General features: G+C 32.2%; 6 protein-coding genes across 12 annotated transcripts; 1 reads left to right on the top strand and 5 right to left on the bottom strand.

The window, feature by feature from the left end:
* Positions 1-3,352: 3,352 nt before the first annotated feature.
* LOC127729400 (uncharacterized) lies at positions 3,353-7,268 on the bottom strand. The gene is made up of 3 exons (XM_052237227.1): positions 7,175-7,268; positions 6,278-6,771; positions 3,353-3,511 (listed from the first exon to the last, which is right to left on the bottom strand). The coding sequence occupies exons 1-3, from the start codon at positions 7,205-7,207 to the stop codon at positions 3,370-3,372; spliced, it is 669 nt and encodes a 222-aa protein (XP_052093187.1). The 5' UTR covers positions 7,208-7,268; the 3' UTR covers positions 3,353-3,369.
* Positions 7,269-17,802: 10,534 nt separating this feature from the next.
* LOC127729403 (tRNA-splicing endonuclease subunit Sen15-like) lies at positions 17,803-33,738 on the bottom strand. Of its 5 annotated transcripts, XM_052237231.1 has the most exons (5): positions 33,695-33,738; positions 31,508-31,550; positions 21,690-21,762; positions 19,876-20,056; positions 17,803-18,190 (listed from the first exon to the last, which is right to left on the bottom strand). In XM_052237231.1, the coding sequence occupies exons 3-5, from the start codon at positions 21,760-21,762 to the stop codon at positions 17,989-17,991; spliced, it is 456 nt and encodes a 151-aa protein (XP_052093191.1). In that variant the 5' UTR covers positions 31,508-31,550; positions 33,695-33,738; the 3' UTR covers positions 17,803-17,988. The 5 variants fall into 5 exon arrangements, with proteins under 5 accessions (XP_052093191.1, XP_052093189.1, XP_052093192.1 ...); XM_052237229.1 differs by lacking the exon at positions 33,695-33,738 and having other exon boundaries at positions 31,438-31,556; XM_052237232.1 differs by lacking the exon at positions 33,695-33,738 and having other exon boundaries at positions 31,491-31,550.
* Positions 33,739-33,835: 97 nt separating this feature from the next.
* Positions 33,836-35,606, top strand: LOC127729401 (uncharacterized). The gene has a single exon (XM_052237228.1). It carries the CDS (start codon positions 33,981-33,983, stop codon positions 35,136-35,138), a length of 1,158 nt encoding a protein of 385 aa, XP_052093188.1. The 5' UTR covers positions 33,836-33,980; the 3' UTR covers positions 35,139-35,606.
* Positions 35,607-39,859: 4,253 nt separating this feature from the next.
* Positions 39,860-51,182, bottom strand: LOC127729411 (crystallin J1A-like). The gene is made up of 8 exons (XM_052237243.1): positions 51,072-51,182; positions 50,566-50,742; positions 49,598-49,696; positions 49,098-49,193; positions 47,931-48,087; positions 45,168-45,358; positions 41,722-41,861; positions 39,860-40,730 (listed from the first exon to the last, which is right to left on the bottom strand). The coding sequence occupies exons 1-6, from the start codon at positions 51,130-51,132 to the stop codon at positions 45,169-45,171; spliced, it is 780 nt and encodes a 259-aa protein (XP_052093203.1). The 5' UTR covers positions 51,133-51,182; the 3' UTR covers positions 39,860-40,730; positions 41,722-41,861; position 45,168.
* Positions 51,183-53,754: 2,572 nt separating this feature from the next.
* LOC127729404 (BTB/POZ domain-containing protein 8-like) lies at positions 53,755-107,415 on the bottom strand. 3 transcript variants are annotated; one of them, XM_052237236.1, is made up of 14 exons: positions 107,326-107,415; positions 102,967-103,120; positions 102,022-102,108; positions 99,851-99,958; positions 78,093-78,653; positions 68,995-69,081; positions 67,814-67,991; positions 67,062-67,253; positions 65,847-66,029; positions 64,452-64,601; positions 61,352-61,481; positions 57,896-57,951; positions 57,342-57,369; positions 56,032-56,176 (listed from the first exon to the last, which is right to left on the bottom strand). In XM_052237236.1, the coding sequence occupies exons 2-14, from the start codon at positions 103,086-103,088 to the stop codon at positions 56,160-56,162; spliced, it is 1,899 nt and encodes a 632-aa protein (XP_052093196.1). In that variant the 5' UTR covers positions 103,089-103,120; positions 107,326-107,415; the 3' UTR covers positions 56,032-56,159. The 3 variants fall into 3 exon arrangements, with proteins under 3 accessions (XP_052093194.1, XP_052093195.1, XP_052093196.1); XM_052237234.1 differs by lacking the exon at positions 57,342-57,369 and having other exon boundaries at positions 53,755-56,176; XM_052237235.1 differs by lacking the exons at positions 57,342-57,369; positions 107,326-107,415 and having other exon boundaries at positions 53,755-56,176; positions 102,967-103,636.
* LOC127728910 (dynein heavy chain-like) lies at positions 103,641-105,899 on the bottom strand (the record flags this gene model as incomplete). The annotated part of the gene is made up of 3 exons (XM_052236490.1): positions 105,890-105,899; positions 104,496-104,708; positions 103,641-103,876 (listed from the first exon to the last, which is right to left on the bottom strand). Coding segments are annotated over exons 1-3 (459 nt in total), but the record flags the coding sequence as incomplete, so codon positions are not given.
* Positions 107,416-123,655: the final 16,240 nt, after the last annotated feature.

Genomic DNA, 123,655 nt, shown 5'->3' on the forward strand with positions numbered 1-123,655 from the left:
ACTCTGAAAACAGAGAAACCCAACATCACAAGACAACCACAAAGACAACATACGGTCTTCTACAAGAGACACGCATATATCATGTGAACCTCGAGTTAAAAAAAATAATATATCAAATTCTATGTAGACATCTCATTAAATGGACTAATACAGCAACGCCAGAAGAATCAATCAAGGACGAAAAAGTATTTTTGGTGCCCTTTATAGTGTTCAGTGTGAGCCAAGGCTCCGTGATGAAGACCGTACTTTGACCTATAGTGGTTTACTTTTACAAATTGTGACTTGGATGGAGAGTTGTCTCATTGGCACTCATACCACATCTTCTTATATCTATTTGCTGTTAATGTTGTAGTTTGCAAAAAAGGGGAAAAGATACCAAAAAGGGGCAATTAAATCGTATGTCGGAGAAATGCATGAAAAGACAAACAGTCAACAAAACATTAAAAAAATCTCTACAGTTTAAGCGCATTAAACCAGCCAAAAATCGTGGGTGAACTCATATGATATGTAAAGGTAAGCATGTTCTTGTTTCACTTGTGGCGCCTGTCGCTAATAAACAATGAAAAGTCGTCATAAATCAAGAAAGGAGAACATGGATTATGGATACGACAAATGGAACAATCATATAAAATGTAAAGGGAAACAGGTTCTTGTTCCACTATTGGGTACTGTCGTGTCGCTTATAAAAGATGACAAGGAGCATTTGACGATGTCATAAACTTTAAGGAAGAAAGGAGAAAATGGATAATGGATACAACAAATGGAAAAATCATAATGATCTGTAAATGTAAACAGGTTCTTGTTCTGTTAGTGGCATCTGTCGCTTATAAACAATGATCAGTCGAATTTGACAATGTCATAAAGGAAGAATGGAGAACAGGGATTGTGGCTACGACAAATGGAACAATCATGTCCATGTGACACATGTATTCCATTAAGGTAAAACGATATAAAGGTATTATTTTGAATGTAATTTAGAAATAAATAAAAGAGTACATAATACGCCTATTTCTAGAATAAGAAACAAACTTCAAGCACTTTCGAAGCGGTTTGTGTTTGTACCGCCGACAAAGCAGCCAACAATGTGGTGGTGGTATGCCGTAAATACTACACGGACGTACCTAAGAATGAAATTTTAAATTCTTCTACATTCAAGTCCGTGCTCTCCACAGAGAGTCATATATTAAACAATCATATCATAACCACATCACAGCTTAAGGCCTCTTCTGAACATTTGAAGGTCCCTACTATGTATATTGGTTACCTAAACTACACATAAAACCAGTAAAATATCGTTTCATCTCGGCCTCTAGTAAGTGTTCTACAACTAATCTTTTAGTGATTTTAACTAGTTCCTTAACTACTATCAAAGAACTTATCATTCACTTTTGTAATAAAACATATGAAAATAGTGGAATAAACTATTTTTGGAGTGTAAAACATTCTTTGGATGTTTTAGATAAATTACGTGCTTGTGATGGTCCTTTTGATTCTGTTGACAATTTTGACTTTTCAACTCTTTACACTACACTTCCATACAATCTTATCAAACAAAAGTTTTCCTATTTAATTTTAAAAATGGTCGTTTGGTAAATCCAAATGCAAATATATTTGCTGTAACTCATTTAAAGCCTTCTTCTCTAACGAGAAAGGTAAATATGCTAAATATACTTACTAGAGGTGTGATGAGATGATTGAAGCTGTTAATTTTCTCCTTGATAATATTTATGTACGTTTCGGCAATAAAGTTTATCGACAGGTTGTAGGTATTCCTATGGGCACCAATTGCGCCCCTTTAATAGCAGACTTGTTATTGTATTGTTATGAATCAAAGTTTATGACCAAACTCAGTAATGACCTGTCTAAATTGCATTTAATTGATAAATTCAAGAAAACTTACCGTTATCTTGATGGTATTTTTTCGTCAAATAATCAAGAATTTTATAAATATACTGCCGAAATTTACCCAAAGGAACATACTTTAAATAAATCAAATATAAACCGTAATAGCTGTCCTTTCCTAGATTCAAATATTTCAGTTTTACATAGGAAACTCTACACTAAAATTTACGACAAAAGGGATGATTTTTCGTTCCCTATTTTTAATTTTCCTTTTTTGGACGGTGATGTTCCTTTTGCACCAACTTACGGTCTTTATATATCACAACTCGTTCGCTATACCCGTGTCTGTTGTGACGTTTTGGATTTTAGTGAACGTATCTATGTATTACTGGTAAATTATTAAGTCAGGGATTTCGTTACCACAAATTACTTAAAACCTTTACTAAATTCTTCTATAGATATAAAGATTTGGTTTAGAAGTTTGGTTGTACCTGTAGAAAACTTATTTCAAACGGGATAGCACATCCTAATTTTTACTGAGATGTTGTTTACTGAGCCCGGAAATTTAGATACGATTCGGCTAAACTTATCGATCCTTTATATACACTTATTCTAAAAGGTTACCAATTCAACACTGTAATTCGATCTTTGAATATTGTTTTATTGGGATTACTATTGATTTTGTTATCAGTAAATTAAAACCAAACTAAATATTATTTTTATAAACATATGCACATTCATGGCTCTAAAATCTGTCGATACCTGTATCTTGGCATTGCACAAGATCATGTTTTTTCTGACTGTTAATGGCGTCTTTACACTAAATCCATTGGATGTTGGATGTGTACTGATTGATATTTTAGTCTTGGATGCATGATTATTTTATTAGTTGTTATTGGCTTTGAACTAGCTGTCAGTAACTGCGAGTATACTCCCAGATCTGTATTTAGTGTCTTTTTGTTGTGGGGATGTATAAGTACCCTGCCACGTCCACTGTCTTTGCTATATGTATTTCTGTTTGTATCCATCTGATGAGTTAAAGCCTTTTTCAATTGATTTTTATAGGTTGTTCTTATGTTGTACTGTTACACCACTGTCCCAGGTTAGGGGTAGGGTTTGGCGCCCGCTAACATGTTTAACCCCGCCACATTCTGTATGGGCCTGTCCCAAGTCAGGAGCCTGTAGTTCAGTGGTTGTCGTTTGTTTCTGTATCATATTTGTTTTTCGTTCATTATTTTGTACATGATTTAGGCCGTTAGTTTTCTCGTTTGAATTGTTTTACATTTGTCATTTCGGGGCCTTTTATAGCGGACTATGCGGTATGGGTTTTGCTCATGTTGAAGGCCGTACAGTGACCTATAGTTGTTAATTTCTGTGTCATTTGGTCTCTTGTGGAGAGTTGTCTCATTGGCAATTATACCACATCTTCTTATTTTTATATTAAAAAAAGAATCTGATATCATTAACAATATAACTGAAAAGATGGACGTGTATAGCTACAAATCGAGTATGATAAATCAAGAATTTTTATTTAATCCAAACTTGCACACATCTATTGGTAGGCGTGATTCCATAATCAAGAAACAATGTCTGGTCTGCAATCAATTTGCCATTTTGAATTCGACCTCTGTGGATCCTTATCCGTGTGTAATAGAGTGGAGCAATTTCACTGGAAAAAAAAACAACATTAATTTATCTTTAAGATATATACAAATACAATTATTAACTGTATGCTACGTCTTACTTACACCCATCTGGTTGACATGTTATTTTTCATAAGACACTTGCCCCAGGATTTCGTTATAAAAATGCAAACAAACCATTTAACCCAATGATCTTCATTGACTTCGTTTTCGAGGTCCAGTATTTTGAACTTTTTTTATTTAAGAATTTAACAAACTTAAATGCAAGTGGTATTTTCTCTGAATAATTTTCATCACAACAAAGGAAAACGAATGACAAGGAATGACCAGGAACAAAAACTATTTATCTTGCTTTAAAAAGATATTGGCGAACAGTTTTATAGTGAGGAAAAGAAATATACATATCTAAAGAAATATAAGACTTGATTGCTAAGAGTACAAATTTCATTAAAGAACACATGATTTTGACTTGACAATAAAATGTATAATTCTAATTTTGTTTATTGATGTAAATGTGGTCACATGTCATTCTTTTATCTACAGTAAAATATCCATCCATCATCATAATGATAATGCCCGTTCGCATTATCATAAAAATGACCGCTCACGATTTTAGGGTAATATAAAAATAAGGAAAATGATATGATTGCCAGAGTTCAAATGACGTGGATGTGAGCAACTATAGGTCAACGTAATCACTACTGCCTAGACAATGAGCATAACCCATACCGTAAATTTAGCTATAAAATGCCTAGACGTGACAAAATGTGAAACAAAATTTAAACGAGAAAACTAACGGCCTGTTTTAGGACAAAACAATAAACGAAAAACAGATATGACAAAACAGCAACCAACGACAACCACTAAGTTATAAGCTCCTGACTTACTAGTATGTCCCTTTTTGTCTAAAATTAAACGTTTTTTATTTATTCAATGAAATACACATTTAACTTAAGTAAACGGCACTATCGTGATAAATAAACTTCCAATAAAACAGAAGTCTTGATTTTAATAGATACAATGCTCTCGCCTGCGACTCGATAATTTTAAATGTTTCTATCAATGCTACTATCTTCTTAGCTACATATATTTCACGATAATGCCCTCTTCAATAGTAACCATAGTTATGTATCTTTTAACAGTCATGGTGACCAGCTGTTGTGTAAATAGTGTACATCTACCATTGCTAAAAGTACGAACTATACATAATTTGTCTAGCTAGTATTTACTTATATCAAATAGATTGTACCTGACCTGATTTTAGTTATTTATTGCATAGGATCATAGGTATCTCGTCTATTCGTGATACATGAACTTTGGTGCACTTATGTTGTCATTTACTCTTAAAAGTTTTAAAATATAAACAGGATATATCTAGACGTCAGTTAAATCAGAAGCCTGGGTACAAATGGGTCAACATGGGAATAAAAACAATAATATACCTACATCAGTTGAATCAGAAAGAAACCTGGGTACAAACAGGTCAAAACAGGAATTAAATTACATCAGATGAATCAGAAGCTTGGGTACAAACAGACCAAAATGGAAATAAAATCAACCGTATACCTACGTCAGCTGAAAATGTAGGTACAAACAGACTTAAAATAATTCTCCAAATCTTCAAAAAACTTTGAATTGTTCGAAAAAGAAATTATTTTCCTACCCAGGAATAGATTACAGGTCTAAGCTGTATTGGCAAAATCTTTCGAAATTTTAGCTCCACAATGCTCTTCAACTTCGTACTTTATTTGGCCATTTAACTTTTTTGATTCGAGCGTCACTGATGTAAACGTAACTCGTATCTGGCGTACACAAGTTTAAGCCTGATATCTTTGATGACTTTTTATGTGCTGTCAGTAATTATGCTGGGTTGGAGAGCATATGGTAAATAAATGAAGTCTACTTACAACCCTGATTCAGGTATTGCCAGGAGCAATTAAAATGTAGGTGAATACTGGTCTACCGTTTGCATTCCGGTAAAAAATTGCTATCCTTTAAGATATATATCGCATTTTAGAGTAGGACACCAGGATGTTAAATGATAATAACTTGTTGCCAACAGACTGATGACAATATAATATAAAAGTAGCAGAATAATAGTATTTATTATACCTCAGTTATCATTTTCTATATAAAATAAGTACACAATATTTTGACTATTTTTTTTTAAATTGCAAGCGTTGATCTATTTGACCGGTCAATAGTTTCCAACTATTGGACCTCGATGAAACTATTTGACCGCAAGCGTCATTATATTTCGATTTCGCGGAATTTCAAATGCAGCTACGGGATTGGAGGATGTTGAGAATACCGCGGGAGTTGCGACTTCGCGTTTTACCTATTGTATCTTGGGTTGACGTCAGTGCAGTACGTAGCCTTAGCATTCAGAATATATATGAAGTAAACGTTAATTAACAGTATGGTTGTGTTTCTGCTTTTTATATTACGATAGTTGATTTAGTCCCGACATTTATTGTCTGTTGTCTCTTTCGGTATAATAAAACACTTACTGACTGGATATTCGTGGAATAGTAAGTTTATTGTCCCCTCGGATACAACTATTGCCCTCGACTACGCCTCAGGGCAATAGTTGCACCTCGGGGACAATAAACTTACTATTCCACTCATACCCAGTCAATAAGTATACACTGTTTGTCAACCGGTTTGCAGAAACAAGAATTACACGTTAGCTTTGAATGTTATTAACTTATAGTACATAGAGTATAAAAACTCTTTTATCTTATATCTTTAACTTTGAACAACGGTAAATAGATTACTAGTGATTAACATACCTGACAGCTGTATGATGAACTGGACAGTCCCTCCATTTTTCAATGGCATCAAATGATTTAAGAAGTACCAAGTTACCCCATTCTCCACCTATGGATCGTTCTGCAGACACGTACGCAATAATATCTTCATGGTTAGAAAATTCCTCAACTAGTTTCCCATCAATATCCCACACTTTATCCCTGAGAGTTTCTGACACTTGCTCTAATGGTTTGTTAAAACCAATGAAGCCAACAAAATTGATATCACTTTCAAGAGAGACACTTCTAAGCACATGATAACCATGAGGTAGCACTAATCTGATGCTACGACCATCCACTAATTTGGAATATATCCCCTTATTTATTCCGTCTTCCACATTTTTCGAAGCATTTGTTTCTGCATATTCTTTCAAATATGATTTGAGTTCTATGAGGAAAGTGAAATCGTTTGCATAATCTTTAAGGTCACACATGCTCTTGGTTGACTGGTATTTTTCGGTTTTGTTATCTCGAACCTAAGTGTAATCAATACAACAGTGATAAATATATAAATCACAATAACATATTCGTTCATTAATGCGATATCAAAACAAATAAACTAGTTAAAAACGTTAAAATATTTGTTGAATCTAATAATGCAAATATATATATATGAGGTTGTTGTAGAATAAAATTCCTATTGATACTGATTAATGCATGGGTTGTGTTGTTATTGTAGCATAGAAACTGTACTTTATTTTTGTAACCCAAATGTCAGTATATACTATGTTAAACACTTTATCTAACTTTATACTGTGATATACAGTTGTCGATTCCAGTAAGGTCCAGATCGATCACTCACCTAGCCTGGCATCCTGACCCAATCTAATACTTCGTCGACTGTCGAGCAGTGAGCCAGGATCCCAGGCTATCACTCACCTGCTGATAGGGCACCCGCTGATATAGCACCATCAGATGGCGATATGGTACCTTAGAGAGTAAATTTGATTTACCTCCCTTTGCACAGAAGCTTAAGTTTTCAGATACAATTTGAAATATATGGGTCATTTCCGTTTTATCATAGACAAGATTTAAATTTAAATTGTTTTGTCAGGATTTGCTTGAATAAATATTTTTAAAATGTAAGTATTTTTATCGCCCTTATAGTATCTGCTTTAGATTTAAATATTATGTAATCTATAAGGTAAAGGACTAAAATGTAAATTTCGTTCCAAATATGTTAATATATAACTAGACAAATAATGATGCATTGCCCTCCCATATGCATGAATAAAGGTCTAGGTGTTTATAATATAGCCAAAGAGTACAGAACGGATTAAAAAAGAATAGAAAATAATAGGATAAAGATATAGAATAATGGGACTTTATTTGGGGTGCTAAAATTTTAAGAATAGAGAATATTGGGAAACTAAAATATAAAGATCAGAAAAACATGGGGTGCTGAAATACAAGTGATAGGTGTTTGCTTTACGCAGCATCAGCCCCAAAAGGATATATCGCAGCGATTCTAACATACAAAGAAAAGAGACTACTGGACAAAATGAAAAGAAAAAAAGGACCTAAAGGAATTTAACAATACAAATGATTGATTAATTGGTTGATTGATGGCGTTTAATGCCACTTTAGTTTCTATTGGTGGAGGAAGCCGGAGTGCCGTGAGAAAACACAACCCTTAGGCAGGTAAACTGGCAATCCTAAGTCCCAAGTCAGGAGCCTGTTATTCAGTGGTTGTCGTTTGTTTATGCGTTACATATTTGTTTTTCGTTCATTTTTTGTACATAAATTAGGCCGTTAGTTTTCTCTTTTGAATTGTTTTACATTGTCATTTCGGGGCCTTTTATAGCTGACTGTGCGATATGGGCTTTGCTCATTGTTGAAGGCCGTACGATGACCTATAGTTGTTAATTTCTGTGTCAATTGGTCTCTTTTGGAGAGTTGTCTCATTGGCAATCATACCACATCTTCTTTTTTATAATCCTAGTCAATTAAGATTGAAGCAGAACATGTAGAACGCACCTCCCTCGAACTCACAACCTCAGCGTTGACAGGCTGGTGATAACTGTCAATGGATTACTTAGACCACTCGACCACAGAAGCCCCTACAAATAAACTCCAAACCAAATCTCATGAATACAGTTACAAGAGATGGCCGTTGTGTCTGTAAGATACGTTTCTTTCCCTGTAATGAGTTATAATAAATTCCATAATACAGGACAATTAATTGTAACAACAGTTTTGTTGTTGTTCCTAACAGACTTTTATAGCGCAAGTTCGACAAAGTTTACAGGGGGAATACAATGTGATATTTGTAATAATACAAAATCAAATCCGATATAGCTAGTTAACAATTGTTCTTGTGACTACAAGTATAGAACTGATGTGATAATTTTTTTTAGAAGAAAATTCATCATAAATGCATATAATAGTCATTGAAATTTATCATGAATTCGTTCTTACATATTCTAAAATTAATAACAAACAATGAGAGCTTGATAATAGAATTTTATAAGAAGTGCTACGATTTTTTCTTTCCTTTTGTTAATTTTCCTATCCAGTGCTTCACAAGCTCACGAATATCATGTCAAATCATGTTGCCTTTTGTTCTTAAATTTACAAATAAAATCTTAGATATCAAATTATATCGCAAACCAACAGATAACTACCAGTACCTGTAAAGGTCATCATCCCACCCATCTTCTGACTGTATTCAAAGGTTTTATTACAGGAGAAATTATAAGATTTATTCGGTCATCTAATAATGTAGAGGACATAGAATCACAAATTAAATTGTTCAGAGACACACTCCAGAAACGAGGTTATGTTGAAGGCGAAATTGATAATTGATCCCATAATAACGACGACAATGAGAAAAACAAGAGAAAGTACTTTACGGTACAAAGCAAAGAATAAAGGGAAATCACCACCTTTATGCTTTATAACAAAATATAATCCCAGAGTTAAACAACTGGGAAAAACTTTAAGAAAACACTGACACTTAATTTTGAGTGATAGCACATCAAACCAATTATTTAAAAAATTCGTAAGGGTTCCGCGGAACCCAGTGTCTCGCCTACTTTTGCTGTTAATCGCAGACTCAACAAAAATGAGGAAAAAAAATAATAAAAATATTCCTCTCTATAAACATCTCTGAAGATATATGCTGTTACAAGAATAGAATTGTATCTTAGGGATAGTATTGAGTTGTTTGGATTGGTTAATGACTCGTTTTTGTTTAAATATTGGACCATTCAGTTAAAAGAATCATAGAAAAAAAACTTAAATAAAATTTCGGGACATTCAGAATTTGAATTGTGGAGGTCTTGAACAAGTAGAGCTGTGAGCTATTGCTCTTTTATAAAAACCCCGCTTTGAAATGTCTGGAATGAGATGTTGAAGAGAAATAAATCTGAAAACGATTTACATGGTATAGCATGTTCACATGAAGCCCGATTAAAAATTTCAAGAAGTTCTTGTTTCTAGTTCCCAAGATAAATTCGTCAAACTCAATATAATACATAGCCTGTATCAGGCTGTATGTGTTAATGTAATATAGAGGTATTCAGTAAATAAGATGATGATGAACAATGTATCTGAAAACGCATTACATGGTAAAGCAAGTTGACATGAAACTTGATAGCATATTTTAGGCTATTATCTGTACCATCTTAGAAAATGCGTCGAAAATTTCATATATGACTATTAATATGTTTAGAATATATTAGCATTCGGCAGATAACAGGCTAATTAGGGATGAATCAGAAAACACGTCACACAATAAGTCATGCTGACATGAAGCCATATAAACTCTGATTTGTCGTTTCCTAGAAAATGCGAATTAAATTTCTACATGTCCATTATGTTTAGAATATATGTATGGATTCGGCAAACAGGAAGTTGATGAGGTATAAATCTGAAACCGCGTCACACGGTATAGCATCAAGAAGCCATTCAACAAATTTCAGGAAACTCTGATATGTAGTTCCTTACAAAAATGCGACGAAATGTTCATGGGACGGACGGACAGACAGAGGTAAAAAAAACAGTATACTCCTGCTCCGAATGATGCCCTGAAAGGGGTCTCATTGGGGGGTTCTGATCCCGGATCACGCTTACTGTTTTGTCAGATTCCCGTATCCCGCTTACACTATGTACGTAAGCAATTCTCATTTTTTTGTAATTTCCCGTATCCCGCTAGACTTCATTTCCCGTTTTCACGGCACAATAATTTGACTTTCACGTGTCACGCTTACAAAAAATCGGCAATCCCGCGTCACGCTTAGACCCCAATGAGACCCACCTGAAATATTTCAGGAAAAAAAAGAAATATGGAGGTCCTGAATTTGAATGATTGAGGTGATCAATATCCTAGCATACAGGCACATATCAGTCAGTGTGGATTTATCCAGCAGCATGAAAAAGGAACATACAATGAAAGCACTCGTCTTGATAATTATAATCGCCATCATATACAACATGCATATATTCATCATACCAACATTAATGTAATGTAAGGAAACCAAGCTGGTCAGCACTGTACATCTAAGATGCATACTAAAACTATTAATAGCAGGAGACATCCAACAAAGTTGTGCTCCCCAAAACCGAAATATCACTATTAACCCCTTGCGACTTGTGGGACAGTCCTGTCACGTGGCTATCCGAAAGTGTGTCCTGTAATGGCTGCAATGTGTGGCTTCACATATCATGTATTGAACTCTGTAGTCAGGACTATGATTTACTTAATAGATCGAATGTGCATTGGGTGTGTTGCAAATGTTAATCCATAAATGTGGCCTCGTTTATTACCACAGTTTTGAACTTTATACAACCAACATGTTCTCAATACTCTCAAGAACTGATAAGTGATTTCAGGTCATCTTTTTTCAAACTGGTATACACTAGTAGTCCAAAATCTATTGAATGAAGTAAATACAGCAGAACCAGTAAAAAGAGCAGAAACCTCACACAAAGTATAAACTCCACCAATTCAAATGAATTTAAATTGCCACCCAGAGTTAACCTACGTATAGTGACGGTAAACTACCGAAGTTTTCCAGAAAACTATAAAATCTGCCGAAATGACAGAGGCACTATCGGCGGCGCAGTATTTTTAGGAGTATAAAAAGATCAATTGTATTCACCAACGTCACAGATTACGAAATCGAATGGTCAGCAATCATGTTAAAAACACCATTTTTATGTGCTTTATAAGAATATGAAAGATTAACCCTGAAACTTTCCCTGGAAAAGATAACAAAAGGAAAACCTAAACACATTACTATTACTGGTGATTTGAACCGGCCCGGCTTTGATTGGACTAGTACTGAAATACAAACAGAGCATCAGACAAAGAAGTACACCAGGACCTATCAATTGAACACGGCCTCGTCCAAAATCACGACAAACAAGAGAGCGGAAACTGATGGATCTTGTATTCACATACAACCCGTCCCTTATCAAATCATCGACAATGCACCGGGAATTTTGGAACATGATATCGTCAATGTAGATTTCTCGATAAAACCATATTACTGTAAGGAACGCCCACAATAGCGACACATCTCTAGTAGAGCAAATTGGGAACAGATAAAAAATTACATAAATAAAATAAAAAATGTCATTTGTAAAAGAGGAGAAAGATACCAAAAGGGACATTCAAACTCATAAGTTAAAAATAAACTGACAACGCCATGGTAATAATTATAAATAAGATGCCAATAGACAAAGAATGGTAAACCTTCAAGAATGGAGTATAAGTATCAATCGATGTAATTGTACCATTCAAAATGATCAAGAAAAGGTAGAACTCGCATTTGGCCTCAACACTACGTTCCAAAAAACAATAGATAGCACGGCAACCTACCAGAAGATTGTGCAGACATGGCTGCAGTATTCAAGAAGGGAGACATCCACACAGTAGAAAACTAGACCAGTCTCACTGACCTCTGATATTGCCAGCTGTTGGAACACATAATCTGCAAATACATACAATACACACCAAAAGGCACAAAATATTGACATACTTATTTATGTAACAGGTAAGAAGTGTCTGTTAACTATTTAAATAAAAATTTGTTTTGGACTTAGTCTAGGCGATCAGTAACGCTCGAATAAAGAAGTTAAAAAGGCCAAATAAAGTACAAAGTTGGAGAGCATTGATCAGCATTGGGGACCCAAACTGATTCCGAAAAGTTTAGCCAAATACAGCTAAGATAATATATTCCTTAGGTAGAAAATGCTTAGTATTTCAAAACATTTAAAGTTTTGTAATCAGTTAATTTATAAATTTATAATATATGAATAGATGGATATCTGAATGAATGGTTCGTGTTATTCCTGCAAAACAATTAGTGAGGGTTTTTTGTTGAAGGTTATCACTTAGGATATCCCCATGTAGATTCTAGGCTACCACAAGGCACAGTTCCTAAACGTTGCTCTCTCTCTGCAACATCAACGACAACTTACCGGAATATGTAACATCCCAAAGTCGGCTTTTTGTAGACGACTGCCTACTGTATCGAGAAATACTAGTCAAAACCACGAAAAACCATTTAATTTTCCACGATGATCTGAAAGCTCTGGAAGTAATGGCAATAAATTGGGGAGTGAAATTTAACGCTTAAAATGTTACATAAAATGAGCATTAAATTAAAATCAACACACTTCTATCAGCTAGATGACCATGTATTAGAGCAAGTTCAAACAAAGAACCTAGGTCTAAATATCTCAAGTGGACCAGTCATATAGGGAAAATAACAAGCAGACAAGCACAGCAAGCCGTACACAAGGTTTCCTGAACAAAAACCTAGCCTGCAAAGCCATGGTAAGATAGGTATTAGAATATGGCGCTGTCATTTGGGACCCATTTACCTCAGGGAAACAAAGAAGATTGAAAGCATACAGAAAAGAGTGACACGCTTCATCCTGTACGATAACAAATCCAGAGAAACAGGATGTGTAACAGAGATGCTTTCAAAGCTAGAACTTGCACTTCTCTAGGAACGGAGAAAACATCAGATGTTGATTAGGTTCTTTAATGCAAAGAGGTTGAGGGATTGGTGCTGGCTATTGAACCGACAACTACATAACACCAATGAAAAATAAACGTCAAGTAAAGCCAAAAGAATTTAGTGATTTCCAACATTCAGATATTGTGGAAAGACAAGAAACCAAAAATAGCAAATCATGTAAACTGATAAATTATAAGACAGACATGTGGAAGAATTGTTTTGTCCTAAAACAATAGTGCACTTGAATCATCTGGAAGAGAACATCGCATGCATGGCGACAGTTGAGGGTTTCACAACTGGCCTCCAACAGTTGGACTAACCAACCTGATCTCCTTCATGTGCTTGTATCACCTTGATAGGATCCTGCACTCAGGCACGTTGTAATATATATATACAGATGTCCTGAAATATTTCAGGAGGTCCGTAACTATTTATGAAAATTAATTAGTCGTATCATGGAATTATGGAGGTCCTGAAATATTTAAGGATATCCTGGAATCAAATTCTGGATATCCTGAAATAGTTGTGGATCTCTTGAAATAAATGCGGAACTCCATAAATATTTAAGGTGGGAGAGGAGGGGACTGGATCGTAACTCTTGGCTAGCGAAGATGGAGGTTCACACATATTTATGTATTTAAGATTATTGCAAAAGGCATACAATTTAGAAATATTTTTCAACAATTAAATTTTATGTTCTATTTGTTGTCCTCTTTTCCTTGAAAGTGACATCGTTGAATAAGACTAATCACCGAACTTGTACTTTCATGAGCAACACAAGGGCTACCATATGTGGAGGAGGATCTGCTTAAACTTCGGAAAACCTGAGCTCACCATGTTCTTTAAGGGTTCCTGTTGTTTAGCCTTTAGTTTTCTAGGTTGTGTTTTGTTGAATGTTTTTTTTTTGTCTTTTGGTTGTGTTTTGTTGAATGTTTTTTTTTGTCTTTTGGTTGTCTTTGAGCCACGGCTTTGTCAGTTTGTCTTCGACTTATGAGTTTGATATTCCCTGTTTTATCTTCCATCTCTCTGTCAATATGATCTTGACCTTTGAATTGAATTTTATCAATTTTTTAGAATGAAATGATAAATATCATTGATACATTTCAGTGGAAATGTATCAATATAAAAAAACAAAAAGATGTGGTATGATCACCAATGAAACAGCATTCCATCAGAGACCAAATAATGTAGAAGTTAACAAGAGTGGACACGCTGAAATGTCTCGCCTTCTTTACTGACCATTGATTTTATGTTGATAGTCCTAAATATAAAGCTTTACTAAAAGTATCACATAAACTTAATATGATCCAAGAAAATGAGGTCAAGGTCAGATAAACCAAACTGGAAATACATGTACACCTTACAATCATTCAATTTTTTGCGGTCGTATAAAAACTTAACTTTGACCACTGAACCATTAAAATGAGGTCAAGGTCAGATGACAACTGCCAGTTGGACATGTACACCTTACAATCATTCCATACACCAAATATAGTTGACCTATTGCATACAGTATAAGAAAAACAGACCAAAACACAAAAACTTAACTATAACCACTGAACCATGAAAATGAGGTCAACGTCAGATGACACCGTCCTGCCAGTTGGACATATACACCTTACAATCCTTCCATACACCAAATATACTAGACCTATTGCTTATAGTATCCGAGATATGGACTTGACCACGAAAACTTAACCTAGATTAACTGACCTATGAAATGAGGTCGAGGTCAAGTGAAAACTGTCTGACGGCATGAGGACCTTGCAAGGTACGCATATACCAAATATAGTTATCCTATTACTCATAATAAGAGAGAAATTAGTATTACAAAAAATCTTAACTATTTTTTCAAGTAGTCACTGAACCATGAAAATGAAGTCAAGGACAATGGACATGTGACAGACGGAAACTTCATAACATAAGGCATCTATATACAAAGTATGAAGCATCCAGGTATTCCACCTTCTAAAATATAAAGCTTTTAAGAAGTTAGTCAACACCGCCGCCGGATCACTATCCCTATGTCGAGCTTTCTGCAACAAAAGTCGCAGGCTCGACAAAAACTAAACACTGAGCAATGAACTGTCAAAATGAGGTCAAGGTCAAATAAAACCTACCAGACTGACATGTACAATGTAAAATATTTCCATACACCAAATATAGTAGGACCTATTGCATATAATATTAGAAAAAAAATCCAAAACACAAAAACTTAACTTTAACCACTGAACCATGAAAATGAGGTCAAGGTCAGATGACACCTGCCAGTTGGACATGTACACCTTACAATCATGCCATACACCAAATATAGAATACCTATTGCTTAAAGTATCTGATATATGGACTTGACCACAAAAACATAACCTTGTTCACTGATCCATGAAATGAGGTCGAGGTCAGATTAAAACTGTCTGACAGACATGAGGACCTTGCAAGGTACGCACATATTAAATATAGTTATCCTGTTACTCATAATAAGAGAGAAATTAACATTACAAAAAATCTCAACGTTTTTTTCAAGTAGTCACTGAACCATGGAAATGAGGTCAAGGACAATAGACATATGAAAGACGGAAACTTCATAACATAAAGCATCTATATACAAAGTATGAAGCATCCAGGTCTTCCACCTTGGAAAATATAAAGCTTTCAAGAAGTTAGCTAACGCCGCCGGATCACTATCCCTATGATGAGCTTTCTGCGACAAAAGTCGCAGGCTTGACAAAAACTAGAGATCATCGTACTGCCTTCAACAATGAGCAAAACCCATACTACATGGCAAGGTATAAAAAGGTCCCGAAATGACAACTGTAAATTATCTAAAATGAGAAAACTAATATAGACCTACATATGTAACATAACCAAAGATGCAAAAGCATAACAGGTAGGCATTATGTAATCTTGAGCACCACTGAGTTATCATTGTTTTCCATACAGAGCTTCTGTGATAACCAGGCACTCCAACACTAAATACCCATGTTGTCAAAATGTGAAATCTTTGTGTATGTGAATGAGTGTTGTGGATTTGAATCAACAGATGAAATATAAAAATAAAAGTGCTATTCTTTGCCTTTGGGTTTTGTTTAGTGTATGCATGAATTTTCTGTCATGAATTAAAACATTACATCCTTTTTTCACCATAATAATTTATGTCATAATACTAAGGATCAATGTGCTTAACATTTCTGAAGGATTGAAATAATTTGTGAATAACAGGAGATATTGATATGGTACATGTCAATGAGACAGCAAACAACAAGACTAATTCACACAGTGGGAACTAAATATTAAACATTGTATTGTATTAAGAATCAGAAGGCAGGCAATACTATGAATCAGAGGCATATTCATTGTAGTAGGTTCAACTACAATCATTAGTCTTTACTCTTAGATACATGATTTTCTAATTAGTGGTTATTGGCTTTGAACTAGTTTTCAGTAACTGTGAGTACTCTCAGATCTGTACTTCGTGTCTTAAGTATTTTTGTTTTTGTGCTTTGTATTGATCTGATGAGTTAAGCCCTTTTCAACTGATTTCTATAGTTTGTTTTTATGTTGTGCTGTTACACTACTGTTCAGGTTAGGGAAGGGTTGGGCGCCCGCAAACATTTTTAACCCTGCCACATTCTGTATGTACCTGTCCCAAGTCAGGAACCTGTAATTCAGTGGTTGTTTTTAGTTTATTATTTTGAATATAAATCAGGCTATTAGTTTTCTTGTTTTTCTTGTTTTACATTTGTCATTATTGGGCCTTTTACAGCTTGCTATGTAGTTTTGCTCATTGTTGAAGGCCATACTGTGACCAATAGTTGCTAAGTCCTGTGTCATTTGGTCTCTGGTGGAGATTTGTCTCATTGGCACTCTTTTTTTTATAAAGGAAGATAACTCAAATCTTAAATATTACTTTAACAATGAAATAACTGATAATTTTAGAACAGGTACTAGATTCAGGCACCATGCACAATTTTTGTAACTTTCTTGACAAGTATGGTTATACACAAACACATCATTTTGTAACTTGAATATTTGAGTATATATATTTTATTGATAAAGTTCATAAAAAGGATGTATAGAATGTTGTGCTCAATGCACTTTAGTTTTTTTTTTATCTCAAAAGCAGTGATAAAGTGTGGAAAATTGATAAGATCAAGCCAGCCTAGAAGCCGGTGCTAGGGGCCGTCTTAAACTTGCAGTGAGATGAGAGTTTTTTTGCTCCATGTTGATTGCCTCACTGTGACTTTGAGATGAAGAACAGCAATAAATGCATTGTTCCTTTGCTTTTTTTGTGTTTTTTGCTGCGCATGTACTGATTTTGAGTCATGGATGGATACCCCATATCCTTTTTTTTCTATTATAAGGGTTTTGATTGCATGAATGCAATCTATACCCAAAAACTACATGAACAGGACAGGTTAGTGATAGATAAATTAATTCTATAATGTACTGCATTTAGCTAAAATACAACTTCATGTTATCTATTTTTATGAAACCTCTTACACCAAATGCAATTTCTATGAAAGTCAAATACAAAAACAGAAATCATGCTTTATTATTGTTTGAAGATAAAACTATCAAACTTTATCTTCTCACTATATATCTAGGTCAATTTTTCATTTCAGAATGCTCATTGGGCAAGATTCAACAAATATTAATTTCTTGTGGATACAATAATGAGTTTTTGGTGTACTGTAGTTCCCCCTGTACTGACTGTAATACTTGTCATCCTTCTTCTTGTTTCCTTTTCAATCTGTTGGTGTACAGCTGTACACTTCTATCTAAGTCTGCTTTCCTTTTTTGGAATATTTGATAACGTTCACATTTCTTAACATCTGTAATCTCTGGTGATTCTGGCTGAACGAGTCCATCAGATATCTTATAATACACTGTTGTTGTATCTGGTTCACAAATAGCCAAAGTTAAGCTGGAAAATAAATATTTGATTCAATATGTTAACTTTCAGACTTCTTTTTCAAAGATCTCTCTCATATTTATATATTTTTTTTGGTGTTTGTTGGGATTTTCTCTGTTACATGTAGTGTCAACACATACATAACTACAGTAGATACAAGGACACAAAATTACTTGAGACAAGAATCAGGTAAACCTCAATGATGGATAATAAACATAATATTCTTCAAAAACAGGAAAAGTGATATATTCCCCATAAAAATATAAGAATATTTCACATATTCATTTGCCGTTTTCCTGATTTTTTATTAGTGGTTTGCCACTATTGACAATTTCATCAAGTTATTTTATTTAAAATAATTTATTTTATTACATTGGTTGCAATGAATTACATTGATTTCCCAGTGAAATAAACGTGGTTATTTCACTCCTCTGACGTCATACAACAATAGGCGTTGTCAAGACGTCGATAACGTCGGATCAAAACAAATTGTAAATGCGTAGAAAAAGATATAGTTCCTTACGTTTTCTACTTTAATTTCATAAAAAAGCCATTTGCCAATGTAATAAAAAGAATAACTAATCAAAGAATTCAAATATCGAAAAATATTCAACTCGTGACCAAACAACACTGATAATTAACTCATGCACTACGCGCATTCGTGAATTAATGTGTTGTTCGGTCACTCGGTGAATATTTTTCTCTATTTGAATTCTTCGATTAGTTATTCTATAATTATTTTGACAGTTTTAGTTTTATTCGATTGTTTGGTTGCTGTCTCATTGGTGTTACTCAGGCATCCATGATCTTTGTTAATTTATTCTGTATGAGATCCTCATTGGTAGTCAAGGAGGATGTTAATCACCCCTCAAACCCCCTTTCATCATTGGTATACAAAAATATGAGAGAATACTAGAAAATAGAGGATGAATATACAAAAACTTAAATCAAAGGTTTAATACATCACTCAGAGAAAGACACATAACAAAAGGTAAAACATAAACTTGACAACTATTACAATTGATATGTATATGTCAGGTAGTCACAACTGAGCTTTATCCTGCTCTATAAGTTTTTGCTTTGGCATTTCATTGTAATTTGTTTCATATACGGGTAAATTCAGATTTTTTCTATGTTTTGATTAATACAGAAAAATGTGATATTTCATGAGCAGTGTTGCATACACAGGTAAGTTTTGCTAACGTGAATTTTACATTTATCTCACATGAAATCATGTGAAAAATTTCATGTGAAATTCACCTCAAACAAGCTTATACATGAAACTCATGTGAATTTCATGTAAACTTTACAAATCAAAATTGGTATTTTTCATGATTTTAATTAAATTTGAAAATTAAGATGTAATTTGAAATTAGTGAATTTTATGTGAAAAAAATTCATGTGAGTTTCACATGAGATTCATGTGAAACTCGTGTGAAATTACTTTATGTGAGTTTCATGTATAAGCTCGTTTGTGTGAATTTTCCCTGTGTAAATTAGAACTTGGAACTGTTATTCTGATAGCATCATTTCTATGCAGCAATTCATGAAATTGTCCATTGTTTATCAATCTCATTCATTTATGGACATCATAATTTCAGAATTCAGTTTTTCTTGGCAACATCTGATGCTTTTTTCACCTGATCTGGGAAACATTTCAATGCTTTCTCTTTTCCAATGATTAAGTCAAACCTTACCCGTCTGTTTTATAATCTTCCAATTTTATTGTATGAATATACTGCTGAAGTTGCATGGGAGATACCATCTGATGGCTGGATATGGGTAAAACAAGTTGTCTAGGTTCATGTCTGTTTGGATGTCCAGATATAAATGCTTGGTCTGTCTTGTTGTGAATTGTTACATTCCACCATCCTCTTGCTAGGGATAAAAATTAAAAGGTAAAGTTACTTTACATTATCTTTTTATAAAGAAGGAAAAATAGATAACCGACTCTCTGCTACCGTTGGATTGTCTTTTGTTATATTATGCATCAAATATTATTTATCCTTTATTCCATAAGGAACGAATACTGAAATATTTCTTCCGTTTAAAATAATATTGCAGAATATTTCTTCTGTTTGGAACTTATATTATAAACTTTTATATCATTAAAGTATCATTTTCTTTTAAGGCCTTTATTTATATTTTTCATTACTTCCAATACACTTTTTCTTACTCTCTTCATGTATCCCATCCATTTCAGTTGCAGTTTAAACAAGCAGTTCAAACTTATTTATTATATCTACAAAACAAAATACTGTTACTTGGGAAATAGGTCATAGAAACCAAGACATTGATCACTACATCACTGTATGAACAACCATACATGAATGTTTTCATTTCATGTATATATTTGGTTATATATTCTGCCTGTAGGTTATTTTGCAGGTGCAGTTTTAGACTGGGATGCCCCAGGCTACCCCTCTAAAGAAAAAAGGTAATAAAGGTAAAATGACAGCCAATTTTGTATCAAAATAAGGCCCCCTTATTCCTAATTCTTATCCTCAATCCCCCTAAAATCAAATCCTGGATCCGCACAGGTTTTGATATTGCCAACACACTTTTTTCAAGGTATGATTTTTTAATGCAGTCTGCTATTAGGATGTGCATTATATACATAGAAGCATGCCATAAATATACTTGGAGATCTTAATAATTAACTGTAGAATTCCCATTTATTTTCTTATTTATTAGTTGTGCAAGGACTTCCAATTATCTACATAACAATTTAACAAACACTGTTTTGTGAAGTAACTTGGTATTGTGAGGTAAATAATGTGTGCCTCGAAAACATGCTAGTGTGTTAAGCCAACCTCAACACCATACATATAAATTTAGAATCTAATTTTTACATAATGTAAAATAAAAAACGAAAATAAATTTCAAATAAATATTAAGGCCATTAAAGCAAGTCTTTAAGGCTTTGGGACTATTCAAGTCATTAAAAACTGGCAAAATTTGGCTTCTTTTAAAAAATGACATTTTTTCCACACCATAACAACAAATGTATTAGCTACAAACTAATAAGAGAAATGTAATATTCATTGGTTCTTAAATAAATTTTCTTTTTTACTTTAATATAGGTTTGTAGTTCTTTTTATCAATTTTCAGCAATATTTTTTATTGTATTTTTTTGGTTCTATGTCAGTAAATATATCAAATTCTTTCAATTTATGAAATATGTCTATTTACTGTGGATTCATTCGTGGGTACAAATTCACATGGATCTAGGAACAATTGTATTTTCATGGATATTTGTTTTGTGATTTGCATACAAGCCTATATAAAATGTTTACTTCATTGGAGATTTAAATTCATGGTAAATTTGTACCCACAAAACCCATGACAATTGGTATCCCACAAAATCCATGACAATTGGTATCCCACAAAATCCATGACAATTGGTATCCCACAAATAATAATGGATCGCCAGTATACATCTTAATGGATCGCCAGTATACATCTTAATGGATCGCCAGTATACATCTAACATGATTTTTTAATTTCTTACCTTCACATAGATCTAAATATACTCTAGACACAAGACTGGGCTCTTCTTCCATAGCCTTCTTTGTTTGTTTCATCTGAAAAGAAAAGAATAAAAAATTTATTGAAGAAGTCGGAAGTAAACAATATGTGTCCATAGAACACCATGACCAGCTGGCACTATCACATTTCCATGTTCAGTGAACTCTGGAACTTGTTCAAAACACTACTTCGGCATTTAATAATTGTACAGTATCGATGGTTTTTCAAATGAGAGGGTGTTTCTCAGCTACAATCTCATCAAAAGGTGACAGCCCTGAGATGAGATGTGGCCGAATAATATCCTAGAGTTTGAAAAACCATTGATAAGCTGTTTATTGCTATTTTGCCTTAACATCATTCATGTTTACATTGACAAAGTCACATGCACCCTTAGTTTCTAAGGGGCGTAATAATGAATTGACAGTAATTGAAATATACATGTACCAGTACTTATGATTAGAGGCTACTTAATTGGTCCAACTCTAGATTCTAGGATTGGATGTTACAGAGTTATCAATATAATAAAACAGTAAATTAAACCAAAAATGGATGTATGGTTCCTTTCCTCTGAAAATATAATGCTATCTATAGTTAAACTTTTTAAGATACTGGATGTTTAAATAAAAAAACTTTTATAATTTCAGGGCTTTTTATAGCTTACTATGCAGTTTAGGTTTTGCTCATTGTTGAAGACCGGAAATTGACCTATAGTTGATATCTGGTTGAGAGTTGTCATCATAGGCAATCATACCACATCTTCTTATTTTATATAAATATGAATTGACTCATAAAATTGAGAATGGAAATGGGGAATGTGTCAAAGAGACAACAACCCGACCATAGAGCAGACAACAGCCGAAGGCCACCAATGGGTCTTCAATGCAGCGAGAAACTCCCGCACCCGGAGGCGTCCTTCAGCTGGCCTCTAAACAAATATGTATTCTAGTTCAGTGATAATGGACGTCATACTAAACTCCAAATTATACACAAGAAACTAAAATTAAAAATTCGTAAGGGTTCCGTGGAACCCAGTGTCTCGCCTACTTTTGCTGTTAATCGCAGGCTCAACAAAAATAAGGAAAAAAATTAATAAAACATATTCCTCTCTATACTATCTTTTGATTGTAAGTAGCTTCTGTCCAAGTTTGGTAAAAATCCAGGATAGTTTATGAATCTAATAAATGTTTTAAAAACTTAAACTGCAGACTGTATGTAATGTTAACTGGAAGAAAAACTAAGTCCATTTATAAGTAAAATACGGAAAAAATGGAACAAAATTTTACCAAAATTTCCTTCTAGATACTAGCTTTTGATCATAAACAAGCTTCTGTCCAAGTTTGGTACAAATCCAAGATAGTTTAAGAAAGTTGTTAAAATTTTTAAAAACTTTAACCACAGAGTGAATGTAATGTTAACTGGCAGAAAAACTAAGTCCATTTATAAGTAAAATACGGAAAAAATGGAATTTTTTTTTACAAAATTTACTTCTGGATACTATCTTATGATCATAAACAAGCTTCTGTCCAAGTTTGGTAGAAATCAAGGATAGTTTAAGGAAGTTATTAAAATTTGAAAAACTTTAACCAACAGAGTGAATGTAATGTTTCCTGGCAGAAAAACTAAGTCCATTTATAAGTAAAATACGGAAAAAATGGAATTTGTTTTTACAAAATTTACTTTTGAATATTATCTTATGATCATAAGGGGACGACCATTTGATATTCTGGGGGGGGGCCAGGAGGATTTGTTTTGGATCGGTTATTTATTTTTGTAAACTAAGAGGACAGATTATCTATTTTCTGCACTATTGAAGCAAGATTTTTCATTTTCATTAAAGCAAGGGACTGATTATTTATTTTCAAAACTATATTTATAATATTCGAAAACATACAATTTTTAAATTATTTGTTTATTATAAATAATTCATGTATAGTCAAGTCATTATGTACCATTTAATCAGAATTAATTTATATTATCCTCTGCAGAAATGAATCTTCTATATTCCCCAATGCATATACACGTATTGCATACATACACAGTATTAAAGTTTGGTTGTAACTAAGGCTCTTTTAAAAGTATTGGCAAACATGTTTCGTCGAGCGGAGCGAGGCAAAATTTTTTTTTAAGGGTTTTTGAACCGCTGAAGGCCAAAGAAGCTATAGAACAAATGATGCAAAATCATGCCTTCTGGGTGTTCCCCAGACCCTTTCTTAAACTGAAAATGTAAGTTCTGTTTTAATAATTTTATGACAATATTTTGGTCTCAAAGCAAAATCACATTATAGATTCAGTGTAAGACTTAAGTTTCTAGGAACAACATCAAAAGACAAATATGCATGATAAAGCAAAAATGTAATTCCCATAGTTAAGTCTGTGGCTGCTGTGTTTATTTAAACTCATGATCAAGTTAATTATAAAATTACTAAATTACAAAATGAATGCAACACTAACAGAATACAGAAGGGCAATCAATGAACAAAAGACAAATAAATAAGAAACATTGATCCCGAAAAATCAGGGGCTACGTCTGCGGGAGAACAGAACTTGCTTCTTGCAGGGCACTCACGGTGAACACAATTTGAAATTTCCTACATGAGGCATTTGTCTCAATGTAGTTACGGCCCTGATTTAATAAAAGTGAGGTAAGTGTTCCTGAGACAATTAACCTCAAGTTAAATGAAACCAATTTTCTGACATTTCAAGTATATTCAAATAATATTTATACTTTTATTATTAAAAGATATGGGAAGTGTTTCCCGATTTTTTTTTGGGAAAAAAGATGAATTTATGAAGAATCTGGTGCCATCTCATACTTTCGATTAGACCTGCTGAGTTATTTATTTTCAATACATTGCAAGTCAGGTAATTTATTTTCAAACTACCACAGAACAAACCATTTATTTTTGTGATTATCAAGGCTGAGTTATTTGTTTTCAAAATCCTCCTGCCCCCCCCCCCCCAGAATATCAAATGGTCGTCCCCTAAACAAGCTTCTGTCCAAGTTTGGTAGAAATTTCGGATAGTTTGAGAAAGTTATTAAAATTTGAAAAACTTTAACCACAGAGTGAATGTAATGTTTCCTGGCAGAAAAACTAAGTCCATTTTTAAGTAAAATACGGAAAAAATGGAATTCTTTTTTTACAAAATTTACTTTTGAATATTATCTTATGATCATAAACAAGCTTCTGTCCAAGTTTGGTAGAAATCCAGGATAGTTTGAGAAAGTTATTAAAATTTCAAAAACTTTAACCACAGAGTGAATATTTGTGGACGCCGCTGACTCCGACGGAATGTAGGATCGCTATGTCTCGCTTTTTCGACAAAAGTCGAAGGCTCGACAAAAACGATACAAGACTAACAAAGGCCAGAGGCTCCTGACTTGGGACAGGCACAAAAATGCGGCGGGGTCAAACATGTTTTTTGAGATCTCAACCCTCCCCCTATACCTCTAGCCAATGTAGAAAAAACAAACGTACAACAGTACGCACAGTAAAACTCAGTTTAAGAGAAGTCTGAGTCCGATGTCAGAATAGGAAACAAAAGAAAATAAACAAAATGACAATAATACATAAATAACAACAGACTACTAGCAGTTACTGACATGCCAGCTCCAGACCTCAATTAAACTGATTGAAAGATTATGTCTTCATCATATGAATATCAGGCACAATCCCTCCTGTTAGGAGTTTAGTATTATACTGTCATAAAATATATGAGAAGAACATAACCCGTGACTTGCCAACAACTGGTTTTAGAATAAATATGTTTAATTCCGATGCAAAGACCCTATGAGTGAATCAATATTAAAGCCAAAATATGCATAAGTGAATCAATATTAAAGCCAAAATATGCAATCTTTAATGACCTGACATGTATGAATAAAATTTTATAACAGCTAATCATTTCTTTTTCAGGATGAATTGAGTTTGTCCACTGGGATAAGGATCACAAGATTCTTGATGTTAGAGGGTGGTGCTTCTGAGAACTGAGAATAAGAAGGTGTTATTTCGACACAAAATTGGCCTTAATTTCACTTTTATTACATTTTAAAAGAAAATTAAGGGGGTGGGGGCAAATGACTGCCTGGTAAATACAAATACTATAATGGAATGATAAAAATAATAAATGAAACATTAGTAATGCAAATCGTCTCATTTGTCTTTTCCGACTCAAGGTGTAATACCACCAAATCATAGTATGTTTCATCCGGTTGCATACGAAAAAGGGTAAAAAAAAAATATTCCCTTAATTTGACAATTGTAGGAAATAAATCCTACATTTCATTGCAGTAAAAAAATTCTGAGTCATAAACATACATCTTGGGTGTTTCAAAGCACCATTCTTTTTTTATTTGGTGTTTCTATAAAACATTTTGGTAACTTGAGGTTACATGGTTACTAAAGCTTGTAAACAGGAATTTAAAGAAAGGGGTGGAAATTTGATTGGTTAACTTCCAGTGATGGTTATTATCTTGTATGCAATGAAATGTTATGTGAAATTTTGTCTGTAGTACTGGACAGGATAAAACTTTACTCATGCCAAGTATTTCTTTATTTGAAGCAAAGATAAATTCTTCACAATTTTTTGAAAAGTGCAAATTTAACAAAGACTAATAGGGGAAAAACAATGGTGGTATTACGGTACTCCTATTATGGGAAGCTGCACATGCACCTTTGACCAAGTATGTAATCTCATTTGTTAAAATTTCATGCTATTTCAGTGAAATATTGCAAAAATGAAATATTCTGAGTGGATTGAGTCTCAAAAACACATTTTAGGAGAAAATTGCCTTGAAATAGGACTCTACCATGAATATTAGTAGATAGAGCAAGCCATACTCAGTGTTTTGGGGAGCTTTTTCTCCTTATTTCTTATATTTTGCTATAATAGAAAACTTTTTCCTAAGTAATTCTTTAATACATATACAGTTATAGCTAAATGAAATTATTTTTGAAGCAATAACAACAAATTATTCTCTAAAAGGGAAGCATTTTTGTCCCTCTCTGGAGCACGGCGTAAATTTAAGTTTTAAGTTATAAGGACTTATTGAAACCTCCATGGAGCCAGTAAACTTTTATATGGATAGTTCATTCAGCTTGAATACTTCAATTGCTCATTTATTATCACATTTCTTGCATAGATGTGTGAAAGTTACCCCAAAATTTTGATTTATTGGCCTAAAAAGTTGAAATTTTGAGGAAAATGAGAGGTATAAATGGACAAAAAGAGACCTTATAATGAAGACAAAGAGGTCCATTAGTGGTATTTATCATCCTAGAGTCATCTTTTGTATCATAATCAACTGTTTGTAGGCAGATGAGAAATATTTGATCATTTATTGGTCCACACTATATTCTATCATGATGCGGCTTGGTTTGGATTTTTCGAAGAAATTTTGCTCGAATCGCTGTAGATGTCATCTTACATTATACTAGATTTTTCTCAAACTATTGAACTGATTATGACAAAACTTTACAGTAATGCTTGAAATAACCAATATTACAAAGGAAAAAAATCAAATTCAGTTTATTCAACAAAAAAGTCTTTTTTATGTGTAATACCACCAAATCGTAGTACGTCACATCCGGTTGCATAGGAACAAGTAGTACTGGACAGGATAAAACTTTACTCATGCCAAGTATTTCTTTATTTGAAACAAAGATAAATTCTGCACAATTTTTTGAAAAGTGCAAATTTAACAAAGACTAATAGGGGAAAAATAATGGTGGTATTACACCTTAAGCAGAACTGTGTTGTCTCCTTTTTCTTTGACCAGACTGTCTTGTTTTTTTATTGTGGTGTGTCTTTTTACCCTTATATACTAAAAAGAAAAAAATGTCAAAAAGATTTTGTGCTTCAGAATGATATAAAGGCCAAATGAATATAATTTTTTTTAGGCACTGGCTACAATTCCCTGCAAAATAACAATAAGAAATAATTATTGTTCCTTCAAAGACTAATTACCGAAATGTATTTCGGGACAGGGACTGGATTTCATATGGAAATTGCAGGTAACAATAATACAATTTTTTATTGTTACTTGCAGTTATTGTTACCTGTAAAATGTTACATAAAATTTACAAATGATGTCTTTTTTGTGTGTAGCATCTTGATACTTTCTACTGTCTTCATATCATTGACCTGTATAGTTGTTTTACATATATTCAAACAAATTTATATGAATAGAAAATTATTTATTGAACATAGAAATGATAAATTGAAACCACAATTATGCATATTTAGAATTCTTTTAGCTTTTTATTTTGGTGGCTCTACCGGCACATTCAGTAAACTTTAGGCTTAGGTAGCATTTTGAGGCCAACATATTTCAGGTATTACCACCTCAGACACCTGTCACAAACTATAGATCCATGTCTATACTGCAGCAGACCGAACAGCTATTTTTTTGGGTCCTTTTAAATCATATACACACTGTAGCCCTCCAACTGTTTCGTTTCTTATACATCCTTTGTTTTCAAATATTCTGCTTTGAGCGTTCCTGGAGAAGGTAAATCCAGAAAAGCACTTCAGGAGCATGAAATTTATATAACATGTTGTTTTCATTTTTTCCCATTCTGCTATATCCTTCAGCCATATCTTGTTCTTTTACAAGAACTTCTTCTGTATAACTGCAAAAAAGTTTGCATCTTGGAGCCGTTGAAGTATCATTAAGATCTTGAAAAGATATAAACTTTTCACCCACCACAAATTGGACATCTTGCTCATTCTTATCTGTACTTAAAAAAGTGAGTTGTTTTAATCAACCCCCTATGGTAAAAGTAAACATCATATTGGTCAATACATGTACATCTGGAAGTTTAATCATGTAATTGTTTAAATATTTCACAGATTGTTCGCAAATCAATACATTTTTAGATGGGTGCCTGTCTGAATATATTTATAAGGTAACATAAAAAATGTACCTGCAATTGGTATGAAATAGGGTCCCTGTTTCGATATACATCATGTCAATTAACCATTATTGATTTTTATTGTTACTTTTTGCGGGTAATCATAGCCAGCTGGCACCACCGTTTCCCGAGAACTCACAAAACCTCAATATGAACCGGAGAACTGATAGATATTACCCCAAAACTCTATTTGATATAGTATTTTACTGCTTTTATAGTTAATAAAGACTATAATTTTGGCTCAAATATATATATATCACTTTTACTCAATAAATGTACAATTAGACTTCAGGAATTTGTTAGAGAACGGAAATGAAAATTTTTGCAATTTTTCTATTTATAAAGTGGCATAACTCTAGAACGTTTAAAGTGATGCCACCAAAATTCAAACTTGATCTGTGTTTTGTGGCAATAAGCATTGTGTATAAGTTTGATCACATTTGGTTGAGGCAAACTTAAGTTAGAGAACTGAAACCAATTTTGGGACGTACGTACGTATGGACAGACGGACAAGGGTAAAACTTAATGCCTCCTCTGCTTCAGCAGGGGCATAAGAATATATAAAAGTACTTAATCATTTTATTCAAATTTGAAGATTTTCAAATAATGTATATGAATCAGAGATATCAAGGAATTGTATATTTAAAAGGAATGGAAACGCGGCCGACTTCAAAGAAAATTGTATGATGCATCTCTGACTTGGGTGGTGTGTTAATTACATCCCGTCGCTCTAACCGGCTCATTTCTTATCTGGCAGTAGTTATCGAACTTGGTCATTTAATCATGAAATGAAACAAGGAATTGTCTATTTAGATATACAATTCCTTAAATGAAATAAACAAAAAATACAACCTTAAACAAAGTTACTTCTGAAAAACATTTTTTTTCTTGTACCTCCTCTTGATATTTCACAAAGGTATGCAATAATTAAGATCAATTACTAGATGAAATCTGACATAATACGAGTTTTTAAAAAGATTTAAGGTAAATCAAAAAGTTAAAAAATAACTTTTCAATTTTGGAATATGACTGGTATAGAAAAGTATAAAGGAAGAAGTACGTGAACAGATGTAGTATTTTGTCTATATAAAAGAACTTAGATAATAGGTGTTATAATAAACACCGGTATGGGATATCCAATTTGCATGTATAATCTATCATGTATCATTGATAAGCTAATTTTTGTCGTATATATATTTAAGCAGGAACAGTGTATACTAACTATAGGCAGTCCCTGATTTAAGGTGTCAAAAAGAAATCACGCCGAGCTCACCTGTTAATAAATGCTAAATTATGCCGTGGTGCAATAATTTTTTTAATTAGAAACAGTTAAAACTTTCCGACATTCGCATATTATTTATTTTAACACCGAAGGAATATTTTGCGACCTCTTGACTACTGCTCTTCTAGAAAAAGGAAGGAACTTTTTTGCTTTTAAGCTTGTGGTAATTTGCTGCAAAGCTTAATAATGGGAAACTGCAATACCAAACAACGATTAAGTATAAAAATGACAAAAAAATAAATGATTAAAATCGTGTATAAAACCGCAAAATCAATCCCATTCGGAAGTCTTATATACATTTCTTGCCTGTAATTTCTGACTTCGTCGGTATGGAACTTGACTGATCAAAATGGCGTCAATGTGAACTATAAACATGGGATTTTGAAAAATCATAGCAAATTCGTTTTTATCACCATTTTCATAAAACCAACACTATGTGATAGAAAAAAGACTTAGCTTTTAAATTGTATGTCAATGTCACATCTATTTCAAGTAGTTATTTAACCCTTACAAGAATACGGCGTGTTGGTGTATTAATTGACGCACTACTTAAAATTTTCAACATGATTCGCAATTTATACCAAACTGTAGGAAAATATTCCTTCTTTAAAATGATATCTCATTTTCTCACTTTATTTTTTCTAATTTCCAATATTTAGAAGAAATAGTATTACACTCCCAGATTGAAAGACGTGTTTTGACAGAATAATGAAATTCAAAACTGAAATTTCGAAAAATCGTAGAAAACTCAGAAATGTTACCAGAAACTTAAAAAAATGGCAATATGCTAGAATAAGGTTTCAGCTTCATAATGATATCAACTATTTTGTTTTGCACTTCGTAGTTGCCGAGCTTTTAGAAAAAAAATCAAAACACTGTATTTTTTGTTTTGTAATCCGGATGAAACTCACTCAAGTTTCAAGACCGAGGTCTATTTTAATAAGAATTTTCATAATAAAATATTACAAACGTATGTTCAATGAGGCATTAAAATGATACCTAAGGCCTTAACTATTGGAATGGAAGTTTATTCTTGCTTTTGGGTTTCTCTCTCGTTTATATCTTCTCAAGCAAGATGACCCCGTGAATTTAAAAGACCGATCTATATGACAGGAAATGGACCACCGTCATGATTCTTTATATTATTCATCATACTTCCGACCGAGTCAGACATGGATTATAGCTCTGCGGGTGCTCTGCGGGTATCCCGATTGATCTCGAGCCGCATTTCCATTCCTTTTAAATATACAATTCCTTGGAGACATATATACACATATGTCTCTGCATGTATTCTTATTTCAAATAAATTTAACCATGTGGTGATATTTTTTAACTAATTTTCTTACCAATAATATGTTTTCTTTTTTATTTGTTATGAAAATGACAAACTCAGAGTAATGCTTATTGGAATTCGTAGTTTATACATGTGTTTAACTGTTTTGGCTGTCCAATCCAATAAATATTGGAACGCACTAAGAGAAGTTATCTCCCCCTTGCAAACTGTAAACCACTTTTAAAGTTTTTTAACTTCTTCTCACCATATGAAAATTATTTACAGATATCTACGGTTTAATTATATTGTCAAATTTACTTAAAACTACAAATGACCGAAAGAGTGGAACATAAACTTTTCTAAACGTGCATTATTGATGGGGTAAATTCAGTAAATAAATATACGTCATCAGGGACCGCCCATTTGGGGGAGAGCTTTCTGTATAAAACTGAAGTCATGTGCTCTTCTGATTGGTAGATAATGTTTGTAATAAATATTTTTTGATAGATGGATAAAAACTAGAGTTGAAAAAAAAAAAAAAATAAATGCTGAATGTACTAAATTTTTTTACTACAGGGTTGAAAAGTAATGGGGGTCAGTGAAGGAATTAAGTGCGAATCTACAGTGTTTGTAAACAAGGCCATGTGAATGCCCAAAAATGCCGCATGACCCTATGTTTTTATTGTTGCAAATGATAGGGCTACATTTGTACTTTCATGAATGATATATGAATTTTTCTAATTTCTAAAGGTAAATCAGGTATAAATTTAATTCAAGACATAGATTAGCATTACAGTCAATGGGAGATTTTTTACTGAATTTACCCCTATAGGAAAATATGCATTCTGTCACTGTACTTGTCCAAGGCCACACAATAATCACAAAACTTATTTCCTGTGTATATTAATGTAATGGAAGCATTTTGGAACCATTTGAAGTTGTTTTTTACACAAATTTCTATGTTTAACTCGGCTATCCAAGATGCACTGAGTGTACTGTGAGAGGAAGCATGGGGTATATGGTAAAAATCAGTTTTTGTGTCCAGATTGAAAGAAATAATAGAAATTACACTTGAGAGTTATGATATCAATGAAAGGCATAAATATTCCCCACATTTTACAACACATTTTGCACATATTTCTCCTCATTATGTGTAAAATCATATGGAAAATCAGAATTACCTCCCTTTGACAGTGTATTTTTTTTAGCTGTGTTTCACCATGTTAAGTTGTAGAACAAGTTGTAAATAAGCACTTTTCAAGTATTTTAACACTTGAATAATCTGACCGCATGAAGATATTCATTTATTTTTACATAACGCATTGCGTTTCTTTATTTAAAAAAAATTGTAGATAACTTTTATGATTACATGCCCATCATCTATGAAACTAGTGTTGAAATGTTTGTAATTGGATTACTATGTTAAATAACTGCTTTTAAATATTCTAAATTGTTGCTTTAATCTTCCAAATGCAAAGTTTGGTCATACCCAGTCTTATTTTTTCATATTTGGCACTTTTTTCTACTTCAGTTTTGTCTGTCTAGTTTTGGCGAAGAAACCATCCTGATGTTGGGGTAACAGGAATTTCTGCAGAGTGATTGTCAATGACATTTTGTGAACTTTACAAGTAATTAAAACACAAATTTAGTAAAATGAAACATAATTGTTTGTTTTTTTTGTATGAAACTGCTTAAAAAAGCCTTTGAAAAGTGTTTTTGTGGTCTTTTCAGGGTATTTAATCAAAAACTTCCATATAAGGCAAAATTTAACTAAGAGTACATCAAGACTTTAGTTTCTAGATGTACTTGCAATACTGGTCAAAGCAAACACAGAAAACAATTCATATTTATTAAGCATAGTATTTTACACCATTCTTTTACAAACAGTCAATATGCAACTTTATATACCAAATATACATTGGCCGCAGTATGGGCTGTAGTATAAATTTTCCTCTATCTTTACAAGTTCAGCATTTATGAATGTTGTATTGAAACTGGAACTTTAAAATTGGATATATTACATGATTATTACAAAAAAAGAGGGAAAAGCTACTAAAAAGTCCCTTATAGGGGTAAATTCAGTAAATAAATATACGTCATCAGGGACCGCCCATTTGGGGGAGAGCTTTCTGTATAAAACTGAAGTCATGTGCTCTTCTGATTGGTAGATAATGTTTGTAATAAATATTTTTTGATAGATGGATAAAAACTAGAGTTGAAAAAAAAAAAAAAATAAATGCTGAATGTACTAAATTTTTTTACTACAGGGTTGAAAAGTAATGGGGGTCAGTGAAGGAATTAAGTGCGAATCTACAGTGTTTGTAAACAAGGCCATGTGAATGCCCAAAAATGCCGCATGACCCTATGTTTTTATTGTTGCAAATGATAGGGCTACATTTGTACTTTCATGAATGATATATGAATTTTTCTAATTTCTAAAGGTAAATCAGGTATAAATTTAATTCAAGACATAGATTAGCATTACAGTCAATGGGAGATTTTTTACTGAATTTACCCCTATAGCAGCAGCATTTGCCATTCTCTTGTCCGAGTTATTAACAGCAAAAGGGGTTTTCCAAAAATTTAACTCTCGCAAAATCACGAACAGAGCATACAACCAATCAACGGCCTTTAATCTATCGTCAATTCTATTTTTGGACTTTCACTTTACTAAAAATAAACAAAACGTTGGTTACAACCCAATTGTGCAATATCCAGATATAAAAACCGATAAATGTATTACACTGACATTTTAAGGCCATTTTGGCCATTGCCTTCGCATCGAGTGATTCACTATTAAAGAACCAAATGGAGACTTTAACATTGTCAGCGAAAGATTGCGCTTTTAGGTCATTTCAATTCCAATTCCAGCCAAGTCAATTCCAAGACCAAGTGCAGTGTCAGCAAAATTTAACTCCCGAAAATCGAAGAACACAAAACACAATTACAGAAGGGGAGGCGAAGATGGCAGAAGGATCTAAAGAGCAGGAGTTGGTTAAAACCAAGTTAAGAGTAAGTGACAGTAAACACGATAAAAATGTAAACAAAGACAAAAGTGATCAACAATCCGACAACAATGATCCCAATGAAAAACCTAAAAAGAAGAAGAAATGGAAAAAACTACAACCATCTGAAATTGGATTTAACATTTCACTGTTTCCAAGACCAGTCCGAGATAACTGTGAAAATAACTGGGGTGCTGATGCTTTGTGGGCTAAAATTGAGAAAGAATGTGAAACTGTTGAAAAAATTATTGAACCATATCAGAATCTTATTGAATTTGAAGGAAACACTTCTAAAGATAAAAGATACATTCGAGTAGATAGGGACAGGAAAGTTATAAAAGCACATAAACAAGTAAAAACGAAATATTGCAGAAGTGTTCTGAACAATAAAGGACGCAAAGCAATATATGTGAATCATAGAGTGTATAAAATGATGGACCTTGACATTCAAAGACTATGTTATATGCCTAGTCCAAAGAAAGCAAAAAATATGCTTAAACGTGACATTGCTAGAGGAAAAGACAATTATTCTATAAACCCATCAACAAATAAACCACACCAACCAAATCGAACATACCGCCCTACTCCAGTTCAGTGTCTGGCACATGCTATTCACAAAGACAATTTACCATCTGATATTGATGCTGCATTAGCTAATTTGTTAATGAACTTACAGCATAGAGACTTGACACCAGAGGATTACGATATGTTATTGCGTCTTGATGAAGCTCGTGTTAAACCTAAAACTATGTCTGAAGATAAACTAAGCACATTTAAAACTGAAACAGTTGAGAGCAATGATGAACTTGAAGTGTGCCCAATCTGCATGGATTTGTATGAAAAAGGACAAATTAAGAAATTTTTACCTTGTCAACATGCATTCCACATAGACTGTATTGATTCATGGTTAAAAAACTCTTCCATGAACTGTCCTATTGACAATTTACCTATTGAGTCATGACAAATGGATGCTTAGGATTTTTTTGACTTGATAAATTTTGTTAATATTCTAAAGGATTTGAGCTATTCCTGAACTTATATTGATTCTTGGAAACAGTTTTCCCCCAGAATAATATAAATAGTGGATAAAGCATAACTGAATCTAGAATTAAGGAAAAAGTTTGAATTTTAAGACATAACATTTTTTAAATTGAGGGTTGATATAAAAAATGTTATTCTGTAGCTTTAAAATTGATTTGAAAATCATTGAATCTTGGACTGTAATTTTTCTGTATAAGTTTGATGGAAAAGTCTTTAAGGTTGTATTTTGTAATTTAACTTGCTATCATGCAATTTATTATTATGTAAGAATCTGTATAAATCTGGAAGAAATCAATAATTCAAATGTTTCTATAAGCATAGGATTTTGGCTCAAATCCAATATTTCAGATTGTTATTTATTAAAAAATAATATAAATTTTGTGTTTGATGTGGCAAGCCAATTATTTTTTATCAAAGTTTATTATCAATGGAGAAGTACTTTTTTGATTGATTGTAGTTAATGTATCTCAATTGGCAGTAAAACAAAACCTATTATTCAGATAAATGATGTAGGTAGTTTTCTCTACTGTTGACCACCTCATTGCTGATGTTTAGCATAAACTGTAGAAAAATAGCACATCTCTATATTTGTACCCAACAGATTTATATAAGATTACAGATTTTTGACCTGGATACCAGGTGTGCACTCTAAATATATCATGAAAATGGGATTTCTATTTGGTTAACAGCACTCTTTTGTGATATTGAGGAGAGGGTGACATGGGGTGCTCATTTCTCAAATCAATTTTATGCCCCACCTACATTAGTAGTAGGGATTATGTTTTCTGGTCTGTGCATCTGTTTGTTCGTCCATTCGTCCGTCCGTCCGTCTGTCCCGCTTCAGGTTAAAGTTTTTGGTCAAGATAGTTTTTGCTGAAGTTGAAGTCCAATCAACTTGAAACTTAGTACACATGTTCCCTATGATATGATCTTTCTAATTTTAATGCCAAATTAGAGTTTTTACCCCAATTTCACGGTCCACTGATCATAGAAAATGGTATTGCGAATGGGGCATCTGTGTACTATGGACACATTCTTGTTTTTATATGACTGCAAAAAAATTTTTGGGATCGTATAATGGTATGATGTCGTCGTCGTCTGCGTCATCTGCGTCGTCTTTGTCGTCTGCGGCATCTGCGTCGTCCGAAGACACATTGGTTTCCGGACAATAACTTTAGTTTGAGTTAATGGATCTCTATGAAATTTTTTAAGAAGGTTCAATACCACTAAAAGAAATTTGGGATTGATTTTGGGGATGATGGTCCCAACCGTTTAGGAATTAGGGGCCCAAAACAAACATTTTTCTAGTTTCAGGATAATAACTTGTGTATAAGTATTTCGATTGCTCTGAAATTATACAACAATGTTTAATACCACAAGTAGAAGGTTGGGATTCATATTAGGGGTTATAGGGCAAACAGTATAGGAATAAAGGGCCTAAAAAGGGCCAAAAACAACAATTTTTGTAGTTTCTGGACAATAACTTGTGTGTAAGTGTATGGATCTCTCTGATATTGTGCCATAAGGTTCCATATCACAAAGGGAAGGCTTGGATTGAGTTTGGGGGTAATTGCCTCAAACATGTAGGAATTAGGGGCCAAAAAAGGGCCAAAACATGCATTATTCTAGTTTCCAAACAAAAACTTGTGTTAGATGTGTATGGATCTCTCTGAAATTGTACTACAAGGTTCCATACTACAAAGGAAAGAATTTGATCGAGTCTTGGGGTAATTGCTCCAAGGGGGGATTCCAAAAGTCACTTGGGGGGGGGGGGGGGGTTTCCAATTTTTTTAAGGAATTCATATTTTTTTCAAAAATTTTCAAATTTCAAATTTTGTAAAAGTTTCAAGAAGTAATCTTCAATTGCACAGTATTTTGCAATAGATTTGTAAGATCTTGTACCACATTTATTTTGTGTCAGAAACCTATATTATGTCAAAAATTTGATCACAATCAAAATTCAGACAGTATCAAGCTTGAATATTATATCCAAATTTGCCCCAACGGTTCAGGGTTCGACCTCTGCGGTCGTATCAGGCTGCACTCAGCGAAGCATTTTATTTATTATTTATTATTCCCACTTCCCACAGATCCTACATTTATTTTACCCCTATAATCCACATCTTTAAAGCATATCATCCCCCTCATTCAGCTGTGATTTGATATAGGTGTATATACAAACAAGTGCACACACTGAAATATCTCACCTGCTGTACTTAATCATGATTGAATTTATGTTGAAAGTCTAGTGTATGTGATACAGTATCAAAGATTCATGTAAATCAGTTCAAGGTAAGATGAACACTGTTAGACAGACAGGTACACCTTACAATCATACCATAAACCAAATATAGTTAGCCTGTTGCTTACAGTATCTGTGAAGAAGACCTTATTAAAAGTATTGAACATTGACCAATGAACCATAAAAATGAGGATAAGGTCAGATGAACCCTGCCAGACAACATGTATAAAATGCAATACCGGTAATTCCATACACCAAATATAGCTGACATATTACTTGTAGTATCTAAGAAAAAAGATACAATCATGCAAACTTAACATTGGGTAATGAATCATGAAAAATGAGGTCAAGGTCAGATGAACCAAGCCAGACAGACACCTTATAATCATTCCATACACTAAATATAGAGGCCTAAATGCTTTGAGTACCCAAGAAACAGACCACAAACAAAAAAAAAACTAAACATTGATCAATGAACCATAAAAATGAGGTCAAGGTCATATGAACCCTGTCAGACAGACATGTGCATCTTACAATCATTCCATTCACCAAATTTAGTTACTTATTGCTTATATTACATGTATCTCAGATACAGATTTGACCACAAAAACTTAACTGTGATCACTGATCCATGGAATGAGTTCAACATTAGGTGAACCCATATCTGTCAGACATGCAGACCTTGCAAGGACGCTATAAACCAAATATAGTTATCCTATTTCGCATTATAAGAGTATTTCAAATGACAAAAAAAAACAAAAATTTCAAGCAAATGAGATCAGATACAATTGACATATTACAGATGGAAACCTCGTAACATAAGGTATCTGCATACAAGGTATGAAATATCCAGGTCTTCAACCTTCTAAAATATAAAGTTTTATACAAAATTAGTTAACTCCATTGGTGCTGTCGCCGCTGCTGCCACCAGCGGATTGTAATCCCTATGTCTACTATTCTGTGACTTTCCTTGCAGTCGAGAAAAAAACGGTCTTCCTGAGTAACCCAGTACTATAGAACAAATCAGTGTATTATAGGTAACTGTACGAATATCCCATCAATTATCAAAACTTGTAAAATGAATCTTTGTATAAAGGGCACAAAAATCTCAAGTCTGTTGCTCTTTGTAGACAGGTTTGACTAGTTATACATCCAGAAGTTGCAGAATATTTATGAGTTCGATATGCTTGCCTTCCTACTTTGGAGAGAAAAAATTCATAAAAATTAGTTTTCTTATTCACTATGAGCTGACCTTACAGATATTGAGTTTGATGAGTAGTAATTGATTCAAGTTTCTATTTTATTCTGGTTGATAAACATAACTTAACAAGAGTGCCCTTGCTGAAATATCTTGCCTGCTTAACTGATTATGATTGAAGTTTATGTTGAACGTCTTTAAGATTAAGGTCTAACTACAGGTATAACAGAAACTTGGCATTATCAATGATCCATGAAAATAAGGTCAAGATTATATCAACCGTGAACCCTGTCAGACAAGCATGTACATGTTACAATCATTATATATTCCAAATATAGTTGACCAGTTACTTATAGCATCAGAGAAACAGAAAGTCATACAAATTTAATGTTTGAACCATGAAAATGAGGTTAAAGTCAGATGAACCTTATCAGACAGACATGCTCACCTACTATCTATTCTATATATCCAATATAGTAAATTTATTATTTAAAGCATTTGAAAAAAAAACTTAATCATGTAAACTTAATGATGATCACTGACGGACATGTATACCCTTGCAAAGAATCTATAATACCAAACATAGTTTTATTACAACAGACATGTGCCAAAAGGAACATTACATGATGAGGTATCTGTATATGGACTATGCAGATCTTCCATCTTCTGATATATGATGCTTTATACCAAGAGCTAATGCTGCTGCTGCCATCTGATTGGCATCTGTGTCACAGACACAAGGATAATTTTTTTTCAGAGACAAGTGCTTGTGATCAGTGTCTCACATTCTGAGACAGAAATTACCATTCCACTGTTGAATCTTATGTTTTAAATTTCTACTTCATGATTTTTGTTGGTATAATATCCTTGTTGACCAGCTATTTACAGGAAACTTGACCAAATTTTCAAAATTGAATTCCGAAGAGGCATTTCACTTGGGGGTCAAGTGGGGGCACATATGAGGTATACATTTGATTTTATTGTTTGTTTCTTGTCAGAATTATTGAGTGAATAGCATAAACCTTAGGAAAAATACAATAAAAAGCATAATATTCATTCGAAACTTTGTAACAATCTAAATCAAACTTGACAGAAATGTTCCAACGACACTTGCAAGAGCCTTTTGACAGTGATAACAGAGGTTATTTGAAATGTATTGTGTTTTGGGGGCTATGCACCACAATTTATAAAAGGTCAAATACAGACAACAAAACAAATTTAATTATCAATGTAAATAAACATGTGTTTGCTTGTATTAAATTGAAAATGACCAAAAAACCTGCAAATATACATAGAATAAACCTTACAAGAACATTCTCTTATATACATGATTCAAAATACAAAAATGTTGAGACAGAATGGTATGTACCAAAGCAAATATAATAATCTAAATTTATTCTCCCTTATTATTAGGATTAGGATAAATTTGTCATCAGTTAATACTTCCATTGTCCACAACATCTAGGTTGATCTTATATATTTTGAGAACATCTTTATTTCTTGTAATCATATTTGTTAAAAAGATAGTTTATTACAAGTTTACACATGCCAAATATTCTAACTTTTTTTCTAACAAAATTGAGTCAACATAATTTCTTTATGAAATCAAAATTTATTCTCCAATTTGGATTGAAACAAATCTGTCATACTTTGTTGACATTTTTATCAGAAAAAAAAGATTTTTATTTCAGTTCAGGTAAATAAATCTTCACCCTGCTTTTTCTATGGAAATACTTCCTATGCAATATTTTAGGTGTCAAACAGTAGGATTTTTATCTAAATTGTAAGAGATTAGTTTATCAAACTATTAAACAAGTACTTGTACTCTAAATGTAAAAAAATTCATGCTTCAACATTTTTTTCAGTGGGTCAAATTACAATATGCGAAATGTTTAGAAACTTAAATTTAAAAAAAAAAATTGTCTTCATAAAATTTCATCTTATTCATTAACTAATCCAGTGGTTTAGCCTTATACTAATGGTATCTTCACCAATTTCTGTGAAAGTTCGATGACATCTTTATAATTCAGTGTCTTCTCTTTCCAAGTGTCTGGTATACCAGCTAGGCCATTCTTTAAAAAAAAAACAATACTGGTCAGTCATGACAGGGTTTATGTTCTAAAATAATTCTAAGAAGATACTGTAAATTCAGTAATTATCTATTTCAGCAACTATCCGTCAAATGATAAAAAACAAGAAGATTAATCCCTGCATACAAATTATGTAACTAGTAAAATTATTTTACCCTAACATATTAACCTGTATTTTCACCAATTGATGTGAATCTTGGAAATTTTCTATTTTTTACATTTCCAAACCCACTTCATTAAAGGAGCTCTAGTGAAGCAGGATCTGCTTACCTCCAGAACACCTGATTTTATTCTGTGTGTTTGGTTGGGTTAATACTGCTCAATATTTAGTTTTCCTTGTAGTGTTTTGTTGACTGTTAGCTTTTTAGCCATGGTGTTGTCTGTCTTTTAGCCATGGTGTTGTCTGTCTTTTAGCCATGGTGTTGTCTGCCTTTTAGCCATGGTGTTGTCTGTCTTTTAGCCATGGTGTTGTCTGTCTTTTAGCCATGATGTTGTCTGTCTTTTAGCTATGGTGTTGTGTCTTTTAGCTATGGTGTTGTCTGTCTTTTAGCCATAGTGTTGTCTGCCTTTTAGCCATGGTGTTGTCTGCCTTTTAGCCATGGTGTTGTCTGCCTTTTAGCCATGGTGTTGTCTGTCCAGTTTTCAGTTATTGTTGTGATTTCCCCAGTGTTATACCTTTACCTTATTCTAAGATAAAATATAATAAAATTGAGAATGGAAATGGGGAATGCGTCAAAGAGACAACAACCCGACCAAAGCATAAAACAGCCCAAAGCAACCAATGGGTCTTCAACACAGCGAGAAAATCCCGCACCTGAAGGCAGGCTTCAGCTGGCCCCTAAACAAAAATGTGTACTAGTTCAGTGAAAATGGACATCACACTTAACTCCGAAACATATGAATGAACTAAAATTAAAAAAACATACAAGACTTACAAAGGCCAGAAGCTCCTGACTTAGGAATATAATCCTACCTGAGCAGCAAAACAAGCTCCAATAAAGCCTCCCCTAGAACAGGTGCACCCTCCAGATCTCATGGTTTCTTGTATGGAACCAGTATAACTGGAACCAGTCAGTACCTCATGAGTAGTTAACTGGAATGCACCAGGTATGGCTGAAAAATAGGTTCACATTGGTTAATCCAGATAATCTTGTACAATGTGTAATAATAAATTTATTGCAATACTCTGAATCAAGAGTCAGGAAACAGTCATATTTACCAGACAAAACTGATTCTAATAGGCAAATGTCCAAAATGATCTTTGGGATTTAGTACAGAAGTAAATTCAAACATTTCATTGTGATCAGGTATTTATACGACTGCAAAAAAATTTTGCGGTTGTATATTGGTATGATGTTGGCATCCTTGTCGTCTTCCGGCGTCGTAGTCATCTTCGTCCGGCGTCCTCGTAATTGTCCGGTGTTTTTGTCGTCCGAAGACACATTGGTTTTCGCACAATAACTTTAGTTAAAGTGAATGGATCTCTATGAAATTTTACCACAAGGTTCAATACCACAAAAGGAAGGTTGGGATTGATTTTGGGGGTAATGGTACCAACAGTTAAGGAATTAGGGGCCAAAAAGGGGCCAAAAATAAGCATTTTTGTAACTTCCAGACAATAACTCGTGTGTTAGTGTATGGATCTCTCTGACATTGTACCACAAGGTTCCATATCACAAAGGAAATGCTGGGATTGATTTTTGGGGTAATTGCCTCAAAATTTTAGGAATTAGGGGCCAAAAAAGGGGCAAAAAACAAGCATTTTTCTAGTTTCATGACAATGACTTGTGTGTAAGTGTATGGATCTTTCTGAAATTGAGTTTGGGGGTAATTGCCCTAAACGTTTAGGAATTTGGGGCCAAAAAGGGGCAAAAAAATAAGCATTTTTACAGTTTCCAGACAATAACTTGTGTTCAAGTGTATGGATCTCTCTGAAAAAGCACTGAAAGGTTCCATACCACAAAGGGAAGGCTGGGATTGATTTTGGGGGTAATTGCCTCAAAATTTTAATAATTAGGGGCCAAAAAGGGTAAAAAAACAAGCATTTTTCTAGTTTCAGGACAATAACTTGTGTGTAAGTGTATGGATTTTTATGAAATTGTACTACAAGGTTCCATATCACAAAGGGAAAGCTGGGTTAGAGTTTTGGGGTAATTGCCCTAACAGTTTAGGAATTTGGGGCCAAAAAACAAGCATTTTTACAGTTTCCAGACAATAACTTGTGTTCAAGTGTATGGATCTCTCTGAAATTGTACTGCAAGGTACCATACCACAAAGGGAAGGCTGGGATTGAGGTTGGGGTGATGAATCATAAGGGGGTTCAAAAAATTGGGGGGGGGGGGGGATTTTTTTTTCCTTTTTTCCCCTTTTTTTTTCTTTAAAATTTTCCATTTTAAGTTGGTTATTTTTGATTTATATATAAAAGCAAATAATAATGATATGGATTGATTTCATCAAAAATTGAAATATTGGGGTTCTTTGATATGCTGAATCTAACCGTGTATTTAGATTCTTAATTTTTGGTCCCGTTTTCAAATTGGTCTACATTAAGGTCCAAAGGGTCCAAAATTAAACTTGAAAAATTGAATTCTTGGGGTTCTTTGATATGCTGAATCTAACTGTGTATATATTTAGATTTTGGATATTGGACAATAATAGGTAAACTTAAAATTTTTAAGTTCTTAGACCACATTCATTCTGTGTCAGAAACCTATGCTATGTCAAATATTAATCACAATCCAAATTCAGAGCTGTATCAAGCTTGAATGTTGTGTCCATACTTGCCCAAACTGTTCAGGGTTCGACCCCTGCGTCGTATCAAGCTGCGCCCAGCGAAGCATTTTGTATTATAATGTTATGATGTTGTAGTCGTCGTTGTCGTCCGAAGACATTTGGTTTCCTAACAATAACTTGAGTATAAGTCAATGGATCTCTATGAAATTGTACAAGGTTCCATACAAAAAAAGGAAGATTGGTATGTATGGCCTTAACGGTTTTTAAATTGGTCCACATTGAGGTCCAAAGGGTCCAAAATTAAACTTTATTTGACTTCATCAAAAATCAAATTATCTGGGTTCTTTGATATGTGGAATCTAACTGTGTATTTTAGATTTTTGATTTTGGAACCCGTTTTAAAATTGATCCACATTAAGTTCCAAACTTTCTTTGATTTCAACAAAAATGAAATTCTTGGGGTTCTTTGATATGCTGAATCTAACCCTGTATTTAGAATTTTTATAGTTTTGGCCGGTTTTCAAATTGGTTCACATTAAGGTCCAAAGGGTCCAAGATTAATCTTTGTTTGATTTTAACAAGAAATGAATTCAAGAGGTTCTTTGAAATGCTGATCCTAAACATGTATTTAGATTTTTGATTTTGGGCCCAGTTTTCAAGTTTTTCAAAATCGGGGTCCAAGATTAAACTTTGTTTGATTTCAACAAAAATTAAATATATGGGGATCTTTGATATGCTGAATGTAATCGTGCAATGAGATATTGGATTTTTGACCCCATTATCAATTGGTCCACATTGAGGTCCAAAGGGTTCAAAATTAAAATTTGTTTAATTTCATCAAAAATTGAATTCTTGGGGTTCTTTGATTTGCTGAATCTAACCATGTATTTAGATATTGGACCATAATATAGGTAAATGCCCAATTTCAAATTTTTAAGTTCTTAGACCACATTCATTCTGTGTCAGAAATGTATGCTGTGTCAAGTATTTAATCACAATCCAAATTCAGAGCTGTATTGCACAATTAATAGAAATTGTAAGTAGATTCATAGTTAAATATAGATGCATCATCAAATTTTAATCTAAGAGAAGAAATTATGTATAAATATAGTTTGAAATTTACTGTTCATTATTAGATATTTTGAAAAATAATTAAAGGCAAGTTTTATAGATTTTTTAAAGACATTGTAGTAATGATGAAGTATATTTTTGAAATTATTTTTCATTTTTTTTTGTAACTGTTTTGAAGAATTTCGTGGTAGGTTTGTTTGTTATTCTGTATAAATTGCTAATATTGTCCATAATAAATTATTTAATTAAATTCTTGGTGCACTTGGACAAGCTGTGCCCAGCAGAGCATTTTATAATCATTTTTTTGCCTTACTTTTTGAGTATGGATCCAAAACGTCTGTGTGACTAAATAGCACAGTGTATCTATTTTCTAATACTGTGGATTCGTTATTATTCGTTCGATACCAATTTTCGTGGATTTCGTTGGTACAGAGAAACCACAAATTTAAATGTTCAACGAATTACAAATTTGCTGTATGATTATATGCAGACTTTTGGAAAAACACGAAATCAAATATCTACCAAAATGCAAGTTTTACTCAATCCACGTGAATTGGTACCCACGAAAAAATAAATAAATCCACAGTATCTTTTTTTTAATTTACTTTGTTTTACCTCAGTCAATCCTAAACTTCTTTGCTGCAGTTCTATGATCAATATCTTTGCATTGTAGAACCTCTCTCAACTGTCCAGCTAAAGCTTTATCTAAGTCCTGAGGATTGGTTCTGTTAGGATTACTCAACTCTTCTATCACACACTCCATTGCATCTTCCTTTTTACCATACAATATATACTGCTCTAGTATCCTGTAAATTATACAATAAAGTATTTCCTTTTTACCATACAATATATACTGCTCTAGTAGCCTATAAATTATACAATAAAGTGTACTTTTTACCATACAATATATACTGCTCTAGTAGCCTGTAAATTATACAATAAAGTGTACTTTTTACCATACAATATAAACTGCTCTAGTAGCCTGTAAATTATACAATAAAGTGTACTTTTTACCATACAATATATACTGCTCTAGTAGCCTGTAAATTATACAATAAAGTGTACTTTTTACCGTATCCTGTAAATTATACAATAAAGTGTACTTTTTACCATACAATATATACTGCTCTAGTAGCCTGTAAATTATACAATAAAGTGTACTTTTTACCATACAATATATACTGCTCTAGCAGCCTGTAAATTATACAATAAAGTGTACTTTTTACCATACAATATATACTGCTCTAGTAGCCTGTAAATTATACAATAAAGTGTACTTTTCTAGTATCCTGTAAATTATATAATAAAGTGTACTTTTTACCATACAATATATACTGCTCTAGTAGCCTGTAAATTATAGAATAAAGTGTACTTTTTACCATACAATATATACTGCTCTAGTAGCCTGTAAATTATACAATAAAGTGTACTTTTTACAATACAATATATACTGCTCTAGTATCCTGTAAATTATACAATAAAGTGTACTTTTTACCATACAATATATACTGCTCTAGTAGCCTGTAAATTATACAATAAAGTGTACTTTTTACCATACAATATATACTGCTCTAGTAGCCTGTAAATTATACAATAAAGTGTACTTTTTATCATACAATATATACTGCTCTAGTAGCCTGTAAATTATACAATAAAGTGTACTTTTTACCATACAATATATACTGCTCTAGTAGCCTGTAAATTACATAATAAAATATTTCCTTTTTACCATACAATATATACTGCTCTAGTAGCCTGTAAATTATACAATAAAGAGTACTTTTTACCATACAATACATACTGCTCTAGTATCCTGTAAATTATACAATAAAGTGTACTTTTTACCATACAATATATACTGCTCTAGTAGCCTGTAAATTATACAATAAAGTGTACTTTTTACCATACAATATATACAGTTCTAGTATCCTGTAAATTATACAATAAAGTGTACTTTTTACCATACAATATATACTGCTCTAGTATCCTATAAATTATACAATAAAGTGTACTTTTTACCATACAATATATACTACTCTAGTAGCCTATAAATTATACAATAAAGTCAACATTTTACCATACAATATATACTGCTCTAGTAGCCTGTAAATTATACAATAAAGTATTTCCTTTTTACCATACAATATATACTGCTCTAGTATCCTGTAAATTATACCATAAGGTATAATGAAAACAAACACAGGTAATACAAAAATGTTTTGCTAAGGCAATATATAACTGCACTTATTCTTAATTCTTAACTGAACCATCTTTCTCCCACATATTTAATTTTGCTAAAGCTATACTCAAAGCTTCAGATATAGCAGATGTTGTGTCATGCTTTACTTAGGCATTTTCTTGCACATTTTACCTTGCTGTAGCAATATGTAGCCACAATTAAAAAAATGTTAGCAGTTCTTTCAAAATTTCAGTTCAATTCGAAAATAATTTACATTGCTGCAGAAATACTGATAAGCCACAGAACTGTCAAAATTTCTTATTATCCTGATCATTTATATAGCTTTGATATCACAGATGTTTCTGAATATTTTAAAGTTGTCACTCTAAGTGATCCAACAGCTTTTAAGATGTGAGAAATGTGTTATTCTCATTACTTGGCCTATTTAGACATATTTTAGACATCTGAGTGGTTCTAAACTCATCTTCCATTCACTTTATATTAGTTACCTTGTTGGAGCAAGGCCGACAGACATAGATGTGTTAGATTCTGAGCTTTTCTGATGCAGTGTTAGATTCTGAGGTTGATGCAGTGTCAGATTCTGAGCTTGATACAGTGTCAGATTCTGAGCTTTTCTGATACAGTGTCAGTTTCTGAGCTTGATACAATGTCAGATTCTAAGCTTTTCTGATACAGTGTCAGATTCTGAGCTTGATACAGTGTCAGATTCTGAGCTTTTCTGATAGTGTCAGATTCTGAGCTTTTCTGATAGTGTCATATTCTGAGCTTGATGTAGTGTCAGATTCTGAGCTTGATACAGTGTCAGATTCTGAGCTTTTCCGATACAGTGTCAGATTCTGAGCTTTTCTGATTGTGTCAGATTCTGAGCTTTTCTGATAGTGTCATATTCTGAGCTTGATACAGTGTCAGATTCTGAGCTTGATACAGTGTCAGATTCTGGGCTTTTCTGATACAGTGTCAGATTCTGAGCTTTTCTGATACAGTGTCAAGCTTTCTCTAAGCTAAAACGTTCTTGTTGCACGTTAGCCACAGATGTGTTTCATTTCTATATTCCTAAACGAAACACTAAGCTTTCTATAAACATATTGTATCTTGCTGTACAAAGACTATTAGTCACAGACGAGTAACAATTCCCAGTTACTGTGTTCCCATTTGCAGCTTACACACAACATAATTACCTTGCTGCAGCCAAACCGACAGCAACAGATGTGTCAGAATTCTGTGTTACTCTTATAACACTCTCAGCCTTCTCTAACATATCAGGTCTACCGGCATACAGAGCAACCACAGGAACAATTCTTAGGACACAATCCATCTGTTCATCTTTATCACATCCTGTAATAAGCAAGGACACATAAAATTAACTAAAAGATTTGTAGCCTCTCCCTCCACTGGATACATTATCAAAGTTACATTTTTAACAATTTAGTAAAATGGTTTGCTCATTGTTGAAGGCAGTAAGTGACCTACAATTGCTAGCTTCTATGTCAGTTAGTCTCTGGTGGAGAGTTGTCTCATCAGTCAAGGGAGTTACTTAAATGATTGATTTCTTAAATCACTTATTCAAGTAACATTTTGTCTAGAAATGTTGCTAATAAGAGTAGTCTTTCTTTAATAATCTCCTATTTAAGTAGTACAAATAAATACTAAGTGAATTATTTTATTGTAGCTTTGAAGATATAATGTTAATGATCCTGGGAATAATAATGATGCTAAAATTATCAGACCAAACATCTATGTTTATAAGATGACCAGTCAGGTCAGGTAATGACCCTGTACTAAAACTGGGATAATGACATGAAAATCACTTGTTTAAGTGTCATACATCTATTTTCTCTTACAAATCACTTCTTTAAGTATTACATTTGTATTTTATTATTATTTAGCCCCAACTATTTTCAACGCCTATGAACAGTTAAATTTTGGTTGTGAACAGTAAAATACTTCCACTGTTGGAAAAAATCTGTTGAGAAAGTATTAGATCATTATACATTGTATAAAGCATTTTTTCAACAAATTTAGAATTCACAGATGAATGACCGTATCAAAGGCATAAACCTTGCTACTTTTAGGGTCATTCTTTTCAATTTTACTAATAATTAGATATTAACTAAACCTATATGTTTAAAATTTTGGTAAAACTACAAAATCACAGAATTTCTTATTTGTTACTTAAATTATTTATGTAAAAATCACTTATTTCAGTCATTCCCCTGACTGCTCATTGGCAATCATACCACATATTCTCATTTTTTTATTTTCAATTTTCATGAAAATCAACAAGAAAACAAACACAAAAATAGCAAGGAAAATCAAAATTTGTAGAATGTTTGGTCTGGACTAACCTGTGTCTTCTAACCCCTCCTCATATTTCTTCAAAAATGTTTTTATACTAGCATGCCTCCATCCAGCTTTTATAGGATATACTTTCTTTGAAACATCTGAAAAATAAACAAATTGTACATAAAATCAAAATGAAAGAAGAGATGTAAGGTTTATAAGTCAGTTAGACAGCAATCAAACAACAAAAACCCAGATATCTATATATAGAGGTCAACATTTGACAAAGCTATAATCAGCTGATGAATTTAGCCTTCTTTTATATACATTTTTTCAATTTTCATTTTGCTGCTAAAATAGTACCATAATTTAAATTTTTAGAATAATATTATTTATCAAATATGGAGCAACATTCAATATTATCCAGAAAGTGCTTAGATTATTTTGTGAAGAGATATTGTATGAACTACATTTATAACAGATATATATTCTAATTCTTTTCCATTTTTGTTTTAATGGCAGTATAATAGATTTTGTCATATTCAACTAATTTTCCTTAAAATACCTGATTTTGATTCATATTCTTTGTTGTCTTTGTCATCATAGTCTGTGTTTGGTCCAAAGAATTCATACGTAGATTTCTGAAGACTACGGACATCCAAACCTAAATAAATTGCATAATATTTAAACTTTTTCTGTTTTTCTGAGTAATATGTGGAATTATTACAAATACATGCAGTACATGGCCAAAGTATTCATCTTCTACATTTTTTTGCTATATATTTTCTATATAAAAATACATTTTTTTCCAAAAATACGTTTACATAATATCTAAAGTACATTTGTTTATCTTTTCATAGTTTCCATGATTTTGTTTTCTCCTGATTTGAATATATATATATTTTTTTTGACAATCTAATATGGTTAAAATATATATAGAGCAAATTTCTGAACAAAAAATCATACTTGTGTTTATATCATCAGAAAATGAAAATGCCCCACAACAAAAATATAACCAAATAAATAAATAAACCTGTAACAATTCTGCTTCTATTGGTACCAAGTTGATTAAAACCTAACTATATTAAAATGATCCTACAATTTTTTTTGGATAAAAACTTATTTTATAGCGAAAAGTCCCAAGTGACAAATAATTACATATATATGACCATGCACTGTAACTTCTCAAACGTAATTGAAAATGTTGCCTTACTTAATCATCTGCCATGATTTTCTTTGACCTTCAATTTCCAGAACTTTAACTACACATGCATGAGTACGATACAAAGAAATGACCATACTTGCCTTAATTTTTTTGAGTTTGATGGCAACTTGAACATTAACAATCTACTTCATATTGTCATGATTGTACCCTCACTAATTCTGATATAAAAAATAAAGGTGTTCATTCTTCAGTTATTGTGTTAACTGTGGTGAATTATTGTCTCACATTTACAAAAGTGTAAAGTATTACTTCAAAACTCAAAATCATCATCATCATGAACAACTAATTGGAAAAATGCAAGTTTTTACCATTATTTGAAACCAATGATTTTAAAATGACGTGTGACTGGTCACCATAGCAACTGTGACTTCCTGTTGGTCTGCAGTAGAATGGATTGGCAGATGGTTCCCAGAATGCAATTTCTTTCTCATCTCCAATGATACTGTTAAGTTTGTCAATTTTATAATTCCAATGAAGTGGTTGTGCTGTGAAAAAACATATATCAGTCAACATGTCAGTTGTTGACTAAAATTGTGTTTATTCGGGTTAGTACAAAAATTAATGTAGAAACAACAATAGTAAACAAAGTTCAGAAAGCTGAAGAAATAATGATAGTTATGAATCAAGTTTTTAACTGACATGTACTTTAAACTTTCTGTAACATCATATTTGAATAAAATAAAAGAGATAATCAAATTTGAATTTATTTTCAGTTAAAGTACCATGCCAAAATTGTATATAAAATTTAATCTTTTAATTTACTATTCCTTGACCATATAACCAATCACATTGTACTTTACATTGCACATGTTACCTGCTGCATCTGCTATCAGTGCACCAACCACTGCTGCTATTTTTCTCTCTTCACAAGTCATACCTGCTACATTCTTCCCTGTTGTATAATTGTTCTAAAATTTAACCTTTATGTTTTGTCTAAAGGGAGATAACTCAAAAATAAAATGCCTTTTTTTTTTATCTATTTTTAATAAAGACAAGTTTTGATTGTCTTTATAAATGAAATTATCTAACTATTCTCTGCTTTGAAAAAAAAAAGGAAAAAACACTCAGTCTGTTTAAAGTACTTTTGGTTGAAACATGCCATACAGTTTCTAACCACAAACCATTTCTTCCGGCATTATAAAATTTCATACAGCCATATCAACATGGTTTTATGGTCTTAAAACTCTGGAAATAAAGATACATGAGAACAATTCTTGTTTTTTCTTTTTTTTATATCAAGATTGATTTTTAAAGAGTTTACTGCTTTTGGTAAACAAAAATCCAAAACTAAATGTTGAATTGATTTAGCAGTAGGTGGGACATTTTTATTTTAAAATCTTTACATAAAAAAACTGGCATTCTGAGGGTATTGCCAGTATTGCATCTGCAATACAATGTCATCTATGAACTGTGATGTTTATATTCAATGTGCTTACACTTTTCTATATATGGGACAAGCTGTAACTTGTTACTGACATACGTAGTAGCTAGAGAATTTTAATTTTATTGTTGTGTCATAATATTTGTTTAAAGAAGCAGATATTGCCCACATCTACTGGTCCTACTCAAACCCTGAGGTACCTATTTTGAAGGGATTTTTATGTCTTGTCCTCTGTAAAATTCATACAACTGAAACAAAACTCAAAACTTGATATAGATTACTTTAGGTTTATGTTGCACAACTTTTTGGAATTTTTCGTTTTTTAATGCTATTCAACTTCGTATTTGATTTGACGTTCTACCTTTTTTGATTCAAGCATCACTGATGAGTCTTATGAAGATGAAACCTGTTTCTGGCATACACAATTGTTAGCCGGGTATCTTTGATGAGTTTTTTATCTGTAAAATACTATCAACATATTAACTGTATACCAAATAACCAATTGACTGCTACAGACATTTCTGAGATTTTCAAGATATTTTCTGTTTCCAAGGGTCACAACTTCAACAAAAGTTTTTCAACATGATTTAAATTCAAAGTAGATCTTAAACTGAATATGAAATGACTGTCAATCAAATGTCAAATTAATTGTGTCAGGCAAAACAGGAAAAATTGAAGAAAAAAGATTTTCAAGAAATTTTCTTTTTATAAGGGCCACATGTTCTTTAAAAATTGTTCAGCTGTAACCAAATTCAAACTTGATCTGTAATGACTGGAAAAAAAGTTCTTATTAATTGATTCAGGCATTACAGAAAAAAATGCTGTTAACTGAGATTTCCAAGTAATTTTCTATTTCCAAGGGACCAACACAGAAATGTCTTAACTAAATCTAAATTCAAACTCAATCTGTCACTTCTTTTATTATATTACTGTATACCAAATATCCTGTTAATTGATTCAGGCATTATAGAATAAGGTTGGATAAGTGAGATTTCTAAACCATTTTTAATTCTGAAAGGCATTAACCTAAAAGAAAATTGCCCGACTGGCACTAAACTCTAACTCAATCTATAACATCTTATGATGTGACTCTAAACCAAATATCTAATTTAATAATTCAAGCACTACAGAAAAAATGGGAAATTCCAACCAATTTTCTATTCACAAGGGCCATAACTTCAGCAATTAAAGAACCTTTGTGAGCACGCTCACATACCCCACGCCCCCACATTGTCACTGGGCAAACAAAATCTCACTAGATTCCTAAGTTCAAAGAATCAAAACTTCTACAAAAGTCAACTGATAAAAATTTCTTGTGGATAGGCACATCTACATATTATGTCCTCATTAACTACAAAGTTTCATGAAATTCTGTTGTGTGGTTACAGAAGAGTTGCGATGACAAACAATTGCAGTAGTATATTTTAGGCCAAAATTCTAAGTTCAATGGGGCATAACTCCTAGAATAAAATTGAATCATAATTCCCTGTTGATATGCACATCTATAAAGAATGTCCTTATTATCTACAAAAATTCATAAAATTCTGTTGTGTGGTTTCAGAGGAGTGAAACTGATGACAAAAACAGGAGTGACGGATCAAAAACATTATACCCGATGCAACTTTGTTGCATGGGGTATACAAATCACTAAACTGGTACGAATCTCAAACTTGATCTGTAACTTCTTATGATATGACTCCTATATATACCAAAATTCTAACTAATAGATAGAAGCATTACAGAAAAAAACTCTGTAAAACTTACTTGACAAACAGACAGAATGGCACAGCGCAAACCTAGAGTTCCCTGCGATTAGGCTGGAAGGGAACTTATCAGCCGCTAATAATACTATAAAAAGCAAATTTGATTTCCAAGGAAAATGCCTTTGAAAAGTGAACATGAAATGAAGGGACTAAAACAACTGATGCCTAGATCCAAGTTAACTAAAAATGCTCCCAGAGACCACAACATTTCTCATTCATTTGAAGACAAATGTTTGTACTTAACTGATATAGAAATACTTGTAATATTTCCAGGTTTTAACCCTAAAATTTCTCAACCAACTTACATTAGTTTTATTGACATTAAACAACATGATAAATATAACTCAAGTCTGTTCCCTGTGAAAAAATATGTTTTATTAAAAAACAAAATAGAAGTAAAAAAATGAACAGAACTATCACAGACAATGACTAAATTGTAAATTAAATTAATATAATAATAATCTATTAACCGATCCAAAATAAATATTCTGTTATTTAGATGTGGATAGGCCATTCTTTTTATCATTTCGTATCTTTACAAGATAAATTTTTACATGTATTTCCATAGTGGCACAAATAAAAGAGGTATCTGACCTTTAAAAAGTTCTTAGGTGTTTGTAACACTTGACTAGCAACATAAACATCTATGAATAACATAAACAAATGCCTTCAAAATTTTCTCAAATTTGGGTGAAAATTAACAGTAATCACAAATATATTTGCACAGAGCTTCTATATCTCATGAACGGTATCTAAATAAGTCAAGGGGTTAGGTTCAGCAGTTCATTATTATTTTCAACCTCAAACCTCTGATATTTATCAACTCCCCCCCTCGCCCCCCCAAAAAAGCAAAAATGTTGCTAGCTTTTGAATGAGTGAATTAATTCTAATAAGTAGCAGATGAAGTAATACATTGGTTTTTGAAAAGATCCCTATCTGCTAAATACATTTTTATATCCTGTTTGGGATCAAAAGTTTTTCCAATTATTTTATCCTTACTGGTAGAGATACTCCACTGCTGAATAACCAGTTTCAGAGAAGGAAATATACAGAAAGAAGAAAATGTACAGAAAGTTACAAGAAAAGCTCTGACAGGTTGGCCCTTGGAAAAAATAAGATAAACTATCAATTCCAAAAGTGAGTGGTTAGGTTGGAAGCTTAGAAAACAGAACAGCTATTTAGGATGGCCTAAATTACTTTGTTCTAAAGTAAAATACAAATATTGTGACCTAAAAATCAAGAACACAAAATATACAAATGTTCTGTTGGATAGTTAATCCATTAGTACAAATAATGTAAAACTCAGCTTTTAATGTATGCATAAATTTGAATGTTCATCTTCTACAACCAATATTTATCTATTACAAAATATATAATACAGTTCTGAAATACTTGTTTTTGTAAATGGTAAAGGTCTACAAGTTGTACAAAAAACATCAAATTTGCTTTTCAGTTCAAATAAAGTCTTAAGAATTACAAAAAAAAAATGTTGGATTGTTAATTTTAATGATGATAGACTTATAAAAAGATGCAAGAGTTACAATTATTGTGAGAAAGTGCATCTTATTCTTGCAATAGAAACACTTTGAAGTCATTTAAGCACTGAATATACTAACTATATTTTATTCTGAGAGCTAATGAAAAAACAAATGATTTGGGGTCCTAAAATCAGATTTATTTAAAAATTCTCCAGTTTGCACAATTAAGGAATAAACTATTGACTATAAAAACTTTGCAGTTTGGGTTTTAAATATTTCCCTTAAATGGATAAGTGTTACATGGTATTGCAATGACAATTTAATGTAGAAATTACACAAAATCTTCACTGTTTCTCAAACATTGTAAGAATAATATAATGCACATTCCTTGCCTAAAGAGACATTCAAAATGGAACTGTATTTTATGTTCATTTATTTGCTGGCTTAAAAATCATTTAGGATTAGCCCATTTTGCTACAAAAGACTGACAAATCATCTTTATCAATTCACCTTCGGATGTCACAGTTAACTTGTTTAATTACACCTCTGTTAATGCTTACATTATTAGAAAATTTTAATTCTGAAGTTTAAAATTAATAGTGATTTAAAAGGGTGCTAAACATGTTTATTATTATCAGTAAATATTTTGGACCAAATAAGCCTTAAGATATACATTACTTCTAAATTTTCCAAAAGATGTATAAAATATTCAAATGATGTGCTCAATATGTTTTTTCTTCATCTGTGTAAAATGATTTCCAAACAGTAATCCCCAATCTCAACATAGGTGATGGAAACTTAAATGGTGAAAACATATCAAGAAAAAATTGACTTTCACAACCTCTAAAAAAATCATTTTAAAATCTGCATATAAAATAATGGCTGATAAAAACAATTGTTAACTACTATGAAAAGTAAAATGTAGTATTGGGATTATTACATCTGTAAAATCTAATGCTTCAGCTAGCTCAACATTATAGACCAGTTCGTCAATTGCTGCTGCCTCCATTTGAACACCAGCTCCTAATACTTCTAAATCTTCCTGTACTGCACATGCTCCACTCTCTTCCTGTACTGCACATGGTCCACATGCCTTTGCTTCCCCTGCATTTTGAGCTTGATCCTGAGTTGTCTCCCCTCCTACTTTAATGTCATTACCATTGTTTTGATCAGTGGGTATGCTTTGATGAGTTTTGGAACCATTATCTTTAGTTTTTGAAACAGTCTTTGCTTTAACTTTTGTTGTTTTTCTGACAGGTGGAACTGGTATGTAATGTCTTCTAATTTCTGTTCGTGCCTACAATAAAAAAAAATTGAAATTGATGAAAAATAAAAAGTTGAATAATATACCAAATTGTTTCCCAATAATGTTAACCATACATACAAAATGGTTTTCATAAAAAGAAAAAAAAGAGAAACAAACAAACAATCATACCAATACCCTCTCACCAAAGGAAAAAAAAGGACAAAAAAAAAAAGAACAAAAAACAAAAAGAAGTTAGATAAAAGAAAATTGTTAAAGAATTATATAACAGAAATCAATTTATAAAATTTGACACAAAACCACAAACACAAATTCATAACACATAAAACAACATGTTTTATGAGGTATTGCTCACTAATTATAACCGCTGTCAATCAAGTTGATTATGGCTCTATACAAACAGGATAAAAACATCAAAGGAATTGAAAACTTGTCACATGTTATGACCAGATGAAGCAATTTCTTGTGGTTACTGAGAAAAAGTACAAACAGAACGAAAGGGGCGCACAGACAGATAGACAAAGGTAAACCAGTAACATCGATCATGGTTAGCATTTTTTTGTAAAAAGAGGAACATATTTAAACACTTAATCTGAAAATTCTATCAGTTTATCCATTTAGTTTGCTGTAGTACTATTATGACAAAGGGTTTTAAAATAGTCTGCTTTTTTCCAAGGGATAATCCCAGCTGTTATCCTGTCATGTGGTGTTATGGTGTTGTGAGTGGTTCATTATCATTTAAAAAATGTAACCATCTGAAGGATAAAATCACATCAAACCACTTTACCCTAATCATGATAAAAGATTAATGTTACTGATGGTCGTGGAAGCCATTCTGATGCTTGCTCATACAGAGATCTGACATGCATAGTACAACAGAAGAATAACCTTGACCTTGAATTCTTTTTCGGGAAAGCTTTTAAAATATCTGGTATTTATCAAAACTTTTAGTTCCTCTAGGCAATATTAATTTTCAAACTATTTTCTTACCATCAATTATTTAATTAGGTCTACTTAATATTGTGATTGTACTGAAAAGTTAACAAATGTTTGGTTTCAGTTGTAACATGCTGTTTTTGTTAAACTAGTTAAAAGCGTGTACTCAACCCTTCAAATTTTATGCTATTTTTTAAATAATTTACTTTTAAGCATGAAAGATAGTTATATAATTTACAAAAGCAATAGTGCTTATACTGACCTAGATAGTTCAGATATTTTGATCGGCACTGAAATCAAAGGAAATATTGTTAAATGTTCTCTCCTAAGTGGATTTGAAAAAGTTTAAATTAAAAAAAAATAAATAAAATGAATGCATTAATAAAATGATTTTTTTTCAACTTCTAAGTGGAAGATGATTTTAATTTTTCAATTTATCTTAAGAATATTTTTTACAAATATTTTCATAACTGCTGTATTGTGTATTGATATAAACACCCCTTTCTATACATCAGCATTAGTACATTTGTTATGATGGTGCAGGAAACAAGATTGTCTGGTTTGAAAAATCTATTAGATAATAGATATGGTCAAGTGCATGCTTCTATTTCTCCAAATCAGTCAATGATTGAAGTAATACTTGGACCCATTAAGTAAAGGCTAGTCCTAGAAATCAACCAGCTAATTTTACGCACAATCACTAGGGTCACTTTAATTCTAAAAAATAATAATTCAAAAAAATACTAGATGATAAATGGAAAAAAAAGAAGATGGAGCAACAAAACAATGAACAGAATCTATTGTTAAGAATCTTACCTTTGCCAACTTTTTTGGATCGGGACTTGGATTTTTCAACACAACAAAGTTTCCACCTATAAAAATAGAATTAAAATAAAGAATGTATATAATTTGAAAATCGTGTAGTAATATTATAATAATAGATATAAATCAGTCACCAAAGTTTAATGAAATCTGCTCAAAGCACTTTAAGGATATTGTCCGAAAACTGGAAAATCCCCCCTTTTTTTATGAATAAACTAGTAAACCTAAAATCTGAAATTTATAAAAATCGAAAGGGAGCTTAAGTCAATAGATATAAACAATTCAACAAAGTTTAAGGAAAACTGCTCAAAGCATTTTTGAGTTATTGTCCGAAAACTGGAAAATCCCCCTTTTTGTAACTAATGAATAAAACCCTCTAACTCAAAAACATAAAATCTAAAATTTATAAAAATCGAAAAGGAGCTCATGTCAATACATATACTCAATTCACCAAAGTTTGTTGCAAATTAGTGAGTGTTTTTGAGTTATTGTCTGAAAACTGGAAAATCACCCTTTTTGTTATGAATAAAACCCAAAAACTCGGAAATGTCAAATCTGAAATTTATAAAAAATGAAAGAGAGCTCAGGTCAATATATATAAACAATTCACCAAAGTTTCATGCAAATTGGTTAAAGCATTTTTGAGTTAATGTCCGACATGTTGACGATGGACGGACAGATGGACAATGGTATACCATAATACGTCCCGTAAACGGGAGTATAAAAACTCAGGGATCATCAGAGTTACTTTTGTTACACTTCTTTCTCTTGTTTCTGAAGTTCTTTAGATCATACATCAAAAGCATTGTTTTAGCTTATGATACAGTATGGGTTTTGTTCATTGTTGAAGGTTGTACCCTATAGTTGTTTACATCCTAGACCTTTGGTCTCAGGAAGATAATAGGTCTCATTTGCAATCATACCACATCTCCCTATTTTTATACTATCAATGATCTACCATGACACCAAATTTCCTGAACAACAATACAGAAGGCCCAAGACCACAATTAATGATCCCGCTTTTCGTTGTCCACTAATATAGTTCCTTTTAATTGGAGTGTAGTTTTTCTTAATTTTTTTTCTTTCCCTTCCTCACTCATTTCTTAGTTTTTTTGGGGTGGAAATAAAAGAAGAGAGGTGAAATAAACTTTTGGATGTTGTATTTTAACTGATTTTGATATGGAAAGAGTGATTAGGCCAGGTGCAAAAAGGTGATATTTACAGTTTTCGGAACATCTCTTGACTTGTCCATAGGGGTATGGAGGTGTATTGGCTAAATTTGTAAGAGTCATTGGTTCAATCTTTCTGAATTTTGGATATATTTTTGGACTAGTACTATACATTACACACACACAAAAGATTTGACAAAAATGCAAGGTGCAATTTTTTTAATGAAACAAAAAGTTATAAAGAACTAATAGGGGAATTTAATTGTGGTCTGTGGCCTAAGAGGTGAATTCAGGAAATATTGAATTTGTACTTTGACAACTTCCCTGAATGATCTATTGGTATTAATTTGTCAAACTACATGAGAATAAATGATTTCCACTTTTATTTGATAGAAATTTTGTAGAAAAGTGACATTTCAGCCTACATGCCCAAAATTGAACTTTTTCAGTTGTTTCAATATTTTTACAAAAGTAGCATGCTTACTTTCTCTCTGACAGATTTTTCTGGTTTTTTATTTGTGTTTGTGGTATCTAATGTAGATGTTTAACTCATTTTTGAACACTGAACACAAAAAAAAGTAGATAAAATCAGAATAAGAGTGCAAAATGTGCTGCTTTAATGGTCTTAGTCTAACGGTCAGTATGAAGCAAGTGAAAAATGAGGTTCTATGCACATACAAGTTGAATTCCTTTTAGCAGATTTCACTGAATCTGTATCAAAAGCACTTATTACTGGTTGTTTGACCTTGTCTGTTTCACAGACTACCTACATTTTCTTTTGTTTGATAGCTAGTGGTTAAAATATTGGCCTTTTGAGGCTGAAATTTCATGCCGGTTTTAAAAAGTAAAGTAAATAACTTTGCATCAAATCATACTGTCTACATATATAGTTGAAAGTGACAGTCATGTTACATCCAGGCTCCATGTTTTATCATATCTAAACAAAGATTTGAGCAAAAAGAAGCATATCTCTATCTACCATATCATTTATATGCTTTTTAATATGCAAATGTGGGGAACGACCTAAATTGACAACCTGTTTTTTGAAGCTTGACATTGCTGAAGACCATTTTATTCACATGTGTTATGCTATTTGAAACTTATATTTCCATTAAAAGTACATTTATAACATGTAAAAGGTTTTTTTATAACTTAACAACTTCAGAAAATTGTGGTAAGTGAAAAATATTACATTTCATATAAGGCCTGACTTTATTTGAAAACCTCTATTTTTTGGCACAGGCTCATATAAAATTTACTTCTGGCCATTTTTTATAAGTCTGAAACATGAAGTATGCTATCTGTTGCTTTTAATAGGTGATAACTTATACATAGAAACATTAAAAAATGTAAGTTTTGGTATATTTTGGATTTTAGAAGCCCAAATTTGATAGTTGAAATTGTTCTAATTCAACGCCACAATTCAGCACCCAAAGTTCAGATATAAAAAATGCCACATCTTTTATAATTGGTATCATATGGCTTTGAAACTTTGTAAACTGTTTTATAATACACTAAGCTTAAATCATGCCAAGTTTTATTAGAATTGGTCAAGTTTTAGACCCCTAATAGGCCCAAGACCACAATTAATGATCCCGCTTTTCGTTGTCCACTAATATAGTTCCTTTTAATTGGAGTGTAGTTTTTCTTAATTTTTTTTCTTTCCCTTCCTCACTCATTTCTTATTTTTTTTGGGGTGGAAATAAAAGAAGAGAGGTGAAATAAACTTTTGGATGTTGTATTTTAACTGATTTTGATATGGAAAGAGTGATTAGGCCAGGTGCAAAAAGGTGATATTTACAGTTTTCGTAACATCTCTTGACTTGTCCATAGGGGTATGGAGGTGTATTGGCTAAATTTGTAAGAGTCATTGGTTCAATCTTTCTGAATTTTGGATATATTTTTGGACTAGTACTATACATTACACACACAAAAGATTTGACAAAAATGCAAGGTGCAATTTTTTTAATGAAACAAAACGTTATAAAGAACTAATAGGGGAATTTAATTGTGGTCTGTGGCCAGAATGAGATATAACTATTCATGGCCACTGATGTGCTCTACCTTCAACTTAATTAGCTTCTGTATCATTTGACAGCAAATTTTAACCATTTACATTGCTCTGGTCCCTTTTCCAGTTACTTGGCTTCTGTGTCTTGATTGTCCTGGGTATGCATGAAATACTTGCAACTGGACATTAAGTCAGCAACAATCAATCAATCAATCAATATGTGTCTTTGGCAATTAGTTAATTTCAACCAGGTGTATTTATATTGCTTACCTTCCAGTAATTTTGCCTGTGTGTCTTTAGACAGTAAATCCCAACCAGGTGTATTGATAACTTGATGTACATGGAGCTTGAGAAAATCTTCACATTTTTGGAACAGGAAGGTGATGAAATTGCAAAAATCCTACAATGGTTTTACATTTTTAAAAATAGTTTTTACTAACTGGAGAATACAAATGGAAAATATGTAATATCTACAAAATATTGATGTTGTCATTCATAGAGCTACACAAACAGGTATACACTGAGTTAATGTTCTGGATAATGATAATGAAATAAAGGATTAAAATATCAAGTTTCCTTATTTTTATTCACTCATACATGTAGTAAAATTTTGTATGTATGTCTTTTTTATATTGATATTAGTATAGATAAGATTTATTTCAATTTTTACTTCTCATAATGTATCCATAAACTGTGTTTAACTACAACCACAACTAACATCCTTAATCTCTTTTGTCACCAAAAGTTTTTAAGCATTTCTGATAAATACAAATCCAGACAATCACTTCAGATGCATCAAATCTATAAAACTGTTAATTTCATTAATCTTATATTATCCCAGTGATTGATTTTGGCGGAAAACATCCAACTTACAATGTTCACTGAAACTGGAATGCATTTTTTTACAAGTAGATCTTTGTATGCAGATTAAAAGAAACCTTTTTATGGAGGGCCTATTGTTCCTGATAAAAGTCAGACACCTATCTCACTACTTGACAGGGGCCTCAGTTGGCGAGTGGTCTATTGTATCACTAGCCTGTCACCACTGAGGTTATGAGTTTGTACCTTGCACGTAGCAGGTGCTTTCTATTCCAATCTTAATTGACTAGGATTGTCAGTTTCCTGCTGAAGTTTGATGTTTCTCTCAATGCACTGGGGCTTCCTCCACCAAAAAAAATCTGACCACCACAATATAACCAACAGTGCTAAAAGTGGCATTAAACCCCAACAATCAATCAATCCATCCTACCCTTCCCTGTATATCCTCCTTATCAAAGAGGCGATTACACCAACAATCAATTAATCCATCCTACCCTTCCCTTTATATCCTCCTTATCAAGGAGGCCCTTTAAACACCAACAATCAATTAATCCAACCTACCCTTCCCTGTTTATCCTCCTTATCAAGGAGGCCATTACACCAACAATCAATTAATCCATCCTACCCTTCCCTTTATATCCTCCTTATCAAGGAGGCCCATTACACCAACAATCAATTAATCCAACCTACCCTTCCCTGTTTATCCTCCTTATCAAGGAGGCCATTACACCAACAATCAATTAATCCATCCTACCCTTCCCTGTATATCCTCCTTATCAAGATGGCCCATTAAACACCAACAATCAATTAATCCATCCTACCCTTCCCTGTTTATCCTCCTTATCAAGGAGGCCCATTAAACACCAACAATCAATTAATCCATCCTACCCTTCCCTGTTTATCCTCCTTATCAAGGCGGCCCATTAAACACCAACAATCAATTAATCCATCCTACCCTTCCCTGTTTATCCTCCTTATCAATGAGGCGATTACACCAACAATCAATTAATCCACCCTACCCTTCTCTGTTTATCCTCCTTATCAAGGAGCCCATTACACCAACAATCAATCAATCCATCCTACCCTTCCCTGTTTATCCTCCTTATCAAGGAGGTCCATTACACCAACAATCAATTAATCCACCCTACCCTTCCCTGTTTATCCTCCTTATCAAGGAGGCCCATTACACCAACAATCAATTAATCCATCCTACCCTTCCCTGTATATCCTCCTTATCAAGGAGGCCCATTACACCAACAATCAAATAATCCACCCTACCCTTCCCTGTTTATCCTCCTTATCAAGGAGGCCATTACACCAACAATCAAATAATCCATCCTACCTTTCCCTGTTTATCCTCCTTATCAAGGAGGCCCATTACACCAACAATCAATTAATCCAACCTACCCTTCTCTGTTTATCCTCCTTATCAAGGAGGCCATTACACCAACAATCAAATAATCCATCCTACCTTTCCCTGTTTATCCTCCTTATCAAGGAGGCCCATTACACCAACAATCAATTAATCCAACCTACCCTTCTCTGTTTATCCTCCTTATCAAGGAGGCCATTACACCAACAATCAATTAATCCATCCTACCCTTCCCTGTTTATCCTCCTTATCAATGAGGCGATTACACCAACAATCAATTAATCCACCCTACCCTTCTCTGTTTATCCTCCTTATCAAGGAGCCCATTACACCAACAATCAATCAATCCATCCTACCCTTCCCTGTTTATCCTCCTTATCAAGGAGGCCCATTACACCAACAATCAATTAATCCATTCTACCCTCCCCTGTTTATCCTCCTTATCAAGGAGGCCTATTACACCAACAATCAATTAATCCATCCTACCCTTCCCTGTATATCCTCCTTATCAAGGAGGCCCATTACACCAACAATCAATTAATCCATACTACCCTTCCTTGTATATCCTCCTTATCAAGGAGGCCCATTACACCAACAATCAATTAATCCATACTACCCTTCCCTGTATATCCTCCTTATCAAGGAGGCCCATTACACCAACAATCAATTAATCCATACTACCCTTCCTTGTATATCCTCCTTATCAAGGAGGCCCATTACACCAACAATCAATTAATCCATACTACCCTTCCCTGTATATCCTCCTTATCAAGGAGGCCCATTACACCAACAATCAATTAATCCATCCTACCCTTCCCTGTATATCCTCCTTATCAAGGAGCTTCCCTGTTTAATCCTCCTTATCAAGGAGGCCCATTACACCAACAATCAATTAAACCATCCTACCCTTCCCTGTTCAATCCTCCTTATCAAGGAGGCCCATTAAACACCAACAATCAATTAATCCATCCTACCCTTTCCTGTACATCCTCCTTATCAAGGAGGCCCATTAAACATCAACAATCAATTAATCCATCCTACCCTTCCCTGTTTATCCTCCTTATCAAGAAGGCCATTACACCTGAAATAAAAGTCAGACACTAACCTAACCCAATACCCATCCCTCTTTACCCTCCTTATGAAGGAGAAAATTGCACGTGTTATAAGTCATTCACTAACCTGACTCCATACCCCTTCCTCTTCATCCTCTTTGATCTGTATACAGTTTAGTAACAATGAATGATATGCCTCACATGCTTTGTTGATTGGCAGAGATTTTATCACAACCTCAAATATATCTTTAAGTAGGCTGATCTTGTATCCAAGTCCCTATAAAAGATATTTTTTTATTAGACTGTGAGCCATACAATTATTAAGCAGTTGGTCAAATTTCCCCTCCCCTATAAAAAAAAATATTAAGAAAAACATAACAGCTGCAACTACCTTTATGTTACTGCTTTAATAATCTACAAACATCGAAAACATAATTCAAATACTAAATTTTTTTTAATATATTTTCAGAATATATGTTAATAATATTCTACTACTAAAAGACTTATATGAACCCGAATTGCTCTCCTGAATTTATTTTGGCCAATCAGCAAAAATAGATCTTTCATTAAAACCATAGCAATAAGGCCAAAAATAAAATTTAGATTGTTTGATGTTGCCAACCTACCCAACTAAAAAACAGCCTACCCAAAAAAAAAACAAAAAACAAAGCAGATCCAATTTTTTTTTAAATATTTTTTCCTGCTCTAATGTTGTTTTCTTGTCCAAAACATGTAACAAAAAATACCTACCTACCTACCTACCAAACCCTACAAGGCATAGGTAGGCAACATCAAACAAAGAATTTTTCAAGGGTGGCCTAACATAGGGAACATATCAGGCAATTTTGGTTTCAATTGCTTTATTAGTTTTTTAATATTAAATCCTTGTTTTAAGACATTATTTTAATAGATTTAAAAAATCAGACAATTAAACTATGTTAGCTTTGTTAATATTTGACATCATCACACATAGATAATTTCAAGAAATAATAATCTGTTGACACAAAGATACGTCTCACCTGTGTGATAATTTGACAGTTTAATGCAAAAGTTTTAAGATAAATGACCACTTTTTAACATGTAGACTTAGATTATGCATGACAATCAGTTTTCATGATGAATGTTGAATGGCATTTAATGGCCAGTGGCAAATATTACATTCAAATCAAGACAAGAACATGTTTATGTGACATGAATATGAATCCTGCTTGGTACTGATGTGACAGGCCGAGCCTGATTTTAACATGCTTGTTCACAAGGTAACAGTCTCCCTACCCAGACACATAATTCTGTCTCTGAGCTAACCAGTACTTGCTCTTATTCCTAAATGCCGTGAGTTTAGAGGAGAAGCAGCAAATACTGATTTTTAAGTCTTTGGTTTGATTCTGTTTGGGATTGAACCAAAGACCTCCTTCACTAAAAGTTAGCATACTACCACAAGACCACAGTGGCTATTTAATTTGTTTTTATTAGAATTTAATAAATTCTGGATGAATTCTGACTTTTATGCATATGTACTAACCTTATCCAGTTTATAAAATGCTGAACTTTTTAATACTTGGACAAAATTAAAACTGATGAATTCTATAGCAGAATCATTGAGTTTTGTAATGAGGCACAATAAAGGTTCACTCCATCTCAGCCGTGGAACATTGTGGTTCAAGTTCTGACAATTCAGCAGGATTTCAAACACTGTCTCTTCGTTCTATAATCATAGAAAAAGTAAATTGAGATAAACAATTTTCATAGAGACTGACATTTATCTTGATTCTATTGTATCTCTCTGTCTCTGTACTGTTTTCTTTGTATCCATGATTTGTAAAAAGGAACAATATACCGGTATACTAATCAATAAATTAGTAGGTTACATCCCATGGATATTTTGTAACCACTTCACATGGATATTTTATCAACAGCTGTAGATTGAGTAAACTCAATTAACAGCAGAGAAAAGTGCAATTAAGTTTTTGAGGTGGAAAAAACCCTCACACTACAGAAATTATGTTGTAATGTTACACCATTGTCTCAGTTTAGGGGAGGGTTGAGCACTCACATGTTTAACCCTGCCACATTCTTTATATGCCCGTCCAACTTCAGGTGCTTGCTGTCTGTAATATTTTTTTCCCTTCACTGTTTTGGCATAAATTAGGCCATTATTTTTTTCGTTGGTATTTTACTACATTTTGTCATGATGGGGCCCCTTATAACTTACGATTCAGTATGAGTTTTGTCATGATGGGCCCTTTAAAACTTACTATACAGTATGAGTTTTGCCCATTTTTGAAAGCTGTTCTGTAACATATAGTTGCTTACATCCATATCATTTGGTTGCTGGTAGATAGTTGTCTCTTTGGTAATCATAACACATTTCCCTATTTTTAATAGATGTGTACTAAGTATCAAGTAGATGTGACCGCAATTTCATAGTTAACTACCTTTAACCAAAACTTTAACCTGATGTGAAACAAACAGATGGACACTCAGACCAAAAAACATAATGCCCCCCAGCCCCTCCTTTTATAGACTGAGCATAAATTTTTTTCTCTCTGATTATTTGTAGTAATGGAATGTACTGTCATTGATTACTGTTCATTCATCTCATTGGTGGGAATTTCTTTTTTATTTCAAGGAAAAGTTTTTGTGTTAGATAATATTTTTGTTTTGCAATTTCTTCAGTGAAATCAGTAACTTTTTCAAACTATCTGTAAACAGCTAAAACTCTAATATTCTTGTTTACCATTTCATCCACAGCTTTTTCATAACAAACATCTAAAACTTCCTGTGGTTGTTTTGCCAGGGATTTTGATCTCCACATCTTCAGTATATTTCTGTTGATCCAGTCTACACACCTATCCTTCAGTGGGTCCATACGAAATGCCACAGATATAGTCAAGGCCTCTGGTAACAGTTCTTCACAACCTGCACACAACTAAGTCACAGAAAAAAAGCATTAACTTGTTTTGAGACTTAAAAGTGAAATTTTCCTTTCAGTTAAAGTTGTATATTTAAAATAAGTATTTTAACATGATAATTGAGATGCTAAATATAACGTGTTGCCACAGATTTCATACATAGAATGTATTTGTAAAACTTTAGAATACCAATTTTACACAAAAGCTGTACAAAAAGTAGTATCTCCTCACAATCTTCAATTAATTTTAATGACTGTTAATTAAATTGTATCAGGTGACCTTGACCTTTGACTTGATGTTGACATAAAATAGGGTTATCCAATTTTTTTTAGAAACTATTTGTAATGTCTGATAAGAATTGGATACAGGTAGATCCTGTGATGGCTTTCAGGGGAATCCAGAAAAGTACAAACTTTGTTTGGAATTGAAGTCAGATAACAAACACCTACAGCAACAATACATTATTACATCACAATCTCCTTAAAAAATAGATATGTTCTCTATGGAAACTGTAGTTATGTAGGAAAAAGTCTGTTCAAGCCAGTCAGATACAGAACAGATGGACCAATCTACATACCTTATGAAACATATGACAGTAATCTCTCTTCAGATAACTGACCACTACTGCCTTGATACCTTCTAAACCATACATGTCTGCTGTCATAATAAACTCCTCTACAGCACATGACTCCATCAGGTCTACCACTCCACCATACAGGTATAACAGTAGTTGTTCTACAACACTCGGAGATACTCTATAATACATACACATACAAGTGATACTCGAAAACGCATAAATTTACAAGAGATATCCTAAAATACATAAACATATAAAGGATACTCGAAAACGCATAAATTTACAAGAGATACTCTAAAATGCATAAACATATAAAGGATACTTAAAACTATAAAAATAAACATGTATAGGAAAATTTGTTTTTGAATATTTGGAAATTTTCAAATATATATTCAACAAGAATTGTAAGTTTCATAAGGTGTGAAATTAAGACATCGCTTGATATCAACTCAATTTTGTTAATTTCAATATAAAGGCTCGTTTATTATCAATATTGAATCTTAAAAAGAACAAGGGTTGATATCAAGCGAAATTCAATTCACTCGAGTTAAAATCTATTTTTCTTATGAGAAACATCCTCTTTGTGTTATATAGAAAAGTCAGTAACTCATTGCTCTAGTCTTTTGCATATACCAGTATAACGTTATAAGTTAAGAGAAGATATTTCTATTAACCAATCATAGTGCCCAAAATTAAGCAATACAATCAAATGAATTATTACACAAAAAGCAAAGTAAATGATTAGAATGAATAGAGTGATTGAAGTACATTTAAACAAAAACATGTAAACACATTTAAACAATGTCATTGACAAAACATTACATGTAATTCATATGTCCTGTTCTGGAGTCAAACCATAACATCAACCATTTTAAAACTTTTTGTAAGCTTCAGAACATAATGAAACTTGATGATCATGATAGTTGGCTGTTTAACGTCTAGCAGCATATTAAATGCATATTCGTGACGAGAACATATTTAATATAATATGAATATTAACCATGCTTTGAACGAGTCCAACACATGGAGTATAATTTTAAACGTGCTAGTTCACAAGGTAACAAACAGTCCAAGTATTGGCTGTTAAATTATCATTTGTATCTTGTAAATCCACCACAAATCCTGTCTTTCTCAATTGCAGAAAAAATATTATTTTTAAATCTCTTTTAAAAATAGCTCACCCTTCAAGACTTATATCTGACTCTGTTTCTCTCCATGACCCTCCAAGCATTGCTGCAAAGTAACTGGATCTTGATGACAAAATACATCTAAAACATACAGCACATCAATCTCCATGATAAACCTTCCCTCATTGCAAAAAATAATGGATATTGAATAGCAACCACAAATTTGGCCTACAGAAAATGGCTTGGTGATAAATCATATATTAAAATGAAAACATAAACTAATTGAGATTTATTCTCTCTGTGTGAACAATGATAAAATGAAAATGTAACAACACAACTATTACTTCAAGGATTTGTGAATTCTGTAGGTACACATAACCTGGACTATTTTACAAAGTGCAAAAAAATTATTTGGTTAGCTCAAAATACTGAATCAAATCTTTAATATATTACTAGTATCCATCATTTATTAGCAAAAGTAAGGTCTAAAATTGTAAGGTAACCATCAGCAATCCAAATATAAATTGTTCCTTAAACTACAAGTCTTGTCCATGTGTAAAATATATATACTACTATAATGTTCCTTAAACTACAAGTCTTGTCCATGTGTAAAAAATATATACTACTATAATGTTCCTTAAACTACAAGTCTTGTCCATGTGTAAAATATATATACTACTATAATGTTCCTTAAACTACAAGTCTTGTCCATGTGTAAAATATATATACTACTATAATGTTCATTAAACTACAAGTCTTGTCCATGTGTAAAATATATATACTACTATAATGTTCCTTAAACTACAAGTCTTGTCCATGTGTAAAATATATATACTACTATAATGTTCCTTAAACTACAAGTCTTGTCCATGTGCAAAATATATATACTACTATAATGTTCCTTAAACTACAAGTCTTGTCCATGTGTAAAATATATATACTACTATAATGTTCCTTAAACTACAAGTCTTGTCCATGTGTAAAATATATATACTACTATAATGTTCCTTAAACTACAAGTCTTGTCCATGTGCAAAATATATATACTACTATAATGTACTTTAACTACAAGTCTTGTCCATGTGTAAAATATATATACTACTATAATCTTCCTTAAACTACAAGTCTTGTCCATGTGTAAAATAAATATACTACTATAATGTTCCTTAAACTACAAGTCTTGTCCATGTGCAAAATATATATACTACTAAAATGTTCCTTAAACTACAAGTCTTGTCCATGTGTAAAATATATATACTACTAAAATGTTCCTTAAACTACAAGTCTTGTCCATGTGTAAAATATATATACTACTATATAAAGTCTCATATTAATATATGTAGCACTAATCCAATGTTACAGTAGAACCAATATTTCTTGTTAACTATATTTTACTATAACATATATATATATATAGATTCTACCACTCACTACAAAAGTCTAAAAGTCTGAAAAGACCAGTTTTTGTCTTAATTTGCATGAACTTTTAACTCGACATTCTCTAAAAGTATGACTTGTGTCTTAATTTTTCTTGACAAATTCTCATTTATATTAAATTTGTATGAAATTTACTCGACATATTCTCGACATTCTGAATATGGTCTTAAAATTTCTTGACAAATTCTTGACATTTGAATACTGTCTTGAAATTTCTCGACATAATCCTCGACATTCTTATTTTTTCTCAGTATGGCTTGACATATTCTGAACATTTTGAATCGTGTCTTAAATTTACTTGACAGTTCTGAGTTTTACAAATCATGACCAATATTCATGATATAACTTTAATCTTTATTTCTCTTTATATGATATACTGTTGTTTCAAGTTACACTTCTTTACAACAAAAATAAAAGTTGGGCATGTAAAATAATTGAAAATTTGGGTATATAAATATTTTTACAAATGCAAATATGGCTATGAAATCTAAAGTATAAAATAATTCAAATGTGGGTGTGTTGATATAAAACAATTTCAATGCGGGTTTTTAAATAATTACAAATTTTGATTCCTAAATCTTATAAATTAAATGATTCAAACCAATCATACTGTAGACATATTTCATTCTACATTCATAATATTCAATGTTGATATGGTAAATAATTATTATACCAAAATGTGGTTTATATAAATAGCAAATTATGATGATATACAAATCATTCATTTAACAGAAGAAAAAATTGTGTAATGTCATCTGTTGGAATATATTAAGTATTACACATGGACAGGATGTTCCCCATAAAATTAAGGTATTCCACACCCCAGAGTACACACAACTGTCAAATAGAAGTTATTGCTTTACCTGTAATCAGCCATACAACTTATCAGTTGACCGACCATGCCACTACAATTTAAAAAGTTAATTGATAGATGAAAATGAAAATCATCATTTTGATGAAAAAAAATTGAATTGAAATGGATTTTCTTCATCAAAATTATGAAGTTAATTATTTTAACATAAAAACAAATTGAATAATTCCCAAAGATTAAAAGAAAATTATTATCTACTCCAGGAATAATAAAAAAAAATGTATTTATAATGGGTCCCATCAATGATTTCTATAGAAATCATCGGTCTTATGAAATGGTTCTCAAACAGACATTCATAATATAGATCTAAACATTTTTTTCTTTTCAGGAAGGAGTTATCACAAATATTTATTTTTGATAAAAAATTATAAAATTCAACACTCAAATTTGAATAAAAAATGTTTTTGGGTTGTTCTAAAAAATGAATAAGGTTTTTGAATCAAGATAGGAACAAATTCTTTGACCTAAAAGAAAGCGGTATGTCTAAACACCGCTCAGGACCTCCTGAGTGCACTGAGTCAGGACATACAAAGTGCACTCAGGACATGAAATATATGTTTTAGTGAGTGGTGAAGGTATGCTTTCGATAGATAATTTAATTCTTTATCTAATAATTTTTGTTTTGATAAAATCATTTTAACATTTAAGGAGTTATTGAAGTTTTCATCGGCACGCACCATTTTTGTGAAATATGTCAGGCATGACCGAGGATTATATTGAATACCAATTATCATGTTGATTAGGTCGTTTGATCTTTAATAATTAGGAGTGATTAGTGATGGTACTTACCTCATACAAGTAAGCTTGGCATACAAACAAAACCAAGATGTCTTTTGAAAAATAAAGAACAATGAAGATATATTGTTTTAGAAAAAAACCGTTAAATAAACATTTTTCTTTTTGTTTGTAATACTGAATTGAAGCCATCGAGAAATATGAGAAATCTACATATATAGTTGGGAAATTTTCATTCAATTCATTCCATTTCACTAACTTAATAGAAAACAAAAATATCGTTATTATTTTCTTTGTATAGATTTTCGTATTTTATTAAAATTTCGTGCAATAAAAAGTTTAGTTTTATTCTTAGTTCAAAAATTAAGAAGAATAATTCTTTCGTATTTTCATATCTCTAGATATATTACAATAGACTTTAATTGCATTGTTCCATAGTAAAAAAAAAGAATCGGTGAAACACCATTTATAATTTACTTTCAAGCTAACAGTTAATCTGATCACTCACTAAAAATAGCGTTGAATTAAAAAAAAAATATTGGTATCATTGCGTTCTAATTCTTATTTATATAATTGTGTGTGTGTGTTTTGTTCTTTTTTCTTGTCTTTGAGATTCATTCAAATAATTAACACTTTTTGACCAATGAGAGGCTGTGTATGTATAACATAACGATTCAATCAAAATTTCATTTAGTTTGATTTATTCCCCTATTGAAACTCGTTCTTGTCCAGTAATAAATCCCTTGAACGAGTTTGAAAAGGGAAATAAATTTGTCATACTTTTCATGAATTAAGATTTAGTTTTGTAAATGGAACCCGTTCTTAACTGTAGAAGCCGTACTTGCCAAACTACGCTTTTCAAATAATCAAATCTCATATAGTTAGTGTTCTTTCTCATTTTTATCGTTCTTGTCCAGTAATTTCTTTCTTTAGTAATACCCTTCCCTTTTCACGAATGTGACTTACCGAATTAGACTATTTACCGGATTTGTAATAACATAAGCAACACGACGGGTGCCACATGTGGAGCAGGATCTGCTTACCCTTCCGGAGCACCTGAGATCACCCCCAGTTTTTGGTGGGGTTCGTGTTGCTTAGTCTTTAGTTTTCTATGTTGTGTCATCTGTACTATTATTTGTCTGTTTGTCTTTTTATTTTTGGCCATGGCGTTGTCAGTTTGTTTTCGATTATGAGTTTGACTGTCCCTCTGGTATCTTTCGTCCCTCTTCTTTAACAAATCCGCATTTAGTAAGATTTATCTTTCTCATTAAAGTTGTGTCTAGCTGTAATACAAGCCTTGAACGAATTCCAATGTGAAAATAAATTCTGAAAAAATAATTTGTCTCCGTTTTCTGAAAATTATCATATTTGGGTATTATTTCTAAATAATTTGTAAGTAAACGAAAACCACGACTAAGTCTTCGTGCACAGAGTTTCAAGTGCCAAAACCCCATAAACTTGCTCGTAAGCCAAACCAAAGAAAAAGACCAAGGACAGCACGTACGCAGCCAAGATATTAGACTTAGCAAATCATATAAATAAATACTGGTCTGTCTTATTAAGGTTAAATTCTAAATATTGTCATTGAAAATATAGGACCAGTTCATAATTTCAATAAATTTGTTATCTATATCAAGGCTGTGAAAATCTTGAATAAATTTTGAACATTCATGAAAAAGGTTATATCGAATATCGTCATAAAGTGTGCATTCCATAAGGAAATGTTTTTCAGTCTCTACACTGCAACTTTCACAAAACTTAATAACATCGTGTTATTCATTTTAAACGTAACACAGTACTAACAACACAATTCATAAACAACAATAAAGATAATCCAATCAATTTTGTTGATTGGATAAATCACGGCTCAGTAGTTGTGTAATCAGTGACACGTGCCCTCATTATTTCATAAGAATTAACATATCTATCCAAGTTCGATATCAAATTCTACCAAAATTTAACTCTTAAATGAGCAGCGTGTAACAAATATATTCATCCATCCTGTGTGCAAATACGATGACTATAAAGGGTCCTGAGTGCACATTGTATGTCCTGAGTGCACTCAGGAGGTCCTGAGCGGTGTTTAGACGTACCCAAACGAAAGCCCCCCTCCTCTTTTTTTAGCCACACAAACCCAAAAGATGAATTGTGGGGTCCAAAAGAGATACAAGACACCTATTTTAGTAAAGCAAATTTGACTGGCAGTTTTGCGAACGGCAAAAACCTAAATGCTGTTTGTCAATACCTTCGACTTATATTCCAAGTGAAAACAATTACTTAAATGTTTAATAAAAATAAATCAAAATTAAACTACATGGGGGATTATTCAGGGTATTCCAACTTAGTTGCACCAAAAGGGTATCTTACTATACCAAATTAATCCTTGATTCTTCAAAGTTTAGTTTAGCCATAATAAAAAGGAGTATATAACAGCAATAGAATGTCATAAACAGTGCAGAATAAGTCTGTTCACATTTCAGGCGAAATTTATACTGTTGAGATAGTGTCAAGACATATTTAAGACTGTCAAGAATGTGTCGAGACATATTCAGACATTATTTAGAATGTCAAGAATATGTCGAGACAAATTTCAGACATTATTAAGAATGTCAAGAATATGTCAAGACAGATCGAGACAAATTTAAGACAGTCAAGAATTGGTCGAGACTAATCAAGACTCTTATCAGATGATACAGGAAGTGTCGAGAAATTTTAAGACAATGTTCATACTGTCAAGACACTTGTCAAGAAAAATCAAGAACCTTATTAGACAAATTTATACTATGTCAAGAATTTTTAAAAATTATTCAGACAAATTAAGAATGTCGAGTAAAAATTCATGCAAATTCAGACAAAAACTGGTCTTTTCAGACTTTTTGACTTTTGTAGTGACTGCATCAAGTGTTATACGATATTTATAAAAATTTAATTGTCGAGAGTGGATAAATATCTTATTGCACGAGATTTGGAGGTGGAATCTGTTTCTATAATGATTTTTAGATGATATACAGACGATATTAATCTTTGTTTTCGAATGATCTGCAAATAAAATGTGTTTTTTCTATGTGACATCATCAGGCACGGTCGCCTTTTTTCATGATGTCACAATAGGAAATTCAGAGGAAAGCAAGAAAATTTGACGTCATAATTGAATTTTGACCAATAAAGAACTGAGATCAAATGAACCACAAGTTGATTAAATAAATGGGGAATGTGTCCATGGGACACAGATGATGCTCCCGCTTGTATATCATATAAAGTTATAAAGGAACATAAATGAAGAACGGTAAAAGTGACGCTACCCAAATTTGTACTTGATCTGAGTACAAAGTATTGTGTATAAGTTTCATAACATTTGGTTGAGACAAACTTAAGTTAGAGAATGGCAACGAAAAATTCAGCAATTTTTCCATTTGTAAAGGGGCATTAATCTAGAACAGTAAAATTGACGCCACCAAAATTCAAAGTTGATCTGTATCTTGTGGTAATAAGCATTGCATATAAGTTTCATAACATTTGGTTGAGGCAAACTAAAGTAAGAGAACAGAAACGAAAAATTCAGCAATTTTTCTAATTGTAAAGGGGCATAACTCTAGAACAGTTGAAGTGACGCCACCAAAATTCAAATTTGATCTGTGTTTTGTGGTTATAAGCACAGTGTATAAGTTTTATAACATTTGATTGAGGCAAACTAAAATTAGAGAACGGAAACCAACTTTGGGAAGGACGGACGGATATACGAATGTACAGACGAACAAGGGTAAAACTTAATGCCCCCTCCTCTATGGTGAGGGCAATAAACAATATACAACAGGTCAGGAAAAGGATAAATAGGGTAAGAATTAGAGAAACTGGACTCCATTGTATATGTACATGTATTAGCCTGTGTAGGTGTAGGTTTTCAATGTCAGATTAGCAATTATAAATACTTGAATTAAATTCTGCATTTACAGTATTCTACCTGGTAAAAACAAGAGTGCACATACTGAAATGTCTCGCCTTCTTTACTAATCATTGATATTATGTTGATAGTCCTAAATATAAAGCTTTATTACAACTGACACATAAACTAAACATTGACCAAAGAACCATGAAAATGAGGTCAAGGTCAGATGAACCATGCTAGGCAGGCATGTACAGCTAACAATTCTTCCATACAACAAATATAGTTGACCTATTGCTTATAGTTTAAGAAAAACTTAACAATGAGCAATGAATCTTGAAAATGAGGTCAAGGTCAAATAAAACCTGCGTGACTGACATATAGATCATAAAATATTTCCTTACCACCAAATATAGTTGAACTATTGCATATAGTATTAGAAAAAAAGACTAAAACTCAAAAACTTAACTTTGACCACTGAACAATGAAAATGAGGTCAAGGTCAGATGACACTTGCCAGCTAGACATGTACACCTTACAATCATTCCATACACCAATGAAAGAACCTTAGTGAGTGCGCTCACATACCCCACGTCCCCACATTGTCATTGGAGAAATAAAATAAGTGTAAGAAAAAAAATTGTACTAGAAAAAAAAATTGAGTCAATATGCACATCTACATAGTATGTCCTTATTATCTACACAGTTTCATGAAATTCTGTTGTGTGGTTTGAGAGGAGTTGCGATGACAAAAGGTTGCAGTAGTATATTGGGCAAATAAGTTCAAAGGGGCGTAACTCCTGGAAAAAAAATTGAATCGTAATTTCCTGTCGATATGCACATCTACGTAGTATGTCCTTATTATCTGAAAAGGTTTCATGAAATTCTGTTGTGTGGTTTGAGAGGAGTTGCGATGACAAACTGTTGCAGTAGTACATTAAAGTAAATAAGTTCAAAGGGGCGTAACTCCTAGAAAAAAAATTGAATCGCAATTTCCTGTCGATATGCACAACTACATAGTATGTCCTTATTATCTAAAAAGGTTTCGTGAAATTCTGTTGGGTGGTTTGAGAGGAGTTGCGATGACAAGAAACAGGACTGACGGAAGGACGGACTGACTGACAGACGGACGGGTCAAAAACATTATACCCTCCGCAACCTGTTGCGTGGGGTATAAATATAGTAGACCTATTGCATACAGTATAAGAAAAACAGACCAAAACACAAAAACTTAACTATAACCCGTAGCCATGAAAATGAGGTCAAGGTCAGATGACACCTGACAGTTGGACATGTACACCATACAGTCCTTCCATACACCGAATGTACTAGACCTATTGCTTATAGTATCTGAGATATGGACTTGACCACCAAAACTTAACCTTGTTCACTGATCCATGAAATGAGGTCGAGGTCAAGTGAAAACTGTCTGACGGGCATGAGGACCTTGCAAGGTATGCACATACCAAATATACTTATCCTTTTACTTATAATAAGAGAGAATATAACATTACAAAAAATCTTTACTTTTTTTTCAAGTAGTCATTGAACCATGAAAATGAGGTCAAGGACATTGGACATGTGACGACAGAAAGTTCTCAACATGAGGCATCCATATACAAAGTATGAAGCATCCAGATCTTCCACCTTCTAAAATATAAAGCTTTTAAGAAGTTAGCTAATGCTGCCGCCACAGGATCAATATCCCTATGTTGAGCATTCTGCGACAAAAGTCGCAGGCTCGACAAAAATATACAACAGGTCAGGAAAAGGATAAATAGGGTAAGAATTAGAGAAACTGGACTCCATTGTACATGTACATGTATTAGCCCATGTAGGTGTAGGTTTTCAATGTCAGATTAGCAATTATAAGTACATGAATTAAATTCTGCATTTACAGTATTCTACCTGGTAAAATAAAGATAAGATAAAAAAAGTTATGTATGATAATGGAAAATATACAATTCATTATTGCAGAACCTTTTCCTGTAAGAATTATGGGTAATTTCATTGTTCGAGCACTACAATGGAATAAGGTAACACCTTTGGTCTGGTAGCTTTTATTTAGAACATTGTTAAGCATTACAATATTTTGGTGTATGCTATGGAAGATATGATCTAGAATGCAATTAACTACTGAAATGATAAATTGTAAATACTGATAAATGTGATTAATCTGATCTATACACTTTGAGATGCCCTGGAGTGTACATTGGAAAAACTTACTTATGAACTTTGAAATGGTCCCCAGAAACTATAACTTGACAATCTGTGTGGATCTCCTGAAGATAGCCCCTCAATAAATCTTCTCCAACTCTGTTACAAGTTTCATAAGGTAGAGTCAAGCCATAGGACAACTTAATCATGTCAGAAAATGATGATTGTGTATCATTTAACTCCCCTGACTTCACACATTCATTTTCTATTTTGCTATCATTGTGGATACCTTCTAGATTGTTTACATTGTTCAAACTATGAATAGTCAGGTCTTCTTCTGAAGCTTCTCCAAGTGTTTGTGCACCTTGTTCTTTAACTTTGGAAGTGGTTTCTTTTTGACAAAGGTCTGAATCTGCCATGTCTGCATGATTTTCACATCCATTATTTGTGATATTATTCTCACAATTTTCAGATTCTATCGTAATCTGATGCTGGTTATTTATCTTTTCACAACCATTAGATGCTACATTTTGGTGCTGAAACAACAGTGACTTGAGGTAGTCCATTAGAATTTCGTCTTGTTTATCAATAGTATCATCTAATGGTTCTGTTTCAACAAAATATAATTTCCTACAAAAAATAGAATAATAAAGTAACAAACTTATTTTGCAAAAAATCAGAATGTTTTGATGTAAACTCTTGAGTAACAAGAACCAGAAGTGAAAGAAAATTCTTCATAAAAAGTTTTTTGTTTGAAATAACATACCACCAATCAGTAAAGTCAATGCATTCCTCTCTTTTTCAAAGAAATAAATAGTTTATGTCTTTGAATTTCTTAAGAGAGCCACTATTGTGAACTATTGTGAACACCTGGGCGACTTGATATCAGGAAAGCAACTTTACACCCCAGTCTACCGCTAGTGTGAGCCCTGATTACATTTGACTTCAAATCTGAAAGCTTTAGACATAGATGAACTGTATAGCACTTTAAAATGCCTTGAATTGTACATTAAAAAAAACTTACTTTGAACTTTGAAATGGTCCCCAGAAACTATAACTTGACAATCTGTGTGGATCAATAATAATTCTTTATTTAAGGATGTTTGCTACTCTTGTTTTTGATGTTTTGTCAGATATTAGGAATCCTCTAGTGTTAACCATGTGGTGCCATTAAAAATTTTGCCCACCAACCCCTATTTTTCTTTTCATAATTTTATTAGATATAGATTAAAAAGCCATATTTGAAAATCTTATAAAATCCTTATTGTTTTTTTCAAAGTTTTTGAAAGAAAAAAGGTGCCAATGTTAAATGTATGAAAAATCTAAAGAGAAATTTTTCCCGCCAAATTTTCAATGGCCTATATCTCGTAAGCGAGCTAACGGACCCTGCATTTTTTCTGCTTTTTTAGTTCCTTTATTTATTTACTATCAATTTATAACACTATTTTAAAAAGCTTGTTATTTTGAAACAGAGTAGCGAACATCCTTAAATAGCTATAAAACTAATCTTTCCTGAGGATCTCCTGAAGGTAGCCCCTCAATAATTTTTCTCCAACTCTAGATCTGTTACATGTTTAAAAATTTTAAATTAAGAGAACATTTTTATTGACCTAGTTTTAATGTTGTACCTGACAGACGAATCTAATTACATAATAATAGTGGTATGTAATATGTCATCTCATAGTATTTCATCAAAATATCTAAAGTCTATTTTAAAAGATGAAAAGATTTTGACCCAGACAAGTTGGTTTGCCACAAAATTTTTAAAATTAGAAGTATTTATAAATTTATAAATTATTTCTTTTGCCTATCTTAAATTATGACAGCAAAGAATAGAAATGTAAAATTATTCATCAAAATCTTGATCTATTTAACATCTGTTCTATCTTTAACAATTACATTTATATAACTAAAAATGTTTTGTGGAACAAGAACACGTTTCTCCCAGTCTTATAAAATTTAGAGGAATTCAGTCTGTATCAGAGTCATTCAGATAACAGATCAATAAATATCACTGTATATTAGGAGGGGAGGTGAACACCTTTTTCGGGACTTGGGGATTGGGCCTTTATATTGCAGGAATTCAGGAATTGGCCTTTATTTTCACGGGAATTCAGAATTAACACTTATCAGGACTCTGGAATCAATGATTAATTTTTTCAGGATCCTGGAAAGAATGTTTCATTTTTTTTTGGAATTCAGGATGACACCCCCCTCCTACCGCCCCTCAATTAGAACTGGAGTAATAAAAGTATGGCAAATGTCATCTCACAGTATCTCACCAACATATCAAATATCTAAAATATAAATGTCATCTCACAGTATCTCACCAACATATCAAATATCTAAAATATAAATGTCAAAATATGAAAAATTCTTGCCAAGAGAAGTTTATTTGCCACAAATATTAGCACATTTATTTTTAACTTCAAGTCAAAGTTCAAAGGTCATATTTAAGTGATGATGGTTTTTGTCATATGCTTTCACAGTGATACATCCACATGCAAAAAATATCACATTTGTAAGTCAGAAGGTATGAAAACTATGGCTCAGACAAGATTACTTGCCCAAAAAGTTAATCATTTGACCTTGAAGTCAAATCTAAAATGCTGATCATGAAAGTATTCAACACATTGTCCAATGGGGATATGCCAGCAAACCAAAATATCATACACTAGTAGCAATATTTGAGTCTGAAACGGTCATTTTGGTCTGATCAAGTCTTAATCGACTGGATTTACTGCTAGAGAAAAACGTCAAGACTTTTTCAGACTTTCAGACGCTGTCACGATATACCGTGTTAAGTCCGTTCAGTCATGTTAAGATAAACAAGACAGATTGTTCTTGCATCCGATTAAGACTTGATCAGACCATGTTCAGATCAAATCAGACTAAAGGTAAAAATGCTGTTTAGACTTTGTAAGATCGTGTTCAGTCGTGTTAAGATTTTAAATATTCGGATGCAAAACGGGCGACACTTTCTCTGTGTTTATTAGGGGTTGTTTCCCTTTCGTGAATAAAATCGGAAAAGAATGGAGGGTATTCTTTTGTGGTCTTTTAATGTTATGTTGTATGTCTATTAATTAAATAACGTTTGCAAAGTTGCAATTCATTTTTTTCCGATGTTATTTCACGTAAACATTTAATTGGTTATATAAGAAAAGAATAATTGGTGTAACCGGAAAAGTGTGCAAGTCATAAAAACTTTGCAGTCGTGCTTTCTTGCATTAAGTAATTTAGTATGTATTCGTTCCGTCTGTAAATATATAATGATTAGTAATAAATATCAAAAATGTTCTTAAACACATTTTCGTCTGTGATTTAAAATAATTGTTCTTACCCATATAAAATTAGTCAAGGAAAATATATTCTGAGTATCTTATTTACTTTATATTTTTCTAATTTTTGACAGATGACAGATGTTTGGTGAAAGTTATTTACATTTTAATATACGGATTAGCTGAGCATTCAACCGAAACGGACTGTCAAACACTATCTTAATAATCATAAATACCCGTGCAACGCTGTGAATGTTTTATCCATGGAAGTTATGTGAAATATGTTGCCATGTTTTATCATATATAAGGATACACCGGATAAAATTATTACATTTACAAATTATACAACATTATTTCAAAATAAATGCAACAAGAATGCAGCATATTTCAAAAATCTAGGTAACAGTTTATATTTAGTATAGGTACCTATAAAACCCGATTTTGATACTTCTCTGACCGTTTTAAGCATCAAGTCTTTTTTAACAAGAACTAAAAAAAAAGATTAACTATATTATAGAAAAATATAACTTAGAATAAGTTATGAAACAATTATTAAAAAGAAAATGTACATAATTATACATCTAGTTTACGGTTTATATTTCTGTTTCGTAGCAGATTTGTTTTATATAGCACCCGTGTTACTTCTCATTTCATAAACAAAATGTCAAAGTGGCTTGGTGCTTAAACGGCTTCATGGTGCTTCAAAAAACATATCCTTCTAATGATTAAAATTTAATAAATCTTCAATTATCAAGGCTAATGAACAATTTCCCAAACTGTAAAAAGAAAATATGTAATAAAAAGTAATTATTTCAAGATTTGTCTCTTATATAATCAATCAATTGTCAACAAATTATATGTGACTTTTTGTCCTATCAAATTTGTAACTTTCTGTCCTGTGACTTTCTTTCCGCTGTCCGTTAAAAAGGACCTCCCGCACTCAGGGAGAGAAAACTGCCGAGACTACCAATGCTAATTGTTAGATAGAATAATAAGTACATCAGTCATTCTCAATTTTAAATTTATAATAATCAAAATATGCATGCTGGTGCTTAAAAAAATCTGTTTCAAATGTTTAATTTAAGGAATGCTCTGATTTCAAAACTTAAATCTTCCTCTGTTGCTTTCGATTGATATCATTTGCATATCATGTAATATTGTTCGCTGAACATTCAACTATCTTAGCCAAGCATGTGCACTTCGGAATGCAATCTATAGAAAAATTTGCTACTCGTCTACAAAAAAAAACACATTTATTATTTCTTTTTTGCCATCGAAATTCCTGATAGATATGTTTTTTTTTATCTATCTATCAGGTAAATATCAAAAATGAATCCAGAGTTTTTCAAGTACATTGACGGTTGTGAATTAAGGATTAGTTACTTTATGGAAAACTCATTTACCTGAATGGTAATATTATCGTTAGTCTTTCTTTTAATAATTTGATAATTTTTCCTCTTTTGCAAATTATAGATAATGAATAAAATGAAAATTTGTTTTCGATTGCACTCAGGCAGAGAGAAACATATTTTTTTTTTGTTTTATTTCAAATAATTACGGAAGATTTTTAGTACGGATATAAAACAATTCTTAATCTTTTCCAATTTGCAAATATAATTCGGTGGGTTTTTTTTTTTTTTGCACATGGTTGATGAAAATTGTATGATCTAACTTCTTTCGGAGGTCTGTTAAACCTTGAAAATATGACAATTCCGTGAATCACACGTTGCTACATAGAATTCTTGCAAAATTCAGAAACTTGCAGTACGGTTATATTTTATATTTTCTCCGTTGAAAAAGAAAGTGTTAAAATAAGAAGGTGTAAACATGAAAGGGGGAGGGTTGTTACACGACACGTTCTTCGCAATTTATTGTTGAACGAATAGAAGCTTTCTTACTTTTTTCAAATATCGAATACACAATCAAATCTCTAACTTATCAATTTTTGCAGTAATTGTTTTATTGACAGGTTTCTGGAGGCATTTGATTGGACATCAGATTAATGTAGGCGTGGGAATGTATCACTTTTATCCAATCAGCTGTCTTATAAAACAAACCTGTATGCGATGATGCTTGAACATTGTCGGCATAGTTTTTTTATAAAGAATTCTACATTAAAAGGATATTGTTGCTACTGTGGTCTTGTCATATAAAAATAGACAACGCTTATACCTATATACATATATATCTTCCACTGAGTATATTCATGGCTTGAGGGAAAGAAAGCAATTAATTAACTCGATAACCGTTTCAGTTTGTTATAAACTGATTGAAAAGTTGAGTTAAAAAGTAATCAAACGGAACTCAAACTGTTTGAGATGTGGGTTACACGTCAATATGACAGCAATCGAACGACAAAAACAACATAAGAACATCGAGAGGGTAACATATACATGTATAGTCTTCAACAAGAAACAGGTGTTTACACAATATATCAAGTTCTAAATTGTCACGAGTTTCTATAAAATTGTGAATACATAAAACCAAAACAATTAAAGATCTGAATATAAAAATAAAAATAATAATTTGAAAGGTAACAATATTTTACTACTTCAAGGCATAAATTTCCTTTTCTTTAACCCACAAGAGAATTAGCCATGGATTATATCGTCCGCATATTTTCCAAACGGTCGTGTAGATTGATGGCGTCATGTGTTAAAACAGAAGTAGGGTCACCCGAACAATACAGATTAAATGATTTTTTTTATTCAACATCTATAGTTGCAATCTAACTTGAGTATACATCTGCTAATTTAATGATAAAACATAGAAAATTGTTTAGTTTTTTTTTAAGTAAAGAAAATGTTTGTCTCGAAAAAAATACCCTCCCCCCCTTTCCAAAAAATATTGGTCATTGACCTAAGTGGGGGCTAAAATTTGGAGACAGAGGGCCGACTGCCATTAACAACAGACGACCAACAGCAAACAATTTGAAATGTATGACAGTCGACGACGGACTCTAAATGATTGCACTGAATAATTTCAACTACCACAAGATACCCTATGGATTTATTTATATATATATATACTTGAACTCATTTAAGAGATATATTTCTGGAAAAAAACGAATTCAGTATGTTTACAATACAAACAGACGACAGACACCAAGTGATGGATTAAATTGTAGCTTTTACTGTTCAATTAATTTTTCCAGTTATTTAACTGCTAAATCCGGTGGACTTATTTCGTACGACATGTACATAAATCAAATACTCGTTTTTTTTTATTCATTAAATTAAGTTTCAGTTTTTATTCGGGACAACATTTTATTTGATACGAAATTATCAATTTTGGAGTTGTTTCATTTATCAGTACAAAAAAAAACACCAAAAAACGTTTTATCGGCTTACTATGCAGCAACGAGAATGATTTAATGAGACCTGTTATGGTCAAGGTTGTATGAACAATATATTCGTTTACTAGTATAAATTGCAATGATTTTTACATGTAAACTAAAGAAATATTAGCAAAAATAAGTGCCTTGTATTTTTACAGAGATCGAAAACAAATTCCCGCCACTATAAAAATTCTTCATTTTCGTATTTGTAATTTTTATAGGACCAATTTCCCTTTTCTACAATTTAGCGCACAAGGTATATTTCGACAGCACGCTAGGCTATAATCTATTTTCCTACTTTATTTCTAAATTCTTCATTCAGGCTAAACGGAAAAAAAACCAATATGAAATTTAATAAAATATTCTTGCATCGGAAAACTCGTGGAATAAAACATGTATATATACAGACCTTCTAAAATTCAAACTGACCTATTTTCCGTGCATTCATCGTGCATCGTCCGTTCTGCGTGCGTGCATCGTTCATTCATCGTGCATTCAACGTGCGTGCGCTCATCGTTCATCATTCTGTGTGTTTTCCATTCAACGTGCGCTCAACGTTCATTCATTCTTAATCGTGTTAAGTGCATTCAACGTTTATTTATTCTCAATTGTGTTTAGTGCGCTCAACGTTCATTCATTCTTAATCGTGTAATTTGCACTCAACGTGTGTTAATTCTAAATCGGATGATATTCATTCAGTCTTTAGTGCATTTTGTAAGATGACTTTACAGTCTTGTTTAACCATAACTGATCGGAAAACTTTTTTTTTAATTGCGAGATACTCATTTTTTCATCTACTTTTACATGTGTATCATGATGTTACAGAAATGGGTTTACTATTATGTAATTCTATCTTAATTCAATTGCAAAATTTTTGAAACAGCAAATATCAAATCTCTTGTTCTCGATTTTGGGTTAAAACTTTACTGACGTCTATAATTGAGTCTGAAAATTAAACCCATTAGTGTAAGAATTAGATCTTTAAGCTGAAAAATGTTTGTCTCTCAACGGGATTTGAACTCACACCTTTGATACACTGCAGCACCAATCGCAATATGCATGTATATATATATTTTGGACATCTTATTAATAACGTTCAACTTGAGTCATTTCTCCAATGTTGAACTATGCTAGATTAAAATTCTGAACGCTTATTTGGCAAATTCAGATTCTACTTAGATATTTTCAATCATTTAGGTTTTGATAAATACCATGAAAGATATCAGATTTGTCCTAGTTCCTGGTGGTCACATGCATGTACATGAGGGTATTTCATCAAGAATATACAATATACAAGGTTGTCGGGTGAATGTGGATTGCGGATTAAGAAGTTGGATGTCAAACTTGAATAAACAAACTGAGGCAAAATTAACACGGATATGTATTTTCTCTTTAGCAACTTTTTTTATTCTCTGTTCTTTATTTTAATTTAAACTAAGCTAGATACGTTTTGTGGCATATAAAATAAAATGTAGTACGTTAGGTCTTGTGTGTATCCTAACCTTAGGATAGCTAAAAGTTACAGCTCAAAACGGTATTATTTGTTTTGCCTGAGCATTTGAAGATTCTTTCTTCTTGATTTCATAATGAGAATAAATTCAGAAATCTGGAGTGAATTCGGAACACTTTACATTGGTTAAATAATGAAATGTATGTTTCAGAAATTTACACAAGTCTAAATTCGGTTTTGACGCCCGGGGACACTCGTTTACAGTTAAGACGAAAATCTACACATGCATGTATGTTCTTATAAAAAAGAAGATGTGGTATGATTGCCAATGTTCATAATTATATCATGATTAATGTTCTCCCCTAATAATCCATCTAACAGTTGCCAATGGACGTTAAACAACCAACTATTAATTCATTCATCTTATCCATTTAGGTTTGTGATAATTTGTATATCAACTACATGAAACAACTGCAGATTTACACTATAATTAGGAGGCCGAAATTATTGCACACATAAACCACTCATTCACATCCCTACGTCTTGATCCCCTTACAAAACAACACTTTAAGCACGATTGCCTTTATATACATGCAACTGCTTAAACATCCTCTTGATTGAACTTACTTGAATAGTTGTCTCATTGGCAATTATACCACATCTCCTTATTTTTACATAAGAGCTAAATTCATCAAAGGCCAACTTAGTCTGAGGGAGCTAAAACCTTCATTTCTTAATATTTTTTTCTGAATTTATATACTGACAATTTACGAAATGTTTGTTATATATTTTTGTTTGTAACATAAGCATCAAAATATATCAGCTATGAAGATTTTTATACCTTAGATAAACTCATATTTTCCTCGGGCAATATCCGCGGTAATAACAATTAATACTTTAGTACAATAAAAACCATTATCAGGAAATCGGTATGAAAAGTGTTTGCAATTATTGAAATCAAGTAAAAAGAAGTGTATATATATATATATATGTATCAGTCGGAGGTGCAATGGGGACCCTGAAGTCTGATTGTCACGCTGAAGTTAGATGGTCTGCGCCGAAGTGCAGTGGGCCGTCCGATGGTGTGCGATGGTCTGTATGACCTGAGACTACTATAACACATATAGCAGTCTCAGATATGACGCGTGAAAGCTAGATTAAAATCTACAGATGTGCAGTACATTTGTTTCAAATTCAGTACATACATTTGCATTCACTAGTGTTATTGTCTATGTATCTATTAGTTACAGTTGCGTAGTAAATGAGAGATCGTCCACTTTGATTTTCTGGATGTGGAAATAATTCTGCGTTAACATTTTTCTTTAACTTGTTCCTCTCATTGAGATCCTCGTTTACCGTTATATTATAATAAGAAGAGTCTGTGGACCCGTATGTGTTTAGGGAATGCGTTTATTTCACGGTTCAAAGTCCTACATGCGTATATAGAATTTTACTCAGAACTATGAAAGTTGATACCAGCACAGGTTATGCTTAAACCTCTTAATTCTAGATGTCAGATAACTTACTTGTGTTTGTGTTGGATTGCTGTCTGATTGACGCATACCCGCCATTTTAGTTTTTCATTTTTTGTTTAGGGGTGCATCCAGTTGCACCTTTTCATTCAAAATATATTAACGTGACGTAACCTTTAAAGATTCGTTACTTCAATATTTTAATTTTTTTAGGGAAAACGAACCATCTTTCCGCATGTCGCACTTTGGATAATTGTTAACCTTGTTCTCTTTGGCAAATATGGCCTTGAATTTCAATTTTGATATAAATATAAAAAAGCCAAAAATTGATTACTAAATGAATATTTTTTAAACCCCAAAAGCTAGGTAATACCAATCTTTTGATATAGGTTCCAAAATCAGCACGTTTTAGAGATTTTTTGAAAATACGATGGTTTTGTGCATTGTTCTAACCTAAAACATGAACAAATATAACTAAATAAACTAAAAATAAAATAAACAAATGTATTCTTGTCAGATCAAAATACCTTTAACATGCCAGTGCATTGATACAGATTATATTCTACTGAATTTTCTATATCGATAATATAACGTTCGTTAGTATTACGTAATAAATATATAAATCCTGTGTCAGGTGAGAAGTGACAACGGGTGGTATGTATACTAAAATGTTTATCGTCTTCCCTTATACACGAGGGTGTGGATGGGGGTTTACAGAATAGAGAATAGTTGACAAAAATATAAAGAATAGAGAAAATGATCAAACAAATAAAAAATGGAGAATGAAGAGGTACTTAAATATAAGGAATAAAGAATAATGGGCAAAAGTATACAGAATAGAGAAAAATGGCATAAAAATAATAGAAAACAGAAATAATGAATCCCTCTCCAGACCCTCATAGTCTGACATTAAGCTTTAGGGCAATTATGGGCATACGATACAGTTTTGATCTCACGATATTTTTTTTTTACGAAAGTTTGCATTCAAGCTATTTCTAACCAAATCAATTTGAATATGAAATAAAAAGTATATTTTCATGTAAATAATAGAATACAGAAATAATGAACCCCTCTCCAGACCCTCATAATCTGCCGATGACATTAAGCTTTAGGGCAATTATGGGCATACGATACAGTTTTGATCCCACGGTGATTTTTTTACGAAAGTTTGCATTCAAGCGATTTCTTACCCAATCAATTTGAATATGAAATAAAAAGCATATCTTCGTGTGCTAGATTTAAAAGATAAATGGGTTCGAAATTTTCAACATTTACTTAAAATTTCGGTTTCTTGGACATTTCTGTCCTTTGAACAGACATCCTTAACTTTTTTGTTTCAAAAGATAAACATATGCAGATTTCGGTAAAGAGATTTGAAATATCTTCGTTACAAAATAAGCCTCTACATTTGTGTTACAATTCTTTGTTAATAATTCATTTTTATGAAAAGAAATTGATTTTAGAAAAAAAAAGGCATTTTTTTTTGTATATTTATGTAGTTTAAATAAGAAAAACGTCGGTGATTTCTTCATAAAAGTTGGAACGAATCATCTTCATACAGTATAAGTGTCTACAAAAAGAACGAATTCTACAATATATAAAATTCTGTCAAAAATCAAACATTATTAAGGTTATCCTTAGAAGTGATGAGAATAATAACATACTTATTGAATTTCATCCAATTAAATTTTAATGCAAAAAGTTCTGAGAGAGAGTTTAATGTCTGACTATTAAGATTAATTCAGCGAATTGTTTTTGTCTGCAAAAACATCATAGAGAGAGAGCGAAAGAGAATGACAACCACTTAAATGTTTATTATTTAAAAAAAGACTCCATGTAATAGAAATAAAACGATTAATTATTTTACACTTTAAATTTCGATTCTCGAAAATTCGTCCGAACAGATTTCTTTATATTGAATTTGTCATTGTTTTAAATACATGTAGTTCCAATTTAGTTATATGCAATTATCTAGGGACCGTCGGGTTGGGTTTTATCTTTCCAATTAAAAACGCATGTTTTAAACTCCCGGTTACGCTTGACCACAGAGATAACGCGTATTCGTTGATAAACATACTTACCGTGTCGACAACATCGGCGCGTGCCAACTAATTAAATAGTTATTTGATTTTTTATATCAAGTACGGAAATGACATTATGTAGCATGATATCATATTTAATAAGTAATAATTCACAATGCCATGACATGATACAATTTAGATTGAACAAATTCTTGTTCAGATCCAGGGACACAGATGTTCAAATTCTGAAATAATATAAAATGAAATGGCCATTTAAGACGTTTTGTTTATCTAAGAGGGTTTTCTTTTGTCTTTTAGTATTTTCTATAAAAATACAAAAAAAGCTCTACGTTTTATAATATGAATTTTTAAAAAGTATTATCTGCAATGTTGCATACACAATGCACGCTTATATATATATATATATTTCTTTTCTTCTAAGTTCTTCTTTTATGTTTACTGCTACTTATATATATTTCCAAACATTTTGATAAATCAACGAATGGTTTAAATGTATTTATAAATGTTATAAAGTTTTTTTGTTTTTTTTTGGCAACACAATATATTTTGTAATTAATTGATTATTCAATCTTTAAACACGTTAATGCATGCATAGAAGGCTTCCCTTAGATATGTGTTAGGTGATTCATGATTGATGTTTGCGAAATGTCCAGTAGCAAATATTTCATACATTTCTGGACGAAAACAAATGATCAAAAAAAAAGGTAAGGTTACAAATAAAGGGGGAGGGGGGAACTCCCTTTTTTGACCGTCACGATATGGCACAATAGTGCTGAAAGCAGCGTTAAACACCAACAATCAATCAATCAGTATTATCTTACCAATGTATCAAGATTGTTTTGTAACAAACGAAAAGTTTTCTGTTTTTAATAACACCACTGGGCTTCCACTTGAAATTCCCACGGAAATTTATGGTCTTTACTTTAGTCTTGTGTTGTCATCCGTATCAATACAGAATTTATCCAAATTGCAAATTGGAAGTGAGATTCAGAAACGTCTCGGATAAGTGAATGATGTATCTATGCCAGAACAGTAGTATTAAATATACAATATTAATATTGCACACAATTTTGTATACGTATTTCTAAAATAACGAAAAGGCTTCATAAGCATATGCGTGCCTAAGTTGTATGATATTGTTGGAATATATTTCTATTTTGAAAATCGTATGAATGTGATCTGTGTTAAATCTGGTGATGAATCAGTGGTCAGGGATTGTGACAGTGATCTTCCGTGTGAATTGGATTTGCAAATTTAAAAATAGTGTATTTGTTAATTCCTGTTCTCTAAGATGCCGTATTTTGTAAGGAATTAGCATCTGTCAGATGACATGTTACATTTGTACCATTACGCTGTTTTAAAGTGTCCGAATCACTTGCAAAGGATAAAAAGATGAATTGAGGACTAGATTTGATTTAAAAATCTTCTTTTTGAGACCTTTATGTTTAATGCAATTTCATGTATGGACTACTAGCCAAAATGATTGCATGCATCCGTCCATTTGGAACAAATCTTAACTTAAGTAGCTTGATGCATACGGGTCCAGTATTACAAGCCTTGACGGAATTTAGATAAATTCTGAAACTGACATGGAAAAATTATCGTTTGTTGTATGGTTAGTTAGAATAACCTCACAGATTTCTTGTTGTAAACAAGATATGCGACAATACGAACGACACGAAGAAAGACAAAAAAGCAACTTTTATCCCAAACGCCCTCTACGCCCCCCTCTGGATCCGCCACTAACAGATAGCTTTCTATTACCAGTTTTATGGCATTGCAACACCACTGCATGGGCATCCAATTAAAATTTAAATATTTATTTTATTACATAAGTGTTGTCATCCGTATCAATAAATTGTAAATCAAAATTTGAAGTGAGTATTAATAACGTCTAGGATAAGTGTTGGATTTGTCTGTTGATGTGAATACACAAAATTTAGCTAAATTTGTATTATCTAAATTAATGAAAAGGCCAGCTAGTGTGTGTTTAAAATGATATTGTTGGAATGGATTTATAGCATGAAAATTGTTTGTGACAGAGATTTTCCGTTGACTTGGACTGCGAATTTGAAAATAATATATTTTTCAATTCACATTCTACAAGATGACATATTTTGTAAGTACTTTAACCTTTTATTCTAATTATGGTATCTTTGAGATGACCTGTTACTTACAACTGTCACGTGTACATGTTCAAGGCGCGTGCCGCTGAAATAGGTCACCTTTCAAGTTTGAAAATATGTGAATAGGTCGGGAAAACTATCAGAAATATATATGATAAAATCAGTAAAGTTCCCGCAACTTCTTTGGTCAACTTTCTTGCTGTTCCCGGGTGTATTTTAATCGAAAAATATTCTCTCTTTTGACACGTACTATGGTATTCCACCCTTACATTGCACACCACATAAAACCTAAACATTCCAAGTGCAGTGACTTGTAAATTAAATGATGAAAAATTGAATTGCGTATAAGAATAAGAATAAGAATATTTCATTTCCAATTAAAGGGCCCTATAAAGAGCTTTCATCACATTACATACAAGTACATAAGATTAGACATAAATTAGAGACATATAAGAAAACAACACCGTTTAATACTATTAAAAATGCTATAAAAGGCCAGGACAGAACCAGATAATACAATTCACATCTTTGAAATATACCATTCAAAATCATATACCACTCAAAATATGTGTATTTGTGGCTAATTTGCATTTATTATCTTTGAACTTCTCCTTCTCTCAAGATTTTTAGATAAATACTTTCCCAAACATTTATACATATTTAAATTTTCTTGTGTAAATAGCCATGAAGACTTTGAAAAATTGTCCAAAGATTGAAAATTATTACAAGTTAGAGAAATTTCAGTAAAAAACTCATTTCTGTTATCAACATATAGTGGACATTCAGTCACAAAGTGTATCTCATCTTCAACTTTATTTAATGTACAGTATAAACATTTTCTAGACTTGTTAACATTTTATAAGTATATATAGTATAGATTTGATTTGGCAATCTTCGTTTAGAGACCTTTGTGATTTATGCAATTTCATTTGTGGATTACTAGCATAAAGAATTACATGCACTTTATATATAAATGACATATTTTCTACATTAAAATAAAATTGAGAATGGACATTAAAAGCCTATTTCAAAAACATAAAAAGGATTTTTATTTGTAACTTTAAAAATCCTCGAAAAAAACTTTGTAATTGAAAGTTTCTTTAATATATTCTACACGTATACGGAAGAGTGTTCATACCAATTGTGTTCGCTTAATACCGAACCCGCGTAACCTTAAAAATTAAGACATTACACGATCAAAACATTAAAATTTTGTTTATTACAGATATTTTATAATATCCACGGTTGAATGCACAATGTCCCTATCCAAGAGAACCGTCTACTATTAGAGGAGGGACGACAGCCTAGATGTCGTGTGCAAAAATAAGAATCACTTGGTACGATTTCAGCTTGCGTTTTGCAATTTTAAATAGTATAGATCGATTTGTACGTGTTTTAAAATCAAATAAACTCTACTGCATTCCTGGAAAATATAGCAAGTTTCACATAGAAAACCTTCATTGATGATCGAAAATCACTTTGATATATATATGTAAAAATAATGTATTTGTTACTTCTTTTTGGTAAATTGTATCTTTGAAGATCATATTCCGTAATGACCGGAATTCTATTCGATGTCTTTAAAAATACCAGGCAAAAGTTTTTGTTAATATTTCGTTAGATCGCCAGTAGAAATCATTGAAATTTATAACAATTAAAGAATATTGTTCATACACACAAAAGGCATTATTATGTCTGCATCCGTTGCTGCATACTTACGACGCTAAAAACGACGATTTTCAAGTAAAATGTCCAAATATATTTGTCAAATACGTGAGAAAATACGTAACATTAGGACCTAAAAACCTTTTTTTTGTGTATTTTGATTAAATTCAAGATAAAATAAACACCTGAACAAGCATGTATAATAAAAAAGTTTATTTAAAAATGAGTGTTATTTGTGTATTGGTCGACTTCGTTCTCTAGTTCTTGTTTGTGTTTTTTTTGTGTACAAATAAATGAAGAATGAGTACAATATATCTGATTTTGTAACAAATACAGTTTGGTACGAAATAAAAGCTTAAAACCAATCAAACTATTCTAGTAATCTCTCCTTGCCGTATGAAATAAGCCCTTGGGGAAAGCAGTTAATTAAAATATGGGGATAAGTATGACAAGTACGTGTATTCCCGACAAATAATGACAATTACCAAATTCGTTTATTACGTGTACATGAATGTATATTGTATAACCATTACATCTGTTTATAAATGTATAATTTCCTTTCGTATTTATTGACACGTGAATTGTGGGGTTCATTTAATTTGAATAATTAAATAAATAAATAAAGTTTGACGAATACATGACAAATAATTGTACATAAAGTATTTTTTGGTAATATTAATATTTAGGCTCTTTCTGTCAGTAAACGAGTCCGGCTAAACAAAAGACGGATAATACAAAACTGCCTGTATGACATTATTAGTAATAACGCGGGCTCCGCTTGTAAAAACTGTGTGATAGTGGTTTTAGTTCGTAACATAAGTCCACGTTGGTAGTCCGGGACTGTTTTACACCGGGAACGGTGAAATCGATGACATCCAAAACCTGTGATTTTAAAAACTTGGAACAAATATAGGAATTAGCCCTGCAATCAGCCAATTATTGTACAACTAAATAAAGTCTTTAACTTATTTTTACCTATAATGGTTTACTTTTACAAATTGTGACTTTGACGGAGAGTTGTCTCATTGGCACTCATACCACATCTTCTTATATCTATCTATACTGTTACTTCGCTTCCATATTGAGCAAACGGCTGTGTGAATATTTTGTGTGTGTGTGACAATGTGTGGGGTACGTCTAAACACCGCTCAGGACCTCCTGAGTGCACTCAGGACATACAATGTGCACTCAGGACCCTTTATAGTCATCGTATTTGTACACAGGATGGATGAATATATTCGTCACACGCTGCTTATTTAAGAGTTAAATTTTGGTACAATTTGAAATCGAACTTAGATAGATAATTCTTATGAAATAATGAGGGCACGTGTCACTGATTACACAACTACTGAGATGTGAATTATCCAATCAACAAAATTGATTGGATTATCTTTATTGTTGTTTATGAATTGTGTTGTTAGTACTGTGTTACGTTTAAAATGAATAACACGGTGTTATTAAGTTTTGTGAAAGTTGCAGTGTAGGGACTGAAAAACATTTCCTTATGGAATGCACACTTTATGACGATATTCGATATAACCTTTTTCATGATTGTTCAAAATTTATTCAAGATCTTCACAGCCTTGATATAGATAACAAATTTATTGAAATTATGAACTGGTCCTATATTTTCAATGACAATATTTAGAACTTAACCTTAATAAGACAGATCAGTATTTATTTATATGATTTGCTAAGTCTAATATCTTGGCTGCGTACGTGCTGTCCTTGGTCTTTTCCTTTGGTTTTTCTTACGAGCAAGTTTTTGGGGTATTGGCACTTCAAACTCTGTGCACGAAGACTTAGTCGTGGTTTGAACGGATTTCGTTTACTTACAAATTATTTAGAAATAATACTCAAATATGATAATTTTCAGAAAACGGAGACAAATTAATTTTTCAGAATTTATTTTCACATTGGAATTCGTTCAAGGCTTGTATCACAGCTAGACAAGAACAACTTTAATGAGAAAGATAAATCTTAATAAATGAGGATTTTTAAAACATTCGTATTACTCAAGAATGAAATTACTGGACAAGAACGATAAAAATGAGAAAGAACACTAACTATATGAGATTTGATTATTTGAAAGGCGTATTTTGGCAAGTACGGCTTCTACAGTTAAGAACGGGTTCCATTTACAAAACTAAATCTTAATTCATGAAAAGTATGACAAATTTATTTCCCTTTTCAAACTCGTTCAAGGGATTTATTACTGGACAAGAACGAGTTTCAATAGGGGAATAAATCTTAACTAAATGAAATTTTGATTGAATCGTTATGTTATACATACACAGCCTCTCATTGGTCAAAAAGTGTTAATTATTTGAATGAATCTCAAAGACAAGAAAATAGAACAAAACACACACACACACAAATATATAAATAAGAATTAGAACGCAATGATACCAATATTTTTTTTTTAATTCAACGCTATTTTTAGTGAGTGATCAGATTAACTGTTAGCTTGAAAGTAAATTATTAATGGTGTTTCACCGATTCTTTTTTTTACTATGGAACAATGCAATTAAAGTCTATTGTAATATATCTAGAGATATGAAAATACGAAAGAATTATTCTTCTTAATTTTTGAACTAAGAATAAAACTAAACTTTTTATTGCACGAAATTTTAATAAAATACGAAAATCTATACAAAGAAAATAATAACGATATTTTTTTTATCTATTAAGTTAATGAAATGAAATGAATTGAATGAAAATTTCCCAACTATATATGTAGATTTCTCATATTTCTCGACTGGCTTCAATTATTACAAACAAAAAGAAAAATGTTTATTTAACGGGTTTTTTCTAAAACAATATATCTTCATTGTTCTTTATTTTTCAAAAGACATCTTGATTTTGTTTGTTTGCCAAGCTTACTTGTATGAGGTAAGTACCATCACTAATCACTCCTAATTATTAAAGATCAAACGACCTAATCAACATGATAATTGGTATTCACTATAATCATCGGTCATGCCTGACATATTTCATAAAAACGGCGCGTACCGATGAAAACCTTGATAACTTTTTAAATATTAAATTGATTTTATCAAAACAAAAGTTATAAGATGAAGAATTAAATTATCTATCGAATGCATACCTTCACCACTAACCAAAACATATTTTTCATGTCCTGAGTGCACTCAGGAGGTCCTGAGCGGTGTTTAGACGTACCGCAAATGTGTGTGTGTGTGAAATTTAAGGTAAAGTAGTGATTTAGTCCAAATTAAAAGGATAAAACACTTGTATGATTGAAGCTTTCAAACTAAATTGTAGACCCCAACCCGCAACATAGAATGGTTCACATTTTGAGTTAGAGCTGTTAGACTGCTCTATAATTTGGGTACGTCTAAACACTGCTAAGGAGTCCTTAATGCACTAAGGACGTATACTATGCCACTAAGGACTAGAAGGGGTGCTGTTACATGTATTATGTTTACATATTAAGTTAGAGATTGATATTTTGATAATTTGATATAATTTGTCTCAAAAGTAGTACACTGCACTGTGAGCATCTTTTTTGAGATAGAGCACGCGCGATTTTATTATTTAAAAGAAATGCTATACGAAATAACTAGGATCAGTTCATTTGTACTCGCTACACAAAAGGAGAAAAGATTGGTACGCCTCTCTTTTTGTCCAGTTACCAAAGTTCGTAAAATAAAAATTATATTTTCCGACAATGCACATATATATTGTATATGTTATTCCAACACTTACATTTTTCTTATTCTTTTAATTGTGTGGCTATTTAATGACCATTTTTATTTAAAGCCTGAATTTTCATCCTTCATTCTTAAGTACGTTTGAATTTCTACATAGATCACACTTAATTAATAAAAGTTTTGTGTTAAACGTCAATGACAAAGCAACCAATCCACAAAAAAAAAGACATCTAGAGGATACATAGAGATCTTTCGTCTGGCAGCACGTATAAACCACAGTTATCGTAAATCATATAAAAGTACAAAATAAATCGAAATATAAAAAAAAGCATTAATTTTTTAAGACAAAACAGAGAAAAGAACTGATAGGTCCGGGCGATCCATGCTTCTATATATAGCTAGCTCCCGTTATGTTTCGATTTATTCAAAATTCATGTTAATTAAATTTAAGTTACTTTTAAATATTATACCACATGAAACCTACACTGGTGGGTTCCATGTCATAAACCCACAGTTCGTCCTGAACATGCATGAAATATTTGCCACTGGACTTTAAGCAACCAACAATCAATCACAATTCACAACTTATAGTATATATAGTTGTGAAATACAAAATGTATGTATAGTGATACAATTTTGCCAAATAAATAGAATACAAATACACACCACTTTATATAACTGACGTAATTTAAAGGAATACTCTCTAAACTATATAAGTAGAGAAGTGAAAAGTTTCTTTTGACTATTGAACAAACTTCCGAACTGTACATGTTTTTATAATGGTTTGCCATGCAGCGCTCAAATATTTTGCATTATCTTTTGGTATAGTGTTTAGAAATATATAATATTGTTAGAACCTTAAACTACACATACTAAGCTATAATAGATTCAGATTCATTATTTTATTGAATATAAAACATAGCATATATTAAAACTGACGGTCAAACATCAACAACTTAAATACTAATACGTATACATAAATTCATTAATTCTTTATTAACTTTTAGCCCTACGGCATATTTTTATTAAGAATCATGAGTGTAATTGTAAAATAGACTTTCTTACGTTATGGATCATTGATTTTGTTACCTGTTGACCCGGTTGATTACTAGCCCGTGCCATTGAACTCAATCATTTTAACTAAAACGGAAAATTTTAAATTTACGCCATACACTAAGTACTATATATATATATATATAATATATGGGTTAGAAAATAAATATAAGGATACATTGTTTGAATGAAAATCTTTATACGGTGGTACTTTATTTATAGTTTAACACTGTCTCGACACAGACTGAATGCAGTATCATGATCAGCTTCATGTACTATGGCGACCTTGGTGGTGTTTAGACGCACCACTATGTAAAATAAATTATTGTTTAATAATATAAAATTATATTGTACAGTACAAAGCTATGGTTATAAAAGCTTTTCCAAGTTTAATAGAGTAACTCGCACGAAAATAAAAAAAAACCCAGCTCCAACGGTAATAGTAAACTAGGACATATCAACAGAAAACGAATTAAACCAACTGACATAAAACAAAAATACGCATGTGTTAATTTGCCTCCGCTTTATTTCTGTGGATTGTCTCATTGGCAATTATACCACATCTTCTTATTTTTTTAGGTTACGTTTTTAGATTTTCCGTTACTAATTTTCAAATACGAAAAACATTTTCACACAGGGTTCACAACATTTTTAAGTTAAATGTATGGCAAACATTTTTGTAAGTATACAATTAACTGTTTACGTCCTTCCATTTAATAAGTATCTAAATAAATAAACTAACAATTATTAAAAAATAAGCAACATATATAGACGAATAATTTATTAGTTCCTCAACAAAACAACAACAGAAATAAAGAATCAACAGAGGATTTAATCTTTAATTACTTTTTATTTATTCGAGAGATATACTTTAAATTCTAATAAATCTATATATTAATCTAAGATGCATTATCAAGCAGAAGGGGCGTAACTCGTAGTATCATACCGGCATACTGAACGGATCTAAACATGGTCTGACAATTTTGAACGTTAATTTTGAGATTTGGTCTGTTTTGGTCTGACACCGTCGTAACGGATCTTAACAGCTTGCTAGAAGATTCAGTCTTGTTTATCTTAACATGCCTTAACGGACTGATTTACCTAATGAGACTATCGATCGGAACGGCGTCTTAAAGTTCTTAAAAGTCTTGACGTTTTTCTCTAGCGGTAAATCCAGTCGATTAAGATATGATCAGACCAAAATGACCGTTTCAGACTGAAATCGTGCTACTAGTGATAAGTCTATATGTAAAAGTTGGCCAGGACATTTATGTTAAAATATATTAATTGACTCTGAGATTAAAAGTCAGTCATGGTGAGGTAAAAAATGTGCTGAATATCATTAGAATAGTCAAAAGATAGCAGTTCTGACAAAGACACAACTGCATGAATCTGACCTTGAGGTCAAAGGTTAAATCTTAATGTTGTCACAATGGTATATGACACACTGATTTATAAAGATACAACTACATGCCAATTATTACAAGTCCATGTAATCAGTTCTGCCAAGTACACACCAATGAAAAGACAATGAATATTTAAGGGTAAAATTATATATATACTTTTCTTGACAGTGAATATCATAAATTTCCCCTTAGAAAGACACGAAATGAGAAGTCATTTCAAAAAGATGAATGCAGTTTGGTAAATTATTAAATCTAACTCGTAAGATTGGAGTAACTATCTGATTAAACTGTTAAAATCTTGCCTAAATACAATAAAAACTCTGTTACCTGACAATAAACAGTACAGTTTTATATGTAACCCATGATGGCATGAGTAGCACATCTAAGTCTTCTCCAATGGAAAGTTCTAGAAATCGGTCAAATACTGCTGGACACCTAAAAAATAAAAAAATAAACACTTTCTAAGCTAAAAAAAATCAATGTATTTCATTAGCTATTAAAAATAATAATGTCTTGAAATTGCAATTATAGAAGGACATTTTTTATGGGGAGTAAATATTCACGTTTCTTAACAAAATATTCAAACGATTTTCTAAGGGCTAAATATCATGGGTTTATAATGGGTTATGCAATAATATATGATGTGATAAGCACATCATTCAAATTTTAACCCTACTGAAAATTGTTAACAATAAAAAATGAAATTAAAATCTGAACAAAATTTTCTTTCATTTGCAGTAGTGTTATTTGACTTGCACTGATTCTGAGATTGTAATTACTTCAAAACATTCACTTTGGGAATCCATGGTTCATGTATATATTTTCAAATTAAAAGGCTCATAAGTCTTCTAAACTTGAAAGTATTACTTATGATTACATTTTTTCAATCTCTCTTTTGAAAAAAGTACATAATTCCAATGATTTGATTTGATTTTTGGTGTTTTAACGCCACTTTTAAGCACCGCTTTTGGGCTATTTCGTGGCAGCTAGTTTTTATTGGTGGAGGAAGCCAGAGTGCCTGGAGAAAACCATGACCTTCGATAGGAAAACTGACAATCCTAGTCAATTAAGATTGGAGTCGAGTGCACCTGCACGAGCGGGGTTCGAACTCACAACCTCAGTGTTGACTGGCTAGTGATTACAGTAGTTACTACTTAGACCACTCGGCCACCAAGGCCCCCATAAATCCAATGAACATGTTGAATTGATGTATTGATACAAAATAAAACTATGGGCTCCCACATCTTTCTTTGCAGTCCTTTTACCACAAACTTTAAAAAAGAAGAAAAAGACAGGTTACTGTGTACACAACCATTAAGGGAGATGACTCTTGCAAGTTAAAAACAAGTTTCAGGTACCAATTTCAAGCATCTCAGATAGTATCTACTGTTTAAGCTGCATCTCTTATAAGAAAATAAAGAGCTGCGCCATGAGCGCATGATATGCCTGTCGCTTTTTCATCAATTAAAGTTCCATAACTCCTCAATGTCATATCAGAAGTTTATAAAAAAAACTAAAGGGAGCTTATTTTAATAGATATAAACCAGTCACCAAAGTTACATGAAAACTGCTTAAAGCATTTTTAAGTTATTGTCCGAAAACTGGAAAATCCCCCCTTGTTTATGAATACAGACGCAATATTCCAAAATGTAAAATCAGAAATTTAAAAAAATCGAAAGGGAACTTATGGCAATATATATATAAACAATTCACCAAAGTTTCATGAAAATTGTTCAAAGCATTTTTGAGTTATAGTCAGAAAACTGGAAAATCCCCCATTTTTTATGAATTAACCCCATAACTCAGAGACATAAAATCTACAATTTATAAAAATCGAAAGGGAGCTTACATCAATAGATATAAACAATTCACCAAAGTTTCATGAAAATAAGTTTAAATCATTTTTTAGTTATAGTCTGACATGTTGAGGCTGAATGGACAGACAGAATGACAACGGTATACCATAATACGTCCCATAAACGGGTGTATAAAAATCTAACAAGAAAAATTTAATTGTAAGTCGTGCACATTTTAGTATAACTTAAGACCTATTTCAGTGGTAAGATTTTTTGTGAAAAGAGCCCCAGACATTTATTTTTTTAATTCAGGGGCTTAATTAGAATAAAACAAGAATGTGTCCAATGGATACAAATGCTCCAACTTGTAAATATATGGCAAATTCATTAATTTTCTATTTTTAAAGGGTCCCCTCCGCCACGGCGGGGCATACAAATTGGAATTTTTGGGGTTAGATTGCACAATAGTAAAGGATGGAAGAAACAACTAATAAAATATGATAAATCAAATGGAAGATATCATGCTCAGGAAGTAATAAGTTCTTGCATCATCCAGCTTGCTATATGTCATTAGGGAGGGTAAACAGAAATCTACAATGCAGAAAACAAAAATATATTAAAGAATTTTACCTGATGTGAAACAAATACTATTCAAAAGTTAAGTAAGTTTTGAATTCACATGGGTTCAAGACAGTTTCTTACCTTGACTTCAAAATGAACTTATGAACTTTAACCTCTTTTCCTTCTGCTCTTATCAACAGGTCAGAGTGTTCTTCATTGTGTAATAGACTGAAAAAAAATTATGTACAACATGTTTAACTTCTATTCAAAGATTTCGAAAGTACAGCACAACCATGGCGGGTATGGTCTGCAGTCGACCCGATGGTCCCAGCTATGTATCCAACACATTAGTTGTTTGCCGTTCTAGCCAGGAAGGAATTTTCAAGATTTTCATATTTATTTTTTTTTCCTACGAGGACCATCGGAAAATCTTTTAGCGGGCGTCCACGAGTCTTACGACTAGCAGGGGAGAAACAATGTCATCGGGAAAATTTTTTTACGTTGGAGAATTTTTCAACGAGGACCAACACAAGATGTTTTAATCATCAGGCTACATCGCAAGAAATTTAAGTGGGCTACCTCGGGCTCTCGAGAGGAGCAGGTTGAAATTTTTTTTTTTTATTGGGGTACACCGCAAGAAATTTTAGAGGGCTACCTCAGGTTCTCGCGACGATTAGGGTGATAAAAAATACTCTTGCAGATGTACAGGATGAAATAGCATTCAGTTGTGTTCACATATACATGTTTAGGTTGACAAAAATTGTAATTAGATGACTCTCAAGCTTACTGACTGAGACATTTTATAACCATGAATAAAAGGAAATGTGGGGTACATGTCAATCAGACAGCAACCCAACAAAAAAATAAATAACAAAAGGACATCTAGAGGGCAACAAAGATGTCTATAAAATATATCAAGCTCAAAATCATACCAAAATTTATAAAAAGTGTAAACTATTTTACAAAAACAATCAAAGATCTTCAATGCCACCATTAACAATTCTCCAAAGAAGAAATAAAATTAAAAAAAAACATTTGATTCTAGAAGTGTCCACCAGGAACTTCTGAAGAGCATTTCTGTCTTACCTTCCTAAATCTTTTTGCAGTTGTTTGATAACACTCTGTTTCAAATTGTCTTTCTCATGTTGACAGCGTTCTAAAAATGATTTTGTTTTAGAAGACAGTATTTTTTCTTTAGGACGAGCCATACTTCGAAATTCTGTTTTTTCTTTCTAGCAATCTACAAATACATGTATAAAAGATATTAACTATAAGTACTAGGTGTGTGTGGTATAGGAGATATATCCTGTATGTAATAGGTGTGTGGTATAAAAGAGGCAAAAGATACCAAAGGGACATTCAAACTCTTAAGTAAAAAAAAAACTGACAATCCCATGGATAAAAAAGAAAAAGACCTACAGACAAACAACAGTACACAAAACACAACATAGACAACTAAAGACTGAGGAACACAAATCCCACCAAAAACTGGGGGTGATCTCAGGTGCTCCAGAAGGGTAAGCAGATCCTGCTCCACATGTGGCACCTGTATAAGAGATATATTCTGTATGTAATACGTGTACAGAATAAGAGATATATTCTGTATGTAATAGGTGTGCAGAATAAGAGATATATTCTGTATGTAATAGGTGTGTGGTATAAGAGATATGTTCTGTATGTAATAGGTGTGTGGTAAAAGAGATATATTCTGTATGTAATAGGTGTGTGGTATAAGAGATATATTCTGTATGTAATAGGTGTGCAGAATAAGAGATATATTTTGTATGTAATAGGTGTGTGGTATAAGAGATATATTCTGTATGTAATATGTGTGTGGTATAAGAGATATATTCTGTATGTAATAGGTGTGTGGTATAAGATATATATTCTGTATGTAATAGGTGTGCAGAATAAGAGATATATTCTGTATGTAATAGGTGTGTGATATAAGAGATATATTCTGTATCTAATAGGTGTGTGGTATAAGAGATATATTCTGTATGTAATAGGTGTGTGGTATAAGAGATATATTCTGTATGTAATATGTGTGTGGTATAAGAGATATATTCTGTATGTAATAGGTGTGTGCTATCAGAGATATATATTCTGTATGTAATAGGTATGTGGTATAAGAGATATATTCTGTATGTAATAAGTGTGTGGTATAAAAGATATATTCTGTATGTAATAGGTGTGCAGAATAAGAGATATATTCTGTATGTAATAGGTGTGCAGAATAAGAGATATATTCTGTATGTAATAGGTGCGTGGTATAAGAGATATATTCTGTATGTAATAGGTGTGTGGTATAAGAGATATATTCTATATGTAATAGGTGTGTGGTATAAAAGATATATTCTGTATGTAATAGGTGTGTGGTATAAGAGATATATTCTATATGTAATAGGTGTGTGGTATAAGAGATATATTCTGTATGTAATAGGTGTGCAGAATAAGAGATATATTCTGTATGTAATAGGTGTGCAGAATAAGAGATATATTCTGTATGTAATAGGTGTGTGGTTTAAGAGATATATTCCATATGTAATAGGTGTGTGGTATAAAAGATATATTCTGTATGTAATAGGTGTGTGGTATAAGAGATATATTCTATATGTAATAGGTGTGTGGTATAAGAGATATATATTCTGTATGTAATAGGTGTGTGGTATAAGAGATATATTCTATATGTAATAGGTGTGTGGTATAAAAGATATATTCTGTATGTAATAGGTGTGTGGTATAAGAGATATATTCTGTATGTAATAGGTGTGTGGTATAAGAGATATATTCTGTATGTAATAGGTGTGCAGAATAAGATATATATTCTGTATGTAATAGGTGTGTGGTATAAGAGATATATTCTGTATGTAATAGGTGTGTGGTATAAGAGATATATTCTGTATGTAATAGGTGTGTGGTAAAAGATATATTCTGTATGTAATAGGTGTGTGGTAACAAATCATCTTTAGAAAATAATGGGAAAGATTAACTATAGACTGATCATGAGCCTGAGTGTTAACTATAAAAAAACTAAGTCAATTTATCAGTAAAATACGGAAAAATGAAAATAAATATTTTCAAAATTTTGCTCTGGATACTGTATTTTGGTCATCAACAAGTTTCTGTCCCAATTTCACAAATTTCCATGAAGGTTTGACAAAGTTATTGATGTCTAAAAAAACTTTAACCACAGACTGAACCTAAATTTTGATGCTGCAGGATAGTGCAATGATTGCACAAAACTTACAAAGTGTTATCCTTTACATGACAATTATATTTTTCTCATTCTTCTTGAATGGTATTCCATCATGTGTATCTGCTTTTGTAACGTTTTTAAATACTAAATCAAAAATATACATTGGATAACAAGGAGTTGTATTCTCTCTGCTCTCCCCATGCCTAGCTAGTTCATATTGTATGAAAAAATTCTAGGTAAATAATAATATAATGACCCTAACTCAGAAAATTATCGACTCTCAAGATAAAGTACCCGTATACAGTTTACATCTGTTTTGACTAAAACTTTATACATTTCTAGTCAATGTGTGAATGAATGATATAATATATGAAAAAGATGACATGAATTACATGTACAAAAAAATATTATCATTTAATTCTTGCTGGTCCATTGATGACTCCATTACAGCCATTAGACTGCAGAAATTGCAAAAACTTTAACTTTGGTGCGGAATCTAGAATCACTTTGTCTCGCTTTGGCGAAATTAATTTTTTGCAGGCTGGACAAAAATGGGAAATGCAAGAAATTATATTTTTTAAGTGGATTTATTTATTGGATGAGACATTTCTACAGAGGTAGAAATGTGTCATAATGCTGAAACCTTAACTGTTAAATGTCAGGCACAAAATGCATATAACTTGTATAAATCTGGGTGCTATCAGGCTTTAAAACTTTTCTAGTTTTGTCTGTAACAGTTCTCAGAGTAAATTTCAAGGTGTATGATGCTGGACTGTAATTTAGTTCATCAGAGTTTAGTTTCAACGTTACCTGGAGACATGGAGATAGTGTTTTTTATCGTATATTTTTTTTTTACTACATGTATCAATGATGGTTCAGCAATGAGCATTGAAATATATTATATATATAATGAATCCAAAATGGTTAACTCTTATTTTCGCAACAATTGCACTAGAGCATGTACATTGTAGTACATTACCCTATTCCTGTAGACAGACTATGCCATGTAGTACATTACCCTGTTCCTGTAGACAGACTATGCCATGTAGTACATTACCCTGTTCCTGTAGACAGACTATGCCATGTAGTACATTACCCTGTTCCTGTAGACAGACTATGCCATGTAGTACATTACCCTGTTCCTGTAGACAGACTATGCCATGTAGTACATTACCCTGTTCCTGTAGACAGACTATGCCATGTTATAAAACATACAGTTACCTGGCAAGTTGTATTTATTATTACCATTAAAAGTATGATGACAATGTTATGAACATGAATATTTTTAATTCATTCTGTTTGTTAGGTTTATGTTAGGTATAAAATGAGTTTTAATAGCAGCAGTGCCTATTCATCATTCAATTTCATAGCAAACAAAAAGATTTCTATTGGGAAACTCACTTGATCAATCAGGCAGATTTTTGTATCAAAAAGATAAATAATAAGCCAACATGATATTGTCCCCATTTTAAAGTATAAATTTTTATGCCAATGATGTAGGATATCATCAAAGTTACTGATTGTATTTCACTATGATGTTTGTATATGATAATGATTTCTTGTAATGTCATAAGTTGTGAAATATGTAACGTAAGATTCAATATAATTTTACCACTGTATAGCATCACCACCAGTCATACATTGAAGGTACCCCGAAGCGGTGGAAAAAAACCAAATGTGTAGTCAGGTAAGGTAAAATACTTCCTATTTCACCATATTCCATGTTTTGCTGACAAGTAAGTTTTGTACCTAATAATGTAGCTACTATTTAAGGCTGATTATGATCCTTAATTTATCTTTCTCTCTCTTCAAATCGTCAGAATCAGACTGGGTATTACCTGTTCAAAGAAGCTTGTGACAAGTTCAGACTTGTTAACACATTTATCCTTCAACTATTCATTTGACTTTTTTGTAGCACAAATTTATATCATATTTTAGCTTTGACAACACTGTAAAACATGTAAAATAACTATTGTTTTCACTGAGAAATTCATGTATACAAAGTGGAAAAATTGTATGGCAAATAGATTTTCATTGTAAGGGGAATAGAATAGATACTTTTTGCTATCATTGTCTCTTTGCTTCGGGGGTATCTATATCCAGTGGTGATGCTATATGTACACAGTGTCGGTGTTTGCTGTAGTTCTAATTTGGCAAATATCAGTACTTCAATAGTTAATTATACAAACTTCGTCCGCCTTCATAGGTAACACCTGCCTTATATTATGAACACCTTTACTCCTTACCTAAAATAAAATCGTTTGAGGCTTCACAAAATCGTAAGAAGCAATATAATTTATGTGGAATTTATTTCCACTGGAGGCTGCCATATTTAAATTATAACAGGTAAAGTTTAACTCGGTAAAAAATTCCGGACTACAACCATATTCAAAATTATATTATCTTTACACATCAGCAAAAGGTTAGGGAACACTCATTATTTACCAGCTGGGATTTGGTTGGGGGGTTGTGGGGGGGGGGGGGGGGGGGGGGGGTTGAGAGGGGGAGGGGGTTGGTGAATGTTTCACCCAAACCATGATGATAAAATGAACCCCCAGGTTGGTAAAATCTAAGAAATCCAATGATTTTTAATGGAAGGACACAGCTTTTTGTTCAAATTATTGCTGGTAAATAATGACTGTTCCCTTATGGAAGTTTTAAAATCTTATGTCTCGTTATTAAAAAGCGAAAACTTAAGAAGGGACAGCCGAACACACGTATTAAAGAGCTAAAGGTTAAACTAGATCTGATGTCATGTGGTTTTGATTTAAGGTAGCTGCCTGGGGTGTCTAAATGTTCGTCGATAGATTTTTTTCAAACTTATGTGCAAGGACGTGAAAGACTTCTGGGTCAATGTACCTAGTCTTTTCGTTAAAATACACTGAAATTATCGAAATCTCAGTTATTTTATAAGGGAATTAGAACGGGGGAAACTTAATTTTTCTTTATTGAGAAGTCATCAAACGATAGAATTGGTTAAAATTCAATGTAATGAGAGAACATAATACATCCGAGATATCAAATAAAAATAGGGGGTCACAGGACTTATTTTATTGAAAATTCAATATAATTATATATCTGCCCTTGATTTTAAAAGGATTTTTTCTAAAAAATTTAAATACACTTTATAATGGCACTTAATTTTTATACGACCGCAAAATTTTTTTTGTATTGGTATGACGTTGGCGTCGTCGGCGTCGTCGTCGTCGTCGTCGTCGTCCGAAGACACATTGGTTTTCGCACACTAACTTTAGTTTAAGTGAATGGATCTTTATGAAATTTTACCACCATAAGGTTAAATACCACAAAAGGAAGGTTGGGATTGATTTTGGGGGTTATGGTACCAACGGTTAAGGAATTAGGGGCCAAAAAGGGAAAACAAATAAGCATTTTTGTAACTTCCAGACAATAACTTGTGTGTTAGTGTATGAATCTCTCTGACATTGTACCACAAGGTTCCATATCATAAAGGGAATGCTGGGATTGATTTTGGGGGTAATTGCCTCAAAATTTTAGGAATTGGGGGCAAAAAAGGGGGCAAAAAAACCCAAGCATTTTTCTAGTTTCACGACAATAACTTGTGTGTAAGTGTATGGATCTTTCTGAAATTGTACTACAAGGTTCCATATCACAAAGGAAAAGCTGGAATTGAGTTTGGGGGTAATTGCCCAAAACGTTTAGGAATAAGGGGCCAAAAATTAGCATTTTTCTAGATTCCAGACAATAAATTGAGTTCAAGTGTATGGATCTCTCTGAAATTGTACTACAAGGTACCATACCACAAAGGGAAGGCTGGGATTGATTTTGGGGGTAATTGCCTCAAAATTTTAGGAATAAGGGGCCAAAAGGGGCAAAAAACAAGCATTTTTCTAGTTTCGGGACAATAACTTGTGTGTAAGTGTATGGATCTTTATTAAATTGTACTACAAGACTCCATATCACGAAGGGAAAGCTGGGTTTCAGTTTGGGGGTAATTGCCCTAAACGTTTAGGAATTTGAGGCAAAAAGGGGCCAAAAAACAAGCATTTTTCTAGTTTCCAGACAATAACTTATGTTCATGTGTATGGATCTCTCTGAAATTGTACTGCAAGGTACCATACCACAAAGGGAAGGCTGGGATTGAGTTTAGGGGTGATTAATCATAAGGGGGTTCAAAAAATTTATGGGGGGGATTTTTTTTCCTTTTTTTTTCTTTAAAATTTTCCATTTTAAGTTGGTTATTTCTGATTTATATATAAAAGCAAATAATAATGATATGGTTTGAATAGGTAAATTAAAAAAAAATTAAGTTCTTAGACCACATGCATTCTGTGTCAGAAACCTATGCTGTGTCAAATATTTAATCACAATCCAAATTCAGAGCTGTATCAAGCTTGAATGTTGTGTCCATACTTGCCCCTACTGTTCAGGGTTCGACCTCTGCGGTCGTATCAAGCTGCGCCCAGCGGAGCATTTTATTTGATAGTGTTATCTTAATCTTTCAAGTTTTAGATGTGTCTGTTGTATATTGACTGATACTTGGTAAAACATTTTAAATGTAAAAAGTATTTTTGCAACATGACCATAATGGATGCCCAGAAAAACACTATCGTTCTACCTTAAAACAATCGTGATTTTTTTCTTAATCGCAATACTTGTGTAAAGTAAAATCAGTCGGAATTAATTATGATAAACCGGCCACGCATCGATGTTTAAGTTATGTCGGTTAAAAGTTCAATAGAGCTTATATCTCTGGTTTGTAAACCCTGCAGACTCTCAATAAAGCCAATGTAACATTTTTATAACGGTAAGTAGATCAAGTGTTCTGTGTAATTGTATCAGTTTACTTATTTTCATTAATAGTCATTAATACAGTTAGATATCATCAGAAATATTTATCAAGAGTTATATTAAGATTTCTTTATGAATAATGGATAATAAATAAGCTTTATTTAGAGTCGGCATAGTATATAAACAAGGACATCACATAAGCTCTATTGAGCTTTTAACCGACATACAAGACATAACAATACAGTACATAATAAGCATGCAATAAGTTACATAAATCAAAGTGAAGCACTATAATAAGGCATGGTAGTAATAAGCAGATTATAAGCATGATAAGCTAGGTATTAAAGCTAAAAGCATATAAAATGTAAACTAAGCATGATTAGGAAGCTGGTAAAATGCATAGCATTAAATATCAAATATAGGATTTATTAATGAAATATTATCAAGAAAAAAATGTAAAAGCAGTGCACCATCTTAAAACAAATATTTGATGAATTTGTAAGGAAAATAAAATTTCCAACTACGGACATCAGAAGAACAACCTTTATTAAGGTTACGAAAATAAACATTGCTCTATGCCAACATACAATCATTCATCTAAAATTTCATTCAAATAAGAAAAAATCAAAATCAATGAACAACCAAGAAAAAATAGAAAAATAGTAGACCTTTGTTTCAAAAAAGAAATGCTCCAAAATGCAGTCATTTACAGTTAAATTTGGTGGGACAATACTATTGAAAAATAATATTAGATTAATTTCCCTTTATTCATTGGTCACAGGTAAACTCAATATGAAGAAGCCAACCATAAAGAAAGGTAAAAATAAAGAATAGGAAGATGAAAGCTGTAAAAATTCTTAGCATTCCTGGGGTAAAGAGACCTGTTAAATGACATAAAATGTAACGAACAGTTTGCGCAATCGTTATTTGCAATTGGAGACAAGAGTATTCAAGATGCACACTTGAAGTATATTTTTCAACTACAAACGTCAGAAAAATCTTTAAAATCATGACAGGAATGACCGTCACTATGAGTTTAGTCCAAAAAAGGTCACCCACAATCGTGTTTTTATCCAAGATTATAAATCATTGATAAATCAGATATACTGTAGGAATAAGACATATCCGATTCGGAAAATACCTGTACCAAGTCAGGAATATGACAGTTGTTTTCCATTCGTTCCGTTGGTTGATAGTCCTTACGTTTGATTTTGTCAGTTTTTATAGACTTCCCCCTTTTTGAATTTACCTTGGAGTTCTGTATTTTTGTTAAAACTTTTTATACCCTTATGACAGCTGATAACACGAAACAATAAACTGAACTGGTCTTCCTTAAGCGAAACTTGAGGGTGAATCTAATAAAGTTTCACTTAATTGTTTTTATAACTTTGGGGTGAATCTATAGTGTAACTTATTTTTATGACATGTTGAACTGTACTTTAGCAAGAAAAGACATAAAATAAGAGAAAATGATAATCAAGGTTGTTTTAGAATGTGATTTGTCAATCTTGACATTCACGCCTAGGTCATTAACATTTGTCTGGTTTATACCACTACATTAAATTAATCATTTTTTAGACAGCTTAAAAATGAAAACAAATTGATAATTCCTCGTTGCATCACATTTGATACCATAGGAAACGTGTATGTCATTGAAGTAAAGCACAAAACATCTTGATAATTTAGACGCTTCGGTCGCATGAAATTTATAACGCGCTGTTTTAATTTTTTATAGCACTGAGTCGATACCTCTCCAGGTGGACTATCAGTCCCCGAGGGTATCATCAGCTAACTACCCGTTCATAAATTTTGAAATTTTACAGAAACTAAGGTTTCAACTCCCTCAGGCAAAGTTTGACGTAGATGGATTTGGCATTTTTTTAGGTCCTTTTTGGTTTTTAGCTCTTCAACGTTTTTAGTCCTTATACATCCTTGACTTTCAAATATTCGGCTTTGAGCGTTCCTGATGAAGGTAAATCCAGAATAGCGCTTCGGACGCATGCAATGGGAGGGGGGGGGGCGGGGGGTTAATGTTTTTTTGTTTGAGTCACATTTTTTTTTTAGTTTTTCGACGTTATCAATCAATTTTTTTTTTTCAAAATTGATTGCATAAAATTGGTAAGTGTCAGTGTCAATGTGTTTTTAGAATGGCTAAATAAGAAAATGCATAAATAATTGCAATGCACATGGCTTTTATTGCTTTTCCCTGTCTCGCCCCTTTTGGAGTTAATGCGATTCTCTCGGTAACTTGCTTTATCTTTGCCTAATCGTACAGATTACCATAATCAATTTACCAGATTTAAACATCTGTAAACCACTGACGCTTGAACTCTACATCGTAAAGTCATAGTGAGAAAAGCTTATACATCATTTGTTAGTTCAAGACAACAGTTTATAAAACATGAAAACACCGATATGGGTTGATTTGATGAGGAGACAATATAAACAACAGGCATTAAAAAGTATAATTTACAATTTGCAAAGATTATTCTAGAGTCTGTGTCAATAATATGGGTTCTTTGTATAATCTGAACAAAACGAAACGTTTTTTGAGAAAGTTTTGAATATTCTAATTCCCATAAAACACCCGTCGTTATTCCAACTGACCAAATCAATAGACGTTTTATGAAAAGGTATATACTCGACGCTCAGGTTGACAAATTAGACTTTAAATTTGGAGACTGTGTTAAAACATTGATTATCGATTAAAACCGGTAAAATTCAATTTGCGTGATGTTAACCAGGTATCCTACACACTTCTTGGTTCATTAAAAATTATATTAATTTTTGAGAATCATTTTCTGATATTATTGCTTGTGATTATAAGACGGGAAAGGTGTAAATTTGTGCGAGGGGAGGGGGTTGGTGGTAATTCAAGTATGCACATAATGAGCCAGTTTGATTTTTTTTATATTAATTACTGTTCTTCGAACATATCAATCTGTCACTCCATTACTAAACTTTTTCCTGAAAATGCGTGAAATATTTGTCACTGGACGAAAAAAAAAAAACAACAATCAATCAACCTTTACTAAACCTGCACAAAGCTCTATACAGTCTGGTTGATTTTTTTTCGGAAGTCTTCCATAGGCTTCCACTGACTTTGAAAGTTTAAAAGCGCCTTAATGCGTGTCCCACATTTACCCGATACCCGAACGATAATCGCAAGTTCAATTTTTTCATTATATTCTTTCTGCTCTTGGTCTTCAGGTAGCTCGAAGTTTATGACGCTTATATGGGGTAACGAGAGGAGAACGACATGCGGTATATTCTATTACCTAAAATGGCAAAATCCCTGGCCAATTGAATGCAGTAAATTAAACTGTTCAGCATTATCCTGTTGTCCTAGGAAACTACTGTGTGTGAATCTTATATGGTTCCTATTGTCCACAAAAACCAGGGTATGTATATAATGCCGATAACTGGAGTAAATTTTTTCCCGAGGCTTCGTTTGTGGTCTGTAAATGGCATGACAACTGCTGTCAATTACCGCTAACACTGCGGGCATTTAATTCCACCTGCCACGTAGTTGTCGCCTATTTTCTACGGTCGACTAAGAAGTATTTCGTGCAAAGATTTCACAAAGAATCGGTATCTAAGTAAGAGTTAAAGAAATGAACAAAGAAAATACATGCATTAGAGGGTATGACAAGGAGTACTTTTCGGACTCTTTGAAAGGCTGGTCAAACGGGTAAGACAATTTTAGACCTCAGAAATTACAATTGAATGAACATGTATAGGATGTCTTTTTCCAAAGATCCTCATTTCATTGGGTCGAACCAGTCACATTTTACATGAAAATAGTAGAAGGGAAATTAAGCTTTTCCTGAGTAGGTATTAACAAATTATTATAAATAAAATCATTTCCAAGGTCTAATAAGGCTAGCGAGGTCATAGAGGTGTCATGTTGGTCATTTGTACAATTGCCAAAAAAAATCACGAAGTTTCAACCTCCGAAAAAACGGCAAACTATCCAAAATAAATCCATAAAAGGAGTTGCACATTTTCTATGTATATACACACATTGTGCAAAGTTTAAAAGTTAAATGGTCCGTCGCTATTGATTTCGAAAAGGCAAATAATTCAAATAGCAAGTACATATTGCTTTAATTTATAAGGGTTGGTGGGAATTTGATTCTCTCATCCATTAGCTCCTTTTTCTCGGCTTCCCTTCTGTCTTTTCTTCTAGATTTTATATTCTTACTGCAATACCCTTGCCTCCTGTAAGTGTTCCAAAAGGAAGAAATATTATGGGATTTATAATTTTTATTCCTCACAGAATACTTGTTCTGGAATATTTGTTTCATAAGGAATAGTTATAATGAAATTGTCTATGTAAAATAAAGTTTTCAAAGGGACGTCTGTTATAAGGAACAAATATAAGTGGACGTCAGTACTATGAAGTTTAAGCACAAGATTCAATTGATACACAGGTAGTTTAAATCTTTAAAGCACTTTTGTGTTTTGATACGATACCCACATTTAAAGTCTAATTTGTCAACCTTACCGTCGAGTATATACCATTTCGTAACACATCTACTACAAATAACTTGAAACACATATGAAATTGCGACCACGATCATTAGAAAACACTGATCTCACTATAATCTCAACTTATTTTGTTGCAAGAAGTTTTCTACAAGCTTAAGACGACAAGAACATAGTCTGAGCAGTTTATGTAACAGTGACTCTGCATCCACGTCATTTGAACTTTGGTGGATAGTTGTCTCATTGGCAGTCATACCACATCTCTTACATAGTTATTGTAAACACAATATCATGAGGAGCAATCTGTAGGTATATTTCCCCATAGAAAGCTAAAATAGTTAAGATATATGTCACGAATCAGTAAAACCTATTGCAATTCATTTAGATAGTCACTAATCGATAAAACTTATAGCAATTAATTTTGGTATCTCACCAATTGATTAAACATATACAAAGTTATTTAGGTATGTCTCTAACTAATAAAACCTAATGCAGATAATTTAGGTATGTTGCTAATTAGTTAAACATAAAACAATTAATTGAGGCATGTCGCTAACTAATAAAACCAATAGCAATCAATTGAGTTATGTCGCTGATCAATAAAACATAGCTTATGAAACATTTAGCAATTAATTTAGATATCTTACCAATCAATAAAGCCTACTGCAAGTAATTTATGTATGACACCAATCATTTAAACATTTTGCAATTAATTGAGGTATGATACTTATGATTTGATACTATAAATATAAAAATAAGGAGATGAGGTAGGATTGCCAATAAGACAACTATCCACCAAAAATCAAAAGAAGTGGATGTAAGCAATTAAAGACAACCGTACGGCCTTCAACAATGAGAAAAAACCCATACCGTATAATCAATATAACATATTGCAAATAATTTAGTTATATCGCTAACAAATAAAACTTATAGCAATCAATTTAAGTATGTCGCTAATCAATAAAATCTATTGCAAGTAATTAAGGTATGCTGTTAATCAATAAAACATATAGCAAGTAATTTAGGTATGTCCCTTAAAAATAAAACTTATAGAAATCAATTTAAGTATATCGCTAATTATTAAAAACTATAGCAAGTAATTACGGTATGTCGCTTATCAATTAAACGTATGGAATGTAATTTAGGTATGTCGCTAACTAATAAAACCTTTAGCAATCAATTTATACATGTCGCTATTCAATTAAACATATAGCAAGTATTTAAGGTATGTCGCTATTCATAAAACCTGTGCAAATAATAAAGGTATGTCACTTATCAATAAAACATATTGCAAGTAATTTAGGTATGTTGCTAACTAGTAAAACATAAAACAATTAAATTAGGCATGTCGTTTACTAATAAAACCCATAGCAATCAATTGAGGTTTGTCGCTGATCAATAAAACACAGCTTATGAAACATTTAGCAATTAATTTAGATATCTTACCAATCAATAAAGCCCACTGCAAGTAATTCATGTATGACACCAATCATTTAAACATTTTGCAATTAATTGAGGTATGATACTTATGATTTGATACTATAAATATAAAAATAAGGAGATGAGGTAGGATTGCCAATGAGACAACTAACCACCAAAGTTCAAATAAAGTGGATGTAAGCAATTATAGGCAACCGTACGGCCTTCAACAATGAGAAAAAACCCATACCGTATAATCCATATAATATATTGCAAATGATTTAGGTATGTCGCTAACAAATAAAACTTATAGCAATCAATTTAAGTATATCGCTAATCAATAAAACCTATAGCAATTAATTTTGGTATCTCACCAATTGATTAAACATATACAAAGTTATTTAGGTATGTCTCTAACTAATAAAACCTAATGCAGATAATTTAGGTATGTTGCTAATTAGTTAAACATAAAACAATTAATTGAGGCATGTCGCTAACTAATAAAACCAATAGCAATCAATTGAGTTATGTCGCTGATCAATAAAACATAGCTTATGAAACATTTAGCAATTAATTTAGATATCTTACCAATCAATAAAGCCTACTGCAAGTAATTTATGTATGACACCAATCATTTAAACATTTTGCAATTAATTGAGGTATGATACTTATGATTTGATACTATAAATATAAAAATAAGGAGATGAGGTAGGATTGCCAATAAGACAACTATCCACCAAAAATCAAAAGAAGTGGATGTAAGCAATTAAAGACAACCGTACGGCCTTCAACAATGAGAAAAAACCCATACCGTATAATCAATATAACATATTGCAAATAATTTAGTTATATCGCTAACAAATAAAACTTATAGCAATCAATTTAAGTATGTCGCTAATCAATAAAATCTATTGCAAGTAATTTAGGTATGCTGTTAATCAATAAAACATATAGCAAGTAATTTAGGTATGTCCCTTAAAAATAAAACTTATAGAAATCAATTTAAGTATATCGCTAATTATTAAAAACTATAGCAAGTAATTACGGTATGTCGCTTATCAATTAAACGTATGGAATGTAATTTAGGTATGTCGCTAACTAATAAAACCTTTAGCAATCAATTTATGCATGTCGCTATTCAATAAAACATATAGCAAGTATTTAAGGTATGTCGCTATTCATAAAACCTGTGCAAATAATAAAGGTATGTCACTTATCAATAAAACATATTGCAAGTAATTTAGGTATGTTGCTAACTAGTAAAACATAAAACAATTAAATTAGGCATGTCGTTTACTAATAAAACCCATAGCAATCAATTGAGGTTTGTCGTTGATCAATAAAACACAGCTTATGAAACATTTAGCAATTAATTTAGATATCTTACCAATCAATAAAGCCCACTGCAAGTAATTCATGTATGACACCAATCATTTAAACATTTTGCAATTAATTGAGGTATGATACTTATGATTTGATACTATAAATATAAAAATAAGGAGATGAGGTAGGATTGCCAATGAGACAACTAACCACCAAAGTTCAAATAAAGTGGAGGTAAGCAATTATAGGCAATCGTACGGCCTTCAACAATGAGAAAAAACCCATACCGTATAATCCATATAACATATTGCAAATGATTTAGGTATGTCGCTAACAAATAAAACTTATAGCAATCAATTTAAGTATATCGCTAATCAATAAAACCTATAGCAAGTAATTAAGGTATGCCGCTAATCAATAAAACATAAAGCAAGTACTAGTAATTTAGGTATGTCGCTAACAAATAAAACTTATAGCAACCAATTTAAGTATGTCGCTAATCAATAAAACCTATAGCAAGTAATTACGGTATGTCGCTTATCAATTAAACATATAGCAATTAATTTAGGTATGTCGCTAACTAATAAAACCTATAGCAATCAATTTAGGTATGTCGCTAATCAATAAAACATACAGCAATATATTTAGGTATGTCGCTATCAATAAAACATATAGCATACAAGTGAGAGGTTTAGCTAGCTATACAACCAGGTTTAATCCACCATTTTTTACATAAGGAAATGCTCGTACCAAGTCAGGAATATGACAGTTGTTTTCCATTCGTTTGATATGTTTGAACCTTTGATTTTGCCATTTGATAAGGACTTTCCGTTTTGAATTTTTCTTGGAGTTCGGTATTTTTGTATTTTTACTTTTTATAGCAAGTAATTAAGGTATGTCGTTAATTAATAAAACATATAACAATCCATTTAAGTATGTTGCTAATCAATAAAACATATAGCAAGTAATTTAGGTATGTCGCTAATTTATAAAACCTATAGCAATCAATTTAGGTATGTCGCTAATCAATAAAACATAGTTAAAGGGGCATTAGCTACGAGATATAGAAAAAAAATAGAATATGATTTTTTTTGTTCAATTATTAATGAAAATGAAGTAGTGAAAACATAATTCGATTTTAGCAGCCAGTTTGGTTCAATTTTGTCAACATAAGATTATCATCGCTGATGAATTATTCACTTGCAAGTGAATAATTCGACCTCATTAAATCCGTATTCATGTGACATTCCCCTTAGCTAGAGTAGGTTGCGCATAATCTAGGCGTGTTCAGCTACTAAAAGGAAAATAATGTCAACATTGAAAGTGAAACAAGGGTAAACCATTTGGTTGACTGATTCGATCAACAAACAAATATTCTTATACAGGTAAAAACGATGATTAATATATATTTTTAACCTATAATATGAAAGCAAACAGACCTAGAAAAATTCAATTTTACGTGTTCGCCATCTATTTCTATCTATATTTATGTTTATATCGGATTCTATGACTGTCGGCAGTTTTCGGAGGACACCTCGATGGTCAATTAGATGGAGTCTAGCCTTAAATACACACCGAATGCTGATACATATTATCAAGTCCATGCATAGTAAATTCTTTATTTTAGACTTTTTATAATTTGAATATACGTTTCAGTATGTTATAAATAAAATATGAGAATTTGAGCCACATAGGTGAACATGAATTTGACAGCTAATGCCCCTTCATTCAAACATATAGCAAGTAATTGAGAAATCTTACATATCAATAAAACCAATGGCAAGTAATATATGTATGACACCAATCAATTCAACCTTTTGCAATTAATTATATATATGACACCAATCAATTAAACGTTTTGCAATTAATTGAGGTATGCTGTTTGTGATTAAAACCTAAGGAAAGTAATTTAGGCTTGTCGCTAATCAATTAAACCTTTAGGCATGTCCCTTATTGATAAACCTATAGCAAGTAATTTAGGCAAGCTATTTATCAATAAAACATAAACCAAGTGATTTAGAAATTCTCTTATAAATAAAATCAATGGCAAATAATCTAGGCATGTTGCAAATCAATAAAACCTATAACAAGTAATTTAGGTAAGTTGCTCACCAATAAAACATATAGCAACCAATGAGGTATGTCGCTACTAATAAAACCTATGGCAAGTAATTTTAGGTATGTTACTAATCAATAAAACCTTCTGACTGTATCAATTCAGGAATAAAATATGTTTCCAGTCGATTCGTTGGTTGATAACAAATGAACCCGGATTCATGCGAATCCCTTAGTAATTGTTTGGTACTTTGATTTGTCAGATTTGAACATCGGTAAAATACTGTTGCTATAATCTTGTACCCTTTGTTCATTAATAATAAAATAAAATTGAGAATGGAAATGGAGAATGTGTCAAAGAGACAACAACCCGACCAAAGAGCAGAAAACAGCCCAAGGCAACCAATGGGTCTTCAACATAGCGAGAAAATCCCGCACCCGGAGACGGGCTTCAGCTGGCCCCTAAACGAAAATGTATACTAGTTCAGTGAAAATGGACGTCACACTAAACTCCGAAACATATAAATGAACTAAAATTAAAAAAACCATACAAGACTAACAAAGGTCAGGGGCTCCTGACTTGGGACAGGCGCAAAAATGCAACGGGGTTAAACTTGTTTTGTGAGATCTCAACCCTCCCCCTATACCTCTAGCCAATGTAGAATAAAAAAACACACACGACTTCAAAAGATGCATTGTTCATGGTCTTTGAAGATATGTGGGGATGGTAACACTATTCCTGATGTAACAGTCTTGTAAAACAAGAAGAATAACATTCTTTCATAGCAGCAAAAGACAATTTTCAATTCAAATTTAAGCGACTATTAATAACAGAGTTTATGACTAAGATATGTATTGACTGACATTAATTCAGCACAGTACACAGGAGTTTATTTTATTAGTTCTAAGATACACATGTTTTTCTGTAAAATTTCGTCATTTATTTAAGCTTCTTTTCTATTTTAACGAATTCTTGCCCATTCTTCCTTTTTTATATTGCGAGCAGTTATGTGTGCAGCCAATCCCCCCACTCCTTTTTCATGTAGCTTACTTGTATGAATACTTGCAGGTGATGTGATATGCACATACCATTATAGATTGATGATACTTTTAATAACACCATGTTTGAAAGATGTGAAACTACACGGATCCATAATTTACTTTTATTCACATTAAAAAAACCCAAACATTCATCACTTTACTTACTTTTTTATCGGGCGAATTTAAAAACATGAGAAAAGTTGACAATTATGGGAAACTAGGAGCATTTAGTTACTAATAGTATTTTATTCAAGAAATAAAACATGAATCATTAAAATCGTTAAATAGTTATTACATATTTATGCCATTTATTTATAAATATTATTCAAAACAAGTTAACGCGTTAAGCAGAGTCACTGTATAAGGATGAATGGATGAATGACTGTTCAGTGGTTATCATTAACGGCACATTCAAGATACGATTAACTTCTACGTCATTTGGTCATTGACTAAGAGTTGTCTCTTTGGCAATTATACCACATCTTCGTGTGTTAAAATGTTATAGAAATGAACCGTATTTTATCCTTGACCAACTATCTATAGTCGAGCTTGATAATTTACTTCTAATTGATAACTTCTGTGCTTACATGAAATTTTATTGATACTGTAATTTACTGTAATGTTACTTTCAAAAACGTTAGAATCTTTCGAAACACCCCAAATGTTTGGAATTTAAAGTTTCCATGTTCTTTAACTTCTTGATTGAATTTGACTGCCAACTGTTTTGTTGAATTCACTGGACGTTAAAAGATATATAATAATGCATTATTGAGGGGTTTCATAAAGTGGCTTTTCAATTCTTTTTAATATCAAACAGGAATCGAAATTCAAAGGAGAAAACACAATGAAGGCAAATCATAAGTAACGTGATAAGATGATACGAATAAATTGAGACAAACAATAACATAATAACATTCATCATATTTTAAGTAAAACCAAGTTGATCAAAATTAAAACATTAAATATTATTAAGTACTTTAAATCTCTTAAACCTATTAAGAAGATCACAATCAAGGTAAAAAAAGAGGAAATCGCAAGAACTCTAAAAGGAGCGAAACCGAGTCCATCGAAACGATAAGCGTCTCCTACTTTTCATGCATGAAAAGCCATGCAAATCCGCATATAGTCAAAACGTCACAATTGGTAAATTTACAGATAAAACGACCTTTTGTTATCTTCAGATCTAAGATTGCGAAAATATGAATAGCAGACCTTTCTTCTCATATGACACCCGTCGCATTGACACGAGGTCAAATATGATAACGGGTTAACCTCAGAAATCATGAATTGTGGTAAATAGACGTTTACGAAACAATTATTTGATAATGATATACTATTTTGTGCTAGTAAATGTTAATGAGGTGTAAGTTTATTACCTAAGAATGTAAATAATCAAGCCTGAAAAATGTATGTGTACTAAGTCGTGAATATGACAGTTGTTATTAATTCGTTTGATGTGTTTGAGCTTTTGATTTTGCCATTTGATTAGGGACTTTCCTTTTTGAATTTTCCTCGGAGTTCAGTATTTTTGTGATTTTACTTTTTATATCAAAAAAGCAACTCAACTGTCTTTTCACAAATATGATACAGAGTGACATATAGCTTTTTTATGACTGAAATAATTTAGTGTTTCATACATTTATTACTTCTATTGTACTTTTAGTCGATGACTTGGCGAAAGTCTATATTTACAATCGGATCTTGTTTTGTAGTGTTTCATTGACTTGAATGAGAAGTAGGTAGTCATGATGGTATGATACTAAACCCCTAACGGGAAGGATTGTGCCTGATATTCATATGATGAAGACATAATCTTTCAATCAGTTTAATTGAAGTCTGGAGCTGGCATGTCAGTTAACTGCTAGTAGTCTGTTGTTATTTATGTATTATTGTCATTTTGTTTATTTTCTTTGGTTACATCTTCTGACATCAGACTCGGACTTCTCTTGAACTGAATTTTAATGTGCGTATTGTTATGCGTTTACTTTTCTACATTGGCTAGAGGTATAGGGGGAGGGTTGAGATCTCATAAACATGTTTAACCCCGCCGCATTTTTGCGCCTGTCCCAAGTCAGGAGCCTCTAGCCTTTGTTAGTCTTGTATTATTTTTAATTTTAGTTTCTTGTGTACAATTTGGAGTTTAGTATGGCGTTCATTATCACTGAACTAGTATATATATTTGTTTAGGGGCCAGCTGAAGGACGCCTCCGGGTGCGGGAATTTCTCGCTGCATTGAAGACCTGTTGGTGACCTTCTGCTGTTGTCTGTTCTATGGTCGGGTTGTTGTCTCTTTGACACATTCCCCATTTCCATTCTCAATTTTATAAGATGTATTTGTTTTACAGAAAGTGCATAAGATACATTTAAAACTGAAAATGCTAACTTTTCTTCTTTTTCTAAACCGTGGCGTACTTTTGCTACACACAATTAAAGATGTCAATTATTAGGTCGCAATGATATTTTACGTACAAGATTGTTATCACAAAACCTGATTATTCTACCCGAGAAATATCAAGTCATTTCGATGATATATTAGTAGCTGTTCGCTAGTTTCATGAATCTTCGTGAATACACTCATCATAGATACCAGGATTTAGATTTCCTACGCCAAACGATAGTTTCGTCTACGAAAGACTCATCAGTGACGCTCGAATCACAAATGTTAAACAGGTAAAATAAAGTACGAAGTTGAAGAATGCATCTTCCTGATTGATTGCTCGTCTTACAAGTTTTTGTTTTTTTTTCTATTGCACTACCGCACATTCTGATTACGTGGTAAATTTTTTGTCTTTTCTTAGCATCAAAGAAAACGGAACGATTCATCAAAAGAACGTTTCTTGGAAACAAAGAACAATCGTTGTAATAACAAAATGTAAATTAAAAAAGTGTATGTTTTTAGACCTGCTGTGTATTTAGCAAACCCCCAAAGATGCATTTTTGGACTCTAACGATTAGTTGAGACCGTATTGTGCTTACTTTCTTTATTTATTACTCTTCAGGGACAGAAATAAAAAAATTAAGAAGTAGCTGTGCCATCATTTCTGGTGTCCCAGTGTTGCATGATGAAGCAAAAATTGGTAAAAAGTCGGAGCCAGCACAGTTTTAAGGGTCATGGACTACTCCGCCCTGTAAATCTCGATCCCTTTTCTTTTACAACCTTGTGAAACCTTTTCATTGGAAAAATTCAAAATAGAACTAAGCTATTGACTGACATCATAAATGTAACATGAACAGAAACTGTCGGTTTGGACATCTTTTTTCATTATTTTTCTGCGTCAGATATTTTCTATAAAATGTCTTTATCTTTCGTGTTCTTGCTCATACTTGCACAATCGTAAATTGGAAGCTGGCGCTCTTCTGTGATTTTAAGTGTTATTTTTTTTAAATGGTGTACACATCACTTGTTCAAATAAAATCATATAGCCTTTTACTTAAGGAATCTTGTTAGATGCATGATATATGGTTTGATAATAACGCAAT

This window comes from Mytilus californianus, unplaced genomic scaffold (assembly GCF_021869535.1).
Source record: "Mytilus californianus isolate M0D057914Y unplaced genomic scaffold, xbMytCali1.0.p SCAF_2, whole genome shotgun sequence".
Lineage (NCBI taxonomy): Eukaryota > Metazoa > Mollusca > Bivalvia > Mytilida > Mytilidae > Mytilus > Mytilus californianus.

Coding starts and splice junctions, on each gene's coding strand:
- LOC127729400 (XM_052237227.1), bottom strand. CDS start 7,207: ATGGTGCTATATCAGCGGGTGCCCTATCAGCAG. Junction 6,772..7,174: donor AGCGGGTGCCCTATCAGCAG/GTGAGTGATAGC, acceptor GATTACACTTAG/GTTCGAGATAACAAAACCGA. Junction 3,512..6,277: donor GTTCATCATACAGCTGTCAG/GTATGTTAATCA, acceptor TTTTTTTTCCAG/TGAAATTGCTCCACTCTATT.
- LOC127729403 (XM_052237229.1), bottom strand. Junction 20,057..21,689: donor ATATTTAGATCTATGTGAAG/GTAAGAAATTAA, acceptor TTTTATCCCTAG/CAAGAGGATGGTGGAATGTA. Junction 18,191..19,875: donor GAAGATTATAAAACAGACGG/GTAAGGTTTGAC, acceptor TTTATTTTCCAG/CTTAACTTTGGCTATTTGTG.
- LOC127729401 (XM_052237228.1), top strand. CDS start 33,981: ATGGAGACTTTAACATTGTCAGCGAAAGATTGCGCTTTTAGGTCATTT.
- LOC127729411 (XM_052237243.1), bottom strand. CDS start 51,132: ATGACTTGTGAAGAGAGAAAAATAGCAGCAGTGGTTGGTGCACTGATA. Junction 49,697..50,565: donor ATCATTGGTTTCAAATAATG/GTAAAAACTTGC, acceptor CAATTTATTTAG/GTTTGGATGTCCGTAGTCTT. Junction 48,088..49,097: donor GGAGGGGTTAGAAGACACAG/GTTAGTCCAGAC, acceptor TGCTTATTACAG/GATGTGATAAAGATGAACAG.
- LOC127729404 (XM_052237234.1), bottom strand. CDS start 103,088: ATGGCTCGTCCTAAAGAAAAAATACTGTCTTCTAAAACAAAATCATTT. Junction 67,254..67,813: donor ACTGTCATATGTTTCATAAG/GTATGTAGATTG, acceptor TCTGTGACTTAG/TTGTGTGCAGGTTGTGAAGA. Junction 57,952..61,351: donor ACAGGCAAAATTACTGGAAG/GTAAGCAATATA, acceptor CTATTTTTATAG/GTGGAAACTTTGTTGTGTTG.